This window comes from Dromaius novaehollandiae, chromosome 1 (genome assembly GCF_036370855.1).
Source record: "Dromaius novaehollandiae isolate bDroNov1 chromosome 1, bDroNov1.hap1, whole genome shotgun sequence".
Lineage (NCBI taxonomy): Eukaryota > Metazoa > Chordata > Aves > Casuariiformes > Dromaiidae > Dromaius > Dromaius novaehollandiae.
The window spans coordinates 76,375,347-76,478,994 of NC_088098.1; the positions used below are offsets into that span (position 1 = coordinate 76,375,347).

The window sequence follows — 103,648 nt, forward strand, 5'->3', positions numbered from 1 at the left end:
CGCCCCGCTGCGGGGAGCGGGCCGAGCCATGTAATATTAAAGTATCAGGGCAAACAAAAAAAAAAAAAAAAAAAAAAACACCTTAGCGGTACTGGAAAAATAAGTTACAATGGATGCCCCCCTGCCTGGGTGTTCAGGAGTGATAACCTTGATCTTGCCCAGGGCAGTGCTTAAGATGCATTCCTTTATCAATAGGACTTTGCTGTTTAATTGATACCGTGGCACATGATTTATTTTGCAGCACTTCTCAGGGGTTGTTCAGGTTTGCCCCCTCCCCTTACTAAACCAAATGCCTTATTGATTTGAGCAGTAGTTAGAGCAAATGAACACCAAAGAAGAGCTAATGTGCCATGCCTGGGCATAACTTACTCTTTTCACAAACTATCCACTTAAGTGCACCCTTTTCTTTCTGAAAAAGAGAAGTTTATGATTTTCTAACATGCCCTTACTAAAAAAAGCTTCCCTCCTTACCTATTTTGTTCTTTCCTCCTATGCAATACAAATTCCAACTTGTGTTTCTTCCAGTTTACAATCTCTACATGAGAATTTCTACAAGGACTGCTAAATCTAGATGTATCTATGCCACGTTCTCTTTCCCTCACAGAATATGACAGCTGTTCAGTAGCATAAAACTATGAGGCAGATAAACTTGAAGCAAAATTTGAAATCCTTACATTCAAAGGCCTGTATTATTTTTAGAGTTATTAGAAACTTATGGAAACATTTAACTTTTAATTTCATATCTGTTGAACATATTTTTTCATAGCTTTTCTTCTGATTACAGTAGGAGATAACATCTGGGTCAAATTAAAGGTCCAGGCATTGTAGATTGACTCTAGCATCAGGCTACAGCTCCTGGAGTCATGTGATAACACCAGACTCTGAACTTTTACTAGAAAAGAATAACAGTTAAAACTATATACAAAAATAAGTAATTTCCAACCATCGAGGTTGCAAAAAAAGATCTTCAAAGTGTAAACAATGCAACTCAAGAGCAATACCTGCCTGAGGCCACATCTGCATTACTAAATGTTGTTCTTGACTCTGCTGGGTGAAATAGCCTCCTCCGTTACTGCAGTGTCAGCTGGGAGGATGAGCAAACTCGACCAAGAGCCACATAGATGGTCAAGGGTAAAGATTTCCCATGCAAGAATGCATCCAGACAGTAGATAATGCTCATCTTACCCTTGTTGTCACAACTAGATGTTGCAGAAACAGGCAGAGGGAGCACAGTGTTCTGCTTGCTCTGTTTAATTGGAATCAGATAAAAAAAGAGGGTTGGTGATTTTTTTTAACTTACACTATATAGTCATGATATTGCTCATGCAACACATTTCTCTACATGCTATTCCCTCTAGCATCTTATCTATTTTTGCTGGTAAAATTCTGGTGTCTTGACTATCTCCCCTGGGAGCCTGATCCCCTGCCTGTTTGCTGTCACTGTTAAAGACATCTTCCCTGCTGTCCAAGCTGACTGGTTTTCAGTGTTCAAACTTTATATGCTCCCACCCCTCCCATACATGCATTTCACCATTTTGCTATAATTCAAGCCCTTTCCTTTCCTGATAGTCATTTAACTATAGTCCATTTTTTCTAAGATATTCAATGATTATTGGCTTCCCCTACCTCAGCCTATCCCCTATTTCCCACACCCTTTATAGAGTCAAATGCTTCTACCTCTATTCAAGCCTGGGTAGCCTTCTTAGAACCTGTTTTCCCATCTGTATTTAGGATTCAAGACCAAGTCTATATAGTAACTGTTACTCAGCTTTACTTGTAATTCATACACACAGATTAAACTCTACTGCAGACGTTTTTACAAAGTAAGATAGAAGGCGAGATTACCTCATACAGACAAGCCCCTGACAGATGAGCTTTCTCAAAGATATTCATTATCTTCCTTTATTTGGGCTTGAAGTCAGAATGAAGCAAGTGGGAATGGAGAGGGAATGTCTGCTTTATTTTAGGAGGAGTTTCCTCTTGTTGATTAAATTTTTTTTCATTACCCCTAGAAATAGAAATCCTGGTTTGCCAGTTCAAATCTGGTCAGAGGCTTCAACAGCTAGGAAATCTGCACAGGCATCCCTTACCTCCCAACTTAGCAATCGAAGCCTTTGAATCACCATCTAAGAAATCTACTACACAGGCATACCCTTACCTCCAGCCTCAGAGAGTGATTCAATGAGCTTTTGCAGGGATTTTTTATACTCAGATTTAGTTCCCTGGCTAGGTTCCTAGTACAGCCTGACGTGCAGTTGTGTCAGTGCACAGGACAGCAAGGAATGGCAGATGGAGCTCCTTCAACCAGCAGTGACTGTCCAAATCACAGCATCTTTGAACTCTACCTTGAGTTTCAGTGAAGGCAATGGGATTTCATAGAACTGGGACTCAAGTCCCTAATGAGGAAAAGCTGTTGGTAGAAGATGGCTGCTTAGCAAATGAATTTGTGGCTGCCCACATCACAGAAACCACTATCATAATTAGCTCCCACACTAAATGTCTTGACAAGAATTAATGGGCATGGTGTGGTGAAATCCTGGTCCCGCTGAAGTCCATGGCAAAACTCTCACCAACTTCAAAAGGGTCAAGATTTTATACTGAAACTCTAGCTCAAGTCTTCTCTTGCCCTCAGTAGAAAAATCTGGAGCACTGTAGTTGAGGAAATGGGACATGACATAGCGATGACTTCACCAGTGATGTCTGTGTTACAACAATTTAGCAGATCAACAGGACGCCCTAACTTCCAGCATCATCACCTTGCCACTTTGCCTAGGTCATACAGTTGCTATTTATAAACAGAAATCTTTCCTCCAACACTTCCCCAAAACAAAGTCAGCTCTAAGTAACTTAAACATCATTTAATGCTAAAGATGCATGACAAGGTTTATCCTGTTCCAAGAGTGCAATAGGCTCACCAGAGTGTTTCCCCTTTAAGGAAGAAAGTATCAGATCTTTTACTCCTTGTTAAATTTCATTAATAAGCAGAGGTATTTTGTCCCTCACTTTTACTCTCGTACCATATCAAACACGCTTTTCAACAGGAGACAGGTAGCTTACCAACATATTTCCTTGGCCTGATAGTCATTTCTGTGTTCCAGAAGTTTTCTCCAGGCTATGAGACCTCATTTGTCTTTGCAGTTATCTGCAGGGTTCTCCAGAGCCTGTCAATGTGCAGCAAAACTATCACTCCCACAACTTCTGTGGCAATTTTCCCATCAAACATCCCATGAAGTTTGCTTTTATCACATATAGTTGCCTCTTCTCCTTGCTCTTCACTACTATCTTATTTTTCCCCTACCAGTATAATATCCATTCTTTCTTTCCCATTTTCTTTACCAGAAGATGTTGCCTGGTGCTCAGGGTGAGAATTGTGCATTTCTTTGTGGCTAAAAAATTCCTTACAACAAAAACTTCACAAAGGTGAAGCTGCTTGAGCCCGGAAGACCGTACAGGCAAGCTATTCCCACAGGAGTCCAGTGATATCCCCAGGGGGAAATGGGAAATAGATGATCCCAAAGGCTTGACATTTTCTTTACACTTTGGGGGGAATGTTTGGACTGGTGCCGATGGTGAATCCAAGGTCAGGCTGTTTACCTTCTACTTCTTTTCTCGTCTTCCATCTCCCAGTGGGTTGAAAACAGCAGTGCCTCAGGATATGCTTCTTCAGCTGTAGCATTTTCAGCGTGAACTATGCAGGATTCTGACTTTAATTTGGCACTGCCCACCAGACCACAGGGTAAGCCCAATACTTTCCTTATGAATATTTAGCCATGGCTACATTTCAAAGCTAAATTATAAAAATGTCATTTGAGAAAGTTACAGTTCTAAAATTTGTAAAGTACTTTAATGCTAGGTTGATACAGCTAAAACATCCTTTTAAAAGAGATCGCATTTCAGGCTGACAGGCACCAAAACACTATTTTGTTTTAGTTTGCTAAAATTTTCAAAAACAGTCACCATCTGGGCTCTATTAACCATAACGTGCGTTCATTTTAAGCAACAACAATTTAAAAATACTTCCTTTTCAGAACCCTTTCATAGAGTTCAGCATTTTGCAATACACATCCATAATATTTACTAATTATACTTTGTACTGTAGCCTTTGAAGTTTAAAAATTAGTTACTGGTAAAACATTGTGCATCTCTTCACACTCTTTTAGTTACAGGGATTAATGTGACTGGAATTTATGCCTATGGTCCAGAAAGGTAAGTCACTGTGTCATAGTAATTAGCGATCACATAGCATCTTTCATGCAGCACTTTTCAAACTTTATGTAGCGTACACATTGCCATACACCATCTATGCATGGGAAAGAGCTCATTTGCGACTTGAAATGGCCACTTCTGGGCTAACGTGCAATACTACGGCAGTGCATGGGAACATTGCATGTTGGACAAGAGGATCATCCCTCTCCAGTTCAAACTCTAGGGAGAAGATACAAAATTCAGCCTGGAATTCATCCAAGACACTAAGCATCTCAAGAAAATAGCTATGGATCATCAAGCGTGATCCCTCTTCAGGGCTTTGTTTCTCTTACCTGTTATATAAGTTCTCACAATATGCTAGAAAAGCATGATGAGTTATTAGTGCACCTCTTTTTCAGAGGAGAGAAGAGTGCCCTCTAATGGTTAATCTTTAAGTTTAATGGCGTCAAGAAGCCCTCCTCTGTTTAAGAGATTTGTATGGCAAGGTCACAAAAATGCAAGATGTTGGACCAGTTCATATTTCAAGGAAAACCAAAATCTTTTTTAACCCTTTTAATTTCTTCATAGGTAGCACATAAAAATAAGAGTGGAGATAGATACATTCTTAGTAAGGTTTTCATTATATTAACGTTACCATGGATTTGTCAGCAAAAAATTGTAGACCTTTGACTATTCAGAGCTATTACCTATACTCTGTTCTATAGGTTTTATGTTTTACTGTTGGAAGCATGTTTCAAGCCCTGGAAAAGCAACATATAGGACACATATATGTACCCAGTTTAATTCAGAATCATAAAAATGCTTAAAATAAGATACCACTTCAAGTTTATTCCTGCAGGAGTAAACTCCAAGAAGAAAATCCCTACCTTTTGGTTTTTGAGCTTTTAAAAATCTTAAAATCAACTGCTCAAAATATTGATATTAGAAGTTTTAATTAGTGCTGCTTACTTTTCAGTGGGGTGTAACTAATGAAATCTCAAGATAATTGACAATGGGAGATTCTACAGTCTACCCTTTTTCGCAAAAAGGCTTTGTCTTTGCCCCTAATTTTATCGTAGTTAGTTGGTTTCTGGTTTATTGGCATTATTCTGAGCTGTGCTTCGGCACGACAGCCCTTGGAGCGGAAATGCAGTGCCGTATTTTCTGCTCTGCCCCACTATCAGCTGGCAGCAGCACTAAGCACCAGGTATGTGCCTCCACAAAAGATACTGAGATGCAGGCACAGGGCAGCAAAAAGCTCCACACAAAATCACCCTCGGCACTAGCTAAAATATCTCCCATTGATTTCATCGCCTCTTACAGCAAGAGCGAATGTAGGCCCTCAAGCTTGAGCTGGCTCTGCGTACAATGGTTTCCAAGCTTATGGCCTGTAACTCATTCTTTGTGTGCTGAGGGGGTGAGAGAGGCTATTATCTGTGACTGAAGTCTCATATGCTGTTTTTCCATCTCCATTAGTTCTTTGAATAATTTCCTTACAACGTGGACTTCGATAAAGACTCTTCAAGTACAACTGGCAGTTAAATGTAGGTAGGTGAGAAAGGCAAACAATAGAAAGATGCCCCCTGCCCAATATATTTGTTACAACAGTTATGCCTGCTGTAAAGATATTGTTAAAGAGCCATCATATTCAGTTTAGTAATAAATAGATTCTATTTTCTCCTCTCAAGAAAAAAAGTGATTAGAGGGAGGGTATGCAATCCATTTCTCTTCCTTCCTTCTTCCCCCACCTCCCCAACCAAACCCACGAAGATAGTACTTGGTCACATGGTCCTTTGCATAAAAGACAGTGAGTTGTGTCTGAATAGCCATGCCTCATAAAGCCCCTTCCAATGCCTTTTTCAGTGTCAGAGCTTTGCAGTTAATGCAACTTTTACTATTTTTTTCCTTACTACAATTGTGAAAACTCTAATACCTTTAGAAAGATCTGAAAAGAGCTTATGCAGAACAAAATCCCCATTTAATCTTGGCATATTAAGAGATCTTTTCTTTGAAAAATACATTTAAAATGCTATTTTCACCAAACACTTTTTTTAATAAGTAAGGCTCCAAGAGGAGAAAGAAATGCCAATTCAGAGAGCTATATTCATTTGTGGTTTAGGAATCTTGGCACTTTAAACGGAGGAATTATTAATGAGGGTATGTGCTTCCTATGGTACATTGTGGCAGCAGTAAATCATGAATGCTGTATATCAAAAGGCATCCTGGCTGCAATGTTAAAAAAAAGCAATGGGAGCCAAAGACCCAGACCACTTAAGGACAGGAGAAAAAAAAGTTTGAAGAGCATTCATATATAACAGTTTTTTAGTTGTTGCTCCTGCTTTGTCTAAAGCCCCTCATTCTGCACTTACGGTAGTTTTATTTACAATACAGCAAGGTTTGGGCAGCCGGCACTTGCTCTCACTCTTTGTATTTGGTTTACTCCCATGTGTGATTGCAGTGTACAAGCAGAACAGCTATTACAATTGGTCTCGTTCTGTACCCCAGCAGCTCCCCCAGTTTCCGTGCAGAAAGTTTATAGTATTCAGCTATGCATCTGTCACTTCTTTTTATTGATCTGCCCATTAGAAATGTGCCATGATTTATACTTAAGTGAACAGAAAACATTTGAGACTCATGCCTATGGTGTAGCTGGAGTCCCTGTCATGGCTCTTTAAGACAAACAAAGAACAAAGTCTGCTTTTTCTGAGGTATTATTTTTCATTTCAGTAAATTCAGAAGGACCTTATTAGGAGCAAAAAGCACTCAGTATTGTGCAGCGCTGGCTCCTTGATGTATGGATCACCCATTAATTATTTTGTTACATAGACACCATTTCGTAAGAAGTAAAGTTTAGAACATCACAATCTAAATTTAAAATACTGTTCAGTTTTAAACAGGAAGATCTGAAAACAAAAGCAAAACAAATGCCCACAAATTTAAGGGCAAATTCCCCTTTTCGCTCCCTGTTTAAAACCTTCAATCTTGAGCAACATTGGGTAGACAATGGGAGGGCTGCACAGAAAAAGAAGGTAGAAGATAGACACTGAGTTGTCACAAATTATGACTGTAGGGTAAAATTTAGAGTTAAGCTGAGTTAAAGATTTAAACAAAATTTGTTACATTTTAGGTCAAAAACCACATGATAAATACACAAAATCATTCCTGAGGAGACCTATCTTCTTTTAGCTGGTCCATAATGAGACCTGCAATGAAGGGGGTATCTAACTGGGGTGTAATCAACATTCAATCAAGTGAAAATTAACTAAAGGGAAAAAACATCATGTTCAGTGACAAAGTTATAAACTTTACCCTAAAACCAAAACTCATATTTTAAATTCACCTTTCAGGCCCAGGTTCTTTCTATAATCTCAGCTGGGCTGTAGGTGTCAGCACACGGCCAAACAGACACATGACGTGTCTCACTTGGGGACAATTAACTCTGAGGCATGGTAACTTGCTGTTGTGCATGGTTACGGCCCCCAGCTGCTGCATCGACCCCCCTTTAATTCAGTCTGGATTGCTGCCCAGGATGACCTTAGTCTGTGCTACGAACTCATGGTGTTTACAAAGCCAGGAGATACTCTGGACGTGAGGAGGCGAGCTGCACTGGGACTGCATGTGGGCTACATGCAGTTCAGTGGTGGCTCTTTGGCTATTGTGCACATTGAGTTTCTGGAAATCACTTAGCTATCAATTAATGGGGTCACCACTAACTGGTCTCCTGTTACCAGTGATACCCATTTTTGGCAGCTGCAAGGAACTAAAACAAAAAGGCATTTGAATTACCCTTGAGATGGAGTCTCCAACACAGGTCTGGGGAAGCTTGTGCTCTTTGCTAGATGAAACACATGGACAGACTTCAGTGGTCAGGCCTGTCACTCCTCAAAATGTGCTATCCTTTACAGCATTCATTTGAATGAGGTATGCTGTCATTTTATGTATTTGTCTGTGCAGGAAAGCCCCATGTGTATCTTGTTAAGTTTAGTAGCAAGCAGCATAGTGCAAGCTGTTCTCACTTGTTTAAAACTCTACCTCACAAACACATTATTTTTAGTCTTTCTGAAACAGAGTGCTCAGTAAGGGCAACATATAGCATGTGCCAAATCTGGATTCTTTCCAGAAATAATGCCTGAGTTGTGACATGATGGAAAAACATTTGAACTCCTTATTTTATGCCCCAAAACAAAACAAGGAAAACATTGTCATAGTTAAATAATCAGAAGCAGCTAGGAAAATTGTCCTCAGATTCTTTCATAAATTTTACCTCTGGGCTGAGAAGTCCTGTCATCCTATAAGGCAATTGTTTTCCAAAGTTACGAGCCACTAAGCGGAAGGACTTGACTTATAGCCATACACTGTGTGCACAAGGACCTCCCACTGACATATATGGGAGCTGCATGCATAAAGCCAGCAGCACATGGCCACTGAAGTAAAGGCATCATCTCACTCGTAAGTTACTTGGGCTACACAAGAGAATTTCAGTAGGGTCAGCAGAAGTTGGATTTAGGGGTAGGGAAAAAAGGCTCCTTCATACAAGCAAACAGGAAAGCTTACTCAGAAACTCCACTAAACAGTAGGCTCCTTTCAGTCAGGTTTGAAGGTGCACATAGCTATCCTGACAATCCTAGCATTTTTAAGAAGCACCTTTGTGGTCTCCATGAGGACTACAAATGAGCAAATATTTCAAAACATGCCTATGGCTCAGCCAGTCTAACCTATAACAGCTTGAAGTTGTTCTAGATGTTAATTGCTTGTTAAATTCCTTAGAGAAAATACAGAGTGCACAGATTATCTGGTAACTATACCAGGGTCTTTCTTCTGTTGTTGGTATGATGGAATTTTCAATTTTTTTTAGAAGCAAAGCAAAAAGTAGAGGTGAGAACATCTTCCCAGACACTGAATATCCAAACCTCTTTTGCCACTGAAGACAATGACATTTTGTAGGTAGGAAGGAGAGAAGAAACAGAGAAGAGTTAATGCATAGCCCTCAGATGGTTTTTCATGAAGTGAGCCAATATAACATACAGACAACAGTGATCAAGCATAGTTATATTGAAACTGAAAAATACATTCATTCATTATTTATAGTGAATCTCATATAACTGAACCTCAATCAAGCATAAAGAGGAAAAAGTACAGCAGTTTTATGGTTTGCCCTTCCATATTCTGAAGAACTGTGGGGGCCTAAGAGAAAAAGCAAGTCTAAAGTGTGAGATTAAGAGTGAGCGTAGGCTTCCTAAAGATGAAGAAAAATGTTCAATATACCCCAACAGTTCAGGAGACTGATTCATCGGGAGGCTGGTAAAGTAGCTGTGAGTAGCATGTACGCTCCTCAAGAGAAGTGCAAGACTTTTGAATGATGAGGGACTGCTGCTATCCCATAACTGTCTATGAACAGAGAGGTATAGAGCTCTATTACCTACATGAGAGAAGGAGTAATGCTGGGAAGCGCCCGGCAGTGTAGCCAGGCCACTTTCAGGGGTGTGATGGAGCAGAAAATCTAGCTCACCTCTATGAAGGGGCACCATATGGTAAATGCTGAATGTCATAATGGCACTATAAACTCCATGCTTGTATCAGCAAAGTGTGGGATGGAGGACAAAATCCAAAATCTAGTGGTGTCATCAAATTCAAATCCACTCACGTGGTTTTGTAGGAGGAAGAAAAAGAAAATTCAGTTCTGAAATTGCCTTCCCATGTAATTCTTTTCTCTTTTTTTTGCCTGGTTGGTAATTTACTTGGCAAGAATCCTGAGTATAAGGATTTCCTGGTCGTACAGCAATTCTAATAAACTGAAGCACTAGTTGAAGAGAATATGCAATAACGAGTTTGCCGCCCTTTGAGGTAGTGGCTATGCACACTTCCCTCACCCACCTCAAATACAGTTGCAATTTAGTTTTTTTATTTCTTCATGATTGTTTGCATTGGTTATCGTAAAATGTGGGCTATTTGCCTTACTGTACAGCACCACAAAACAGTTTTGTTCATGACAGTCTATATAACTTTGTATTTTACACATCTGTTGTTTGCTTAGCACAATAAAACAACAACATGAAACAAGCAGCTACAGCATTTATTATACTCTTCAGGTGATTAAAATCAATCAGCTTTTGGTCTTGTGCCATAACACAGCTGGAAAGGGTTAGAAAGAGCTGCCCCAAGTGCATGGGCTGTCATCATACCACAATGGTTGATGATCGAGTTATATGATTTGGGTTTTATTTTCAGATCATAAATAAGACACTTTTATTTACTTTTAGGCTGAGAAGGTCATACCTTATTTTCTCCTTACTACAAACAGATCTGTTCAGTTCCTTAACTATCTGCAAAAGTTTGTTGCTGCTTGTTCACTTCACATCAGGGAGTGTGGGGCACATCTAAAACCGAAGGAGCAAGCAATGGAAAACAGAAGAGTGCACAGAAATTTTAAATAAGCAATGTTGAAAAGCACAACATAAACTTGATGGATATTTTACAGTTACTCCATCTCACTCCTTTCTCTTTCATACTGCAAGAGCATTATCCAGGCAAATAAATAAGCTCCAAAGTGCATATGCTTAGTATCATTGTTTAAAGAATGGTTATAGGAAATCTCTTTCTCCTGCTTTGTTAACTGACAGTGCCAATATGTGACTAGTAATACAACCTGATTTAATGTTATTAAAATACAGAAGATAATACGTTTAATGTTTTGCTTTTTTCTACAGTGGTTCATTACCACTATGTGATATAGTAAGTAGCTTAAAAAGTGCGCATATATAATCCTGCACCAAGAACAGAACAGCTTGCTTATAAAACATTTTCACAATGAAATAGCTGTTGATCGGAAAGTTAAGAACAGAGCTAGCTAAAACATTTTTAAATTGACATCCTCAAACTTCTCAATACTATTTAATAAACTGTTGTTGCCCTCTAGCGTTCAAGCATAGTTTGTAAATTCCCCTGAAGAATGACCGAGACAAGTCACACAACTCCCCATTTGCTCTTAATCCAACAACTGGGGGGCAAAAACCAGGTAAGTGTTTCAGCACTCCTGCCTAGTATCTGCTTTTCTTTGCTCCAGCATAAAAAAAAATTAACGTAAGAACATTTAAAATCATTTCTTTCACTCAAAAATTGTGAAAGGCCAAGCAGCTCAGCTTCCTCACCAAATCAGTTGTAGCACACAAGCAGCTAACTGCTATACTCCTGCCATTCACAGTGCTGGATAGGTTTGCTGTCCAGGTTGGAGAGGAATGTTTCTAATTACATTAGCCAAATACATGCTGAATGTTGTGAATGACCCTGTGAAATATCTGCCAACCTTCTTTTGAATGTATCTCTACCGTGCTGTACTGTATCAATTAATACCGTCTCTCCAAAAAATCTGTTACTACAGTAGAAATAAGTGATAAGGATTCAGGGGTTGCTCCCTACACCTCTCCTGTAATGAGCTGCTCCGCCGGCACAGGCAATGTAGAAGGCTTCTCGCTAAGTTGTCTTTCTTTTTAAAGAAAAGCAGTCAACCTCACATCTGCATCTACAGTTTTACAGTCCACAACAAGGCCTAATACTTATCATTCTATTAACTCAATTCCCCAAAATGTTTCCCCCCCCCCTCACATTCTCTGACTAGAGACTCATGAAAAAAGTTACTAAAGAAAAGGAAAGAAAAAGAAACTGAGGTTAAACAAAGTGCATTGAACTTGCGATACTTTTCTTTTGTTATTTTGTTCACTTTTAAGAGGTTACCCAGAATGGTTTTCATTTAAGCATTGTGAGACTTAAGCAATGTAGAAGACCAGCTGTTTTTGTATCTATAAAGCAATTTGCAGCCCACATATAGTAAGAATTCAACTTCTTGACATAAGGAACAATGACTTTTCTTTGATCTTTGAATAATGGAATTTTCAGAGAATTTTCTGCATGAAGTTATTGTTGGAGGTCTCAGAAAACCTGCCTTGAGGACATTTTTGGATCACGCCTGCTTCTCACTGCACTAAACTTGACAGATCTAAGAACTTCTTGGACATGAGTTGCTCTTCATATTTTGTAATAGCATTATTTCCTTGTATTCAGGAGGCACCCTTCCTTCTTTGTCCTCAGGTTTGCCAGCGACTATGCTATCTGCCACACAGATACTTTGAGAGCTAGTTTTTCATTCTGCAAACAGGTTTAGACTGGATAGTGGTGGGGAAAAAATGTGAATAATATGGAACTGGAAGTTGTGTGGCAAGCGTTAGATGCTTACACACACCCTCATTCATCTCCCGTTCCAGAGGTGGGGAAACTCGTAGCAGTCTTGATTGTTACTGGTGACATGAAGATGACCCTAGAAGTGAAGAAGATGTGCTTTGAGACAAGGGAGAGGGTTCTGGTATTTGGGAGGGACAGCAAGTCCAGCATCGAGGTGAGCAGCTCTTCGAAATCCTGCTGAGGGAAGTAGGACAATACAGAAGTCAAAGATATGCAGACTCATTCGTCTATCTCTGTTGGCTGTTGGAAACTTCTCTGAGGTTGGCAGCCTTGTGTACAGGTTGCCTTTCCAACTTCCTTACTACCCTTCAGTCTTTCCAGATGTTAGGGAACTGGAGACCACACCTATTCTGTGTCTTCTGCCAAAGATAAAGCTGTTGTCTTTGCTAAGCTCCCCTCACAAGTTTCTGCCTGCTCTATGATTAGGTGGTGGGTCTCACCTGTTATGGACTTAGGTAGATTAGAATGGATTCTCTTTCATGAAGGTGCCAAGTCACTTGGACAGGCCTCTGCCACGGAAGAGCTTGATTGCAGCTTGCTTGACTTTGATATGATAAAACCTCTCTCTCTGACACATGCTGGAAAAAATCAGTGTGTTAGAGGGAGACAATCTCTTTAGAAAGAACAAACTCAAACTTGTGGCATGTGATTTTAAGACAGATATGACAAAGGCATGATGTATGCAGGCAAAAGCATTAAAGATAAGCATCAATAAACTTCACATAACTAAGGAGAGTTAAGCAATGTGTGGTATGTAGAGTGCAATTTTTACTGTTTGAACCTAAAAGCTTTCAGATGCAAAACTCTACTACCAAGTACTCCTTGAAGGCTACAGATATAGTAAATAGGACTGCCAGAATACTGTGAAATACAAGGGTTTTGGGGGACAAAACAGCACTGGAAATGCTCATACACTGCACAAGTACTCAATGTTAGATGTACTTCTATTCCACTAATCTTGTCACAGAGTACAGATTAAGCTCTTCAGATGATTTTTCTCCTTAAAATAAAGAACTTCTTAGCTTACTTTGGATGTGAGTGTTTATTTTTAAGATTCAGTAATACACCAAAAGTTACACATTACAGTTCAGTGTAGAAATAGCAGTTCTCTTCCCCACCAAAAGCATCTGCTGCTTTCTCATTTGTGGCCAAAATAGAATACATCCTCTTCTAAGATTTCAGCATCTACTGCTCGGTTTCAGAGCAGACCTCTCAGCGATGACCACATTTGCTCCTAACCGACCACTTCCCTCTCCCTTCCCATCACACATCCGCATACATTCCATTAATCAAGTAATCCAGCCTTGTATAATGTCTCTTCTGAAGCGATTCGTGGACTTTCTTCCCCATCAGTGCAATAACTAATAACAAGAATATCACCCCAAAAAGTAAAGCTGCTACAAGGCTGCTTTTTTCTCCCAGCTGAACAACATCTTCCCGCCTCAGAAGGCCCTCCAGCAAGTATCTCCCTGAATCAGATGGCTCATAACCTTGACGGTTGTTTTGGAAAGCCGTGGGGGACTCATTATGAGACAGAGGGAAATCTGAAGAGAGGAAGGTGACATGGTTGGTGTCACTGGAAGAGACAGCTGCTGGTGCCCAAGGGGTGGCTGGCCTTCTCTGCCTTGGCTCAGTGCTGCCATTTGTGGTCACCCATGTGGCTGTAGCAGTAGAAGCAGAAGTCTGGGGGCCAGAAAGAGGAACATGAGTAGCAGCAATGCTGGCAGCTGGGCTGCCAAGTTCAGCTTTAGGCAGAAAGGTCACTGTAGTGGTGGTGAGGGCACCAGGTTTAGCAGCAGTTGGCAGAGAGTTCGTACTGGATTGCAGCCTGGTGACACTCGTAGGCAGAGGAGCGGCGGTGGTACTGCTGGGTTCAGGGACACTGGACTGAGTCGTGGGCAGTGAAGTGGAGGGATTTCCAGTTTGAACAGTGAAAGACACCTTTGTAGGCAGCAGGTTATTTACTTTCTGCCGTGGGGTGGAGTCTAAGCTCTCAGGATGTTTTGCCCCTTGGATGTTAGGCAAATCTATACGAAATTCACTACTGTCTATATGCTTAGCCACGTAGTTTGGGAGTTCAGCTGCTGGATGAAAGTCAGATTGTTGCAAAGTAGTGGTGTGATTCAGATGGCTTGTTGGACTGTGAGAAATAAAGGCTCCAACACCCAAAGACAAAGAGTACCCATTTTTGAAGGATGTATCCTCCAGAGGATGGCTGTCTAGAAACAGAAAGGAATACCGGTATTTAATTATTCAATCTATTTTTGACTACCACAGGCTTACTCTGATCATTTTTATTTCTTAGTAAAAGAGATACAAAGGGAGTCCAGAAAGTAACAGCTGATCAATCTGAGGCATCAAGATTGTCCTTTCTTTTAAAATATGCAGAGTGACTTTAAATGTGTCACAAGACCTCTCAACTTCAAACCTGGGCACATCAGACCCTGACTGCAGCTTTGTACATAATTCACCTGTGCAGAGCCATCATCCAAATTTGGTCGAGTTTTTTGCAATACGAGTATATTGCATGCAGACAGTGTTTATTCAGAGGTGAAAATCAGAGTGAGTAGGCCCATTGCATTTAATCCATTCTGAGTCTCTGCTGATAAAGAAGTAGATATTATCAACCTCACTTTTATTCATTAGACTTACATATTTCCACCAATATAATTATATACTCTCCTTTCTTGTAATATCTAAACACCCTGTGATTGTTGGATATAATTTAATTCACATACAAGAATTGTCTTATGATCAAAAGTAGCAATAATATCTTCATTTTATAGGCTGGGAACTGAGTGGAGAGAGGCTAAAGGACTTGCCAAAAGTCATGTGGGAAATCTGTGGAAGTCTAGGTGCCTTGATGAGAAGTCTCCTGAGCTTCAGGATCACCTGGAATAAGTATGTAAAAGTGCTTTACTCCAGTTCCATGCATGTGGCTGTATCATTCTGATATTTTATTACACAGACAAGGTGTCCCTGAGACATCTATTTACAGACAAGGTAGGAACGGTTCCCAATTTCTATGAGATTACTCCTTCCCAACTGTAACAAAATAGGTTATATTCCTGCAGCTTGTATACTACATGGCAGTGAACCAGGCCTGTATAGTTTACAAATACACTTCTGATCAAAGTACTTGGTGAATGAAGGATCTAAGATTGCTAGTTGAATGTTTTCCATAAAGCAAAGTGTTTTCCCTACATGTTACATGAATTTGCCACTGAAATAATTCAAGAATTTTAATGCCCTGCTTGGAGAATGTGAACAAATATTGCACAAGTTCCCAAAATGCCTGGTAAAGCAAATGAATTCCATTTTTCTGATACCATGGTAAAATATGCTTTTCAAATATAAATCCAGCCTTACTCAAAAGTTGTTGGAAAGACTGGCTAACCAGCATAGATCTTGTGCCCTTACTGTTATTGTCCAGCTGCCACAGGGTGCATTGAAAAGGTGACATGCTCTTGAGCAGTTCTGACTCTGACTCCTCTTTTTTATAGAAACAAAGAGGTTTGTTATCTGCCATGGAATTGAAATAACAAAAAAAATCTATGATATTTTCATGGTCCCTTCTCATTCAGCTCGGAACTCTTTCTTATCCAAAGGGATGGATTTATTTCAGTGTTATTTTACATGTAGAGAAGCCTATCTGGCTGCTGTTCTAATATATCTCCAAGCCTCCTGACTCCACGAGAAACTGAAGTGGGGGAAAGAAAAAAAAAAGGCAGTGCTTTAAACAAAAGCACAGCAACTTAACTTGAACCACACTAATTTTCATCATAAACTTCCAGCCAAGTACCAGCTAGTTAGCAAAGGAAGACCCTAAATGGACTTCAACCACATAGGCCGACTTACAGAAAAGCCACATTCTGATTTTAGAAAGTGACTTGAAATAACAAAATGCTCAGGCATTGCCTAATCAGAAACCGTATGGGCAAAGGCAGCTGAACTCTGGGCTGCTCCTGCAGTGCTGAACACATTTCCGCACCAGCGAGGAAGTGGCCGGTCAGTGCCACCGAGCCGGCCCCCACCTTGTTGCTTGTTCCCTGTTCCCAGGGTGCTCCCACGGACACTTTTCCCCCAGCAGAAGTCGCACATTTCAACAGAAAAAGTATGTAGTCTGACCAGGCAAGTCCCTTCCCTGGGGCTCAGTATCCCTATCTGTAAGACATGCATAACAATGCTTGGAAGATACAAGCCCCATACGGGAGCTGAGCACTGAGCATCGTTGCTACTCTGCAGCACTCAGATTAATTAATGTGACTGCCTGTGTTAACTAACTCCACTCTGTGTTTTCAGCATGAAGCATGGACCGTATGGTATTTGTTGTCTCCCTGTTAGACTATAAGCTCCCAAACGTGCTTGCTCAGAACTGCCACGTGTGAGGCAGGGCCGTGGTACTAGAACAGCTCTGCTTGTTGGTGAGAAAGAACAAGGCACGACACAAGCCACCCTTTAAAAAGACATAAAAAACACAATGGTCCTGCTGACACTCTCAAATAGTTTGTCCAAAACATAATGGTCCTGCTGATACTCTCAAATAGTTTGTCCAACAAACTGTATTAGAAACGAAACCTCAGGTTTTCCTTCTGAAAATAAACCTCTGAGCATACTTTGATGGAATCTGCCAGTCTTGCCTGGGTGACTTAATGGGGTGGAAAAGCCAAACTCCACAAAAGTACATGGACAGCAGAAACCAGAAGTGCTATTCCTTTTCCAGCAAGAGCTCTTTGCTACTAGAACCAGGAAATGCTTTACTTCACAAGTCATAGGTTGTTTCCATTAGTTAACAGGCTACAAGAATAGTTAAAAACAAAATGTCACTACTATATGCCTTCAGTATTTTAAGTTGCTTTCTTTATTACCAATAGTTTTATTCCTCACTTTTAGTTTGGGTTTCAGTGTAACCACATGCATATTCTCATTTGGAAAAACAAAGCTTGAAAGGGTTGTCAGTACTGACACCACGTGGTAGCTACCTTTGAAAGCTTATTATAGGAACATAATGTAAGTAAGCTAGCATAATCTCTCCATAATTCAATGCTCACAGAAGCCAAAAAATGCAAAATGAAAAACAGACAACACAGGCAATCAAGTTTTTAACTGAGCCATTACAGCATTTGCAGGACAAAAGCACAATTAAATTTCTTGTTTCTTTGTTTGCATCCCCTGCATTTGTCTGGGGGGGAAAGGGCTGGTGAAGGGAGTAGGTGTAATGATAATAATCTTACAGGTGTGCGACCCACTTGTTGTGCACCGCTCTTGCCCAATTCCTGTGTGATTGTGTCTGCACGAAATTATTTGGTAACATTATGCGAATAATCTTTCTACCTACCCCTACTCTTGCTCTATGCATAGTTCCTCTTGGAAAAGTGCGCTTTTTTAGTAAAAATTCAGCCTCTGGAAATACTAAATTTCTGCTCTCTCAAGCAGCCATGCTAAAACCACCTTATGAACCCTTGGCAGGACAGTCTAATTCTCCGTTTCTTATCCGAGGAGTTCAAACAGGTCTGGTGCAAGCTGATGTCAGCCAACAAGTAGAACTTATTATTCAAATGAGAAATTTGGGAGTGTGCAGCCCACATGCCATAAAGCTTTGAGTTTAGTCACTTTGCATCTGTGCTTCAGGTTCCCTAACTGGAAACAGAAAGTAAGTACTAATATAGCCAATTACTCACGAACATCACAGCGATGCTCTGAGGCTTGCCTAACGTTTCCTCAGTGTTTCTCCTTGTACATGCATGGTCTTCATCTGTGAAGTGTGAACCCTTTGAATATGCAGACAGCAGCAAGGTCATCATGTTTGTATTCCTTTCAGCAATACTCTTCAGCATTATGTAAAGGAAATTTTCCTCAAACAGAATATATCAAAACAGAAGGAGCTTCTTTTTGTTTTAAGCAAGGGAAAACTATGAGAAGTTGTGAATCTAATGCATGGGAATTTCGTAATGCTGAGGATGTTGTTACTCCAGCTGGGAAGCCGGGCCCATGCAGATGCTCCCTACACTCTCTCCTGTCCATTGCTCATAAGGCAAAAGAAAAACATTTTCCAATGTTTTGAGTGCTTCTTTTAAAACCTTTTGCTAAAAATGCAACCCCCAAACATCTGCTCGTTGCTGAAAAGTCACAAGTGCAAAAGCCATCTAGCATGGGGATCCGCAGCTTTTCCTTTGATTTACCTCTAGTTATCTTGTAGCTCACAAGTCCTATTGCTGGTTTCGTTGGACAGGACTCTGCGCTAGGGCAGTAAAACAGGTAGCAGTTCGGATGCATGCTTGTCCTTCGAGCATCGAAAATCATCAAGTTACACTTTTTGTCTCCTGCAAAAGATGATATATACATATTTCAGCAGCCATAACTTTTATAGCATCTTGATAATAGGCTGTACTCTGTTAACTTAAAATTTTCCTGGTGTGAGTAAGAGGAAAGCAACTCATGCATCACATTCCTACAGGAAAAGCAGCACAGGGACTGCAAAAGAATGGCCCAAAGCCAAGATACGAAGGGTCACCCCTTCCTCTTCCTGTACAAATGGACTCAGGGAAAAAATGTGATGAGTCTAAGCCTTCATCCGCCCCTCACCCAAGGGCAGTCTGCAGATCCTGCCACACCGGCACCACTTTATGTAGTATTTTTCTGGCTTACAAATCCTGATAAATAGGAAAAGCTCCTCATTATTACTTCTGGGGAGGGGAATTATTTATTCACTTCTCCCATCACATCTCAGGAGTCTCTTGGCTTGTACCTACTTTCTGGGTCATCCTTAACAGTCGTTTCTATTTGCTGCTGTACCTCACACTGCTCTAAGGGCTCGATGAAAAAAACAGCAGGCGCAGAGAAGGGCAAGCACTCCCATTTCTGGCTGAAATTAAATGAAGCACAACATGCCAGTTACTTTGTGATGTGTCTGCTAATTATGGTTTATACCTCTTGGAGGGTGGGGGTCTGAGAGCTTTTAGCCCTTAAAACTGCCCCTCTGTTTCTTTACTGCAATGAACATCAGGGGTCTGGCATTAAGATCTAGTATCACTGGCTAATACATTAAGCAAAACAGGAGAGCGGTCACAAGCAGTTAATATTCCTGGTCATTGATAGATTAGTGTTTCAGTGCTGAATACACAGAAGTGCCTTGTCCCTTCCCCTGGGGAAGCCACACCAGCCCAGATAAATTACAAGTGTTCCACAAGTAGTAATAGAAAATACCAAAGAGGAAAAGGTTACCTGAGAGTTTTTTTCCCAAGCAGCAAGCACGTATGCAAGCTTCTGGGGTTGAAGTATAAACTGGTTCTGTGCCCCTGACACCTTTGGAGAGAGCTAAGTTTATGTTGATGATGGTATTTTCCATTTTCTCTGCCGAACAGTCCCGACTTTGGGATGGTGCTGCTAGCAGAGAGGCGATTACTAGTAGGTGAGTCGGGCAGCAGCTGCTCCTGGGAGACATGGTGGCCGCGGCGGGTGCTCGCAGGTGTCGGGCTGGCGGCTACGCCGCGGGAGGAAACGAGGCTCAGGGCGCTCCTGACGGCGCAGGTACCAGGCTTTCCCCGGCCGAAAACAGGCCTTTGAAGCGAGCTTCCTGAAACTGTCCGCATAGGAAGCACACGCCGAGATTTTTTTCCCTCCGGAAAAGTTACGGAGCGGGGGCTGCACAGAGACGCATTTCGGGCGGCTTTTTGTCTCGCGGAAGCCCTCTCTGAGCCCTACGCGAAAGAGCGGCGGGCAGGGCAGCGCAGCCCCCGCCGCCGCGCACCTGCCCCCGCGGCGCCGCCTGCTCCCGCCGCCGCGTCCGGGAGGCGGCCCCGGCCCCGGCCCCGGCCCCGGCCCCGCGCTGCCCGGCCGGGGGGGCCCCGCCGCTGGGCCCGCAGCAGCAGCAGTGGCGGCGCCGCGCCGCAGGGGCGGGCGGGGGGCTATGCGGGGGTTGCTGCTGATCCGTGCGGGGCGCCCGGCTCGTTGTCCGCAGACGGTGCGTCTCGGCAAAAGAAAAAAAACTCTGCTAAAACTATTCATATTTATGGGGTTTTCTCTTTTTTTGGGGGGTGTGTCTTTTGTTGGTTTTTGTTTTTTACTTAAACCCATACATATTCTCCAAGTTACACCCACTTGTTGAGGCTGTAACGAAAGCAATCGGTATGCATATCCCGCATGCTGTGCACATGACACTGTACGGTGCATATTCTATGTGTACATGTAGGTGCACATATTTGAATGCATGCGTAAGCATTGACTTTGCTACCTGAGTGAGCCAGTTCAAATCATTGCGAAGTTAAGCGCGTGGTGTTTGCTGAGCGGGAGTCGTCTGTACATGCCTATCCGCTTGGAGTTCAGATTGACATCGTAGGCATGCTTTTCTGGACTGCCTTACCTCAGTTGTTTGCTTCAATAATGCTTGGAAATTTTCCATTCCTTTATTTATTTTTTATTTATTTATTTTTAGGACAGAGTTTAGGAGTAAAAGCAGCCCAGAGAGTAAGGAGTGTGAGGAATGAGAGGACTGTTAAACATATTCTTTCTTCTTCTGGTATCTCATGCTCCATGGTAGTTTGAGTAAGTCGCTCTCAGTGTTGCACACAACTGTGTTCTGATCACCTTGATAATGTCAAGGTCATAGACTTAATCTGGCAAGTTTAATATGCTTTGCACCTTGCAGAGCACCAGCAATTTGTAGGAGTTGCCTGTAAGTGAAAGGAATTTTCCTTTTAGGGGTGGTCCATTACAAGACGAAATACCAAAGTGCAGGTTATTTTACATACTGTAGCTTTATAATGGTTAGCGTAGAATAAAGAAAATAGGGACCCTGGTCCTGTCCCTTGCAGAGACCTGCTGTATAAGTTAAGGAAAGGCGCAGAAACCTCATCCATCTGACCTGGATGTCAAGTAAGATTGCTTGCTTCTCGGAGGCGTGCCAGAGATCCCCCGCAGGAATGGGTGTAGCCCTGGTGGCAGCAGCACGTCCTGCTTCATGCTGACCTGCTGCCTGCTGTGCCCTGTCCCAGGTGATGGGCCTGTGCCAAGGAAGGGGTGGCTGATTGATTCTTCATGCCCCATCAGTCCCTGTCTCCTTTGCTAAGGCAGCTGGGAGCTGGCTTTTATATAGACATGTGTGCTGTAAGAGCTAGGCTGGAGCCACCATCTCATTGCACATAAAAGGGACAATTTTGACCAATTCCTAATGCTTTGTTGTGATTCTTACATTCTTGCTGCTTTTCTGAAGTTTTCAGCTGCTAGTAATATAGGAGCACATAAGGATCTTGGCTTTTGTGTTTGTGTGTGTGTGTGTGTGTGTGTGTGTGTGAAAATGGGTATTTCTGGAGCTGCAGATTTTGGTAGCCACATTTCCCTTTTCTGGTAAACTTGGTAAACTGGTGAAATTATTTTCTCTGTTTAAAAAAAACTGTAAAAGAATGTGAACACTTAAAAATGTCACACATTAACCCTATCACACAGTGCATGAACCATGGGAATGAATATTAAAAGCAAGCACAAATATTACCTGGGCTGTGCATTAGGCAAGACCCTTACCATCTCCTGAGTTGGAAGAAGCTCAAAAAAGCCCCTTATGTTGCTTGAGCCTTGGTAATACTGTGTCAGATTTATATATTCTCATGTAGATATATGTACAGCTGTATACTCTGTGTAGTTTCAAGTACAGTAACTTAGGTACGAGTGGCAGGACACCAGAGAAGACTTGTTTTCTGGCTGCATTAGAGGCAAAATAAATAATTCATTTACACAACTGATACAATACACCTGTATTTTAATAACATGTTCAGTGATAAAACTCCACATGACAGACACATACATTGACCGATAGGTAAGCTGAAAACTTTTCCGGGGTGGTGACATACACAAAGTCACACTTTCACAACAATAAGTGGAAGCACTTCAGAGAGGAGCAAAGTGTACATTACAAATGATTATCTAGAGGTGGAAGTGAAGTTAACTGAAGTTAATTGTGCTGATCCAATGGAGCTAATTTTAAAATTTGTCTGAGCTTGATAGATGATGTCAAATGACATTATGACAAGCACCGGTCAGGTTCTAATCCTGCACGCATCACGTATCTTCATCTGTACACAGTGCAAGTCATTCCTGAAAAGCCACTGAGACTACTCATGGGTGTGATTTAAATCACCTATGTGAATATTTGCAGATACAGAGCTCAAGACTGTAAACTGAATTGGGCCAACAATAATTTATTTTTCAAAAAAAAAATTTACCTTGCATTGAAACTATTTAAGATTGTTCTTTTAGCAGGAATTAAGCAGCTGTTCCGGTAGTTGAAAGAAAGACCTAGCATTATTAGGGCACAAAGCCACGTGGAGCAGGTTACCACTGTGCAAAGTGGTGTTGGATTGGGGTTTTCCTCCCTGTAGCCTTCATCTGAGTAGCAGCGAACGTGCAGTTCCTGCAAGGTAGAAGGATCATTTCTATGTTAAATTAAATCTCGGCAGGAAGCAGTAAAGGCAGCCAAGAGAGATAATGCCGAGTTCAATGCAGAGCTTGCAAAGAGGCGCTGCGTTATGTCTATAGACAATCCTTTTTTTCAAGGGTTGGGAATTGAAGATTCGTGAGGGAACAGAGTCGGGGACAACCATCCGGCTTTACTACCGATTTGATTGCCAGGTACAAAAGCGGTAAGTCTAAAGCCTCAAAGTACATTTCCTTCTCCTCTTACTGCTTCTCTTCTCTTCACCCAAGTGTCTGGTGAGCTTTTGGTCTGGGTGGCTGTTATCTCATTTCTGCCACCATGGTAAACGCAGACGGCTATTTCCTGCCTGTTATTAGCCATCTGGTTATCTAGCACAGACAAAGGCACTTCAGTTTTCAGAAGGCGGTGCTGTACTCCGGCTCCTAAGTGCAAAAAAGCAAACAAACCAACCCCACCCCACAAAAAGTCATTATAGGACTCTGTCGATTGCACATTTTTATTAGGGTTGCGGGCCCTAACGCTTTGCGTTAAATCCTACGGGCGAAAAAACCTGACGTTCATAATTGATTAATATAACTAAACAACGAGATCGCCACCTCTCCATCCCCGCTGCCCGGAGTGGGGCCACCGTCAGGGAGCAGCCGCAGAGCGCTGGCCCTTTAAGGGAAGCACCGCCCCTTTAGGGGAAGCCCCGCCCCCTTAAGGAAGCCACGCCTCCTTCAGGGAAACCCGCCCCTTTAAGGGAATCTCCGCCCCCCAGTGGGCGGGGTGCGGCCTCGCGGTGACCCGGGCGCAGACGCCGTTGCCGCCGCCGGAAGTGCCGTGTGCGGTTGGCGCTGGCGGCCGCGGCGCGGCAGAGCTGGGGCTGCCGCGGGGAGGGCAGCTGAGCTCCCGGGGCGGCCGGCGGCGACGGCCATGGGAGCCGAGCAGAGCGCGGAGTCCGAGGGCCGCACCGGCGAGCCGGGCGCCGCAGGTCGGTGGCGGCCGCCGGGCCGGGGGCGGTGGGGCAGGAGTCGGTGCCGCCGACGCCTGGGGGTTCCGGGAGGGGGAAGCTGGTGGTGAAGCAGCAGGGATGAGAGGGAGAGAAGTTCCCGTCTGCCGCATCCCTGCGTGCTTGTGACCTATGGGGGACACGGAAAAACACGTTTGGGGGAAGGGGAAGCTTGGGAAGCAAATAGACACAAATCAGAGCACTGTCAGGCTTCCTATTTTTAGCTGTGGTGCCTGCTGGTCGGGTGCAGAGGGCAGGGTGCAGGAGCGCAAACCTTGGTGTAACAAGTAGCAAGGAGGGTATCAGCAGTGCAGACCTTTTGTATGAGGGTCTCTCCTGTGAACAGTAAAAAAAACCACAGTGGTGAAATGAGTGTCCCCGAATATATTTGCAGTTAAACTGATGAGCTGAGGCTTTCTTGGAAAGGTAGCTAAGCATGTAAAAGGGGCTGATTAGGGTGGGGTGCTGGCAAATGGGGTTGTGTAGTTTTTGCTTTCTACCCTCTTCGTTAAAACAGGACCACATCAGACCATCTCTACAGTGAGGAGAAGGCAATGCGTGTTTAATCAGCTGTCTGGTACCTGATTTTTTAAAAAACTTTTGCTGAACTTAATATGTTACCAGAGAGAGCAGGAGAAAGGGAGAATCAGTGACCTGAGAGATGCTCTTATACTGCAGGAAGCATACCTTTGCTGTGTTAAATGTGGTTACATTCTCTTTGGGTCAAATTCTGATGGAATCCGCATCCTAGGAATTTGTTTGATTCTTTTTCTTTCCCGTATTCTTCCAGCATCTCCCTCACCAGCCAAGCAACGAGCAAAAATGGATGACATTGTGGTAGTAGCCCCAGGAACACAGTCTTCCCGTAACGTGAGCAACGATCCAGATGTCATTAAACTGCAGGAGATCCCAACTTTCCAGCCCCTTTTAAAAGGTAAGTGAGTATTCTTCCTCTGGTTTTAAAGGCCCATTTTTCTGTCTGATGGAGTATGTGCTTTGTGTATACTGAGTTTCCAACTGAAGTTCATACATCTGTCCATTTTTTGCTCTTGCCACATCTGTTTTAAACCTTACTTCCTTTCGTTTTTATGTAATTATGCCTGGCCCCCTAAGTGGTGGGTGAACTAGTCTAGAGGTGTGCCAGTAATGTTCTTGGAGGTAGGACCATTTGCAATGGGATTGGATCAGCCCCAGGTGTGCCAGTTTGCCCTGCACCACTGGTGTGAAAGACTGATGAGATGTGCTGTGTTACATCCTAATATATAATGGGGAGTTTCATGTTCTGGTGTAGGCTCTCCAAAATCTCTGTGTGTTACTACCTCAGAGTCATGGCTGTGCGTGTATGATTTCAGTTAAGCTTGAAAATAAGTTTTATTGTTGTGGCTTCCAACTTGCAACGGTTTCTGTTCCTGTTTTGGAAGGAGAGGAAAAAAAAAAGAGGCTTGGGTGGGGGAGCATCCTCAAGCGCAATGTTGACAGCCTCTATTTCTATCAGTGGATCTCTTAGATTCCAGCTGGGTGTCTTGCACACACTCGCTCTCCTGGGTGCATGCACTCGCTCTCTTTTCCTCCCTGTTTTTATTCTTTATTCCCTGCTCCATCTGTTGTCTCTCCTATTCTGTTCCAAGTGAAGTGAAGCTTTAAATCACAGTTGTCTAGCCTGCTGTGTACCAAACTCACTCATGCACATTGTGGCCTGGCTCTTTTCTGGAGCCTGCGTAGCCTCTTCCTTGTTTGAAAGTCTCTTGGGGGGAAGATATCTGGAGCAGCCTGCAGGAACTGCACTGATAGTAAGAGTGTGCTTCTAACCTCCTCCATTCCCTGGAGCAGTGTGTATCTGCACACTTGTGTGCATATGCTCTGTAGCAGGCACTCTGAGCCAGTGTTTTCTGAAGGTTTTAGGCCTACTGCACATATGTGCATTAGCCGTACCACCTGCTCATGTCTTACGGACCTGCTGTTCCAGTGAGGAGAATGATGTTTAGCTCTCCCCTGCAACTAGAAGAAATTACATGGGTTTATGCAGCCGAGGGGTTGGACGCTACTGCTTGGGGTGTCACTGATCCATGCATGACTGCTGGGAAGGTGTGGCAGCCACTTTGCCCTGCGAGCATCACTAGCTATGGTGTAACCTCTCTTTTTAGACAGGGACTCTTTTCTCTATTCTTTTATACTGTGCCTATTGCATGAGGATCCTGGAACACAAGTAGAACTTGTAGGCAGTATGAAAGACTAATGAGCCAAATAACTGTCATTTTATTGGGTATGGCCAGACAGGGATTTAGAGCCTTGCAGCACTGACAGTGCTGTTTGCAACAGATGGAGCTGAAAGACTGTAAGGGAATGAGGGAAGAACTGAGTAGGAGAAAGGTATAAATCTGGATGTATTTGGGGCTAGTACTGGTGTCCCCCTTGACAGGAGTGCATGTGTTGCTTGTAGAGATTGTTGCGACATTGCAGTCTGGAAAGAAAGAAAGGGGAAAAAAAACCTTACTTGATTTATTCCAGACACTACTTCTACCATTTAAAGTCTGTCTAAGACTGTTGAGGTTTGCATGATGTTCATGTCAGCAGCTGGCTGGGTCATAAACAGTGGGCAGAACTTGCTTTTTGCCAGAATTTGAATGCACGAGGCAGGGAACAGAACCAGGATCTCACCAGTGGTAGTTGGGAGTGTAAATACTACAACCCAAATCTAAAGGAAGTAAGAGTTCTTGCTCAGGAGGATGCTATGCTAGCTACGTATGCCTGTGATACAGGGAGGCAATTCCTGGTGTCATAGCTAAGAAGCTCTGTCAGAACTGGAGTCAACTGAGTCCTGGAAGGACTTGTTATCTTGGATTGTATGCCTGTGAGAGCTGGAGGGGATGAAGATGACAATGAGGGAGTAAATAGGAAAGAACGATGGTGCTGGTGAATGGAAGAGGAAGCAGCCCTGAATAGGGGCACAGGAGAGGTAGAAGGCAGTGATCCCAGGTTAGGAATTAGATGGCATCTGAGAGCAAATTTAGAAATCTCATTAACAGCTGGCACTGAGATTGCTGTGTATGTGTAAGAGTGATGACAAAGAGTTTCAGTTACACCCAGCCTCTAATCATGGTAAGCCAAATCTGTGTTGTACAGGAACTACAGAAGTCCTGGGAAGCAGGGCTGGTAATAGCTCCCAGTGGCAGTGTTCCTGCGTGGGTGGTTGAGAAGTAAGGATACAGTGCTTGATGGGAAGTGAGGAAGAAGAGGGTAACAACAGGCTTGTGGCTGAGATAGAAAGGTTGGGGGGCACTGGCTTAGATCACAAGACCAGGCCTTTTACTCCTAAATACGCATGTGTTAAGTTGTTTGCGGGGAAGTCCTCTGGTCACTGAGTTGTTTCTCTGGTATTGTTTCTGACCTGAAGCAGTGTAGCAACGTATGGGTGACAGCTTCTTTTCTACTTCTGTCACTTGTCCTAATAAGAGAGTCTCTTTCCTTACGAGTCTCTTGGTATACGATGACATCTGGTGACTGCTGGAGGGTATTGCATTCTCAGTTGCGTTGCCTATGTGAACTGCTTCCTCTGCCTCAAATACTTTACTGCTACTTACTCAACAAGACTGATATGTGATGTTCACTACAGAAAGCAGCATGGTCTATGGAGTGTGTTGAGTCTTGAGAGACCCCAGATCTGCCACAGTCCTGCTTGAGAAGTTGTCCAGTTTTGGACTGATCTCTTCTCTATATTCTTCAAATGAAAGATCCTGTTCCTGAAATGGATGAAGAAGGATACTAGAGGTTTGTTTTTTTTTTTAAGGAGTTAATCCTAAAAGCTTATGTCTTATGGTCTACCAGCTTGAACTCAAGTCATGAACTCATGTGGGCTTCATTAGTCTTCAGTTTCTTCTTAGCTAAGCAAAGCCAAGGCAATTTATTTTATTTTTGAGTCTTGGAAGCCTAATGGTTAAATTAATACGGCGTATGATCATGAAGGGACCACATGATTTTAAGAGCCAGAGCATGTAAGAGCCAAAGCACTGCTCTCCTAGCCATTTTGAGTTGAGCTTTCTGTGATCAATGAAACTGGAGGTCTTTATTGCTGTACGCCATATAAGAAAATGGCAGTGTCATGTCTGTTATATCTTTCACATTAGGTTTTTCTTGACTCCTGTAACAAAAACTGCACCTCAGAGGTAGAGCTATGATTTTGTACAGTCCTTCTGAATGATATCTGCCTTCTCTAAACTTTTGTTTTGGTGACTCATCATGCATAATAAGCAATGTTTGAGAGGTCCAAGTTTAGGCATCTATTGATACCAGTGTTTGAACCTGTCAAACATCTCTGTTCTGTGGGGTATGCACTACTGTCTTGTAGTGCTTATGCAGCACCTAGTACGATAACTCTAAGACTGGGGTGTCTTTTGTATGCAAAGGAATGTTTTTTTTTCAGTGGTATATTCATGCAAGGAGAGTGTCCCCTACACAATGGGCTTAGGGAAGCTTGTTTTGCCATTTACAAATATGAGGTCCCAATTCCATCCAACCTGACAGGAGAGAAAAGTACCCTTAGTCCTGGGAATAAGTGTCTGATGAGCTCCAGTAATTGCTATGTACTTGGAGGGGGGAAGTTATGTATGTATATATTCCGAATGCAAAAACCCTTTTCCAGTTGAAATGTTAGCAAAGAACTTCACTACTTGACGAAGCAAGAGTTGATTTTTTTTTTTTTTTGAAGTTGTGAGGAAAGTGTAGAACTGAAACTCCTGAAAGCAACAGGAAGTCCCCAACCTTCTCCCTGGCATGTAATGATGCTCTTTACTTATGGGCAAGCATTCCCTACAGAGACGACTTTGCAAGTGAGATAGAAAAAATGTGATTTGCTGTTCTCTTTCCTTTATGCTTTTTCATGGGGACGTTTGTGTGAAAATTAAGCTTCTGTCTGTTCAGTGTCCTGGATTCCTGCAATGTGTTCATTGTGTGAAGTTGTAACCAACTGTGTATAAAATCAAAGTCATCTTCTGTGAGTTGTAGGGAAAAGTGGTATTTTACACATGGAAGATTCTGGGTTTTTCTTCCCTGTGGAATTTTTCCTGGTAATTAGAACAGGATGAGTGGCATAAGGGATTAAACATTGTTACGAAGCTTCCCAAAAGCTTTTTGAAGAGTGTTTACGTTATAATTTTGTGTTGTGAAAACAGAATGAGTATTGGATTCCTCCAGAGGGCATCATCATCTTGCTCAAGCTGCGCAAAAGGCTGACATCTCTCTCTCTAGTAGCAGCAAAACATTGTGGTAAACAGAAAAGACAGATACATATTAAAAAAAAATTAATGAATGTTAGTGATGTATAAGGAACTGTTCAAGATCTAGTCATCCAACTACAAATATAATTCCTATCTTATGCAAAGGTCTGCAACACCTAAGAGGGCTCCATTTTGTGCAGCTATCCTGTAAGTAGCATGCTCTGGACTTCCCGAAACAAAATCTCATGGCTTTTTGAAAAAAAAACAACAAAATTGATATCCATCTGAGACTGTATTTTCCTAGGAGAAACTTCCGTTGCCAATGGATTAAATGCAAAGCAAAAGGTTCCAAAGTTTGTATTAAAAGAAAAGTCTTGTTATTTCACAGCTACTTAGCAGAAGCTATGTTGCAAAGGTTTTAGGCTTCATCCATGATTTCTGACAATATTTAACTTCAGATTTTAGCATCTGTTTTGGTAACATGAGATACAAGAGGATGTGTTAGAGAAATGGACTTGTCTGTATGATGGTGACCGAAACACTTTCAAGCAGTGGTTCTTTTTCCAGGCTTGTATCTAGAATAGAAACTTGAAAGAAACAAAGTCTGTATTTGTTCTTATGGAGGCTTCATTTTGGAAGTAACGTTGTTCCAACTTATGGCTAGGGTTTTGAACTGGTAAAAGGTCTTCAGGGTTAAGAAGCAAAGGAAATGGAGTTCACTGCCTTATTGCAAAGACGCTGGGTGGGCAACGCAAGCGTATGCATTGCTATGCCTCTGCCCCTGTCCCCTTAGGGTTTTGGGAAGTTTGCTCTCTCTTCTCATTTTGTGGTTCTTCTGATCATCTCAGTTGTATTGGGAACATGTACTTATTGACTGCCTGACAAAAGGTGCCAAACAGGCATGGAGTGGCAGTGACTTTATGTATCTACTGGCTAAGCTCTCTCAGTTTTTAACCTTGGAGTATGTATCTTATTTCCAAATCCTCTAAACGATGAGTCCGACTGATGTTACTGGGCTGCTTGTGTTTATTAAAAGATTTGCAGAATCTGACCTGTTCTTTGAAAGGGGAATGTTCTAGCAGATGGCCTCTATGCTTTATTGAAAGACACCTGTGGGAAATCTGAACACCAAGATGTTCTAGTAGCCCATGGCTTACATAGAAAATGGCAGCTTTCAAATTGCATTCTGTTTGTTAAAATTCTATGTAACAGACAGGTACGAAAAAGAAGGTTATGCTTGTTTCACAGACCAGCTGTCCACACCGTGCAAGAATGACTCTCAGCTTTTTGTATTTGATGCTTACTGTGCATTGAACGTCCAGTTGGACAGAGGAAGGAAATAGTGCTGAATATGTGACCATATTCTGAGGTTGTGCTTTGATGTTGCATCAAAGGCAATTTACCTGTGTGCTCCTGTCAAAAAGGGTAATCCAATTCTCCGTGCTCAGCTGCATGCTTCTGCTGCTTCACTCATGTCAGCGTTGGTTCTTGTCTGCGCCCAAGATGAGCCATTTCAGGAAACTAAACCAACAGAAGATTTCACATAGGGGTATGTGTATGAAATTTAAACTCAGCTTTCTGTAGGCTCAGTTCCCTGAATTGCATGATCACAGGAACAAACAGGTGTCAGTGCCACCCAGCGGAAGGCAAAGAAATGGCCATCCATCCATAGGATGTGAGTAACTGACACTAGAAGAGGTCTGATATGCAGTTATATTGACTTTTTTTTAAGCTGTAACATCACTTACAACCTAGGCTGGGGTTCCACCCTGACTGCTGATCTAACAGTTGGCTGTCATGGTCCAACACTCCTTTGCTTTTCTTCTGAGGTGTTTCAATATGTTAAAACTGGCAGAGAACTAGTCATTTTTCTGCTTTTATTGGGTTAGTCTTCTCCTGGGTTAGCACACTGAAGCAACTCAGTGTGGGGTCAGAGAAGTGCTGGATCTGTTGCAAAAAATGTGCAATGCACAGGGGGAGAGCAGCTTGGCGTTAGTCTGGCTAAGGTTGCAGTGGAGTTACAGACCTTATTTCCATTAAAGTACTGTTAAATCAGACCATCTATATAACATTTGGCCAAATTAACCCATGCTAATATTGCCAAGGCTTTCTTCATGTGAGGGGAGATTTATTCAAGGAAAGGCGTATTTACTTTCTGCAGATGCAAAGAAGTTTTCTTAAATTTAATCTGTACCTTGAATTTTAAAAGCATTAATCTACATTAAAAGATATGACTGCCTAGAAAATTGGTAAAAATCCCATGAATTATAACATAAAACCCGTTCTTCATCTGTGAATGCCTTTCATGCTATTTGCATAGGACCCATAAAATAAACTGTCTGAAATATGGATTGTAAATTATGAAGATAACTGGCAATTTTCTTCTAGATGCCTTTGTCCTAATAGGCCCAAACTGAGACAACTTAAAAGAAGGCTTGTTTTTCAGAAAGTTTTGAGTTCTGTTCTGTTGAAATGTGGGCTTCGTTAAGCATCTCAAATGAAGTGTTCAGAACCATTTGTTACTTGAAAACTGCTGATTTTACAGGAACCTTGTCAGCTTCCACAAGGGTGAAGCATGTTTGTTTCCTTTAATGGTCAAAGCAGTCAAACTTAGAAGTTTTTATCCTACTCTTCTATAATACATGACAGATTGAAGCATTAAGAGTTTGAATGTAGGTGCAAGGGAAGACAGTATAAGAAAGGCTTAATAACCCTTTGCTCCTACGCTTAATAAGTTGATGCACTAAAGCACAATGCTATACTTTTGCATCTGTTGTAAATGGGTTCAGCTCTACTAATTATAAGTGAGCATTGTAACTGCAATGTAATTAAACTTGACTTCAGGCTGTTTCCTGAAATTTTATTCTTTGTACTCTGCTCTCCCGTTCAAATGTCTTTCTGCTCTCCCGTTCAAATGTCTTTAAACAAAGAATAAGCTTGAAAAAGTTAGGCTGAGGAGGCTCTGTGTTTACTATCTGAATTTTAGTATGTGAAAATAAAGGCCTTCAAAGGGCAACAGTTTCCGTGGCCCTGAGGATGAGGCTGCATGAGATGGCTGAGATGATCCTAGCGGTTTGCTGTTGTTGCTGTTGCTTTCTAGTTGCCTGTGCTTTTGGTCACATGGATGTGCTCCTTCCGTCATTCTGGCTCTTGCACTTTTGGGGCTCTTTGGGCTTTCCACTTTGCTAGCCCAGCAGAAGACTTCTCTTTTTCCGTGGTTAGTTTCATGCCATGCTGGTGACTGGAGCTGGTTCGCAGGAGAGATCAGTGAGTGCTAGAACTGGTGCACAGTAACTGGCTGGAGAGGAGAGGGAGGCGAGGCCCAGAGTACAGGATCCCCTCTTCAGTAGCAGCCTGTTAAATCATCTCAAGTTGTCTCTGGTAATGTCACTATGTTTCGATACTATGTTAGTAATGTTGTTGGAAGAATCAACTTAAATGTTGTCTGTTCATTCTGTAGCAAGTAATAGTATCCTGCAGAGGACTCTACCATGTGGGCAGTGAAGTAGCTGCTCAGTTTTGTAAGATGTGATTCATCTCTTCCCCGGATGTGTCTGGATTGTCTGTCCAAAGTGGTAGTTTCTCAACACATCTCTTCAGTGCGAGTCTGGATTTAGCTGGAGAACTAGGTCTGTAGAGGGGGCCTTCTGTATTAACACCGTAGTTGTGCTTCACTTCCTTTTGGTAGTAGTTTGGGTTTCTACAGGGTGGCAGACTATTCCCTGCTGCTGGTACTGTATTAGGGAAAATATTTCCTCCAAATTTAGGAAGATACACTCATGCCCAGATGGTAGCTTAGGTGAACAAACACAGACTTATAAAAAGAAAACTGGAATCTGTTCTTTGTGTCTGGCAGACACCCTGTGGCGGCTTCTTTGCTGATCCATTTGGTTGAGTAGCCTGATGACAAATACCTTTTTGATGTGCTGAGTTTGAAGTCCTGTGCTGCGGTCCATCAGGACTGCTCTCTGGGTGGTGATGTGGAGAGGACTGTGATACTCTTCTAGATGGATGTTCCTGCACCTTTCAAATAAAGCACTTGTAACTAAAACACCCCCTTCAGTAATTCAAAACAAACCAATGGTAACCAATCCCCTGTAAATATCAGCAATTGTTTTGTGCAGCCATCTTCCTTGCCCTTCCCCTCTCATTTGGAGAGTTGAACCTACAGTTGTTCTGAGTGCAGTCGCCAATGTGAGGGTAGCTTCCCTTGGAAGCATCGGTGGTGCTGAGTGGTTCAGGATGCCTCATAAATGCCATGAAGCAGCTGAAGGTAGACTTGTGATTATGTAGAAACAACTCAACAGCCCCCTTCTTGTGTTCTAAATTATCTGTGGAGGAAATATTAATTAAAATATTCATTTTTATGCTAGATATTTAATTGTCAAAGTTGTTGATCCCTGCTTAGCCTGTTGAGCAGTATATATAACATTCTTGTACTTGTTTTTTGTCTACTTGCTGGCAGCCTTAGGCTGGTTCTCTGCAAACTCTGTTGAGAGTAGGGATCATTTCTGTGCATGAGGCAATGTGCTGATATGTAGCTGGTGGCTGTCGCTCATGAGCAATTTTGCTATGGGTCCTGTGCCGAGATTGCTGATTGCATTTGCCATTGTATGCAATATGTCTTCTGTCACGGAAACTCCTGAGCCACAGCACTGAGAAGAAAGAAGCAAGCCAGCAAGGGATGCCGAGGCTGTTATTTCAGGCTTGCTTGCATTCCCAGGCCTATCATATAGGGAAGAAGTGGCACCTCTGCAGACCTTTGAATTCACCCTTCTGCAAATTATTCATAGTGCACATCATTTCTTTGTCATGTCAAACATACTCGGTGTCTATCAAATATACTTGGTGTGCATCTTGTAGCTTATGGCCATACAAAGATTTTGGGGTGCCAGCTCATTGGATTAGGTACGTCGGCATCCCCTGGCACAATAAAATTGGATTCTTGTCCTAGAGATATTGCTGCTGTAAGAATAGCTAAGCATGGAAGGAGATCGTTTAGTAGGGTTGTACCATTTTTATCACTAATATTTTTAAGGACCCATTAAGCAAAGATCCATCAGGCATGAATTAGAACTAAGTGAACAGATTAGGACTAATCCACTGAGATCATTTCGTACCGTGCTGCCCATTATCCATATTTATGTTGCTTCATTATTTATCAAGAAAGGTATTTTTTGCAAGGCAAAAATCGAAGCAAATCCTTTGACAAGCATAGTTTACTTGGCAGTAGTGTGAGAAGGAGACCAAAGCTGATGTGGCAGAAAGTCTTGCAGGATAGGTCCAGCATGAGGAGTGCAATACTTTCTCAGTATGGTTTGAAGGGAAAATGTGGCAATGGTGTTTTTATTGTAGCTGGTACACATCTTCAGCAGAAGAGCCTACTGAGATGCTGAGAAGTGCCTTGTGAGATAGAACAGTGGTCAGATTTGTACTACTGTGCCTCTGTCATATAATTCTCTTAATACAAGGTCACTTTACAAGCAGAAAACTACTTGTTTGCAAAAATTCAATGAATTTTTTCTTTTTGGAGCAGCATGTAGGGGGAGAGGAAAGATAGTTATTCAGAGTCCCAATCTCATGGAACCAAGCGAGACAGATTTTTGTCACATCCTCCTCCTCAGCATTTCTTACTGCCTGGCTTGCATCCTCTCTTCTCTCCCTTCCCACACTGAATGCTATTTGTTCCATTTACTCTCTAGGGAAATATTAGCTAATAGTGCAGGTTAGGGAATTATATTCCTGGAAGTCTCTCGGCACTGTGATGCTTCAATCCTTTTTAATTCTGGCCCAGCACCAACAAGGAGGATCTGCTGCTTGCAGCCCTCAGCAGCATTGTTGAGTGCATGTGTTGTAACAAGAAGATTGTCTGGGATATGTCCGTCACACACAGACTGCACACACGGACTCCACTGATTTATAGATCAGAGAAGTGATGGGATTAGAAATGGTGACAGAGTTCATGAGGGGAGCTCTGGCACAGGGACAGAGGACTTGTGTCCTTAGTTACTATGGCAATGAGCAACATAGACGTGTTCAGGCAGAGATGCATGGGAAAAGGCCACAGATGCTGAAGCAAAATTTTTCTTAATGAGAAATACCTGCTGTGTTGGAGGAAAAGATGAGCAGTAATTGTGTGTTAGGAAAAGTATGTTAAGGGGGCTTCTGTCTGCTTATAAATATAACAGATTTCTCCTTTGCCCTCATCAGTGGTCACTGTAGTTAGGAAGAAGTCTTCCCTATCTTGTGATGTCGAATAGTCAAAGTAAATTGTAAGAGAATCGGTCAGGTGTGTCAAAGATCATTTTGCCATTAACTCCATTAGGAATCAGTGAAACTGTCAATAGAAGGCAGGAAGTAACAAATCTAAAACGCTTCTGTGGTACTCCCTGCACCCCCAAATGCCCACCTCCTGCCCCAAAAAGCCCAAAATGTTTTGTCCCGAAGTCCCTATTTGAGAGTCCTGTAACATGAGGCTCTTTCCTCCAGATTTGTCTTCCCAGCAAAAGTCAGTGGGTTGCATATGCCCTGATGGGTGCATGGCTTGTTGACAGAAAACATCTGCTGAGCACGCTACACTATTTAAACCTCATTCATCCACAGCACTGCCCTGCAGGTATGCACAGGGGCAGGACATCTCTTTGCAATATTTTTTCTTCTTCCATGCTGTAAAGGATAGGTTAATGCTACATCAACACACATTTGCAGACAATGATTTTTTTTTTAAGTACTTACCTATGCATGCTTCAATTTTCATCATTATGGTTGATACTTTTTTTCAATCTAGTTTGCTTTTGTTGGTGATGCCACTTGTTCCCTTTTTATGTTATTTTTGTCTTTATTGGTGGCCATTTCTGGAATGCTTCGTGTTTTGTTGGTGGTCTAGCAACAGTGTTGCAAAGGATTGCTTTTGAATCTTAGGTTTTGTAAACACGTGTTGCCTAATAGAAATTTATCAGTTCAGAAGACTTCAATTCAGGCCAATCAGTTTATTGAGAAAGGTTATGTTTAACCAGAAGGCACAAGGTAAATTGTTAACACCCAAAGCCTGCAGTTCTTGACTTTTGCCATGGGTGCTGATCCAGTTATGTGAACGTGGTCAAGATAAAGGGTGAGTGGATACTTCTATATCCACTGCCTGTTTATGGTCAACAATACATTTTCCATAGGATTACCTCATTCAAAAGCTCTACTGTCTTTACTTCCCCTTCCAGACACTGTTAGCAGAAAAAAGATAGATTCCAGAAAGGCGTATGTGGATTATAACCCCTGTCCTTTCTATGAGTTTGACTTATTAAAATTGTAAAAAGATAAAAAGATCATTAAGGTAGAAGTGACAAAAAAGCAAGTCTGCTCAAGCCCTAAATCTTGTTATCAAAGCACTGTGGTGGGAGCTTAGCCTAATCATGTTCTGTGTATAATTATGTAAGTGAAATCAGCAACAGGTGAGCAAGCTCAGTGTTATAAAACCTTGAAGTTTGGAATCAGATTTGATCTGCCTCTATTCTTTTTTTAGGGAAGTTTAACAAAAAGAAAAATAGGAGTTTTGTGGTTCATTTGGCTTGAACACTAAAGTCTGACATACTGTGAATTTCATAATATTCACTCTATTTTCCATGTGATCCTGATCAAGGTGTGCTAGACTGTCAGTATGCTTGCATGCGCAAGCCAGAAAATGCACAACTGCAGATTACATATGAAATGCTGGGGTGGAGGTAATCTTCTGGAGATCCTTCTTTTCAACTTGCAGTAGTAACAAAATTACTACTAGTGATTTTTAGTAGGAAATTGAATTCTTTTGCATACTGTAGTAATGCATGAGCACTCCACCACTAGTATGCTGAACAAGTGAACTTGGAAGCCTGCATCCCAAGGCAGTTGTCAGAGAAGGGACTGCATCAAGCAAAGGAGAAGGGGCAGTGACAGATGTACGCACTGCAAAGCTTGTTTAGGTAATGGGTGTTCAGGGTGAAATTGTGACCCTCCTGAAATTGAAGGCAAAGCTCCGTTTGATTTTAGCAGAGCTAAGGGGGTTGTCCCAAAGCAGTGTATGTTTTTGAACAGTTTATGTTCATATGGTAGAATGATAAGATTGATCTTTGAAGTTTAATAGTGATAAACATGTTTTGGAGACTGAGGAAAATTGCACGATAAGAAACTGTTTGATTTGATGCCCCATAGCTAGACCCCCAAGGGACCTGAGTATTCAAAACATTGGGACATCCCTGGGGGGTCTGTGCTCACTTGCCTTTGCATACTGTATTAAATAACCATAGCTATACCTTTACTTTGAGAGATATATATGCATGCACCATGTGTGGTGCACCACGCGTGCACATCTTGGATAATACCTGGGCTGTGTGTAGTGAGCTAAGGGGCTCCGAACAGCCCCTGGCATGAGAGAGGAACATCACTGAGAAGTTACTCAGCCTTCATAAAACTGTGGTCATCATTGGCCTGTTCTGTGGGGAAGATTTTCTTATCTTCCAGTGATGTTAGCACACATGAGACGTTCTGAAGATTGCACTAGGGTGATCTAAGTGCCTTATGTGAACTGATGTCTTGGATGCTTGTGGAGATTTTGTTTGAGGTTTTCTTTCTGTGTGAGTCAGTTGAGTTCCTGGATACTTTTGCCTTTCTTTCACATGTCTTGTTCTCTCATGTGCCAGAATGTCGTCTTTGATGTTGTGTGCTAGAGTAACAGTTAGCAGACATGTGCCCTGGTTGGCACTGATGTGTGCATTAAATGTAAGATGATGTGGAATGTATTATGTCCTGCCTTGCCAGTTGTATTAGAGAGCCACTCTGAGTTGGTTTGAGGCCTTGTATTGATATGGCTTTTCACATGGTGAAGAGTCGAAGGGCAAAAGTAAGCGCACATGCTGTTAAAATGCTATTTTTATCGAATGAAAATGGGATTCTGTTTAAGAACAAACGGTAAAAATACCAGACAATGCACTTTTTTCCCTTTCAGTAGCTGGTGTGTGTAGAAATTTGACTTTTGAAATGTTAGGCGAGTCTGTACCAATGCAACGAAAAGTGGGATTTTCTGTTTGCAGGCTCTAGCTCTCTGATAGAGTGGGAATATCCTTTAGAAGTCTCTTGTGTGATTCCTGTACAGACACGAAGACTGGAGTGCCGTTCAGTGCTACAGTGGAAGACCTGAGAAGCTCAGTCAATAAAACTCGTGGAGTTTTTTGCCATGTTATCTCAGCCTGGCGATGATGTGCCGCACCCAAGCGAGAGGTGCAATGAGATGGTGGTCTCGCCGTGGGTGGAGTACTGCTGCTGCTGAATCACTGCCTGTGGAGCTGCGGCCGGTGAGTCAAGGGGTGATACCGGAGGCTGCCAAAAGCAATCTCCGCTAGTGCTGTGCAAGGGGAGGACATGTGCACCTCGTGCCTCCGGGTAATGAGGCTCGGTGGCAATCCTTAAATGCAGGGCAGCAGCTTCGTTTCTCTAGTTTTCTGATGTGCTTTTCCTTATCCTGCTGTTTGTTAAAAGCTGATTTGAAGACTACAGTCTAGGCAGCTGCCACCAGGTGTCACTGCAGTACAAAAAAAAGTTACTAGGTGGATTTGAAAGCGGCTGGAAGCATTCTTAAAGTGCATGGAGAACTGCCTTCTCCTTGGGCTTTTCTTTAACATTTGTGTTCTTGTTGCAGTTGTAGGAAGTGACCTAGGTCTTAGAAGCCTTGATTTGGTACCAGCTGCAGCTATGGTGTTTAGTGTACGCTGAGCCCTGTGGCGGGTAACCGAGAGGTGACTACAGACTGAAAGTCTGAAAGAGTACCGGGACTGGGACGAGGGGATGGTAGTGTCTTTTGGAATTCTTTATGTCCTTCAAAAAAAAAAAAAACCAAAAAAACAAAACCCTTTTTTATTAACTGTGCTTAGATTCAGCTGTTGATACTAGCCCTTTTCTAAGAGTGTGTGATAAGATGATGAATGTATAAATTGACAGTAATTCAGATATCCAGATAGAAGCACTTGAGGTTCCAGGTCCTGTGGATGGCTGCTGGTCCTTGCTTCAGTTCATCTGTAACATGAACACTTCATGTTACTGATATAACATGTTCATCTGTAACATGGAGTTAACAGTATTTTTCCTGGCAGGCCTGTTTTGATCATAAGTGTGCTGAAGGCTGAAGTGTTCTCATCCCAAGAAATAGATGTGATGCTATACATAGCAGGCTTTTCCCCAGTGGCCTGTTGCTCTGGTAAAAATGTTGTCCTTGCTGTATAGGGAATGAAATTGTGTAAATGATAGGGCTAGAAACCAATCATGGCATTCCTACTTCCCTGGCCCCTCAAAAAATAAAAACCAAACAGAAAACCTCCCCCCAAACCCAGCTCAACTGGCTCTTTTCTCCAATGCAGCACCAGCCCTACAAACTGTTGTTGCTAGCACAGTGCACAATGCGGTATGAGTTGAGATCCTTTAACTAGTGGGGAGGAGAGAGAGGTGAAATGAGAAGGAGAAAGAAGGAGAAGAAATTATGTGAATAGTAAGTGATGGACTAAAATTGCAGGCTCTTCTCCCTCCCCTTCCCTGAGCTGTTCTCACTTAAATGAACACTTGTGTTTGGGGAAAATGGTTGTATCCATCAGGTGTGTCTGCTCAGCATAAACTCCAATGCCTTGCTAATTTCCAAGTCATATCTTAAGGAAGGTGGAAGGGGTATGTCTTGAATCTTCATCTCTGTTGCCTTGGAAATGCCATCAAGATATCTTGTCTGGAATCTATAATGCTGGCAAAAGTCCTCTGACTTTGCAATGTGATTCTCTTTTAATGTGTTAATGGGAGGCGTGTGCCAAAACATTTGGACATCAGCTGAAGGTTGTGCTTTATTACAGAGTGCCCAAACTTTTTGCTGCTCGGGGAGGTGTTGGCAGCTTACCAGAAACTTGAAGCTATAGCCAGTTTGCATATAACTGCTTTTTCAAAATTAAAATGCTCATGTAGGCAAGTGTTAAAGTTGCCTTAATGCTTGCCTAAACTTGTCTTCAGTGAGACACCACAAAAAATCCCTTGTGTGTGCATCCCTCCCCTTGATCTCCATGGTGTTCAAAGTGAGATGCCTTGCAAGACATGCTTCTTCAGCACTCGGACTTTGGTATAAAATTACTGGAGTCTCAGCTTCCTCATTTAAAATGCCCTGCTTGTGCAAACTCTTTCTGAACTCATGTGCCAGTCAAGAGCGGAAGCCATGTTTCAAATCAAAACAAGTGCAGACTACAGAGAGAAACCCTTCTCCCAAAGAATTCCTGTCTGTCTTGGATATTACCTGGCCCAGACAGGTGATCATCTCTTAACGGTGCTTCTTCTATTGCTATACCACCATGGAGTCTTTTAATTATGTATATAAATATATGTGTGTGTGGACAATCCTTCTAGGACAGGAGATTTTTACAATTGTAACTCTAGTCGGTGCAAGCTGTACTGTGGCCTGTTACGCATATCCTATAACCTGGTGTGTGAAATTGGAACCTGACCTGGAGTCTATTGCATTGCAGATACCATTTGCGATTGTGGCAGGGTAAATGGGATTTTTACAGAGAGCAGTCTGGACAATGTGATCTTCTTATGGATTGGCATTATAAGTCACAGTGATCAGCTTAGACTTTAAAAAGAGAGAAAAAAAAATCTTTCATTTGGCTGTGTGTCAGTGAGTAGCCCTTTGCTTTTATGCTGCCTGGGTGAGCCCAAAGAGAAGATACAATGACTTCTAAGAAGCAGGAGGCAAATATTAATGGGATAATACACAGTGCATATTATCCTGATGACCTGTTCTGCAAATTTTAAGTAAAATTGCTTATATTTTTAAACCATTTATTTATGATTGATGTCATATTAAAATGAAATTGCCAGAAAGGTGGTGATGCTGTAGTGCTTACTCTTCCTCTTTGCAAGGAATGAATCTCTGAAAATTCAGCCAGCTGAAAAGGATGACGGGCAGAAGGTTGGTCAGGGTTTTATCACCTTTTATCCTTCTGTCAGCAAAGTAAAGTTTAAATGTAAAGGGAAAATTAGATGGAAGAAGAGGAGGTTTTGATTTTCCTTTTGCACATTAGGCCTTTTGATTTTATCTGAGTAAATAGAATTTTTATCTTAAAAAGAAGTTACATCTCCAATATCTCTTCCATTTCCTATTAAAGTAATGCATGTTGCTTTACCTCCTGTGAGATTAAATTTGTTTGTTTCTGTGATATCAAAGTAGCAGAAAGTAGATGATTGTAATGGAAGCAGATGTTTGTGTTTTTACATCATCTTGTTTGTACAAATGTAGAGTAGAACTCTGTTGGTTTCTCTTACCTCCTGTCTGGGGGTGCTGTCACCAGTTCTGGGATTACTTGAGATTTGGAGTCAATTTGGATAGTGTCTGAGCTGCTTTCATTGCAGTTGAAATTCTCCCCTGTTCTTCTCCTCTGTTTCCTTGGTTACCCATCTGTCTTACTATATTCTGTAGCAGAGAAGGCAGTTGAGGAAGCCTACACTGGTTGTTGAGATGAGAGGCTTTGTTTCTTTTCTTGAATGTTTGCATAGATTTGTTTGTTATCTGAAATCATTTCCAAGCTCTGAAGAGTGCTTGGGTGCATGGGTGTTTCGTGGCAGAAGCAAACTTGTGGCTGTATCGGGAAAGTGTCTAAATTTTGCGCAGCTTTGTGCCCTCTTTGGAGCCCAGAACCCAAGTGAGCTTTAAAATGGAATTGATTGCACCTCTGCTTTTTGCTAATGTAGGGTGCTCCAGAGACTTGAGGTGTCAGCATGGATTCATTTTGGTCAGCCCTAGTGCATGCAATGCTGCAGGACTCTGCTTCAAAGATGAAGGAAACTTGGCTGTATCTTGGACTTCTGTGGACTGTTTGGCCTATTGCCTGAATTTGGCTACATAGAAGTTACAAAAAGCGCAAACCCACAGACTGCTGGTTATTGTCCATGTTGTCTTTGAGGTTTCTGCAGCACAACAAAACACAGTAACGAATGCATGGTGGTATGAGTTAGCTTCACTCCAGGCATTTGGCATTTACTTGCCTAATTTCCTAATAAAGACAACAGGAGATATGAATTAGAGTTTGGTTCACATATTAAATTGGTCCCCAGTTGTAATGATTTCAAGGGTCCAGATGGCTGTTTTGATAAATGGATATTTCACACCGTGAGTCTGATTAAAGTAACTGTGATCCTGGCATGGACAAATTGCTGTGTAGATGTTAGGCAATACTCGCAGCTTCTTACCCAATGACCAATAAAAAGGGAAGAATAAAATGTCATATGGGTTTATTTTAGTGTCTCATATTACGTTGCTACTGGTGGAGCAACTTTATGCATATATGCTGCCTACCTGCTGTCCTGCATTAGTTAGGAGATGAAGGTGCATGCATCTGTTCTTGCTTAGCTCTCAAGTCTTCTGTCTTTACTACCTCGGTATTTGAGCATCTGCTGGTATCTTTGTGGCCAAAAAATGAAGCTAATGATATTCATTAGCAAAGTTTTCTTCTGCTATAGAAGAAACAGCTGTTCCCTGTAATCTGGTAAACTGTTGCTGCTGAGCTACTACTTTGAATGACTGGGATTTTAGATCTCTGCTTTTAAAAATTATCTGCTACTCTGGAATTCACATGAACATACCTTTTATGCAAAATAGCCTCTAATACTTGCAGAACTTTAAAATCTCAAATTAGATTTGTGCTCCACCTAGTTTAAAAAAAAAAAAAGTTAGGAAGAAGTAATTAGGTTCATATGGGGCCTCGTTCTGTGTGTAACAGTTTCATAGACATGTAGAGGTGGGTTGCTGACAGAAGGGAAGGAATCAGCTATCATGGGTTGTTGAAACAGGCATGTAAAGCATTTCAGAGATTTAGTTTGCTAAAATTTAGAAACTTCTGGAGGTTGGCGAGGCACTTGGTATAAACCTTAGTCTTGCGTTTGCTAGGTTGTTCTTATTATAACTGTAATAAATATGGGATTTGATCAGTACTAAAATGGATGTTGTAACACTGTTTAATGAGGATGAGCGTGTGAATAAATCAACGTATCTGAAGTTGATGGCATTGTAGGAAATGAATTAACAGACTTGAAGTGCTGAAAACAGCCAAATTTTTCTGACATAAAATGCAGAGGCTGACAAGAGTGGTTAGTTGTCAAGAATGGATTTGGACTCATTTTTATAAATGCAGAAAGTCTGTTTTATATGATTCTTCTATTTTAAACCTACCAATATGCCTGACTTTCTTGCAGTAGCAGAGGGAGATCCTGGGCTTAGTGAACCTGGAAGGCAGTGGTGTTTTGGTCATGTTGGCCTTGACTTTCTCCGAATCAACTTTCAGATTTCTTGTCCCATGTATTTTTTTGGAAACACACAGGTTTTTCTGCCATAGGAAGTTCTGACCAAAAAGTGTAAAAACAAACAAGCAATACAAAAATTTTCTTTTGTCTAATGATCTGTAGTTTGGCAACTGATGATTGAGCTGGAGTGGTGTATTTAGACTTGCCATTCTTTAAATGTCAAATGCCTTTAGTAGTAGTATCTCAGTCCAATTACTTTTGGGGTTAATGTTGGCATCTTTATTTGGGTGAAGAAGGTAGAAACTTGTCCCATTGCCTTGCATTAATGGCTAGGCTAAGTGTGGGAAAAGTAGGTTTATTTTCCACATCACAGCTCTTACCTGTGGAAAGAAAATTAAGGTTGTACCTACATTACTGCCACCTCAGAAAAGAATGTACAGAGTTGCAGACCTCTTGGTTAACACTTTGAATGCATCGTCTTTTTTAAATCTAAATTAAAATACAGTATGTTTACTGCGCAGTGAGTCAACAGGAGTGAATTAAATATACAGGCACTTTCGCATCAGTCACACTGCTGAAGTAAAAAAAGGTTGGTCTCTAAATAGAGAAACAGAAAATTGGTTAGGTGATTTGGCTAAAAATAGGCTGTGCTCATATGTGACATCATGGTCAATGTGCAACAGGAAAAGATAAGGATAGTGCATACAGGACAAAAGAAAATGGAGAAATTGTTAAATATTGATGTCTCAGGTGTACTTTTGGAAATGGGAGAAAATGAAGCTGTTTGTTTTCCAATCTCCGATCAATTAATTTTTAACCAGTGGTCAGAGGCAACTCATCTCTGCTATCTGTTCCTTATAAGTGCAATTTGAGGATGAAAGGCAGGAACAAGATGATTGGCATAACCAAGGAATGCAACAATTAATTCTACTGGAAACAGTCCTGAGTTTCCTGTACAGCTCTAGATGAGCTGTTAGGTCACTTTGAACTTGAGTGTGTTTTTCAGTTCTGTGTTACCTAGCTGTGTGATTCTGGAGTGATGTAACTGGGGACTGCCTTGGCCCTGTGCCGTTCCTGTTCCTCTCACTGCCTAATGTTGACCCTTCTCTTGTGCCTACATTGGTGCTTATCTAGCCCAGGCTTGCTGAACTGGCAAAAGCTTATCTGGGAAATAAAAGCTTTCTGGCAGTCTAAGAACCTCGGTTGGCTTATCGTGGGATCAGGCAGGCAGGCACCAGGGCTGGTGGGGAGAGAAGTCTCCTGAGATGTAGAGTGAGGTCACATCAGGGCCAGCTGAGATCAGTTGTGGAGCTGTAACGTTGTGCGATTGAATAATGCTTAAGTGCACAAGACTTATGACTGTGGTTACTAAGTCATTCTCCATAAATCTATCAAAAAGATTTCAATCTTGAAACATCTGGCACTGGGCTGGTTCAAGCTAACTTTCGCAGCAAGGTGCTTCAGAACTAATGAAACACTTCTCTTGATTGCTTTAAGGCAAGCTTGTTACCAAGTGAGGTTTTGGGCTCAATGTGGAGAAGATAACGAGCAAAGAATTTACCGAGTAGCTTGGGTTTCCCTTGAAATGTGCTAGGCCCTGTAAGGTTGAGCTCATGCCAAGCAGGACAGGAGGGTGGTCCTAAAGCAGCAGCGTGTGACACTGCGATGCCAGGAGTGGAAGTTGTGTTGGCTTGGTTTGACTTGTGGGCTTACACCTCCATGGGTTTGTGTGCAAATGTTTGATATTCTGCTCTCTGATTCACTGGTCGGTTTAGTTGTTTTCCAAAAGCCAGAGTAAACCGAACAGGTTAAGCTAATGGTTTGGAGCTTTATTCCTAAAAGCAGTGGAATTAATCTCTTCTTTGGAAGGCTATCTTGAGAAGGAGCTGTGGTTAAAGAAATAAAAGCTGCTGGCTCTGTTCACAAACTATTTATTTAGAAACTGTTTTGATGCTATCTATTTTGATGCTTTTGATTCCACCCCCTTATCTTAACATGAAAACAAAAACCATGACAACAAGATCTCTACTACTCCTTCCTCTTTCTTCTAATTTTTGACTTTTTTGAAGTGTTTCAGAGGGCAGATTACAGACTATATTATGTTAAATTGCCTCTTTATTTTCCAGCTGACTAGGGTTATTTTTCTAGCTTATCAAAATAAGCTAGAAATTGAGATAAGACTGTATTATTATATTGTTCAGGCCCTGAATATCAGAAAGTAAAGAGAAATAAATTTTACCACATGATGGAAAAATGCAGAAATTTCTCCCTCCTGTCTGTCATTTCCCTAACTGCTAGCCAGTACTACCATGTTTTAAATGAGACCTGCGTTGTGGATTCCTGTCTTTCTGACTGGGGTCTGTGTCAGCCTGTGTGCCTCTAGTACCAAAGTAAATGTGACTTCTTGTTGAGGGTTTCTCTCTCCCTCTAGCCCACCAGACTTCCTCTCTGAATTATGTCCTTCATAAAATGGAACCACAAATGCACCCTTGCATGCAAAGAAGGGATTTGGGTTGAGTTTGGGTTTAAAACAAAAATTCTCAGAAGTGGTGGCATTGTTCAGGCATGAGATGTTACCCATTTTTCTGGCTCCTTAATCATAATAAATTAAGTATGTCATGGTGACTTAACTATTCTTATAGGATGAAAATGGTAATGGGTTGTTTCTTGGAGTTAAAAGGCAAGCTGTTTAAATATTTTTCTTCATTTTACTCCAGCCATTAATGAAGCCAAGGCTTGAATGGGATTAAAAAAGTTTTTAGCCCAATATTTACTAGTACCCAAAGGTTCAGCCTCTTTATTCAGCCTTATATGTCAGGCTATAAACCATGTACTTCTTTGGTATTTGTGGGCAGTTCTTCTAATAAGAATAACAATGATTTTACTTTTTTCCTCACATAGCTGGTAAGAAGTCTTTGGATTTCAGTGCAATAGTCTTTATTATGTGATCAGTGCAATAGTCTTTATTATGTGAACAGATGTGAAGTGTTTAGATAACTCCTTTTGGAACTTCTAGTAGAATAGATACATTTCTCCCAAGCATTTATCAAATTGGCATTTTCTGTGAGCGAATTCAATGTGTATATTCATTCTTCAGTGCACTTTGACTGCTTTCATTTGAGAAATAATATTTACTTTTTATGCCCCCCTCTCCCTTAGCTTTCTTCACCCCTCATTTAATATGACAGTTGCTGGAGAGTGTCTGTAGTATGAGTGACTCACCAGTCAATCTGGTATTGCTTCCTGAGAAGAGAGAGATGGGTTAGTGTTTTTACCCACTAGTTGGCTAAAAAACACTTGTTTTTAGCTAGTTGCACTGTGCTATCCTGTGTTAGAATAAGTATAACAAAGAAAAGGGGGGATGGATGGATGCAGTAGAAAAAGGGGCCAAATTCCCTTTTTAGCACAAGACAAAAATCTGTGCTGAAGTCCTAACTGTAATATGTCTTTGACATACTGGGGTGCTTATGCTATAAGTACTTTTCCACACCCTATGTGTAATGGTAGAATAAGGTAACATCTCCAGTCAGAAAATTACTCTGCTATTTACTGCTGTATTGTCTGTTTTAAGCAGACAGTCAGTGTAATTTCAGGGAGGGGCATGAGTCCTGCTGGTGAGAACTTAAGTGGTATTTCATTAAACGGTGGTATTTTGCTCAGAGCCATTGCTATCCCACTTTACATTCTCAGCTGTGGGACGTTTTCTCCTGAAATTAAGCCAGAATGTGCTCATTTGCAGAGAGCTGTGAGCAAATGCCTTTTGCTCCCATGAGTCTCAGTTATCAGAAAGTCTGGAATTCCCTGTACCTAATTTATGTGTAGTTTTTTTCATTTAACACACTAAACTAGCTGCAGTGAATATGTTAGTCACAAAACACAGGGATAAGAATTTCATTAAGTTTGAAAGAAAATGGTTTAATTCTTTCACAGGAAATCTTATCCTTAAAACAGTACATTTTACCAGGTTACCTAATGGCAGAAGAATAGCTGCTTCAGTGGTGCTTCAGTATAGTTTCATGGACACTTCAAGCATGGGCTGTTGCTGGAAAACCCAAGCCCTGTTTTCCTGGGCTGCTCTCACTGGTGCTGGCACAAGTATGACTATTGTAAAGAAGATCAGGGAATGGAAGTGAACTGTTTTGAGAGGGCTAGTATACACTGACCTAAAAGCCATAGTTTTGCATATATTTTGGGTCAAAACAGCATTTCATATCAGGTTGGGTTCAGGTTTACTTGTTTGGTTTTTGAGCCTTTGAAACAAGACCTGGGGTTTCTGAAAACTTTAACTCTTCTGTATTTTTATTGCGCTAAATGGCCTTTTTTTGGTAATGCTTAGCATTAAGTAGTAATGGATCATCAGGACTTTGCACATTATAAAGCAGAAAGGCAAGTGACAGTCTGTGTTTTCCCTGCCTTATTCTTTAGCTGTATGCCTCTACGAAGCAAAAGACAAACTCTCATTACGGCACTAGCATTCAAAATTGCCTCAAGTCAGACTATATTAGCTCTTGATTCACATATGAGATAGGAAGGTCTCATTAGTATTCTTGTCCTTGCAAATGTGGTAAAATACTGTCTTCACTGGAGAAACTTTCCAGTAGGATGAGTGCACCAAAGGTAGCAAGGTTTTAAAGACACTTGTTGCCTGAGTGTGGGAGTTAATGAATTGTAAAATTAACAACAGTTTAGTTTAAGGGGATGCTTATATTCCCATTCTCATGTGAAATGGCAATATAAAGGTAGATTGGGGTGATCTCTTCTGTCCAGAAAGGTATACTATCCAAAACTAAAACAGAAGGAAGTATGGTTAGATTGATTCTGTGCTCTTATTTTGTAGAAAACAGTTGCTTTTGTCTCAGAGAGCTCTGTTCTGAGGTGTCATGGAGGGATTTGGCATGACACTAAATATACTTGACCTAAGGCAAGTTCTTGTTAAGTAGTTCAGCATCCCCTTCTGAGTCTATGATTTAGGTAACAGCTTTGTAAAACGCAAATGGAGAGGTTTGTGCTTAACTGCCCTTTAGCCCCTCCACTTTGGGGTAATAACCATAGACTTGCATTGGAAAACTGTTTAAGGTGTATTGATAAACGTGTTCCTCAAGTGAAAACGCAGATAGACCTTTGACAGGTCATTGCTTTTTAAAGTTCTTTTTTTCCTTCAGATGTTGGCATCTTAAAGATGTTTTTTCTTAAGTGTTTGGAGTAGGTTAGATAAAGCATTGTGGGATGCTGATCTAGAAGCAGATCACGTTGCATGCAATAAAGCAGACAGAACAAGGCTCCTTAGCTTTATCTAATCTGGTTCTGGCTTTGTTTAGATGTTATTAGAAGTAAACCTTGTTCTTAGACATGTACTAATCTTGTAGAGGGAGATTTTGAGAAATACTTCCCTGTACAAGCTTACTTCACAAATAAATGCTAGTATTTTCAAGAGAAATCAGTGACATTGGGTTTTTGAATTCCCAGTTTTAGTGATGTCTTTAAATGGTCCTAAGATAAAGACCTCTTTCTGCATGTTGCAACCCTTTGTGGTGTCCTAGGAGTGAAAGAACCTCTGACATCTCAGGCTGCAATTGGATGTGTGCTGTAGGAGCAGATGCGAAGCTTTAAGGGATTTATGCTGCTAGCTGCGGCCAGTCCCACCAGGAGAAGGACTGGTGGCACAATGCTGCCATGGGGTCCTATCCTGCAAGGCAGGCAAAGCAAGCCTTGCTGCTGTGAAAGAGAGTAGGTCCTGCTCTGTCCTGTCCATCTGTCGTACCTTCCTTCTGTCCATTGGTCCTGCTACTGACCCAGTGATGGCTCTCGGTGGACCTGCAATGAGATGGTTCAATTTGCTACCAGGGCAGACAACTAAAGTGGCGAAGGAGTAGCTCAGTTTCCTCTGGGGCTAAGAAGTGAGATTGGTTGGTGGAAAGGTCTGTGAGTACTGATGGGGATGGGACCACCTAGGCAGGAGCTCAGAGGAGGTGAGGGGAAAGAGGCCACCTTCTTTCAGTGACTGTGGACTGTTGGATTGGCTCACTGGCAGCTTTTACTGGCAGGTAAAGACAAATGAGGTAACTCTGCGTTGAAGCATATAAAGGGAACTCCTATGATCTGCTTTGTGTCTGCTTCTGGGAATAGTGAAGGCAAAAAAGATTATTATGGGAATATCTTAAACCACTGCAACCTTTCCTTCAGTGACTATCTGCCTCTTTTCAGTGAGTATTTACCTTAAAAACTTGGTTGAAAAGCTAACTTTTTGTTGTCCCCTGCTTCAAACACCAATAAACAGTGGTTACGTAGTTGTTTTCTGATATCTATGAAAGGAAAGTGGATACAGCCTGTCCGTTACCTGTGAGGCAGTCCAGCGCATTGCTGAATTGCTAATTAACTCCCACGTGGGAAGGAGGCCTGGAATACAGTTCACAAGATGTTCTAGATTGAGCGCTCCATTAAGAAATGATGGGACTGTTGTTAGTTTTGCTTTTTGGCTATGTCTAGCAAACTCTCACCTCATGTAGGATTTGGAAAAGTAAAATAAGGAAATACGTTGCTTTTTTCATTTTATTAAACGAGCATTTGATTCCCATCAAAATGACATTTGTTGCACTGAAATTTTATAACCCTGTTGTATTAGAGTGAGGCAATCACTGACGAACGGTGGGTTTAAGCTGAAAGCTTGCAGAAGGCAGAAACTCTGTGGCCTGTGCTAGCAAAGTGCTTGGCTTGGGCTGTACCTGTGGGATCAGTGCCATGGGCAATATTGTCCACTTATTTGCGAGCTCTGTCTCAGGTTTGTAGTACATCTGACTGTGCTGATGAATGGGAGACCATCAAAATGATGCTGTAGCCCACCGGAAAACTCAGTTTGAATGCTGAGATTGATGGAGTCCTCTTGGAGTGAGACAGCCTGGCTCCTCAGGGTAAGGCTGTGTGGTGCTGCTCAAGCTGATGTAATGGCTCACTGTTGTCCAAAGGAGGCGAATACGCCCCCACGCATTCCTCCTCCAAATGCATTCCTCCTCCTCTTGTCCTCACTGAGTCTGCCAGTGATCGTACCCTACAAAAAGCTGATTTTTCTTGCTAACCTGGCAGAAAACCGTTTTTCTGCCAGGTTAATTTTCCACAGTTGCCAAGCCGGTTTGGTGTACTGCTCTATCACACATGCACTGGGGTTGGTGCAAGATAGGGATAGGCACAGGGCCTCTGCTTTTTTGACCGTCGTGAACTGATACAACTTCACTCCAAGGCTTCATTTCCATGGCGCTTCAACTAGCATTGCTCTTGCAGCCAGAGTCCCTTCCCACCTTCCCTTCGCGCTGGCTCCAGCTCTTGTTGGACGCTGTGCTGAAACATGACGGCGTTTAGGCCACCATGAAATTCCTATTTCCATATGTTTCAAAAGAACCGACCTGTTTAATCATTGGTGAAGTTCAGATTTCTCAGGGGGTTTAACTCCTTGCTAGCATTGGTCTAGTAGGCACATACTGACATGTGGCATGCACATCTCTCCCTGGATCCTGCTTGAAACTCCAGGCCGCATCCATCCCTTATGAAGTCATGTCCTCCAGGTCTAATTGTGGTGTTTACTGGGTGAAATTGGTCTAATTTTCAGATAGTACTTTTGCCATTTATATGGGCAATCAACATGTATATTGATCACTTCAGCTGAGCTATTTGGTATTTCTCTTTCAGCAAAGTACAGTAAGAAATTTGGACCCAACAATAGGTCTCTAGTGGAATAAAATTAGATTTATTTTGGCCATGACTGCAATTGTTCTGGATATCAAAGACTATTATTAATTTTTTTAAAGTCCTTGAGTAGCCTGTTCATTCTTGGCCATTTCTTCTATTCCTCCTCCTCTTGAGTGGTTGCACAACTTGACATTAGAATCAGCAACTCCTCACTGATAATTACTCTCAGGCTATGTATCAGGATTTTCAGGAAAAATAAATTCACAGCGCTGATAGCGGACTATGTGATTTCTTTCTGGAAACTGGCCAGTACAGTGTGGCTTACTGGTGTATGGGATGCAAGAGGGGAGATAACACAAGATGTGTGCATATGTGCCTGATCTATTCAGTCTGTTTTCTAGGGACTGCTGTGTTATGAGAACATGTCCTTAATTCAGGTGTGTTCTCCCTAAAACAGGGCATCTCCTTGCTATTATTCATTGTTGGAATATTTTATTTTCTGATGCAGCTTTCCTGGTTTCTGCCTCTGGGTTTTGTTTGGCTGGCAGAGTTGCTTTTGGAATTGCTTTTGGAAGTGTTGCTGTAGACATTAGCCTGCCATAGGCGTGCTGCTTCTCACCTTTCTGCAGTTCCTGATGGTGTGATGTATGGGTTTCGAGGTCTGAAGCAGATGTGTTCAAAAGGATCATCAGGAACATTCTTCGTTTGCACATGGGCAGAGCAGGCTTAGGAGTCAAGTGAGGGAGACCGCAGGGGGCTGCTCCTGAAGTTGGGAATTGCAATTAAATTCTGAAACAGACGACCACAAGATACTGACAAGGCCAAGAATTTAGCAAGGTTCAGAAAGGAGCTGGACGTTTGTATAGGGGTTAGGAAAAGAGGGAGTTGTCAGAATAAATGATTACCAAACGTTTTGGGAGGGAGTATCAAACCTTATGTTTTCAAGTGTGTGCTAGTTTTCAGGTATTGGGTTAGGTGACAGTGCTTGGGCTGATTCTAGGGTTCCTAATATTGTAGAGGAGATGCAGGATTAACCAGGTCTCTAGTTAGGGATCCACTTTGGCAGTTCTGTGTTCATACTGTTATCTCTAATCTGTCTGCAGGCTTTTGAGGACTGGGAGCATCACATTTGTAGGTTTGGCTTGCAATGTGGTGTCCCCTTGATTTGAAGCATTTCAGAGCAGACTGCCTTGTAGCGAGGGAAGATGCTTATATTTTGTATTGTCAGGAGTAGTGCTGTTCCCAGCTGGGCTGCCACAGTGCCTTTGTGAGGAGCACTGTGCCTTAAGGATACATTTTATACTGCGCGATGCAGTGTCAGGGAGGGTCAAATCAAACTAGTGAAGCAGAATCGTTTTTGGCTAATAAAGCTATTAAGTGCACCACTGAGCTGGGACTGCACTGCTCCTCAGACTGAAGCCTGTGTTTTTCCATGATGCTATTTGGGGCTGTGTAGCTGTGCCAGGCTCATTCAAAGTTGACCAGCACCCCTTCACAAAGCTCTTTATTTTTAAATACATTTGCCTCACATATGCATTGTAGGCACCACAGGCAATGAAGTGATCCTTGGGGAATGGCATAAGTACAGCAGGTTTCATCTCCTAACCTTCCAGCTGGCTTGCCAAATTCAGTTTGAGCTTAAAGCTGGTTGAAGGTAGAATCACTGCAGTCTTGTTTCCCCTCCTCCCTTGTGTTATCCCTGCTTCTCATGCAGCCAGGCAGCAGGGAGCTGAGCCAACTCGGAACTTAACCCTACCCCTTCCACCCCTCTCTAAAGACAAGATTAATTTTCCCCATCTCAGTTTCCCAAACTGGCTTTCCACCTAGCCATAAGAGTGCCAGGGACAATACAAAGGAGAGGTCAAGATCAGATGGCCAGATGTATATAGGGGCAGTAGGGCAGCATGTTTGGTTTAACCTGTATGCTGGGATGCTGCATTCTTTCCTGTAGTCCTTTTTTTTTAAAAAAAAAAAAAAAAAAAACTTTTTTTTCCCTCTCCCCCCTTTTAAAGAAGAAACTTTCAGTTTTGGAGCTCAGGCCTCTATGAACTGTCTGCATCTCCTAGAGGTTAGTTATTTGCTTTAGGTTACAGCTAGAGGCCAGTCCAATGCTGCCAATTTTAAGATAAAAGATGACTGGTAAAAATGCTGCCTGAACTTTAAAGCTATCCTATGGGTTAATTTCAGTGCTTTTGGATAAAATTGAAAAGGAGTATATTTTCATCCTCTTCCTGCGTTTGCTGGAAAAAACTGTTGCAAGCAAGGGCAGTGATACTATCAAGGCACACTTGTTAATGTTCTCTTTCTCTAGCAGCAGCATAAATTTCTTGACATTTATATGGTAAGATTTTACATTATGCTTCTACCAATTTTTAAGAATTGTGTTTAGGAAGCAACAATAAGATAGAAACTTCCAGGATTGCAGCATGTGCAGCACCATGGATGAATGAAATCTTGATGACTGTTGAAGTCAGCACGTGTCTGCAGGGAAAGTCACTTTTTTTTTTTTAATTATTATTTGGGTTTGGATGACCTGAGGGAAAGGCAATGTTACCTTCAATAAACCATGTTGAGTGCTAGGTAACTTAGTTTGTTTACATTGTAATTTTGTGTTTTAACTGTAGTTGAGAAGTGGTTAGTTTTTCCAGAACCAGGGTTTTTCTGCATTATGGTTTCCTGTATTTTGAACCCCTGGTAGTGGTCAAGTGAAGCTTAAGGCCCGGGATGCAAACATCTTGCTGTCTTGCATGTTCTCTGCTGAGCAGAGCAGAGATCACACCTCTCTCTAATGGCACTCTTGCTGTGAAACCTGAAGGAGGCACCCAGCTGCAGACCTCACTAATCAACCCATATTCCATGTGCTTCAGCGGGACAACTTGTTTTAAGTATGTAGTTATAACTGAGCAAACCATTTCAGAGAGATGAGGCAGCTATTTCAAAATGTACAAAAGCTTTCCTTTGTTTAAATTGTTCTGTGCCATCAGGCTCCTCTGGTCTCAAAACCAGTGGAACCTGCAAAACATGTATTTATTGTAGTGGCCTGGTGAAAAATGAGTGTATTCTTAAAGGCCAAAGGTGGGGGAGATAAAATACAGCACTCTGTACTTCATAACTAAGTGGGTAGAGGTTGGGACAAATTAGGCAAAAAGTATAGCTTTCTGTCCTAGAGCTTGGGATGGTCCTGATATGAAGAACCAGAGGGGGACATCAAGTGCTTAATTTGAGGGAAGGAAGCGGGAAGGTGCTACTCTTTGAAATACAAGCTCAGCATGATTATTGAAAAAAGTGGGTGTGGGTGGCAGATGTTGCACTAGAGGGAATTGTTGGTAGATATATATAGCTCCCACTGTCACACAGTAGCTATGTGTACTACAGTTCTAGATTGTAGTCATGTATGATGTTTTAAGATCTTGCGTGGGCATCATAGGGATTCTAAGTTTGAACACTTTTGTTTACCTTGGTTATCTCTAAGTAAACACCCTGGTGTGGATTGGAGAGTTCTGGATGAATGACAACTGTCTTTATCAGCCCCAAGCATTGAAGAGTCACATGGTTGTGTGCTAACCACAAAAATCGTCACTTAAGAATTTTGCTTTTAATACTACATTTGCCTTTTTTTATTTTAAATATGAAGAACATGTGTTTTCAAGTTCTTCTGTGCAGCCAGGATGTCTAAAAGTGCAGGGGATAGTCCTGTAACTTTAATGCTGTTAGAAAAAAAACACTAAATACTGTGAAACTTGCAGTGCATTTGTGGGAGTAGCAATCAATCTAAACATGCGGAGTGCGTGCGTACATTCACACACACAACAGTAATTACAATAGCCTAAAACTCATATCCCAGCCACAATGGTGGTGTTCCATTTTTCAGTAACTAAGAAAGGAATTTGGCCCAGTGAATGAATTTGAAACACTCAGTTGGACTGAATAATCCAGAAGCATTCCTTCAGGTTATAAGAAACATGTGCATTTTATGTTCGCAGGCAGTCATTGCCATATTCCAGAATGCAAACAGAGTACTTCTTGCTTCTTTTTCTTCTCTAAATCAGACTAGACTCAGCTAGTTTATATTAACCACGTGGGATAAAAGAAGTGTTTTACAAACACCAAGATGGAGCTAGGGGTAAGTTAAAGTTCTGTCCTGGTAATGATTCCTGGGAGCTCTAGGCAAGTTGCACCCTGTCAAATAGGTATGGCATGAGCCTACTTCAAAAAGGTAACATGCAGAATAGTTCAAGTTTTATGCAATCCCTACTACCACTTCAGACCATTATAAGTATTGTTTGCAAGTCGTGACTCCTGCAGAGTCCCAGCTCTCTGTCTCTCCTCATATGTCAGATACTCCAGTCCCTCGATCATCTTTGTGGCCCTTTGCTGGACTCAATCCAGTAGCTCCATATGTCTCTCATACTGGGAAGGCCAAGACTGGACCCATCACTCCAGATGTGTCACACCAGTGCTAAGCAGATAGGAAGGATTGCCTCCCTTGACCTGCTAGCAGCACTCTGCCTAATGTAGCCCAGGAAACTATGGATCTTCTTTGCCAAAAGGGCACATTGCTGGTCCATGTTTAATTTGTCCACCAAGACCCCCGAGTCCTGCTCTGCAGAGCTGCTCTCCAGCAGGTCAGCCCCCAGCCTGTACTGGTGCATGGGGTTATTCCTCCCCAGGTACAGGATTGGACATTTCCCTTTGAAATTCATGAGGCCCATGGGGTTCCTCCCTGCTCTTCTCTCCAGCCTGTCAAGGTCCCTCTGAATGGCAACATGACCATCTGGTGTATCAGCCACTCCCCCGAGTTTTGCGTTGTCTGCAAACTTTCTGAGGGTGTCTTTGGTTGGTCCCATCATCCAGGGCATTAATGAAGATGTTGAACAATATTGTCCCCAATATCAGTCTCTGAAGTGCACCACTAGTGACTGGTCTCCAGCTGAACTCTGTGCTGCTCATCACAACCCTCTGTGCCTGGCAGTTCAGCTAGTTTTCAGTCTATCTCACTGACCACTTACCTAACCTGTACTTCATCAGTTTGTCTGTGAGGACATTATGGGAGTGTCAGAAGCCTTGCTCCTTCTCCTGCATGCACTCTGAGTGCATCGAGATCTTTTATTTAGGGGAAGTATAAGCTTAAAATCTTGTATCAGTAAATAAAGAGCCATTGAACTATTGCTAGTTCAAAAATTCAGATAAATATTGCTGGAAAGATGAGACTTAAAATAAAGAAGGCTGCAAAAGAATAGGGAAGGGAAAGGAGGTGCTTAAGTGCAGTTTGGGGTGGAAGGGGAGTTCTGCTAATGAGCCATAGCTTGGCTTTTCCTTTGTCTGCAAGAATCCTTGGAAGTATGGACTGATACTTTTCTTGAAGGAAAACAAGTCAAAATGATAGGAGGGAAAAGTTCACAATCTGGTTTTGAGATCTCAGAAAGCTGTTTGCAAAACCCCAACCTTCCCATGGCTCAGTCTCACAGGGACAACTGGCTGAAATCATCGTGCTGAATTCTAACCCTTCCCGTCCCCTTAGGAGAAGTGCTTTCCTTTGATTATCGTTGATTTATACAAACTTTCCTCTCTTGCGGAGTATGGGAAATGATCCAGTACTTAATTATTAGGCATTGTGAACCTCAAGGTTATGCATGTTATTTACACGTTTATCTCAGCTTGTTCTGCTTAAATTGATAGTAATTGGTTTTGTTGAAAGCAAAAGCTTCTGATAAGATGCCTTGTTATCAGTGTTCCTGCTAAGCTAAATAAACTCCTGAGACAGCTCTGCTATATGTTTTTTCTCTTCCTGTCATGAAAAAAAGTGTTTTGTTCATAGGCATATGAATTACTGTACTGCAACTATCACCCCTCTTGTTACATGGGGGTTTATCTTGCTGGAAGGGCAGCTCTGGCAAATTATCCAGTTCAGTCTGTCTATTGAGACAAAACAGCCAGACTGCCAGAGAGGTGTTAGTAGGCCAAATGCCACTATAATTAGATGGTTAATTATAGTCAAGGTCATTTGGGAATTTGTGTCTCAGTATTTCTGTGACCAAATATCCCATTTCCAGAGGCTAGCAATACACATGTAAGTATCATAAATTACAATATCCTAGAAAAAACTCAACCTGAAAATGAGTGCAGCCGTGAAGAATTTCATACGGAAGATATGTCCTTATGTATCAGCTAACAATTGTTTCCCCTTTGATATGTTAAAGCAACAATCAGTGAAGTAGCATCAAATGTATAACTTCAAAAAATTTTACTGTTTTCTTTCCACCCAAACTTTGACCACTGAATTGTTAAGATATGTTTCAGTGCAAATGCTTGTAATGAATTTGATGCTAAAAGTTTGCTTTATGTATTCTAGAAAAACCTCTTTACTTTTTCTATTCTTATTTAAGGGCTGATGTGTTGCTTTTGTGTATTTTTTTAATGCAATGCTGGTTCCCTGGAATGGTGTTGCATGTTCAATTATAGATTTGTAGTGTTGTTTCTATGTATAGTCTTCGTGCATCTTGCCGTCTGCTCAGTTGTGAAAAGTGGTACAACAACCTTAAGAGCAATCTGTGTAGCATGTTATTAGTCATGCAAGGCAAGTGGAGAATTTCCATTCATTTAGGTGGCTGTCCTATTGGGACCCTCTCTCTCTTTCCAATAAGTCACTCAGATTAATCTGCTGGGCCCTTTTTTTGCAAAATACCTATTTGTCAGCCTAGCTAATCACTTACAGTTTCAAAAGGATTGTAACGTAAAGAGCAAATAAGAGCTAGATCCCATCATTGTTCTTCCCCAGCTTCTTTCTAAAAGATAAGCATTCTTTCCATTGGAAACTATGATTTAAAGCATATCTCACCTGCTGTTTAAAGTGTATTTGGGAGCCTGCATGTGCCTTCCTCAGGATTTGTTTAAGAACACACTCCTTGTTCAGCCTTCGTTATGTTGTTAACTGTACTCTGTGCCTACTTGTTTAAGCTGCCGAAATGCCCATGAACTTCAGTGGGAGCAGTCAAGGCTTTAGAGAATCAGGCTATGAGCTGAAGAGAAATGTCTTGTTTGTAAACATTTTCTCCTTGAAAGGAAAAAAAAGTAACAATCAAGAAAGCATAAAAAGCAGTTGGAATGTACACAAGGAAGAAGAGTTTGCTATTTCACAAAAGGATGCTGCAGATAACTCAGTGGCAGCAGATACCACTAGCATTTGTGAATTTGGAGGAACAGCTGGATCTAAGGGATATTAGCTGTGCCTACTAAGAACTGGAGAGGAGGAAAAATTAAAGGACAGGTTGACTGACCTGTCTGAAGGCTGGATTCCTATACTTTATTTTTTTTAAACAGATCATCTTCCCTTCTGATTTTCTAATATACTCCCTTATATGTGATGGTAGGGAATGTAGATCTTTCTCAGTACTCACAGTGCTCCAGTATGGTTGGTATGTGATAATGATAACATTTGAAAGTGATTTCTCCTTTGCTGGCATTTTGGTGGTAATTGACTTTCATTCTCAAGTATATTGAGCTAAAAGGATGTTGTTTTTCTAAGCTGTTCAGAACAGCTGTAACCTTTTCATGAATGCCAGAAGAGACTTTAAGGCTAGTTTCCTGGAAGAGAGGGAATCTGTAGGTTGGTGCTACCAGGACATCTCCTTCTAATTACAGCAGTCTTTTCCTGCTGGAGAATTGTATAAATCAGTTTTTTCTCTCCCAGATGACCTGAGGAAGAGCACAGTTTTGGATACAGTGTATCCATCTGCCTGTAAGTTGGTGTTTCTGTAGAATTTTTCTTCCTGCTTAATGTTAGTTACAGGTGGAGCTATCGCAGGCTAAAAGGTGGCTATTTTCATTCTTTCTTTGCTACTAGATATTTCAGGGCAATTTACTGATCCTTCCTTCACTCTTACCCAACTCTGCCGTCTTTGCTGAAATGCTCTCTCCTCCTCACTCTAATAGTTCGACGGTGGCTTCCTCATCAGCAGGACAAACAGTAATGAATTTTATTCAGTACAGGTTGGTGTCTACTTCAGATAGCAGTCAGCTTGGGGGTAAAAGGCTAGTGAGCATGAGAGGAAAAGGATCATCTCTGCTCCAAAAATGTGGTTGCTTGTGAGGAGAGGGGGGGAAAAAAGGAGGGAGGAGAGAAGAGAAGGCTGAGGTGCTTTGTCAGCTGGGGATGAGCCCTGAAGCATGAGACAACATGGATGCTAAACTGGAGCAAATATCGCTGAGTCTTGGTGGAGGCAGCTGCTGTGCAAGGAAGGGATGGTACATCTGCTCCTTTATCCGCCGTGCATGTTCCCTGATTGCTGAGCATATGAAGGAAGAATATTAGAAAATATGTACACAAAAGAGAACGTAAGTGTAAAGAATTCAGACCTATGGTTTGTTTTTTTGTTTTTTGTTTTTTGTTTTTTGGTTTTTTTTCTTGCTTCTCCACAGTATCAGCTTTTCATTGTTGATAGAGACAAACAGAGTCTTGTTCCCGAGTGGGGGGAGAAGCGGGTAAGTGCCGTGGAATGTCCTTTCACTGCCTCGCTCTGGCTCCAGGTCCAGGACGTGTGGGGATGTTAACGTATAAGGAATGGCGAAGTGTCAGAAAACGAGCAACAAGGAAAACAAAGCGCAGCCAGTAACCCTGGGGCTCTGAAATTGAGCAAATGTTTATCGGAGTGTGATTCTGCTGGACATCACTGGATAAGAATGAGCTGATGTCACGCTTGGCAAGAGCAGCAGCTCGTTTTTTTCCACACAAACAGCACAACATGGCAAGGGGGAAAAGGAGGGGGAGGGGAGGGGACGGGACAGAGGAAGAGAAGGGGAGAGCAGCTTGCTGTAAATCTAACTAATAAAAATATCTCAAAGCCTGGTTTGTTTTGTTGGAAGGAATCTCAGTGCTGGGACATAAATAGACAAAGGTTAAGGATGCTTCAGGGCTCCTCCTCCTCCTCCACTACAGATTTCTGACAGCCATTGCGTAATTTGCTTTGAGTCGCTCCCAGCAGCCAGTGTACTAGGGGCTCATTCCTGTGGTCCTTATTCAACAAAACCTCCCTTGGCTTTAATGGGAATTGTTGCCTGAATAAAGGAGTTCAGCTCTTGTGACCTCTGGTAGCTTCAGTGCCTGGCCAGTGAACAGGAGCACCTCCCCTCCCTCCCTCCCCTCAGCCTCTCTGTATTCTTCTTTTAAAGCTTCGTTGTATTTTATCATTTGAGTAATGCAAAATTTTAACTGCAGAAAGAGAGATGTAAGGAGAGAAACACTGAAGGCTGCCTTCGACCAGGTAGCGCTCTACAGTGAAGATGTACCAGTATTCGGTGAATGTGACAGTGAGTGGTGTTGGAAAGCTAGTCAGAAAAGGTGTAGCTATGAGTGAGTGTTGTGATAGAACAGTTTTTTTCAGGAGTTGTAGGAATATGCTCTTCTAAAAACAGAAGAGCATAGGAAATGGTTAGCATCTATTCTAAGGGCTGCCTATAGTGGAACAATTACTGGCTTATGTACAGTATAGGTGTGATACTGCTTCTCTCTTCTAAAAGCTAATAAACAGACTTTTAGGATATTGAGCACTTGTGGAATATCAGACCATTAGTTTTTTTTGACTGTAAAATGATTTTAAAAGCTGAATCACTGGGGGAAAAAATGCGCAAACTCTGCAGATCCATTTATCACTGAAACTTCATTTCAACTGGCTCATGTCACTTTGCTTTTAAAGCCACTGTGTTAGTGTAGGTGGGTTAAGCTTTACATTTGACCCACTGGGTATGTGATTCCCTCAGGTGTATGCAATTCTCCAGAAACTTTTTGATTTGATGACTTCCTGATAGACACACATTAGCAGGACTTTTTTGAATGAGATAATGTGGCATAGGTTGAATAGATTTGAGTGCGCTCATCTGTTGAATGACCTTGCTAGACATATGCACACTTCTGACCTCTTCCACAATAACTCCGTTATAGGTATAGGCAGAGAACAGCACATCTGACTTTAGGGTAGACTGGACAAAGAAAAGCTGTTGCATTTGTTGTGTCATCTAGAAATAAAGGCATCGTAGCAGGGAAGAAGGAATAGTCAAGTTTGTCATGTGCCCTATTGCTTTCTTAAATCAGATTCAAATCAAATCAGGATCAAATTAATCATTTCTGTAGCTGAAAGTGCATTGTTCTTCTAAATAAAGTCAGAAGAAAAAAAATGTATTTACTAACTAGTGCTGAATGTATTAAAAAAAAAAATTCACAGGTGGTCCCAGGGTTTTTTGAAAACATTTAAAATAGTAATGCATTTCTAAGAAAGCCTTAAGATTATGTGTGTGCACTGGCATGGTTTGTTTTCATATTGCTTATAAAGTTTTTTGTTGGAATGGAGATGTATATTCAACATGTTGCTGTGTATTTGTATTAGTGAAAATAAGAAATGATCTATGTTTTCTAGAGGGGGGAAAAAAGGGTCAGGAGCTTTCTGTAATTGCCTCTATGGTTAGAGATTCTAAGACTATCAAAAATTCCCCTAATAATTTCAAAAAATGTGGTTGATCCCCTTCTGCATCCTTTTTCACATCCACTTCTGACGACCCCATTTTTGCACAGTTTGAAAAAGCAGTACTGAAATCATTGCAAAAGTTGATACACATTTAAGTAGGACCTATAGCAAAGGCATCTGGAACACCTACTTTCTGTTGACAGGTTAACAGCTTTGCAAAGCTCTGCTGGTGTTACCCATGAGGCTTACATGCAAACAAATTTTAAACATGCAAAGTCTATTATTTTTGTAAGAATCCTAAGAAAACATAGATTGTCTCCTGAAAACAGAGAACCTAATGTCAAAATCATCTTCCAATTATAATGAATCAATGTTAGACATAGCAATTAGAAAGCACTTAGGTCTGGACTTACTCTTCTTACAACTTCAGTATTTTGCTGGGTTCAGTATTATAATGACCTGAAGAAGAGCTTTCTGAAAGTGAAACTGAAGTTACTGAGCTTACAGACTGCGCCCATGGACAAGCTACTGCAACAAGGTAGTATAGGCCAGCTGTTCTGCAAAAATCTACAGCCTGTATCCCAGTATGGGTTGGGTGAGGCAGCTTATCCTTCTTTCCTTGACAGGAAAGCTGCTTTAAATTACCTTGTATTTCCTAAAAGCAGAGAGCCTGCATTTGTGGGTGGGTGCTTGTGCTTGGTGTGGGTTGCCTGTGAAGTGAGACCGAAGTCCCAGCCTGGGGGTCTGTGGCCACTGCAAATTGGAGCTAACCTTTCCCCCTGCCTTCCCCTCTGTGCATCACTTCTAATTTTGGGGGCAGCTTGGGTGCTCTGAACTTCCTCGCTGTGCAAGTGCCAGTGTATGGGGAGCAGCCGTCTCTCTGTCTGGTCTAAACCGCAGTAGTAGATGGCAGCACAGCAGCACCTTGCCTCTGCTTGGCAGGACAACACTGAGTGACTGCTTGTAAGCATCAGAGCCTTATCCTTTCTTAAATCTTCACTGATTTGTAAAGGAAAAACTCCTAGCTTCTGACTCACGGGAATGTTGAGACCCTGCAATTTACAGGAATGGTACCGATATTAGAAGCTTTAAAGATGCCAAATGTAGTGAAGAATAACTCATTCTCAGTTCTGGCATTGAAAAATAGCAGCAAACACAGGTAATGTCCCACCAAATGTTATTTTTTGTTTGTTTTCAGGAATAATCTGGAAAACCTTTTTTGGAAGTAGTTCTGCCTTTTTTCTTCTCTCTTTTTTATTTTTTTTTTCCTCTCCCTATTTTTGTAACAAAGAAGAGTATTTACCTGGCAGCAGGGATGTATGGCCTCAGAGCTCATCCCTTCCTGGTATTTTATTTCTTATCTGAAGTTGGAACCTTCTGCAGAGTATATCAGAATTAATTGCTGTCAGTATCAACTGCAACTACAGAGTTGTAGTTTCAGATGGTAAGTGAACAGTGGTAGGAGAGAAATTATACTTATGTGTATACGTATATAAAGAATAAATGTGTGGAGGTTTTTTGGTGTTTTTTTTTTTTTTGTTTTTTTTTTGTTGTTTTTTTTTTTTTACAAATCTATGTTCTTATTTTCTTTTTGTTCTTATGCACAAGTCATCAGTTTCCATTTTGCTTCTGAACTACTTACACGTTACCAACCCGCTGTGGTTGATTCTCTTCCTAGGGGCCGTTGGGAGGCAAGGGTTCATTGGAGGACAGAGCTTGCTGTCAGTGTGTCAAGGTGGAGGGAAGGTGATGATGCACAGCATGTGGATAAAGTTGCAAAATCTCTCTTCTTTTTCCTCTGCAAAGGGATTTTTGGCTGCAATTAAAATTATTTATTTATGTAGATAGTTCGAGAGAGCTACAGAGGTCGTTCATCAGTTTGAACTGAATGTCTGGCTCACAGCTCAGCACTCTCTTTTCATTTTGCACAAGTTCTTGTCCTTAACCTAAAAGATAACTCAGCCAGAATCGCTCCATTAGGTGTTTTGACGCCTCCATTGCCTAGTACATTAAGCGCAACAGGACATGTGAAGGGAATGCCTTTGTTTTCACACCTGAGCTAGGTGAGCAGGTCTTGCTTGTTCAAGCATAACCCCCAGAGGTTGGGTGTTTGTAGCTCTTCTCTCCACTTCAGGCTCCTCATGAATCATTAAAAAATGACAGTACCAGAAACTGGCCAAGTATTTCTAACCAGCTTTGCGTACAGATGGTAGCCAATGGAAGCAAGGTAAATGAAATGCAGTAAGTTTTAACTGTAGTAAGTCAAGTCACAATATCTAGTTTTGTTTTGTTTTGTTTTTTTCTTAAAGCCGTGCCAGAGGAAATGCTCAACAGTCAAGCAACTACTCAATATTTTAAGTTTTATTTGGCCATCGTGCATATTTTCTAGTGTTATGAGCAGAAGGAATTGACAGATGTCCTCATGTATCCATAATTACTCCAACTGGTGGTATCCTGATGCTGCAGGCATCCATAGTATGATGTATTTTTTCTGATTTTTTTTTTCTTTTTGTCTTAGTGCAGTCAAAAAATGTGGTGAGGTAGCTGTATGCCTAGGGTTCTTGTAGTTATTTTGCATTCCTGACTCTGCCCTAGGCCCAGGATAACTGCCTATGCACCTCCCAGGGTCAGGAGGAAGATCATGCCAATAGCTGTGTTTTATACTGTTTCTAAGGCTTGTTGGCCTCGTTAAGAGCCAATTTCACTTGCTAGTTGGATGGAGGACTAACCTAGTGATGAATCAGTAGTTTTCAGGTAGGTTCATGAGCTGAAGCCATTTGTGGAGGAGCTTGGCAAGAATCAGAAGTGGTCCAAGGAAGGGGCCTGGGCTGCATGGGCAAGGGGAGGTGGCAAAGCAACAAGTTTATTCCCATTTTCAGTGGCAGAGTGCCATTAGATCAGCTCAGGATGTGATTCTGTGAGTGGCTTCTTTTAACCTGGGACAGTGGTATTCTGGCAGAGTGTACAGAGGCTGTTAATTCTTGTAATGAACCTTCTAAGTGCCTTGAGAGCGGTGTGATTTAAGATGAATAAAACTCCACCCAGTGTGTATAAATGGAGAGGTACCTATTTAGAAATGTTATGGTGAGGAATTAAAGTTTTACTGTAAAATGACTGATATTTTCCATGATAAAATTAGGAAATAGCTTCATGCTGTGTATGAGCAGATCATCAGCAGACTGTATATTAAAAAAGCCTCTGTGGGGGGGGGGGTATTTTTACAGCTGCACTGTTTAGGGGGGGAGGATGGGAAGGGAGACGTTAAATGGCAGGAGAATTGAATTGTTATATTGTGGGTCTATCTGACCACAAAGGGAGTGACGCACGCGCTTGGCAGAGCTGGAATGCGGAAGTCCCTGCTGCCGGCTCGGAGACATGTATCCCGGCTTTATGGCCACGCGGGGATTTGGATTCATTGTCTTAGGACGTGGGGAGCCAGGGCTTAAGAAACTCCCAAGCTTGCTAACCGCATGGTATTACTCGTTACATGTATAACTGAGAAAAGCAGTACTCCCAGGCGTGAATTAGTGAGTAATGGAAGAAAGGCAATGACTGGGAGGGAGTTAGTTATCTGGTGCTATTATTTCATTTGGATTGTCTTACAAAGATTTTTGTGAATACAGTTTGCTTATAAGGACAGGATCACACAAGTGTTGTCTTTAGATATTCAACATTTGCGTAAGTAGCGGCTTATTTTAATCGTAAGATGATGCTTTTTCATAATGTTTTACTAGGGAGTTCACTTGGTGAAGTGCAAATGCAATGTAAACTGCTACACAGGAGGTGAAATTTGCTTGATTTTTTTTTTTCTCTAGTGATTTTAAAACACTTAGTGCAATGGATTCCCTATTGTGTTTTGTCTTTCTTCAAGGCACTTTGCCACTTGACAGTATTTGACAGTAGATGATAAACACAGAAGTAATATAGAGCACAACAGGCCACTTATTTCTGTGTAGCTGTTGAACATTTTAGGTGCCCTAATAAGCCAAACAGTGCCAAAATAAGCCAACTGAGTAGTTTTTCAAACCACTCTCAAAAGTAAATTTTGTCTTGTCTCCTCCTGCCCTCCCCAACTCAACCTTTGAGTAATTGCAATATCCTGAGTTTGCTTATTATAGTTCCATGCTAATTCCAGCTCTATATTTCCTTCTAGCCTTGGAAAATACCCTTATAATGTTGCAATACAGTGCTGGGAACAGTAATAGCCATTTAGATACTAATACTGCTGGGAAGATGACATCTATTGTATCCTTGGATTTACATCTGAAATCAGTTCTAATGGATGTGGGAAAAGAATAAAAAACAGACTGAGAAAGAAAAGTGCAAGAGTGCTTGAATTGTGAAGATGGGAACAAAATCCAAATATTTAAATGCAGGTGGGAGAGAGTTCAGATTTTGGCAGCAGGCATTAGCCGAAAACATTAGTGAGATGGTAGAATCATTTAACAGAAAATGCATGTCCCTGAATAATTTTGTTCAGTTTGGGCAGTGGGTTGCTGAAGTAAAAAGTTTAATCTGTTGAGGCCAGCCAGGCTCCCAGAGTGATCTTCCTTGCTCCACAGTGAACAGGAGAGATGTAGAGGACAGAGCTTTCTCTCCTCTCATTCAGTTGGATTTGCTAGTAAATAACTACTTGCCCTTATAAACAAAGTATTCTAGTGAAATTTGTTTTAAGAGAGTGAGGAGCAACTACTTAATTTCTGTGAAGTGTATGTTGTATGGGTTACACAGGTATGGGTTGTGCCACTTAGTTTCATCTGCCCCTCCTAGGCTTTGCCACTCCTGAGTAATGCAGCCATTCTGAAGTCAGGCTGGTAAAGCCATCAGAGGACATCTTTCTACAATTCCCAAATCAAGATCTTTAAAAATCAGAGGCTTAGGCGATACATAGTTTTGGATCGTGTTACCATTGCATATATAAATAATGGGCTACCTAGTTGAAGAAATAAGTATCATCCAAACTAGAATTTGTATGTGAAGTTGCAGCCTATGTTGCTAGCCAAATGGCTGACTGATAAATTAGATTACATCTGAGAAAAGAATTTAAGGCAGAAAATGCCAACTCTAGCATGTACAAATACTGTTCTTCTCTATTATGTTTTCCTGAATGCACATAGAGAGAAATCACTATTCCTAGTACTCGTGGTCAGAAAGTGTCAGTGTTATATTTAAGGTAACGCTTCTTAAGAGACCTTCTTGGAAAAACGTACAGTGAAAAAGAAAATATTTGTCAGTACTCGCACAGTACGTAGAAAGTGAGGTCTGTGCCACAGATGAAACCAGAGAAGGCGAGTAGCCAGGAGTGCCCAGCCTGACAGTGCCGTTCCTCTCCCTGTCACCCCAATATTTGTGGTAAGCTGCGGCTTGGTGAGATTAGCTGCAAGTTACCTGGAGACTGTGACTCTTGAGGAGGCAGTGGGCATGCTCTGCTCAAAGAAAGCAGCAGTGTGAAGAATGGAGTCACAGCAAGGCTCCCTGTTTAGGGGAAAGAAACCGTGATTCACAGCAAGTCAAGCATGAATAAGGCTTAGATTGGGAAATGGACATTTGAAAAACAGAGTCAGGAATGTAGAGTGAAGTGTGGAGAGAGAGCAACCTGACAACCACAGTTTGTTAAAAGCTCTTGAAAAATTATGTGCTATGACATAAGTAGTGTGTTTTTAAAAAAATTGAAAATAAAAAATGCTATTGTCATCATTGAGGTGTTTTTTGTTTTGTTTTTTTTTTGTATGTGTGATGTGGTGAAGGATGTTCACTTGCCTGTGGTGACCCTACAAATATGTACCAGTGAGTCCACAGACTTGAGACTGCATCTTCAGTGGATACTTGCTGTGCTATTTAACTTAGTGTGCACATCAATTTTCAAGCAGTTGTATGTAGCTTGGAGCAGTGGGGCCTCAAGTAGTCCCTTTGGTACTGTGATGAAGTTAGATGGTCAATTTGGAGGCCTTTTGCACTTGAGTCTACTGAGCCTTTCAGCCATGGCTTTATTTTTGCTATGGCAATGTACATTGGCTCAGTCCTCACCAGATGTCTTAAAAGTTCGGGGCTGCAGGTTTAGTAGAGGTGCTTGTCAGGACAGAAGGGATGGAGTGTAGGCCTCAAGCTTACTGTGTTTTGTTCTGTTTCAGAAATTTACTGTGAGGAAAAGAAAGAAATTGTAGGTGTCCGCCTACTTTGTTTCTGATGAGACACTAAAGATAAGGAACACACATTTTGATGTGTACACATTGTGATGTATAAAGATAAGGAACATCTATTTGGTATGTGGCCCTACTTTTCATGTATTTCATGCATATAACCAATGGTGGTTATACCCGAATAAGTGTTGTGCTTTGTTTGCAATTATAAAGCATCAATAAAAGGTTTTATCAACAGATCCTGTTAGTTATTTAAAAGGAATTCTTTCAGTGAAGCGGTCTTTAAAATTTCTCTGACACTCTTAAAACAGTTTCCTCCATCTATTAAAAAAACTGAAGTGCTGGGCTTGCTGACTCTTTAAGTAAATGGTCTGTTCATCGGTCTTGCTTTGTGGCACGTTGTGGCAATAAATTGCAATTTATAACTGTGAAAATGACAGCTGAAGAAGGTGGTCAGAAGTGTGGTGAAAAGCAACAGACAGTAATGTCGGTTGATCTAATAGATGATGTTACTTCCTGAAGAGCCGTGCCTCATTTACTGCTGTGCTGTAGATGTAACCTGCTTGTGTGCACCTGCAGGGGCTGGCCATTTTGCCCGAAACAGTCTCTTGGGTAAGTTGGTCTCCGGCAAAAGGCATCTGAATAAGTTACTGTGGCGAAAGCTAGCTTGTGAACTCAGACTTGCAGCACTTGAGCTATTCCATAGTAATTGCCTGCGTGTGTGCTTTTGCCTCATGGTAAAAGCGGTACAGTGTCCTCCTCCCCCACCAGATTTACCTGGGGAAAGTATGTGTATGCAGGGTGGTTATTGCGGTACGGCAAACGTGCCTTGGCTTCACATGGGTGCCCTTGTGCTTACGGGTGACTTCAGAGGTCACCTTTCCTCTGGAAACCACCGAATACTGTTTTTTGTTTTTCTGCTAGTATGTGCTATGCCACAAGGATATAAATACCCATATACTTTTGCCTAAAATAAAATGAAGGTCTGCCTGAAGGAGCTAGCTTATTGCTAGTAATATAATCAATTAGATCAGTTTTAGTGTGCTGAGTTATTTTATTTAAAAGAGATTGGATTTTTCTGCTTATGCTGTCCCTTTTTGCTTCCATCTTGAACCTAGAAATTTTTTGCATCTGCTAGCAAATGTCAACCAAATTTTGCAGTGGGAGAGTGATGTGAAAGGTAGTTAAGGTCCTGTTATTTCAAGAAGACAGGTGGCTAGGCAAAGGTGGGATCCTCTTAATGTCTTGCGTGCAGAGACAGTTGAAAGGACACCTTGCTGTTGCTAAAGTGGAGAGGTTCCCCTATGTTCCTTCCTCCCCTCGCTCCTGCCTGTCCTGGCTTTAGACTTTGATCTCCTGGTAAGCTGATTGCTCTTGCTCTCCTAGAGGGTGGGGAAAAAATACTGGATTAGTTCTTTGCTGTTGTGGGGCACACATGTGGGGGACAGAGGGAAGAAACTGTTAATTTGGCTCTGGTAGTCTTCCAAACTACCTTTACTATAGATGCCTGAGAACCTGTGTGGGAGAGACTGTAAATGCTGTGATGAGGTCCCATATTGAACAGGGACAGCTCTGTAGGCAGCCAGGCTTGGTTGCATCCCGTGCTGCTGGAATTTGTTGTGCGAGGGAAGGGGAGGGATGTTCTTGTGTCATCAGGCTGAGGGACAGCCGTTTCCATGTGGTCTCAGATAAATCACTTAATCTTTTGGTGTCTCAGTTCATCATCTTACAAAATGATGGTAGTCTACCTCTCTTTATATTTGTGTAGTGCTTAGGGTAATGGGTTCAGTTATGGCCTGCAGCTCTCATGTGCTTGCGCAACCAAATGATGGTAGGTCTTAGGTCTGTCTTGATGTGTTTTCAAAAACAATGTTACTGCAGATTAAATACAGCCCATTCCATAATACAGACCAAACCCACTGTCTCTCAGCTTTTCTGTGAATTATCCATTTTCTCCAATGTTGTGTTTATTTTTGCACGTCTAGATCTGTGAGAGGAAGAGGGCCACAAAGTGTTGCAACTGCAGAGCCAAAAATGCTCCTTTAGGTACTACATCTGTGTTCTAGAAGTAAAAAATCTGAAGGGAAGTAGACATCACAGGATCTTCGCTGCTTTAGTTGCCTAAGCACAGCTGTGTGCTTTTCGGCAGAATATCTTGCATACTTTTTCCCCTACCTGGAGCTTCAAAATAAAGTTCTGGATAGACATGCTTTCCAATTTTCTGGCAACCACCAGTGGCTTTTCCAAGGTGTAACGCTTAACAGTCTCATAGTCGCAAAGAGGCATGCATACCTAAATAACTGTATATTGAAATCTCAAAGACCACACGCTGTTCACTGTTGCTCCCTTTTGGGTGTTCACGTTTCCGACAATCCAAATGGGGAAGCATCATGCGGATTCATTTCTGGTTTGCTTCTTTTCAAATGAGAATTTCAATTCTATAAATCTTTTGCATCACTGAAGCGCTTGTGTTTTGCAGCAGCGTTCAAAGTCCCAGTCAAGATCAGGCTCCATTGTGCTAAGAATGTTACTCATAGCAAGCGCAGGGTGAAAGCCATTGAATCAGAGAAATTAAAAGCTTCAGTCCTACACAAAATTGTGTGTGTGTGCGCATTACTGACGATGTATAGCCTATATATCTCCCCTATGAGATGGGAGAAAGTTTTAATGATGTGCAGGGTCAGTGCCTAAGTAAAAGTAAGGCTCAATAGGAAGACAGAAATATCAATAAATAAATATCAACAAATAAAACATTTATATCAAATATCAATAAATAAATATTTTAGTGTAGTTAAAGAAAGCAAAATGGAATCACAGTGTCTTCTTATGTAAATTCTACAGCCTTAATAGGTGGAGATCTGTGGGAGTGTGGGATTTTTTGTTGTAGTATCATAGCAAACTACATTTTAAAGAAGACAAAATGGTGGAGGAGCAAAAGGGGGGGTGATTTTTATATCTTGGTGAGGAATGTGTTCAATTTATAGGCAATAGCTTACGTTGTATTAGGCATCTGAGGCACAGTATTAATACTGAGAGGATATTTGGGCCTTGTGGTCAGAGGAGTTGCCTGTTAAATGATGCAACAAGAGTCTTTAGCCCGTCTGCCACCCATGCAGAAGTAAGAGACGATGTGGTACAGCCTCCAAAGCAGGGGAAAAACTGCTGCTATAGCCAACATTCCTTGTCACAATAAAAATACGCTCTTTGCTCACATAATAGCTGTTCAGTTTGCCTACAGTCATTGTGTTGCCTCATTAAAGTGCAAAGCAATTGAAAATACACAGTTGGCAAAGACAAATTTTGTCCTTGAGTGAATACATATTTTATTACAAGGTATTTTATCAGCATGATTTTAGAAAATAAACTGGTTTGAAAAAGATCATGTGATCCACATTTGGGCGTAAAGATTTCTGCGAGTGTAGCAAATATTTTATCTATTCTTTTAAAGTTCAGTTTCTTTATGGTTGACTTTTACTAATGTGGTTTTCAGGTCAAGCAATGTTTAGAAGGGTCCCCGTACTGCCCTTCAAGATGTAACTTTTGCAGTTTGGCATGGAAGGGTTTACCTTGCTGCATAAACATTTGTCTGCAGTCTGTGGTGTACGTCCTTTTCTTAAGAACTGTGCGGCCTCAAATTTCTGAATTTGAGTATATAAATTTTGACATGTCCTACCTGCGGTATTAAAAAAAAAAAAAAGAAGAAGAAGAAATCTATTCTGACTTCTTAGGCTCTGCTGAAAATACTGGCTTTTTTCAAGAATGAGAAACGAAGTGTACAATTAAAGTTCAAAGATTTAATCAGGAAGAGCCCTGTAAATCTGGTTATCTTATGTTTGGAAGTATTTTAATGCCTCTTCCTGTCACATGCACGCACAACTGTTTCTTTTTTGTAGGTCATATTAAAGTCCTCCTCCATGGAGAATATATGGAAACAAGCTTCCCTATCCCAACTGCCAGCAAGTAGCTGTCTCCAAACTTGTGCAAGTAACAGGTCAGGAGAGAGGACTCGGTCTCTAGGCATGTCATCTCACCTACTTGTTCTGCAAATCTTTCTTGTACTTGGGATGCCTGGCAAAACACTCTCCCATTTCAATTGCAATAAGGAAAGCAAGTGTATGTCATTATAATAGCTAAACTGTGGCCATGGAGGGCACACTTTATAAAACTAGCTGATCTTGGTAACTTCTATCCCAGGAGTTTTAGAAGTGCTTGATGAGGGATCTTGTTGGGTTGTTCATTTTTAAATACTTTTGGAACACAGGGAAAATGCCTGGACACTTGGAAAACACTAGTGCTTTTTAAGCTAAAACTAACACCATCTTTAAAAAGGGTGAGTGAAATGACTCAAAGGTGTTTTATTAACAGCAACCATAATCTACGTAAATTCAACGAGGAATGGAAGAGCTGAAAAAAGAGTTACTATCTTAGATTAACTTTATAAAGAGGAGTTTCATAAAAATGAGGAGGCTTGTAAGAGGAAGAATTAGGAACAGCTGAAATGATGCAAATTGCTGGCAGCCCAGGTGGCTTTGAAGGGTGGGAGAAATAGTGTAGGTGAAAGGAGTATGAAGGAGGCTGTAGGCAAAAAAAATCCTTTTAAAAAAAGAAGGCAAAAAGAAATTTGTATTAGGATAATAAAAATCTATAAACTCTAGCAGGTTAAATATAAAATCATCAGAAGACTGGCATACAGCTTCCTTAAGAACAGGTTTCTAATAGCATACAAGCCATTTATAAAAGCTTTTTAGATTTGCCAGAAGCTTGCTGAAGAGTCTGTGGAGTTGTCTTCAGAGAAGAATTATAGAAAAGCAAAATGAATTATTTGCATTAGCATTCACTACAAAAGAAGTAGGTCATTCTTTACAAGGGTGGATGAGAAAAATGTTCACAGAAGAGGTTTTAGAAGAAGTGGTAACATACACAGTAATAAAACTCCAGAAACAGGCACCAGAAGCAGGAACTCCTCTATAAAGTTGCTGAGCTACTGCTAATCGTGGTTTATAATCTGTTGCTTCATTTAACCTTGCTCTCAGGAGAAAAGGTGATGACAAGTGCAATACCTTAAAATGCAAGCCCTTGAAAAGGGTGTTACCGATTAGTAGATCGAGCAAAGGGATAAATATTATGGAAGCAACTGGATAATTAGATATGGAAATGTAATACATTGTAGAATTGACTTTTAAAGCAGGAAGTCAGGCCACAAGTTAGAGCTCTCTGAAGGTGTTTTAGAGGTAATCAGAGAAATTAAGTCTTCTGTGAGAGATGAGACTGAACAGGGGGATTCCTGAGCTTGGAAAACATGAGGAAAGAAATACAGTAGGAATCTGTAAAATGGTGTTTATTGTAGCACAAGAACTAGAGAGTAGCAGGTATAAAATCAGTGAAAGGAATATTTTTCACACTGTGTAAAATTAAGTATTATTGTTGTTGCCACAGTATACTGTGGAGATAAAAAGTATACCTTTCAGAAAGGATTAGTAAAATTCAAGTATCATAGCTCCATTGGTAACTATTGAGCATGGTATTTTGTCTCTGAAATTTTTAATAATTTTTGGAGACAGGAAGAATGTGGTAGGGGAAGAAGCACTTGAAAAAGGCATTCTTCTGTAAATTTATGCTCTTGTCAAATGTTGGAAGCAGTAGCTTGGGCAAGGTAGACCTCTGGTCTGCTTAAATAAGGAGTTACCTTTCAAGTCCTCTCTTGTATTCCACTAAAAGGTTAGCTAGCTGATGACAGCATCTGCTTCTGGCCTTAAAATCAATAATAGCAAAGCACATGATAGTGTGGACTTATCTGTCATATGTAAATTAACTACAGTGGACCCATTGGTTTTCTTTCTCTAATGTCTGCTGTTACTGCTTGATAAAGGGATTGACAAGTGAAAATCTGCAAGTCAAAACCAAACGTTAATGCTTTTCAAGTTGGAAAGTGCACCGGTTGTTGCCAGGATTATCCATTAAAGCATTTGAATATAACCATGGTTGGTCACTATGTATGCATGTTGCATGTATGTAGCATCAGTATAGCATGTAAAGCATTTTTTCCAAAAACTTCCCTTGTGGTCATAAAAATGCATTCTAAACTAACAGCTTTCTTCTGCTCGGTAGGATGTGATTTGTTGGAAGTGTACATTGACCTGGAACCAGCAAGGAGATGACTAAGTAAGAGGAAAATGGTTTTAACATGCCGCTGCTTTGCCAAGGAATATGGAAACAATAACAGATTTGTCAAGTCTGTGGGTCAGCTAGCCTTGTAGTGATATGTGATAGTTCTGTATGCATGACATACTTTTTAACCACTATTTAGGAGATGAAATGCGAATCCTTGTCTGTCTCAGTTGCCAATTATCACCTTCATGAGTATGCTGTTTATTGATCAGATGTACCCAGAGTAAATGTGAGATCCTCATTTCTCTTCCTAATGGCAGGCACGTAATGTGGTCTGTCTTTTTATTTATTTTACAGTGTAATTTGAAAGCTAAGAATGTGCCTGTCTGGCAATTGCCAAAGTGTTTTGATCTATGCTCTAAAGCTCTGCAATAGTCCTTCTTCCGTTTTCCCGTTTTTGTTTTCTCCAAGCCGTGACATCCCCCATGTCGCCTTCCCTTATCACACTAGGGTAAGTTGCATCACTATGCACCAAATATTCTCCTTGCCAAACTTCAAACAGTATTAAAATGGTTCCTGGTGTGCTTCCTTGTTTGGAAGAGAGTCAACAGCTTGGAAAATGAGTATTCAATTTAATAAGAGATGGAAGCTTTAGGTTCTGTTTTCTTCCCATGTGAGAGCAAAACTGTGCTCTTTAAGAAAAAATAAATGTAATAAGCATACAGATGAAATCACAGGAACACCCTTTCCTTAGTGAAGAGAGAGTAGCTTAGTGGTTAGTGTACTCTGAGATGTGTTGGTGACCAGGTTCAAGTTCTAGCAGATTCAGGAGTAAGCCTGAAACACTCAGACCCCTCTCTCTCCCTCCCCTCCTCTCTCCTGTCTGTCTGTCTCTCTCTCTCTCTCTCTCTCTCTGTCTCTCTCTCCCCCTCTCCCCTTTTTGGCTCTTGCAACAAAATATTTATGAAGTTAGTCTTTCCACAGTATGATCTCATATCGTCCTATAAACTGCATGTGGACCAGTCACTCAGGATGGCCCTGTTTACTGAAGAGTTCAAAGTGTGGGACAAGGCTTTAAGAAGGAAGTACTGATTTTCAAGAGGAGAGATGTTAAGTGATAACTGAATGTTCACAGCGCTGGCTATCTCTCTTCTCTAAAAATGAAACTTTCTCAATACTGAATTGCTCAAGGCTTTTAGATGATCTCCTCAACTGTCCATTAGTATAAGAACGTAGGACACCAGCAATACCCATTTTAATCTCTGGTTCTTTTTCTGTGGCTTGCTTTTTGGTTTTGGTCTTTTCCTCTGGTTCTGAAGTTTGTCATGGGATATAAAGAAGCACCCTGGTCTCTCTTGAGTGTGAGCACTTGTGGAGCAGGTGGTGTGTTAAACTCTTTTGGGCTTATTGCCTGCAGCTGGGCAGAGATGGGAGGCAGGAGAGCTGGAGTCCATGGCGTGGAGGGTCCTCAACAGTCTGGCATGTCTCAGTCCTGATGTCCAGTCCTCCTCTGGCAAAACCTCTCTGGAGTCTGAGTGTTCACAGTCTCTCTTCCAAAAAGTGTCAAGGTGACTTTCTGTCGCCATCTGCTCTCTTGGACCAAGGCTACTGACCTGCTAAAAAATAAAATGTAGTGAATTAATAAAATGTAAGTATTTACAACGTGTATTCTATAGCAAGTAATCCCTGTGTACAAACAAAAAACCAGGATCAATTTGTTGTGAGGGGAATTTCTAACGGTCAGGTAGAAGGCTGCATGGCCCTTTTCCTGCTATTGCTTCATCTAATTTTTGCTTTCCTACAAATAGCAATTCTAAGCAAAATTCCCTAACGTTGTTAGCTTTGACTTCTACCTACTGCATCACCAAAGCCACCAGCATCCTCCATCTTTCAACAGCGTCTGCTCTTTGGTTCTTTCACTGTTTCCAACATTCGTACTGGATTGTATTTCAACCCCTGACTTCCTGTGAAGAAATTCCAATTACCGTCTCCTTTCTTTCACCTGAGCCCATGTTTTTCTGGATAGTGCATCACAGACTCTTTATAGTCTAGCTTTGCTTTTAGTTTTATGTAACCCATACAAGGTTGTAAGTACATAATATAATTTTGAGTGATATATTCCTTTATAGCTCTTCTTACAGTCCTTGGCCTATTCAGCTTCAGAATTCTTATAAGTGGTCTAAATTAGCCTAAATACACACTTAGTCTTAATTAAAAGTCTCTTAAATAGATTCTAATTTCTTCCTCCTTTTGGAGTCAGTGAGAGATTAGTAATAAAACACAATCAGTGGGTTTGGTTGCATGATGTATTTGATCAGTGCGGAAACGGGATGACAGCTTCAGGTGTATGGTGAACTCCTCATTCCTGTGTGAACATCCAGCGTATTAAGTTGACAATGTTACTTACATTTATCCTGACAAGTAGTGTGGGGGGCTTGGGTGGGGTGTGTGTGTGTGTGTTTGGTTTTTTTGTTTTTTTGTTTGCAGGTCAGTTAATAAACTGAGGAGGCACTGGAACATGTAAGGTGTATATATGAGAGGTCTTATTTCCTTCAATGGGATTGTTGCCATTGAAGTTTTGCGCTTCAGTTGAAAAGAGGCTTGAAAGATTTGCAATTGATATTGCTGGACCTAGGATTTTGCTCGAAGTGATTCTTTCTGGAATGTAAACGTAATTGGACTGTTGCCAACAGGGGGTTTGGAGACCACCTGGGTAATTGTCTATTTCCTCCCCTCACCTCTTGGCTCAGGTGTGTCACTGGAGTGGGCAACAAGTCAGCAAAGCAAAATTAATCGTTTTTTTTCTCTCAGTATGAGGAAAGGAGGGTTTTTGTGCGAAGGGAAGCTGAGAGCATCTTGAGAAAATAGTGCTGAGCTGATACAAAGCAAATCTAGTTCACCGTGCCAGGTAAGGTTGTCCTAGTTTTGTTTTCATTGCTGTTTACAAATGTTTTTGAAGAGATTTACCCTTCTCTAATTAAGATAATTTTGACTAAGTGTGTATTTAGGCTAATTTAGGCTAAGACTTGGTTTCTGTCTCGTTCATGAGTCTCTTGGCAAGCATTTGATGTCCCAGTTTGTTTGTAGCTTCCAATAGGCATGTGGACCATCCAAAATAGTTTCTATTTCCCAGTGAGGTGCATTCTTAGAAGTACTTCTCCAATCCAAATACCTCACATTTATTACTTTTTTTATTTGCTTAGTGCAATACTTGCTTACATTTGCTGTTTCAATGTCTTTTCCTGTCAGTAAACTGAGAGCCCCAAAAGACACATGCATGCAGTTACAGTATTCAGTTTATACAGCCAAATGGATGTTTTGGAAAAAGAAAACTGTATGTATGTGCTGTTTGTCACAGCTGGTGCCCCAACAAGAAAAAAAGTTCTTCTAATGCTGAAGGAAAACAAAATGAAAATAAATAAATGAAAATAGTGTAAAAGGATGGCCTTAGCGTTTAGCGTCATTTTTTCCAGCTACTTTAGGGAAAATTGACAGAATGAGACACATACAGTGTAGCTCAGCAAAGGCTCTCAAGTTGTGTTACGCAAGCAACAGAGAATGGTCAGAAGAAATTTCTCTGGACAGTTTTGCCATTTGCTCCTCTGGATGTTGCCAGTGTCACAATTTTAAGTCTCATACCTTTGTGTGTGTTTTTGTAAAGCCTAACGTCACGTGAGTAGGTAAGGATCTTAATTTAAAGAAATGTACGTTCCTAGTCTTTGGGATTATACAGAAAAATCTTAAAATATGAAAGTGTTCTGAAGTCTCAAAAAATGCAAGGTAGACAAAACATGGGCAGTTCACCCTAACTTTTAATTTAACATATCATTTCTTATTCAACTTTCTTTTAGAGGACCAGGGGATTTTAAATGATTTTTTGACAGTATGATTCTAGTAAAAATAGTGTGATTCTTATGCCCTTTGGGGAATGGAGAACTTGACTCCTTTCTCTTCTGACATATGTAAATGAGGAGAGGGTTGATTTTTAAGAGTTCAGAATAGTTTGTGAAGGAGAAGAAACAGGATTTGCATCATGCACCGTATCACTGAAAACCAAGCTGTTGTACATTATGGCACTGCCTTTAGGATCTGTGTTTAAGTTCTGCAAAGGAGGGCTGAGTTGTATGGCGAAGTGATCTTTGCACTGCTTCTGTGAATTCTAAACATCCATAAATCTTCAATACCTGTCCTTCCCTGCCCGCTTTTATCCTTCATTGGGCTATTATATTACTGAGGTCCATTCAGTAGTTCTCAATCCTGAATTATTTTTTAATGACCTCTTTGAAAGCTTTTCTTCTGAATTTGTTCTGCTGCCTCTCTGCCTGCCATAGAATTGTTTAGATATATAAACAGTCAGGTTAGCTCTTTTCCTTTCCATGCCTTCTAGGACTCCTCAGTGGGCAGACCTCTCCGACCAACGCCAAACTGGAGAAGCTAGACCCCCAGCAGGTGCTGCAGCTCTGCCTCCGGTACCAAGACCATCTTCACCAATGTGCAGAAGCAGTTGCCTTTGACCAGAACGCGTTAGTGAAGCGCATCAAGGAGGTACTGCCCATGGAGAATGTGGCTTCTGGTGGGGAAGGGCTTGGGGGCCCCAGAGTGTCTGTCTTGAACTATGAATGCCAGTGTTTGCTGTAGATGGCCTTGGTCACCTGTGGCACTCTATTTTAAAATAAACCGTATAGAGAAACTGCATGTATGCATTTCAAGCAGAGAAGTTGCCTGGCTTTCATAGCGATTACCCTTAGATGGTATATTTATTGGTTATACTCTCTGGTTTCTGGCTCTAAACACTGTGCGTTCCTCTAGTACTTACTGTACCATGAGTAACTATTAAAGAAGTAAAAGATTACTGGAGTTTTTTAAAGGTAATCTTCTTTATTTAGGCCTGTATGCTTAACATTTTGTTCTGCATCATGGTTAAGCTCTTATTCAAGGAAAGAAATAGTTATCTTTTATGGCTGGGGAAGGTAGTATTTCTTTCTTGCTTCAGTGGATTTGTGGAGCTCTGTCCTTGTTTTCCAAGCCCGTAACAAGCTGCCTCGTCTCTGACCCATGTGACTTTTGCTTCCTACCTCCTCTAGAAGGCCTAGAGGATTCAAACTTAGCCTGTATCAGGACCCGGAATATCCTCTTATAGTCCAGAGGAGAAGCTGAATGTGGGAACAATTGGAAGCAAGCAACAGGCAAATCCTTATTACATATGCTTTATTTCTGTTGTCTGGGAGAAGCAGAGAAGGGAAGAAACAAGAGCCTCAAGTAGGGTTGAAAATACCGATTGGGAAAAAGGAGCTGGGCCTGACTGTTGTTGAAGGGATGGTTGGGTGGTAGTGAGAGTATACGCAGCAGGGAAAATAGCAGCTAGAGAAACAGAACAGGTGGGAGGAAGAAATGGAATTTTTCTCTTAAGTTATAATCAAATACAAATGTGTGCCTTTTAGTGGTCACTTCAACTACACAGTTCTTGAGGAAAGTCAAGCTCCTTATTTGATAGATAGATATAAAATCAGGGCCTGAATTTGAGTTGTGCCTTTCTGAACACTTTAGATAATACTTCTGGTTTATCACTCAGAAAGTCAAGCTTATTCCTCCGGAGGCATATTTTAGAGTTGCTTCTTCCCATTCTGTGGTTGTATTGTAGTCCTGATTTATTTTTAAAGAGATCTTCCTGTGCTGCTATGAAGTATGTTGACTTTACTGATAAGGCACAGGGAACATAGGACAAATCCTATGAAAGAAAGATAACTGTATTACTGTGCTGCTTCTGACAGTGTCAAATTTAGGAATGTGCTTTTTGACCTACATCCACAGAATACCTGCCCAATATTTCTCCACTGTTTTTTCTCCTTGTGCTGCTGCCTAACTAATAGATTGTCAGTGAGAGAATCCCACTGTCCACATTTTAGTGTGGAACTTCAGGATGTAGAAAGGTTTTGGAGGGACTATGCGTTTACCACTAAGCCATCATCTGAAAATCACTGATCTGCTTAAATAGTCAGTGATACTTATGGGGAGGAAATTAATTCCTAGAATGGTCAGCCTGCAACTTTCTTGTGTGTGTAACTACTGATGTTGTAAGCAATAGAATAGCTGACAGTTTTTTAAAGTCAAGATAGATTGGCGTGAGAGGAGATGCTATTTGAGAGTCGTTTCTTATGTGTTCACAGGTGCCTATAAGAACTGGTGGATGTTGCATTTGTCAATAGTCTGAGACTGAATACCTTTCAATGTCAACAGAAAAATTTTGGGGCAGGTGGTTAATTTTTACTCATACTCTTTAAAGAATGACCTTGATTCATTGTTGTTATATTGGCTTAGAGTTAAGAAATCCCACATGAAAAACTGGATAATAAATTTGATTCATGGGCTGTTTTGAGAAGCTGCTGTCACCATGAAGTGGTAACTCCAAAATAACACGGGAGCCATTAAAAAAGGCCCCTTTTTACTTTGGTGTATCGAGATCTGAGGCCAGCTATTGCACAAGATTTCCAGATGTTGGTGACTCAGATTGCACAATCTCAGAAATGGGATTTAATTGCCAACCTAATGACAGTGTACTGTATTAATCCAAGCAGACTGTAATTCTTTTGGCTGTTAAAGTGTGAGAGTGAATATCAGCATGATTTAAAGTCATGGTGGACTCTACCATTGGTTTTTTTAAAAAATGCAACCTTAGTTGGATTTGCTTTCTATTGGGCCAGTGGGAGATTGCCATTCAAATTAGTGATGGTGATATTTTCTTCCAGTTCATAAAGCTAACAATTTTTTTCATGGAAAGCGAATACTACTATGATATGGGGTTGATGTTGTCACTGACATCTTGATCATGGTCTCCTCTATAACAAAGTGAAGGAAAAGTGGACAAGTCTGTAACTTGGGCAACTGGCAAGTCCGTTCCTATTTTTTTGTCACAGCACTTAAGTAACTTCAGATGCTGTGAATCCCTCTGTCAGATCTGGTGGCTGTTCATTTTCCTTTACTGTTCATTTTCCTAATAATTTTTAAATGTTTTTCTTGCAAGGGCTGTTCTGTGTGTGTGTTCTGGAGTAGCTGGGTGGGACCCGCTTAGCTGGAATCATTCTTTCCAAATTGTTTGGGCTCTCTTTAGTGCACTAAATTGAACCGCTGTTGACATTTGTTGACAACAAAGGGTGTAGCTGAACTGGAGCAGAGTAGGTCTCTAGTTACAAGTGTAGACAAAGAAAATTGCATTTGACTGCACCCATTTGTCAGCAATGATTTAGTTTTGCAGTGTAGACAAAGCTTTGACTGTTGGTAAGGAGTAAAGGATGAAAAAGAATATGAAGTGTATTGCGAAAAGCATACTGTGTGCATAAACAAGAGTGAGTACATTTTTATCCTCACTTCAGTTGTCAGTGTTTCCTTTTTTCTTTTTTTAACCCTGGATATATTGGAGTATTTTTTTCTTCTTCTGAAAACAGGCTATTTCCAAGGGAATAGTGCTTTTAACTTTATTACAAAATGTTGGTAAACTTCAGTCCTTGATTTCTGCTATTTATCTCAGGGCTGTTCACTTTTCATGGGCTTCACTGACTATCTTCAATGTTCTAATAGTCCTACTGTATAGTATGCTACGGTCACATTTACTGCAGCTAGTATTTTTTTAAAATTTTCCCTGACAAAATGTCCCAGGGCAAGTATCTTTTGCTTATTGTCCACGTGTCCAGAAAAAAAAAATTCACGTTTTTTGACAAAACTCAAAGTACTGCTGCCAATTTAATGGTTCTTGATAACTCATTACTGATTGGAGTAGTTGGTAAATCAGTTCACAATCTAAATTAAAATGGTTCTTAATTGAAAAGAGAATAATCTACGGGAAACAAAAAACCTTGTGTGTCAGTGGTTGCTATAGCTGCTCTAAGTAGACCCATCTGTGTCTTTCCTTACTTTGGGGACCACAGCAGTCTGATTTTGCTCTCTATCCCATTTCCAAGTGTAGCCAAAATTGCCTTACAGTGGGGCAGCCAGAGCTACGTAGTCTCCTAAACCAAGATGCTTTGTGCTTTCCAGCTTATTTTGACTGTTCTCTGTCTCAAAGAATTGTATTTTGCCAAGCGTTTCTTTGGAGGGGAAATAATTGAAGGTGTGATTGAAGGTAGTTGGCCCAGCTGTCAGCAGTTACACTTACTTGTACCTGAACTGTCCGGTTTTGGAAGAGATTGATTTTACCACAATAGTCTTTGCCTTCACTGCCATAAAAAGGGATATGCTTGCATCTTTTCAGGGAAACATAACCAATATGCATTAAATATTGTTTTGTATTATTTTTTGGCAGCTGACTCACCATCTGTTGCAATACAGCATTAATTCCAGGACCAATGAAATATTTAATATTCCTTTTATTTTTTCCCCTTATTTGTTTGAAAAACAACAGAATAGCAATTTGAGATTTGTGTGTGTGCTAATTCATGCTTATGGCACTGACAACATTTGACAATATCTGAGGAAAAAGCCTATGTCTTGCCTTTTCTGGGTGGTATGTCTGCCCCTTGATATTTTGTAGGGTAAAAATTATTAGTTTGTTGGATTAATCATCCTACTGTTGATTTCTGTGAACACGCTGTTCAGATGGGTCTGGAAACAGAATCTGGTTTATTTACTGATGGTGTGTGCGGCCCAGTGAGCTTGTTAATATGTGTATGCTAAGAAAAGGGTATATTAAAAAAATAAATAATGCATTATAAAATGCTAAGATAGAAAAGGCAGTAATGGCTAGTTAACAGGTTAAAGTGATCTTACCTGCATGTTGGGGCTTCTACCGCAGTGTTTAATGATGGGGGCAGAGTTGCCACACCTCATAGAGGGCGTGATACTTAAGGCTAAAAACCACTGCTGAACCATGACTTGCTAAACAGAGATAAAACAATCTCAGTCTGCTTATTCGAGTGTTGCACTGGATCCCATAATACAAAATCTCTCTCTTTAGTATATGTCTGCATGAGGAGAAAAGGACTTAACTGCAGTATTCTTTTTTTTTGTTTCTGTGGTGGATTTAGGGTCCTGGCTGTACACAGAAAGTCTTAAATCCCTGCATCCCATTTCTGTCTCTGCTGTGACAGTGCTGTAGGTCTGTGTTATACTAGCTTAAAATGTTGAGAAACTCCAGCTGCCACTGGGTTTATGGGGGTTGTGTGCTCTCTCAAGCAGGAGTCTCTGCCTCAGTTTTGTGATCTGTAAAATGGAGGGTTTCTATGAAGATTAGTTTGAAGATAAACATTGACCAGCACTAAATATTAGGTAGGATGTCAGGGGGGAGAAATAAATGAAGCCTGGAGAGTGTTGTTAGAGTCCAGACATTAATATCAGTTACTGGCATGCCACATACCAAATTGCAGTGTGTGGCTTGTTTCATACTAACAATTTTTCAATGCAATGGCTCATTTTGTTGAATGAATATTCCAGAATAGTGTGTGCATGGCTTTCTTCTAACGGTTTGCTGCAAAAAGTAATTGTAGCTTTCTCTCGTATGTAGTTAAGATGTCCAGAAATATACTCTTAAAGTTTGGCTAATAAATAACTTTTGCAGCTCCGCATACACTAGTGTTTCCCAATACATTTCAGCTGTTTAAGATTACTAGATAAGAATTAAATCATGTTATTTCATATAAGCAGCAAGTCTAGTGCATTAGACATGCCAACAAGAAAACATAATTCAGAAGTCATTAAATATCATAAAAGTTTTGAGAAGTTATGTACAAGCACATTTCAACTTATGCCCTATACTTACAGCTCATAAACTTCTGATTCAGCCATCCATGTCATCACACATTTGAAGTAAAACATGCTCAGCAATTTGGGGACTTAGGAATTTTAGTTTATTTTTTTGTGAATGCCTTGTGGCTTTTTGACTTTTATTGCAAGTATGTTGTTTCTGTGGCCTCTTCTTTTTAGAATAGACCTGTTACCTGGTGGAAAAATGTGCTGGGGAATGTGGCCTACAGAGGTCATCAACGTTGTTTTGCTCTCTCCTGAGGGAAGGATGGATTTGCAATGGGTAGGGCCATTGGCTTTGGGCCCCTCTCATTCCAGAGCCTGGAGGGGTGAGAGTGGTAGGGAGAGCTTGTAGAGGTTTGAAATTTGCCAGTGGGGATTTAAGGGCAAGCTGTGTTGAAGGCAGTGGTAAAGGAAAAAGCTCTCTAAACATGAGAAGCAGGTCCGTCAACAAGAATGAATGTTGGGCCAGAAACCTTGGAAAGACATTGCCTGGCTTAAAGGACTGCTCAGACAAAGATTTTTGGATGGATTGTATTGAGCTGCATATTTGTTTTCTGTGGGACTGGAGCTCTGTGCAGCAGTTAGACTCAGGATGTGTATGTGCTGCAAGCACAGGAGATTTGCACTGAATAAATACCATGCTAGTCGCTTTTCTTAGCTCCGAATCTCCTGGAGCAGAGAGCTTCAGACCCTATAGGATTCACACAGTGCTCCGGTCACAGTTGACCAGTGTCCCTTCTGAGAATGGACTAAATAAATGGTAAGTATTGCGGAGGTGTGTTTCTGTTCTTGTTTCAGGTTAGCTTGGTTTTCAGTACTCTGAGTGTCAAACCTTTGTTGCTCTTATTGTTAGTTAGGGTTTCCCTGTAAAGGTTGGTGTTAAGGTTGTATTTCAGGGTGTCAGAGCTGTGTCTCCAGAACTACTTATGAAACCTGTTTTCAGCAGATGCGCCCTGAGAATGGAGGAATTCGGTACATTAAATATATTCTTTAGCATCTTGGAATTACAAGATTGACGAGGACTATGGCAATCTATCAGGCTCTTTATTTCTCTTTTCTTCCCTGATGAAGTGTTATTTATAAAGAATGGAATTTTAACTGAGCAGGCACTGTCATGCAGAAATAAATGTGCAGCATTACTGAGCTGGGAGCTGCAGTCATGTCCTTTAGTTGATGTTGCTTTTCTTCATCTAGCCCAGTGTGCTAGTAGCTGGAGTTCTGGAGTAGCAGAGAGATGTTTCCACCAGCCAGAATCAAAACGGGAAACTGCTTTTGAAATGGCTTCACAATTGTCATTTTAATACATAGAATAGATGTCTTGCTGTGTATGCCCTAGGCAGATGGCCAGTACTCTTCTGTACCTGAACTTTATGAAGTGATCTAGCAGTTATTAAGGAAGAAGAGAGATTGTTTAGACTGAAATCTGTTGTATTAACACACACTGCTTCATGTGGCTTCATTAAAAACTGTTCCTCATTCCTACAATATATGTGCAAAACCAGATGAACTGTGCTGCTGTCTCTTGTTTTCTATGCTTTGGTTTCTTACGGCCTTTTGGGAAAAGGTGACATCTGAAATGGAATCCTTTCCACCATGAGATTTCCAAGAAAGGATAGAAGATAAAACTTAAGCAAATATCATGCAGCCAAAAAGATTTGCATTACTGTAAAACATAGGCACTTGAAAGACTGGCACGCTCCAGAATGCTAAGCCTGATGTTAACACTTTCAGCAATATTAGTTCATGGAGCTGATAGTTATCAGGTGCAAGAAGGAACAGAGTTCAGTTTCCTTTCAGGGCTCATTTAAACGGGGAGATTGAGTTTCTTATTCTAGCTTTGTTTCCCCAGGTTAAAAAGAAAACCCTCTCCTCCCCCCCCCCCCCCCCCCCCCCCGCCAAAAAACGCTGTAGAGCTTCAAATAGGAGTAAAAAGTGTCGAAGGCTATTCCAGAGTTAGCAGATGTGATTCTGAATTTGTGCATGAAACAGGCTTGATGGGATGTGAAAAAAGCAACTGTCAGCCTTAGATGCATCAGGTAAGGTATTGCCAGAAGAAATAGGAATGTATCTACGGCGTATTGGCCAAGGCTGTGCGACGACCTCCTGTGATGTGCTGTGCGAACTGTTCATCGCTACATTGGAGGAGGGAGAGCTCACAGCACAGGCGAAGGGTAACAAGGGTGCCAGGACAGTGGAAGACCTTTGGGAGGAAACTGGCACTGCTTTACTTGATTGGCTTAGCAAAATGAAGGCCAAAAAAGGTATGATTTCTCTTTTTAAATTAGTCTGGGGTTCACACACATTGTAAATGCCCTTCTCCCTGCCTTATGGTCTGTGTTGATACAGGAAGAGCCATTTACAGACTTTCATTCTTAATAATTACTTCGTGTTTCAGCATTGAATTGAAATTTTCAAGGTGTCAGCTCTACCCCTAAGTGAGAATTGGGGTTTTGTTTTATTTTGTTTCTGGAATGTTAACTAAAAGCTGCTCAGCAGTTTGACACTCATTTTAGATAACTTGGCCGATGTTATTTGCAAATATTTGGAGTTGTGTTGATTATTTAAAGATGCTAGGTGGTAGTTTGGGGTGGGGGGAAGGGGTTGACCTTGTGTTAGCAGCCCTATAATTAGCATTTTGATGTAAATCAGATGTGATCTGCAAAGATGATTTCATGTTAAAAGAATTACAAAGCCTCAGTGCAAGTAATCTGTCTATCTTGCTCTTTACGAAGAGTAGGGTTTGCATTTTAATGTTTGTATGACACTGGGGCATGAGTGTTTCTGCATGAGAACACTATTAGCAGTTATTTCAGCACTACTCTGGAGATACAAAAAATGTCATTTATTGGTATTTAATTGCTGTGGGCCTTGTTCCTGACTGATGTGATATCTGCTTCTGTGACCTAGTATCAGACGCTGAATATAGTATAGTAAGATACCTTATAGTTAAGAATATTAACTATGCTAGACTGTGGCGTAGAAGGCAAGAAATATGATTTACTGGAAGAGGAAATGATCCATTCGAGGAGCAATTACTGGGATTGGCAAATTATTCAAAAAATAAAATCCCAAATCACATGAATTTCAGCTGAAGAAGGTGCTCATGTATTTGTACAATAGCAGTATCTGACAAAAGAATTTAGAGAGTTTTTCAGGTCATAAAGGATTCTTGGATTGTAGCGTTCCCTTTTGTTTAATCCAGTCCATAGAATTTAATTCTTGATGATGCCCCCAGCTAAACTTCATGGGAACTGTAGACAAACTACTTATTTTTTCAATTAAAAGCTCTCCTGCTGTGTCAGTGTAATTTTTCAAATGCCTTTTGACTTTTAATTTTTTTCTAGAGATCTATTTGTAGACATGAACAAGGAGAGAGGAATATTCAGCCTTTCCTGAAAGTTGAGTCCTCGAGGCTCAATAAAATAAACAAGGACACTCAGAGTGGCTTAGGGTTGCAACTGATTGCTTGTCGAACTCTTTTCCTAATCGTTGAACTTGGTGATTGTATATTCTTCTGTTATCATACCATGAATAACAGTGTAATCCACAGCCTTTGGCTTCAGAAGAGCTTGCTGTGATCAAGATTTCCTTGAGGCCTTCCTGAAGTAAAAGACATACTAGCAGCTGTGGTGACCTCCAGAGAAGCGCTGGGATGTTTAAGCTTCAGCTGCGTGGAAGTATGATGGAGGAGTCAGTCTTAAAGGTGACTCTTCTGGAAATGAAGGTGTTTCTCCCCTTCTTGTCATCCTCAGGATGTAGGTCGCCCATTCCTTCGTGTTCTGTTTGGAAGAAAGACAGCTGGTATGGAGCTTCAAAAAATATTTCAAAAATCTTTTAGATTATTCGTTTCAAATACTGTTAGAGCTGCCATATATTTGAGTTTCCTCGGGGAGAAGAAATTGGATTTGGACATTTTGCATGAGAAGTGCAGGTGTTGGAGAAAAAGCAGAAGCTTTGTCTGGGCTGTCAGATGTAAAGAAATCCCCACTTTCTGACTGCTGAGTGCTTGTGCCTCTGCATCTCATGCTTCAGACTTGCATGTGCGCAGCCCATCTCTATAGCACATGGTGGGGAGGTCTGATGCAGCCAGATGTGTTGAACTTGCTGAGTAAGTGCAGCATGATGATTGAACCCATCTTTATGCCTGCAGTTCCCCAGACAAAAAGAAGAGGGAGCCCAAGATAATCGTAACTTTTTGCCACTTCCTTCTCAAGCTGTAGGAACTAGTTAAAACTCAGCTCTGGCATTTTCTGAGAACAGAGGTTTGAGAACCTTTTCTCCTGAAGCAGTGCTTTTCTGTAGACCATCTCTGGCTTGCAGAATGTCTAACCCTGAGTATATATGGCAAAGCATTCAAAATTTTGAAAGACCTTTTGTAGGACGTAGGGAAAGAAGGGATACAACTATCAGATCTCAAGTGTGAAGCTGTGAATAATAATACTATATCGGGTTGCTTGCAAATGTAATGGTACTGCCTGTGTTTTAGATAGCACCTTTTTACTTTAAAATGGAAACAGTGGCTTTTCTTGAGAAACATCTCGTTAGTGATATTGGTTGTCTCTCTTCAAATCAAAACTTACTCTTGGTAGGAAGAACAACTTCCTTAAGTCATTCTGAAATGTTAAAAATCCACAATTGAAATATGAAGTAAAACCTTAATGGTAAATAACATTTGCAAGTGCTGTTGTCCTATAATATTCAAGCTCTGGCCGGATATAGGAATGTTTTGAATGAGTAATATGGCATCAGTGTAAAATCTGAAATAAAGAACTGAAGGCCCTATTTTTAAGGCAGAAATGTTAGGTTGCCTGTCATGAATTGTGTAAGTTATCATTTAAGCAACAGATCAGTCTGTAACAGATGCAGATTTTTCTTTCTTCAGGAACAGCTAATGAAAGACAGGCTAGGATTCTCTGATTCATTTCTGCAGTCTTACTGCTACAAAAGGGAGGTTTTATGAGGACTCTAAACACACCAGTTCATTTATATTATGTATTGTCTGGGAGTTTTTAGATGCATGTAGGTTATTCTGTGAAAGCAGTGATTGAAAGGTCTAAAAAAATATTCTTACTAGTTAGAAGTTGATGAGCTAAATGTTACAATAACCTTTTCTTGGTGATATTTCAGAATGCTTACTGATAAAATCAGATCTTTTTAAGATTCTTGTTGTTCTGGTTATGCTTGTAAATATATCAGTTCTTTGGGATCTCTCTTTTTTTTTTTCTTTTCTTTCTCCCCCTCCCACAACCTGTGAACACAAGACTGTGAAAAGACTGTAAATGACTGTGAGGCTCTGGTGACAGAGAGGCCTGAGGAACTGAGGTGGTACTGTGTTAATACCATCCTGTGTCTTGTTAGATCTGAATTAAGTGACCTAGCACAGAAATGTGTTTTGTTCCTTTTTACAAACTATTTTGCCCTCATGAATGTGTTTCTTCCATGAGGCTGGATTTCCCTCATCACAGAGCAAGCCATTACTCAAGAAAAAGTAAATAAAAGGGTATTGAGTTGATACTTGGCACCCGCATTGTTTTCACCCACCAGTGACACATTTAGCCACTGGTATGAGAAGCAAGAATAACATGGGCACATACACAGCAATGGAGGATAGCCATAGAGATAAATAAATAACAACCCCTGTATTCTGATCTAGACCTTTTGGGAGGGGGCCTGTCTGACATAAGAAGCTATGAGTGAGGAGGAACCAGCAGCACTTGATGGTACTTCGGTGACTGTGCAGTTGAAGGGTCGGTTCAGCAAGCTGATTTAACAGAAAACTAAACGGCTGAAGAAAAGAGAGCCTGGAGAGAGAAGGATAATTAGTATCCATGGTGTTGAGGGAAATGTTGGTAAGAAAGGTCCAGTAGAACAGAACTGTGGTATTAGATGTATCCAAGCTGGAGAGCTGGATATAGCTTCTACAGCACCAGATGGTTGCTAGTTGTCAGGCTTTGCTGTCCATTTTCTTCCACATCTGTGACATGGGGCCCTGCTTTTTCAAGTGCTTGGAAGTCTACTTGTTCAGTAGTGCTGAGTGAGTGGCAGGTACTGTTTTGATCTTAGCTTTAGGATCCTTTTATTAGTAATAGTGATAGCAGTCTTAACTCAGGTTTGGGGGGCTGCCAGTTGGCAGAGGGATTCTGGTAGCTCTCAAGCAAAGCAGCCTTGAAACGGCGGCGTGATGGAGAGGGGGCTGCAGAGTCAGGACATGGGGTAGCTACAGAAACAGCCTGGCTGACAATGTGATATACAAGAAAAGATTACATAAACGTAGAATAACTAATTTCAAGAATGACCCTACTGATTCTTTTGAATTCTTTTTTTTTTTTTTTTTTGTGTGCAACTCAAGGCCTCCTCCCCAAAATAGATTAAACTTGGAGTTGCAGGCTCAGCAACCTATCTTATGCTATAGTGTATCTGCTATAGTTCTAAGAGACCATGTGTCGATTTAGCTGTAGAAATCTTTTGAAATAAATAGCATTGTATGGCTGTGCTGCCTGAGCCCTGGCATACCTGTTGATGTTATTGAAACACAGTGTTGAAGCCAGTTAAAATGACTACTGCACATTCTGCAGCTTGAACATAATCTGTGCAGTGCTCAGACTGGGTAACTCCTTGGCAGTTGTTTAGAGCAATGGCAAATTATAGAGGGAGAAAAAGGAACATTTTGATACGGGGTTAAGTCTTGGATGTGATGAGCAAAACTTAGAAACAAACAGAATTGGTTACTTGGCAGTGGTGCAGAGGAGCTGTACTTGTGACTGATACTGAAGAGTCGGGTGTGGGATCCTGGGCTGGCTGCTGGCTGTCTCTGTTGTTTTCCACCCTGGCTAAGATGCTCATCCAGTAAGTTTGTCACTTATCAGTGCATGGGAGAAGTGGGAAATGGAGGATGTTCCCATCATCAGGAAGTCATCACGATCTAGTGCGCTAACTTTGCGTGACATTATCAAAGCAAGAGAGAGGAGGGGGGAAAAAAAAGCACCATTCATTGAGCACATTTGTTTCCAGCCAGTGCAGAAAGAGTAGCTGTCTTCGGTTTCGAGTGCTTTGATTGAAAAGTATTTTCACACCAGCACATGGTGACTAATATTCCTTGCAGAGGTGTTCCTGCCTGGCACTTTCAGATGCAGCTCTTGTGCAGCTGCTGGAAGGAGCTCATCTAAACGCAGCTGGGCACCTGACACCGTGGAGGGAAGGGCCACTTGTGCCGGGAGCACTGCTCTAGCTTTCTGGAATGAAGATTGTGGCCTAATTGCGGTGTTTTTTGAGTGGCAGCCATAGAGGATGGGAGCTAACAGGAAATGATTAGGACGGAGCAACAGTAAGAAGTGGACATCTGGCTGCACTCTGGAAGGCTGAGTTACTGAATGAGGGGGAGAAAGCAAAACATCTTTTTGCCTCAGTGGCGTTTTATAAGGAAGGAATGGAGAAGGTGGGAAGACAGAGCATCCTCTTATGATTATGTATTGGTTTGTTACTGATGTCAGTAATGCCAATGCCTTTGATTTCGAGTTTGATGAATTTATGATGATGTTTGCATGAGCCTCTTATAATTCTGAAATTAAGGAGAATGTGTCTGGCTGCAGTTTTCAGTTTCAGTCATGGAAGTGAAAAGATGTGGCCTCTGTTTCCCAGAGCTGAGGACACTTACATGTCTGTGCCAGATGTGCTGTAAAATCACACTAGGTAAGAGGTGTGTGTGTATATAGGGCTTTGGTTTGTTTAGAACATGGTCTTGAAAAGAGCTGGACAGTGTCCAGTGTTGACCTCAGTCTTTGGTGGGCTAAATTAACGCCTTTATTCTGCTTGGCAGTGTGGGCCAAAAAGAATTCTAAAATAAATGCAAGAATGTGTGGTGTGCAATTGTCTGAAAGTACCCTCGGCTGCTTTTGTGTTTTATCAGTGGGATACAAATGGGCCTATGTAATGCAGAGAGCCTCTGAGGCCTTACTGGTTTGGCATGTGACTGGTGCAGTGGGGGCGGGCCCTGTAGCACCGTTTCAGTGGGGAAAGATTTATGTCGCGCTGCGGTTGGAAGTAATTATGAATCTGTTTTCATGGGAAGAAAGAAAAGCCTGGTAGATGTAATTTCATGTTCAAAATGTGAAGTGTGAATTGTTGCTGTCTTACTGCTGCTGGTCCATAGGGGAGTCCTGGGCTTAGAATTTTCTGAATGTCACTGACTGACAAAGAAAAGCGTGTTGTGATGGAAGATGAGTTTTAGCCTTGTCCATTTTTTTTTTTTTTACTGTTATATTCCTGAAAGAAAAGCTGAAAAAATGTTTCTATCAATTGCAAGAGGGAAAAAAAATCTTGTCTTCCACGCTGGGGATGCCCAGTCTCAGGTTTTGTACTTTGGTAGGAGCAATTGCTTTGGAAAAAAATAGGTGTGTTGAGCACTCTCACCCCTTCCCTGAGAATAGGCTTCCCTTTCTCTGAGACCTGGCTAAGATCTCCCATCTTGCCGAGAACCGGATCTGGGAAGCCCCGTGCTGGACTCCACTGGTTTGCTCTTGTCCCATTCATTTTTAATAGGCTTCAGCTCCAGCCTTTTGACTCTCTGTTTGTCTTCTGTACCTGTGAATTGGTTACTTGACACCAGTTTTGAAAGAGGAATTCTTGAATTCTGAGGCAAGCTGGCTGCTGCAGTGGTGACGCCTTGGAGGGGCTGGTGGCAGAGCAGCACCATGTCCATCAGAGCTTGCAGGGACACAGTGGTGACCTGCCTGCTGGGGAGCTCCCAGTGATTGTGCTGGCCTGGCTTGGTTGGAAACCCCACGTGAGCAGAGTGGAAACAACGGCTTGAGCAAACACTTGTGTCTGCAAGTTGTAGTTGTAGAGCAGTAGAAAAGCTACCATCTCTGTCTTGCTGGGCTGCCCAGAGAGCTTTGCAGCCGGCGACAGGCGACAAGGCTGAGACCTCAGCCTTGGCCAGCCCAGACGCTGTGGTAGGACCTTGGGCCTCCCTAGAGGTAGGAGATGGTGGAAGCTGCTCAGAGAACACAAACTTGCCTGTCTCGCCCTGGGAGATGTCTTGAAAAAATGTGGGCTGCCTTGGCTGTAGGCAAGCAAATAGGCTCTTGCGTAAGCTCCATTCCTCCAGATGCTTTTTATTGCCACTGTAGGGAGTTAAACAGTACTGGAATTAAGCAGATTCTTATGTACATTCCCTGTTCATTGCAGATTCCCAAAGGACAAGTTTTAGGCTCTGTGGTGGGTAAATATGTTTGACCCCCTGAGTCCTGCAACTTGAGGCCTGGTCTGAGTGTCAGAGAAACCAGACTGGGTGCAAGGAGAGGTAAAAGCACAAGATTTAGCACTGGAGGGAGCATGCTTCGATGAGGGGGGAGGCAGGAAGGAGGTAAGTGCATGTTTAGGCTCGTTTCAAGGAAAGCTGCAAAGAGGCATTGGCACTTATATACAGGAATTAACACATAGCTGCTTTTTTTTTTTTCTTCCCCTTTTAAAAAGGCCAAATTTGGTCTGAGTGAAAACTGGCCTTTCCTCACAGTTACTCAGCTTCAGTGTTTCTCGCAGCTTGCAGTGTTGCTAGCTGTGCAGTTGCCATGGCCTCCATGGCAGGCAGACTTCAATGCTCGATATAGGGAAACCATCGGAAACACTCACTTCCACCTTTTCTCTTTTTTGTGAGGCAGCTTTTTTTATAGCCATTGTGAATTTGTTCAAAAGTAGCCAAGAGCTTGGAAGGCCACTCTGCGTTTCTTTTTCCTTTTGCAGGTCAGCTCCTGTGGGTTTCCATCCATAAGTGGGCATTACTCATGTTCGCGTGTGTTTACAAGGAGCCTAAAAGCCAACAGATTGATATGATTGACATTGAGAGAATAGGGGTGGGTGGGGTTTTTTTGTGTTATTTCAGAGCTTGGTAGATGCAAACTTTGCCTCTTGCATAGAAGTGCAAGGCCATGTGAAGAAACCTGTCAGTGGAGGAAAGCTTTAAAACCAGGGGAGGTTTCTGCTTCGGTCCCCATGTTGTTGTGCTCAGTGAGGCATGCTGACTTTTGAAGGGACTCCAGCTGCTGTCTCTCATTAGCTAGGATGTTTTTAGGCACTGGATTGAATTTACTTCCATCCTGTGCAGACCTGGTGGTGGTCTGCTTTTACACACTCCAATTTGCAGAGCTAGTGCCAAACTACTAAATTATTAAGCTAGGGTTTTAATAGAAACCCCTGTGTAGGCTTAAATTGTTTCCACTCTATTTGGAGTTTCCTGCTCTGCTGGTTTTTATTTTGTCCCATGCCTGAAAGCGTAGAGGGAGGAATTCACGGGAAAGCGCAGAGGCCAAAAGGAAGATTTCAGCCTGAAAGAACAGAAAGCAGTGTTAGAAGAAATAAAAGGTTAGTTGATACTGTATCCAGCTCTGATGGAGGTGATGGAAAAAAACTCTTCCTAATCCCCACGTCAGTTTAGCGGAAACTTGTGTGTTTGTCTTTAATGCATTTTGTAACTTAAGTTTCTCAATAAAATATTTTCTTCATGACTGTTTTTTGCACTGACCCCTACCCCAGGGCTTGAAAGGGAGGCTTGTCAGCAAACACAGCTCACCCATTTCTTTCTGGGTGTTGCTGTCCTGCTGGCAGCAGCAGCAGGGTTCAGCACTCAGTGTGACCGCACTTACCTCCTCTGGGGGATGCCCCTTGCGGGTTCACACCCCGTTTCCAGAGAATCCTCCCCCAGTACAGACCCCCAGCCACTGCGTACTGGGTCATGATTACACTTGCCGATATGCACTATGTGTAGAAGTGTACAGTCACATCTGGTCAGCATGGTTTGTTGTTTGGTAACACACTAATAAATTTGCATCCCTGGTGATGGGTGCTGTTATTCCCCTCCACCAAATGGGTTGACTCTGTTACTGAGTTAAAACCAGTGATGTTGGTTGAATCTGTGCTTCCAGGTAGCCCAGGAGTCCTCAGCACTGATTTTCCAAGGACCTGGTAGGGGGCTGCTTCATCCTGAACCTCCTTCTCCTGGTGGTGATTGAATGGGAGAGATCTGAAAATGTGCTGATGAAAACAAAAGTCAACGGGCTAAAACTATATGATGTGTGCCTGCTTCTCGCCTTCCCTTGGCAGCCACGTCCTCAGGCACGTGCTGGGTCCCAGGTGAGGGGACCGCTATTGCTGGAGGCAGAGCGAGTTCTCAGTGCTCATCCTGCCTCAGGTGAGGGGAATCTCCTCCTTCACCAGCACCGTGGGCTGGGAGCCAGACGTGTGCCCGCAATGCTGAAATACCAGGGCTTGAATAGCCAACACAACAAAGAAGCGTTGCTGAGCAGAACTACAGCAAACTGTAGTATTTGGGTTTTAGGTGGGGTTTTTTTGAGGGTTTGGAATAGATCTATTACCAAGTGCTATGAATGAAGGATATATGGTAGATTTTCCAATATGTAGAACAGTTTAAGCAGTAATGACTGAGCTTGTTTTGGATGTGGTATTAACAGTTATCAGCTGAATCCCTGAAGTTTACAGGTACAGCTGAAGAGAAAGTTAGGCTGTGAATTACAAAAGTTACCTTCATAGCTCGATGGCAGGAATAGCAGGAATGGCAGGAACTGCAGTTCCTGTAATTGTAATAACACTCCGGCTGTGTTTTAGTACTTACCATGTTTAATTGCATGACTGATTTACTTAATGTTTCTCCTGGGGTCACTCATAACACTTTTATTTTTAGGATTCAGGGAAATTAGGGACACTAGTAATGCATTGTGGTTCTCTCAAGGCAGGCGTTTTCCAGATGAGGATGGTAAAAACACCAGTAGCTTAGCTGCTGTGTAACCTGGCTAAGCCAGTGAAATTAGCCCTGGCAAGTAAGGTAGAACTTACTGCTTTAAGATGAACAGTCTCCACTGAAAATATACAGGTTTAGGGAGAGGCCACAGTTTCACTGAGTTTGGATAACTTGGAGGATTTGCTTATGGTTTATTAGGAAGTCCCTGGCAGTGCCTGTTGGCATTAAACCCTGTAAATAAAGAATTTGTAGGTCAATACTCAGTATATGGGTGTAGAACTAGGTGGTCATATACCGTCTATGTTAAACAGCTATGAATTATGCCATTTCATGACCAACTGGTCATGGGCTGGCAGAGGAGTTCCAGCAGGGTGCTAGCATGCTTCATGGAAACTTTTAGGAAAGATACTGTGCTGAAAGGCTCATGGTAACCGTTGGCCTAATGCGGCTCGCTCTGTTTGTTGTTTTTAAACAGATGGATCTCTCTGTGGAAACTCTGTATAGCTTCATGCAGGAGCGCCAGAAGAGGTATGCCAAGTATGCAGAGCAGATCCAGAAGGTCAACGAGATGTCTGCCATCCTGCGCCGCATCCAGATGGGCATTGACCAGACGATCCCCCTCATGGAGAGGCTGAACAGCATGCTGCCGGAGAGCGAGCGGCTGGAGCCCTTCAGCATGAAACCTGAGCGGGAGCTGAAGGCTTAGCTGAGCCAGCAGACTCCCCTTCCTCACCGTCCGCACTTGAGCGCTCGGCACAGACATACTTCCAGCACGCTCACCGGGCAGATGTTTGGCACAGACAGCCACGCTGCCTGACTCCTCTCCAGGGCATTGGAGGAAGAGCAGTGTCAGCTGCCAGAGCTGCGCAGCCAGGAATCCAGGAGCTCCCTCGTCCTGTTGCTTGGAGGAGGAAACCTACCACTCTTTCGTCTCCCTCCTCATGCCCTGCTGTCTTCTTTACCGCTACCACCGCCTGTGTTGAAACAGTTGTTTCATTCCTCAAACTAGATCAGGTTTTGCAGAGGAGGCGTTCTTTCATCTGATCTTTTGACCAGAAAAATTCAAAGAGATTATGGGTGTGACATGCCCTCTCACATGCTTTCTGTGCCACTGGGGTTTAGACAATTAGATGGCTGGCAGATATTTCTGAGATCCCCTGGCCTTGGAAATGTGTACGTTTTATAGGTGGAAGTGTGGGAACCAGGAACTGGCTTATTAAAATCTGCCTATTATCATAATTAACATGGTTTGCATGGTGGGGTTTTGGCATCCCCTTCCTTGAGGCTCCTGTTTTTATGGGCTTACTAATTTATGAGGCTGTAAATGAATAACTGTTCCAGATATGTATGTCTGTTGCTGTTAAGCAGGCCTTTGAGCTTCTCTCTCCCCTGGCCTGGAAATGGCTCCATCCCTGATGGCAGCCGTGTCCCTTGCCTGACAGCAATTCACACAGGCACCGGCACCTACCTGTTCACTTTGCCTCCCAAAAGTGGACATGAGGTGTCTTTTTCAGGATGCTCCAGTTAGCTTAGTGCTGTCTTTTATACCAGAGGGATGTAGTTCTTTCCGTAGCTTCCTGTGTATGGAGTTGGAGATTTGAAGTCCTTTGGGCTTGGTGCGTTGGCCTAGCTGTCGTCATGTTGAGAGCTTGCTCAAGCATCATATTTGGTGACCAAAACCCTTTGGGATCGTGCTCAGCAAACTGCTCCAATGGCAACAGGATGTTCTTCCGTTACCGGAAGCGGAGGGCCCTGCTGGAAGGCAGGCAGCCCGTTCGCATAGCCAGGGCCTTGGCAAACTGTTACGTTGCCAAGTCTGCCCCTGTTCTGCTAGCCACAGGCAATTTGCAGCACCTCCCTAAGCCTTAGTTTCTCCCTGTGTAAAATGGAATATTTTACGCACTGTTGTAAAATATTTACAGATCTAGAAATAAAGTGTTTAACGGCCTGTTTTGCCATGGTGTGGCAGCTCTTGTCCACGGCAGGAAGAAGCCAAAAGTGAGGAGCCCTGGGCTTGCAGGGTCAAGCGGAGGCTCGCATTTATTTTGTTAATCCTAGGATGCTGCTGCTGGTGAAGAGGCTGAAGCGTGCCCACGAGCCTGAACGGGGGCTTTCCTTTGTGAGGCAGATGCTGCCATGGCCTAGGTCCAGCACGCAGCTCCAGCTGGAAGGACGGCTGTTGCTGAGAGTGACAACCAGTCTTCCAGGACAGTGCAAGGCTAAGTGATTTGCCAAAGATGACTTGCTTGAATACCTCTTAGTACTTGTGTTTACTCAGCAAGAGATTGTCTCCTAGCATTTGAGAATAACAGCACCGTAGATTTTTGATAGTATTAATTGCCGCCTGGTGGCAGGAAGCAACAGGCACTTCTGTTTCGTTGCATTACTGAAGGTTAGGTAGCTGAGAGTGAATTTTTATAATGCAGAGTGCAGCCAACTTAGGTTTGTATTTACAGCATGGTAAGTGATTGGATTTTGGAGCCCTGTGAACATTGAGGACAGAGTCCCTTAGAAATGAAGCCTTTGGAAGGATTTCCAGGAAGGAACAACCGAGTACTTCACACATGGCAAACCCCAGAGCAGGAGACTTTCTAGCAAGGTCAGCAGAATGGGTCTAGTTCTCAACTGTTTTCCACCCTGGAGTTGTGATTATGTTTGTACATACGTATACATATACTGTATGTTGTACAGGATATAGCATTGCGCGAATCAGACTTCCATCCTTGCTCATGTGGGCTTGCAGTATTTTACACTTATAAGCAGTTCTCATGCTTGCACAAGGCTTAAAAACCCACAAAAACCTGTTTTTTATGCCGTTGAGGCAAAATTAATGCAGTCTGTATGACCATGCTGTAAAGCTCCCTGTTATCCATCATGGAATACCTCTCTGCCACTTGCCATCAGACACACTAGAATATTTGGCGACTTTAAATAGCTGCTGCAGGCATTTCTGTCCTCCTCTTCCAGATTGTGCTGTCTGGAAATTTAGAATGTGCAACATGCAGCCATCTATCTCTGTCAAATGTGATAATAGATACCCTGCGCCCCGCAGTGCTGGAAGCTTATCCCAGTGGGAAGGTCCTGATACTGGATCTTGAGGCAGGAGTTAGGTTGCAGATGCTCTCTCCTGGAAAGCCCAAGGCATTTAGCCTTGTACTATTAAGTATCAGATCAAAGCATTGCTCCTTGCAGTGCTAATGAGCGCAAGGGAATAGTACTACCCTATCTGAAACGTGCAGGAGCTAGGGCTGCAAATCAGGGCCTTCCTTATTTGCCATGAAACACCTAGACATTGGGCTGATAATGGAAGAAAAGTGCATATTCCTTTGAATACTGTCCTTTAAACTTCTGGATTCTGGGCCTCCCAACTAGAGCTTTCTGAACAGCAAGGCTAAGCTGTGAAAAATACAGTAGTTGAACCAGATAACAGAGCTGAAACTTGAAGGCCAACCTCTTCCAAAGTGCACAGGTAGATGCCACCTACTTCTGCTCAGCAGGTGATACAAAATCTGTGTCCTGTAAAATATTATGCACCCTCTAGTTCTCATTCTCAAATGATGGTTTACAGTTTTATTTCAATCTTTGTTACTAGCTTAATTACCTGTAAGTCTTTGGACCGCTTGCTGAGGGGATGTGACTTCCTTGTGTGTGCTGCTGAGCTGCAGTTTCTGTTGCTTGGCTGCTCTGCACTTGCTTTGCTCTGTGTGCGGCTTTTGGACTCATCTTGGCTGCAGGTGATGCTCAAGGTGAGGCTGTAGCTTGGCTACCTTTCACGCTGCCTAGCAGGAGATTTGTGATGAGTGGAATTACGTTTCTGCCTATAGATTTTTTCTTTTCCAAGCAAACACTTTTGGAGAAGGCCTTGGCTGTCTCTCTCGTGAATGCACTATCCATTACCTTTACCCAGAAGGATAGCTTGCTAAGAACAGAGAATGACCTGGCAGGGTTCACTGAAAAGAAACATTTCTGCCCTTTTTTTGCTTTATGACATGGAAAACAAAAAGCTGGTGCACAGCCTGGAGTGCAGAAGAAGCTTCCTAATAGGAAATGTGCCTGAAAGACTGGAGAACAAGGTGAGTCCCTGGGGCTGTGGTTTCCTGGTGGCCCGAGCTGCTCCGGTGCTTGCTGTGGCTCTTTGCTTGTGCCCTTCTCCTTCGTGCTGCCTCTGGGGCTTGCTGCACCCTACACGGGGTCAGTGTCCTACACTGGTGAAAGAGGTTTGCTTTGTCGTTGTTGTCAGATTCTTTTGCTTTTGTTTTTTGATTTTTGTAATTTAGTGCATTGACATGGTGCTAAAGTGCCAGCCTAGGTGCAGGTCAATTTCTGTGAAGATCCAGTGAAGGGGACAAAAAGCGTTTTTTTGACTATATGTATTTTGAATTCAGTATGTTTAAATATTTAAAAATAGATTTTCCTCTCCTGTAAGCTTCTATGCAGAAAGAGTAGAAATATGCATTTTCACATTGCATGAAACAGCCCCCCCCCCTTTTTTTTAATCAGACTACGTTCCCGTGGTTTCGTGAGGTACTGTTGTAACTTCCCTCCTATTCCCAAGCTGTGGGAGTGTATTTTGATTACAAGCCTTGTGGTTCAGTGCTGTTTGGTTTAGGGGTTATTATCCTGTTCACAGACTTGCTCTGCTTTCAACTGCCTATGTGCTGTATGTTCCACAGCTCCAACATAAATGGTTGGTGTTGCTCTTTTCCAAGTGTGTTGTTCCTCTGAAGCCTTGCTCATGCTTCATTTACAGCACACCACTTCTTGCTGTCATTTCTATAGACCATCTAGATACTTAAGAGTGGCTGGCTTGTTTTCTCCCTGTTAGCTCCTAATTATGTTTTTTAAAGTGTTTGAGGTCATAGCTTAGCTTTGCTGCTTTGTACACAGCTATAGTGAATCTATTGTTGTGCTTGGAGATGGCCTGTTTCAGTCCCTCTGGGGCTGCCTTTCTTTGTGACTGTAAGAAAACGTGTGTCCCGGCCTGAAAATAAATGTTGGCTTTTTTTTTTGGGTGCTGTCCCAATTCTAGTTGGCACTGATGTCCAGCTTAAATAAATATGATGTGTGCAGTGATTCTAGTGGCCTGTTAGCAGTGGGCTGGGACTTCAGTTGGCTGCTGCCCTTTTCTGTGGTTGCAGCCTCCTGGAGGTAAAGAGGAGGCAAGTGTCTGATGTGGGGGAAGAGGGAGGGAGAAGAGAGTAAACATGGCCAATAAAATCAGCTGTAGGGAAAAGATATGGTTGGGGTTGCTTAAATCACTGTAGCAGGAGGGAGAACATGAGGATATACAATCATGTGTTAAAGCGGGGTAATGTTAATCAGACTCTGGTAGTTGAGCTGTGTCAGCCATCCAAGAAGGTGATGGGCTCCACCCTGCCATACTGTTAAAAGCCTATGAAGCATTTGTAAATAACTTCTGAGATTAGTGTTGCTTAGCTAGTTTGTCTTTTCCAGTAAACCAAACAAAAATAAAACAAAAAACCAAACCCTACCTTGCAAGAAGGAGAAACAAGCTGGGAAAAGGTTTGTTCTTTCTAATAATGTGATTGCCTTTTTTTCATTTTTCTCTCCCTGTCAAAAGGGGACTATGTCCTAACAAGTACTTTATATCAGTCCTTCTTGTGATGATGAAAATTATTAGCCAGGTAGCAGTAAGAACTAGAGCTGGGCATCCCTGGGCAGCTTGGGCACCAAGGTGCTGCTTCAGCTGCTGCTGGTGTCTCACATAGCCCCTGCCCTGCCGGCTGCTCGGCTGCTCCCACTGATCCTCTGCACATGGCTGGATGGGGCTGTTTGCCGTTTTGGCCAAATGTCACCCTCTTTTCCGCTGGCCTGTGGTATGTCTCTGCTTCTTAGCTAGCTGACTTCCAGCTGGACAGCAAGGACTGTCTGATTTTAACTATGCCATAAGCTTGTATTGGACCACCTGTTTATTACTAGGTAATGCAGAAAATAATTCATCTAAGAGTGAGGATTCTTGCAGATCCCCAAAGCCAAGGAAAGGTCTAAGGTGTTAATGGGTGTGCTTAGAGCACCTAAAGCTGGGTACCTCAGTTACAGTTAATCCTTCTATTTTTTTTTTTTTGGGGGGGGGGGGGGATGGGAGAAGGGGAAGAGAAGGAACACTCAAAGGCAACTCAAAGTCAGGTGCCTAAAAATCAAGGAAAATCAATAGCCCTTTTGTCCTTTTAAAGCCTTTGTATTTTAACAGCTGGAGAATGAACACTGACCTCATGGGGGAACTGTGAAGGTAATGAAAGAATATGGTGAACATATGTCCTACTGTAGGACAGTAATGAGACCATAGAAATAAATGAGGATGGCTATAGATCCTGTAAAAACATGACTCTTCCCTGTTTGGGCATGTGAATGGCTACTCATACCAGCATGGATTTGAGAGCATTCTAGCTATCAGTTATCAGTACCTTGCCATCAAGTTTGCAACTATATCCTAGCAAAATAACTTTGATGCCCCAGTTTTGGGTGCCGATTGTAAACAGGCATTAGCTGCCCTGTAGCTTGCAGAGCACCCTGTCTGCATTGCATGGTGGCAAATTATCTCATTAGAGCCTGCTGTGTAATGCCCTGCTAAGGCTTGTTCCTGGCTTAAGGAGACCTGACCTGAAATATTTATTGTCATTTGTTTTGGTTTTACTACTAACAATAAAAAAAAGTATATGATTCATGCTGTAATCTTCCCTCTGGTTACTGGGAAGGGAAGGGAAGGGATGGGAGGGTTCCCAGTGTAGCATTCAAATAAGTATTTGATTCTGTTCTTCTAATTTTGATATACTCCGGAAGCCACATGAGATACCAAGGGGCCCAGCAATACTGGAGGTCTAAGAGTCACAGAGGTTGGTAAAGGCATAAGCAGAGCTGATTGCCTTCCTGCACCAGGAGAACAGCATTCTGCTGCACCTACAGTCATTTATTTTCCTCTAAGCCAGGGATTTTCTAAACCTATTAGAATAACCTGTTACCTGCAGAAAACAGCTCCTACTATTCTAGCATGTTTTCAAAGCCAAGCTGCTGTGTGCAAGTGGCAAAGAGGTGAAAGACACTTCCATCCACTGCACTTGGGCTTCTTGACAAGAGATGCAAATGCGTAAGGTTTATTTTTTAAAGTGATCTGATGGCCCAGCCTCATGGTTCTCCTTAACGCATCATACTGGATTCGTTCAGCAGTGGATGTTTGTGTGAGTCCTTGTAAACAGCAACTGAAATCTGCAATTCAAAGCAAGCACTTCTTTCAAGCAGGACAGCTCTCTCAAATCCTGTTTTACAGCATTATACATGCTAGAAAAGCAACACTTTCTCAGAAGAGGTGGTACTGCAGAAAGCTAGAAATATCTCCCTTTTCTATTTATAGTGACTCCCATTAATATTCTCAAAGCACAGCATAACCAAAGACTTAGCTGCAGAAACACTTTAGTTTGCTTAGAGCAACAATTTGGGCCTTAGGGCCATGCACCTCTCTAGGCTTGCTTCAGAGGGAGAGAGCTCAGTTGTTGGTTTAAGTTGATACAGTTGGGAATTCTGTTAGAAGAACTGTGTTTATAATGTATTTCTGTATGCTTAATAGTACTTCTAGATAGTATAGTATCATAATAATACTACAGTAACTCCACTTTTATCTCAAAAGGAAATTTTGCTTTAAGAACAAATACAGGGTAACCTGATTTTAGTAAGGATATGGCCATCTAATTAAAATGTCTAGGTAAGTAAGCTTTGTTAATTTCCATATTTTCAAACTAAAACCAGACAGTAACAGCCTTATTAGCATTCTACTTGTGTCCCCAAGAGGAGTGCCAGGCCCCTGCTCTGGGCTTTTGAAACCACCACTTGCTGGTAACCATCAGTGTAAATCCTGTGCCATTGAGTGAAAGAAGGAGGAGTAGCTAGCAGCTATGTGTGTAGTTTGTAGAAGTTACCTCATTTCTACTCTTACTCCCACCTTCCATTTCTCCCCCCCCCCCCCCCAATTGCTACCTTGATGTGTGCTGGGGGAGAGTTACCCTCTTCTCCCTCCAGTTCACTTTAGGCACTTAACTGTGACAGTTGTATTAAGAGCATGGTGATCTGAGGCCCCCTTTCCACTACTGCCAGTTAATGAAATGAAAATTAAATGCTGATTAACAGTATGTGACAAATTTCAGCTGCCACTCATCACCCCCCAGGTGTTCACTGGAGATGATCTGAATGGTCTCTGTATAGAGCTGTGTGCTGGCAGTGGCAAGAGACCATGGAGGGGCCAGTGTAGAAAGAACAGTGCGAGTCCTGCAAAGCAGGCAAGGGAAGCAGGAAGAACTAAGCTTACAGTGGCAGTAGGTGCTACAACCACCCCCCCACACACACACACAACCACAGACCTTAAAGGGAACAAGGGTAGGGTGAGAGAAGTTAGAGGAGCTATGTTGTTAGAAGGTTGTTAAAT

The 103,648-nt window shown here is 41.8% G+C and overlaps 2 protein-coding genes across 2 annotated transcripts; one reads left to right on the forward strand and one right to left on the reverse strand.

Moving 5' to 3' along the window:
• Positions 1-13,443: 13,443 nt before the first annotated feature.
• On the reverse strand, positions 13,444-20,396 carry MANSC1 (MANSC domain containing 1). The gene is made up of 3 exons (XM_026113991.2): positions 19,645-20,396; positions 18,603-18,743; positions 13,444-14,639 (listed from the first exon to the last, which is right to left on the reverse strand). Exons 1-3 carry the CDS (start codon positions 19,862-19,864, stop codon positions 13,684-13,686), a joined length of 1,317 nt encoding a protein of 438 aa, XP_025969776.1. The 5' UTR covers positions 19,865-20,396; the 3' UTR covers positions 13,444-13,683.
• A 3,216-nt stretch (positions 20,397-23,612) lies between these two features.
• On the forward strand, positions 23,613-100,287 carry BORCS5 (BLOC-1 related complex subunit 5). Its single transcript, XM_026114082.2, has 4 exons — positions 23,613-23,822; positions 24,631-24,774; positions 78,115-78,272; positions 95,690-100,287. Exons 1-4 carry the CDS (start codon positions 23,765-23,767, stop codon positions 95,918-95,920), a joined length of 591 nt encoding a protein of 196 aa, XP_025969867.1. The 5' UTR covers positions 23,613-23,764; the 3' UTR covers positions 95,921-100,287.
• Positions 100,288-103,648: the final 3,361 nt, after the last annotated feature.

Coding starts and splice junctions, on each gene's coding strand:
- MANSC1 (XM_026113991.2), bottom strand. CDS start 19,864: ATGTCTCCCAGGAGCAGCTGCTGCCCGACTCACCTACTAGTAATCGCC. Junction 18,744..19,644: donor CTTGGGAAAAAAACTCTCAG/GTAACCTTTTCC, acceptor CATCTTTTGCAG/GAGACAAAAAGTGTAACTTG. Junction 14,640..18,602: donor GAGCTACAAGATAACTAGAG/GTAAATCAAAGG, acceptor TTCTGTTTCTAG/ACAGCCATCCTCTGGAGGAT.
- BORCS5 (XM_026114082.2), top strand. CDS start 23,765: ATGGGAGCCGAGCAGAGCGCGGAGTCCGAGGGCCGCACCGGCGAGCCG. Junction 23,823..24,630: donor CGGCGAGCCGGGCGCCGCAG/GTCGGTGGCGGC, acceptor GTATTCTTCCAG/CATCTCCCTCACCAGCCAAG. Junction 78,273..95,689: donor TAGTGAAGCGCATCAAGGAG/GTACTGCCCATG, acceptor GTTTTTAAACAG/ATGGATCTCTCTGTGGAAAC.